Source organism: Camellia sinensis, chromosome 13 (genome assembly GCF_055761805.1).
Source record: "Camellia sinensis isolate YWXY chromosome 13, ASM5576180v1, whole genome shotgun sequence".
In the NCBI taxonomy this organism is placed as follows: domain Eukaryota; kingdom Viridiplantae; phylum Streptophyta; class Magnoliopsida; order Ericales; family Theaceae; genus Camellia; species Camellia sinensis.
The window spans coordinates 137,813,902-137,958,080 of NC_138973.1; the positions used below are offsets into that span (position 1 = coordinate 137,813,902).

General features: G+C 39.1%; 4 protein-coding genes and 1 long non-coding RNA gene across 5 annotated transcripts; 1 reads left to right on the top strand and 4 right to left on the bottom strand.

The window, feature by feature from the left end:
- Nucleotides 1–30,976: 30,976 nt before the first annotated feature.
- Nucleotides 30,977–31,378, bottom strand: LOC145805741 (uncharacterized). Its single transcript, XM_082900932.1, has one exon. It carries the CDS (start codon nt 31,376–31,378, stop codon nt 30,977–30,979), a length of 402 nt encoding a protein of 133 aa, XP_082757058.1.
- A 28,654-nt stretch (nt 31,379–60,032) lies between these two features.
- Nucleotides 60,033–60,371, bottom strand: LOC114311363 (uncharacterized). Its single transcript, XM_028257507.2, has one exon. The coding sequence runs from the start codon at nt 60,369–60,371 to the stop codon at nt 60,033–60,035; it is 339 nt and encodes a 112-aa protein (XP_028113308.2).
- A 9,590-nt stretch (nt 60,372–69,961) lies between these two features.
- On the bottom strand, nt 69,962–71,075 carry LOC145806466 (uncharacterized). The gene is made up of 2 exons (XM_082903521.1): nt 70,913–71,075; nt 69,962–70,833 (listed from the first exon to the last, which is right to left on the bottom strand). Exons 1-2 carry the CDS (start codon nt 71,033–71,035, stop codon nt 70,120–70,122), a joined length of 837 nt encoding a protein of 278 aa, XP_082759647.1. The 5' UTR covers nt 71,036–71,075; the 3' UTR covers nt 69,962–70,119.
- A 1,131-nt stretch (nt 71,076–72,206) lies between these two features.
- On the top strand, nt 72,207–74,689 carry LOC145806468 (uncharacterized). Its single transcript, XR_014349624.1, has 3 exons — nt 72,207–72,352; nt 73,827–73,976; nt 74,331–74,689. It is a non-coding gene; the product is annotated as an uncharacterized LOC145806468 (long non-coding RNA).
- A 16,911-nt stretch (nt 74,690–91,600) lies between these two features.
- LOC114311364 (subtilisin-like protease SBT1.8) lies at nt 91,601–93,772 on the bottom strand. The gene has a single exon (XM_082900933.1). The coding sequence runs from the start codon at nt 93,770–93,772 to the stop codon at nt 91,601–91,603; it is 2,172 nt and encodes a 723-aa protein (XP_082757059.1).
- Between the last annotated feature and the right edge of the window lie 50,407 nt (nt 93,773–144,179).

A 144,179-nucleotide genomic window follows, 5' to 3' on the forward strand; every position in this document is an offset into this window, starting at 1 on the left:
GGAGGACGCGGAAGACTGCGGTTACGAGGAGGGCGAAGCCACATACATCTTGCAGTGCGAAACTGCCAAAGACATTTTCTTCAAGTGTGGGTGGAAAGCAGCCGTCCTTAAGCTCGGTCAAGGAGAAGAAACCTAGGTATTCCAAAATTCCCCTCCTTACTTCATCCCGGGCTATATGGCGGAGTATGCCAACGCTATTCAGCAAAAATTTCTTCAAGTTGAGGAAGAAGAAGAGTCCCCAGAACCCAATAATGCCCCGGTTGTCGCCAATGATCCCGTTGGCCAGTCAGCTCGGATAGAGCCACCGGTGGAAGACTTGGTTGAAAATGTGATCGAGCTACTTGCTGAAACCGGGCTTCGAGTTGATCTGGATGCAGATCTTGACGACCTTTTTGCTTGATCTTGTATTTTCTTCTTTTTACCCTTAGAAGGAATGTGTAACCAGGCTAAAGTCCCACTACTTGCAGCTTTGACTTGAATTTTAAATGAAATCTTCTTTTGTTTTCCTCAACTGTTTGTCTGGTTTACTCCATGCTTGCATTTATTTTCTACTATGATTTGCGTGAAGTATAATATGTTCTGGCTGAGATACCTATCTCGGTTTTGACCTTGTAATCTATTTGGTCATACCTGCCAACATCTTCAGCCTAGATCCTTATCTCGGCTGAAGAGTACTTAAAGTTAGTTATTCCAGCCAACCTCTCTCCAGCCTAGATCCTTATCTCGACTGAAGAGTATTAAAGTTAGTTATTCCAACCAACCTCTCTTTAGTCTAGATCCTTATCTCGGCTGAAGAGTACTCAAAGTTGGTTTATTCCAGTTAACCACTCTTCAGCCTAGATCCTTATCTCGGCTGAAGAGTACTTAAGTTGGTTATTCCAGCCAACCTCTCTTCAGCCTAGATAAGGCTGAAGAGTACTCAAAGTTGGTTATTCCAGCCAACCACTCTTCAGCCTAGATCGTTATCTCGGCTGAAGAGTACTTAACGTTGGTTATTCCAGCCAACCACTCTTCAGCCTTGATCGTTAACTCGGCTGAAGAGTACTTAAAGTTGGTTATTCCAGCCAACCTCTCTTCGACCTAGATCCTTATTTCAACTGAAGGGTACTCAGAGTTGGTTATTCCAGCCAACCTCTTCAGCCTAGATCCTGATCTCGGCTGAAGAAAGACAAGTGTTGGTTTTTCCAGCCAACCTCTTCAGCTTAAATCCTGATCTCGGCTGAAGAGAGCTCAGTGTTGGTTATTCCTGCCAACCTAGAGCCAAGTGTTTAGTTATTCCTGCCAAACCTCTTCAGCCTAGATCCTGATCTCGACTGAAGAGAGATAAGTGTTAGTTTTTCCAGCCAACCTTTTCAACCTAGATCCTGATCTCTGCTGAAGAGAGCTTAGTGTTGGTTATTCCTGCCAACCTAGAGCCAAGTGTTTGGTTATTCCTGCCAAACCTCTTCAGCCTAGATCCTGATCTCGACTGAAGAGAAGTAAGTGTTGATTTTTCCAGCCAACCTCTTCAACCTAGATCCTGATGTCGGCTGAAGAGAGCTTAGTGTTGGTTATTCCTGCCAACCTAGAGCCAAGTGTTTGGTTATTCCTGCCAAACTTCTTTAGCCTAGATCCTGATCTCGGCTGAAGAGAGCTCAAAGTTGGTTATTTCGGCCGACTTTGATTTCATTGCCCCTAGCTCACTAAAACTACTTTTACAGAAGAAAACAATTATGATGAAAAGGAAACTACTTGTTTTATTGAAAAAAGAAAAACTACAAGTATGTTAAAAGCTAAAAATAAAATAATTTGAGATTAGCAGTGTTCCACAGTCGGGGAATGGCCTTGCTGTCTCTATCTTCCAAGTGGTATACCCCTTTTCCTGCTAATTCAACCACTTTGTAAGGTCCTTCCCAATTAGGTCCTAACTTGCCATCTCCGGGTACCAGGTGTTTCCCATTACTTTGCGCATTACCTAATCTCCAATCTTGAATTGCCTCGGATGTACTGTCTTGTTATATTTTCTGGATAGCTCTTGCTGATGTAAAGCGATGTGGACTAGTGATCTTTCTCTTCTTTCTTCTGCTAGGTCAAGTTCCAAGGTTATGGCTTCTCCATTCAAGTCTAAGTCAAAATTTTCACTTCTAATAGTCGAGAGGCCGACTTCTAGTGGGATTACTGCCTCCATGCCGTAGGCTAAGGAGAATGACGTTTCTCCAGTTGACCGCCGATGTGTGGTACGGTAAGCCCATAAAACATGGGGAAGCTCTTCAGCCCACTTGCCTCTTGCTTTCTCTAACCTTTTCTTCAATCCATCCAAGACGACTTTGTTTGATGCTTCCGCCTGGCCATTTGCTTGGGGGTATGCTGGTGTAGAATTGTAGAATTGTAGAATTCTATCTTGTACTCCTCACAAAAGCCTCTAAAAATTTTGCCATCGAACTGAATGCCATTGTCTGATATTAGAGCCTTGGGTATGCCGAACCGAGTGATGATATTCTGCCAGACGAACTTCTTCATATCATTCTCTTTTATTGAGGTGAGTGCTTCTACTTCCACCCATTTTGTAAAGTAGTCTGTTGCTGCAAGAAAGAACTTTCTATTGCCGGGCGCCGTTGGAAGTGGTCCTACTATGTCCAAGCCCCACATTGCGAAGGGCCATGGGCTAGTTAATGGTAGAAACTCTCTGGCTGGTTGATGTATTTGGTGTACGAAGTTCTGACATTTCTCGCACTTCTTGACATACTTCTCTGAATCTGCTTGCATGTAAGGCCACCAATACCCTTGCGAAATTGCTCTGTAGGCCAATGATCTTCCCCCTTGGTGGCTTCCGCGTACGCCTTCGTGAATTTCGAACAAGAATGCCTCGACCTTGCTGGGATGGACACATTTCAAGTAAGGTCCTATAAAGGATTTTTTGTACAAGGCCATTGATGGAGAGAGCCAAAATCGTTGTGACTTTGCTCTGATCTTGTTGGCTTCTTTCTTCTCTTCAGGTAAGACGCCGTCTTTTAAGAACACTATAATGGAATCCATCCATGAAGGGCCTAGTTCGGCACAACATACCTCAGTTACTTCGGGTTCTTCAATGTTTGGCCTTGGTAGGAAGTCGATCAGTAATGAATGTGAGATGGATGTATCTACCATTGAAACAAAGCCTGCTAGTTCATCTACTCTACTGTTTTCTTCCTGGCCGATATGCTCTATTCACACTACTTCGAATTTCATGATTTCCCTTCTGACTAACTCTTGATACTTTGCCATCCTCTCATCTTTTACTTTGTAGTCGCCTGAAATCTAGTTTACTACCAGCTGGGAGTCACTGTAAACCATTAGCTCGGTGACCTGCATGAATAGTGCTGATTTTAGGCCCGCTAGGAGTGCTTCATACTCCACCTCATTGTTTGATGCTGGGAAGTCAAGGCTGACAGCTTGTTCCACTATTAGGCCGTCTGGTGAGATGAGAACTATGCCTAATCCTGCACCATGCCTATTGGATGCTCCATCCAAAAAGAGCTTTCACATCTCTCCAACGAATAGCTTCCAGCAAGTGGAGGGGTCGGATGATGTCTTGGGGTCATGAGTGTTGTTTTCTTCCAAGTCCATGCTGACTGTAGGTGTTGTATCTTCACTGTCAGACTGCCTCAAATCTCTATTTTTTGGTGAGTCCTCACTAGGAATGGCTTGGTTCGCCTCTTCCTTCCTTTCTTCAAATCGGTATGCCTTGGGATGTGGCTAGGCATCCTGTGTTTGGGGTTACGCAGTTCCTGCGGCACTTTCCATCCCCTTTTCTGTTGTACTAGTCAAGTCAATTGGGCAGATGTGATGACTTCCTGGTGTGAACTCTGCCACAAAGTCTGCCAAAGCTTGGGCTTTTATTGCAGTTCTGGGTTGAAACTTGATATCAAATTGTCCCAATTTCACCTCCCATTTCAAGATTCGCCCAGAAAAGTTTGTCCTCTCAAATGAAGCTTTTAATGGAAAAGCTGTTAGGACGATTATGGTGTGGGCGTGGAAGTAATGCGACAGCTTCCTTGAGGCCATCATCAAGGCTAAGGCTAGTTTTTCCAATGGTAGGTATCTGGTTTCTGTGCCCAACAAGGTTTTGCTAACATAAAAGATGGGTAGATGTTGGATTCCTTCCGCTCTTACCAACACTGCGCTGACTGCGTACTGTGAAACTGCTAGGTATAAAAATAGCTCTTCTCCAGGTACTGGGGTTACTAGCAACGGTGGAGAAGACATATACTCTTTTAGGCTTTCTAGGGCGTGATCGCATTCTTCATCCCACTCAAACTTGGCTTTCAATGTTTGGAAGAATGGTCGACATCTATCTGATGATCGACTTATGAACCGGTTGAGTGTGGCAGCTAGGCCAGTGAGATGCTGTATCTCTTTTACTGTGTTAGGCCTCTTGAGATCCTAGATTGCTTTGATCTAAGAAGGGTCTGCTTCTATACCTCGGTTGGTCACCAGAAAGCCAAGGAATTTGCCTGATCCTACGTCGAATGCACACTTGGATGCATTTAGGCACAACTTGTTATTCTTCAGAATCTGGAACATTTCACCTAGGTCCCTGAGATGGTCCTTCACATCCTTGCTTTTGACCACCATGTCGTCTATGTAAGCCTCCATTGTTCTGCCTAACAACGGTTCAAACATCTTGGTGACCATCCGTTGGAATGTTGACCCTACGTTTTTTAGGCCAAAGGGCATGACCTTGTAATAATACAATCCTCTAGGCGTTGTAAATGATGTGACCTCTTGATCTGGTTCATACATAGCGATCTGATAGTAACCTCTGTACGCATCAATGAAGCTAAGTCGATTGTGTCCTGCTATCAGGTCTACTAGTTGGTCTATTCTGGGTAAGGGAAAGCTATCCTTTGGGCATGCCTTGTTGACTATTTTGTAGTCCACGCAAACACGCCATTTTCCATTCTTCTTTGGCACTACTACGGTATTGGAGATCCATTTGGGACAGTGCACTTCTCTGATAGCTCCTGCCTCCAGCAAGTTTCCTACTTCTTCTGCCACTATCTCGGCATGGTGGAGTACTGATCTGCGTGTGTGCTGTATAATTGGTCTGGCAGTTGGGTGGACGTTCAATTGGTGACAGATGAAGTTTGGGTCAATGCCAGGTAAACACTTCGATGTTAGAGGTTAAGAATTCCATGACCTCTATTCTCTCAGTGCTGGACAAAGGCGAGCCGAGTAAAAAGAACTTTTCTCGGTCTTTTTCATCTATCCTTACCTGTACCAAGTCTTCCATTGCCTTTTGTTCAGTTACCTTGCCCACATCCGCAAATAATTCATTGCTCTCAAGCTCCTCCACCATCTGTGCATACCCTTTTACAGCGCGGCTGCCATTTACTATGACGAAGCACTGTTTGGACATAATTTGGTCTCCAAAGACCTCTTCAATTACTCCGGCTTCGTTGGGGAACCGCAATACTTGATGGTAGGTTGATGCTACCGATCGCATGGCGTGCACCCATGTCCTCCCTAAAATTATGTTGTAGGTGGAAGGGACTTTCAATACCCAGAATTCCACCTATTTTGTCATGGTTTCTACCTTGACTATGAGGATTATCTTGCCCACTGGCCACTCTGGCATTGAGTTGATTCCAATTAGGGGAGATGTTGTAGGTGCCAGGTCTTTGTCCTCTAGTTTCAGTTGTTTGAAGGTTTCGTAATACATTATCTCACATGAGCTTCCTTGGTCAATCAAAATCCGCTTGATGTCAAAATTCTTGACACGTAGAGTGACAACCAATGCATCATTGTGAGGGCAGTATATCCTTGCTAAATCTTTGTCTGAAAAAGATACGACATTTGTTGTCTCTGTTCTCCCCTTTTTGTCGACAGGTTATGTACTTAATACCTCCCTCAAGTGCTTAGCCTTTTTGATCATTCCCCTGAGCTCACATACCCGCTCAGGTTCGAATACCCCATGTATTACGTTAATTACGCCTTGAGGTGGAGCGTCGATCGGCATCCCGTTTGGGTTGTTGTGGTTCTGGGGGGCTGGCTGTGTCCTTCCTTCTATGTGCTGGTCCAGGTGCCCAGCTGCCACTAACTCCTCAAAATACTGCCTCAACAGCGTGCAATTTTCAGTGCGGTGTCCCTTTTCATCATAGAAGGTGCACCAGGACCTCTCGTCATAGTCTTTTTGTGCTTCTCCCAACTTAGCTGGCCATCGAACGAAAGGTTCATTGTGTATCTCACTGAGAATCCGGTAGATTGGTTTTTTGAACATCGTGGTAATGGCAGTACGAACTCTTAACTTCCTTTTGTCTGGGTCTCCTCTGTTGACCCACCTGCCTCGTCCATTCTTGTTTGGTTGTTCTACCGTGTTGACTTTTACTGTAGTCTTTTTATCTGGCATTGCTGTTGTGCCATATTTGGCTTTAGCACGGGCGCTATCTTCATCTACTCGAATATGTTACTCTCTCCATTAAGGCCTTCATCATGAGGGGTGGCGTCATAGTAATCGAGTCCCTCAATTTGTTACCGACTGGCAGGCCCTATTTGTATTGTGCAATGGTGAGGTTTATAGGACAATCCTCAATTTGGTTAAAGGTTTCCCAGTAGCGACTGTTGTAGGATCTCAACGTTTCTTTGTCGCCCATGTCAATAGAGAGTAGCTGATCGATCTCCACTGGTGTCGTGGTGTTCGTTCTGAACCTTGTCACGAATGCCTCTGCCAATTGTGCCCAAGAGGCGATGCTGCCTTCCAGTAGCCTTTCGAACCAAGTTAGACCTAGGTCGCCAAGGCTGGATGGGAATAGGATGCACATTAAATCCTCGTTTCGCCGGTATACTGCCATAACCTGGTGAAAGTGGTTTAAGTGCATGTAGGGGTCTGTCTTCCCCTCGTAAGTGGTGAATTTGGGCTGGTGGCAGCCTGAAAGTAGTGGCGCGTTCTCAATTTCCTGAACAAACGGCGAGCTCTGTAACCTTGCTAATGCTTTGTCTGTTGGTTTGTAAGCAAGGCGTGGCATTGGCATTCCTACCTCGATGCTCCCATGCGTCCGAGGGGCTAATCGCTGAAGGGCTGAAACTCTGCGTGGGTCGCGTGCCCTGGTATCCTCCTTCCATCGTGCCCTTTCTTCAAGCACGGTTCACAAGTCAGATGATCTAGGCAACTCTGTGTGCCTGGATGACGTCTGGTGCGTGTGCGAGTGTCGATAGGTGTTTCCCTCAGTATATGACCTCTCAAGTCTCGTTCTCTCTAACCTGGAGTACCAAGTCCTGGAAGTCCTTGATTGAGTGTCGCCTGTTCTAAGGCTCCTACTTTTTGCTTGCGATGGTGTGGTATGCCTATCCCGATCCTCCGAGTGGCGAGGGGGCGTGTTGCCTTTGCGCCCCTCTCTTGTCGCCACCCATTTTCCTTTTATCTGGCGCTTCATTGACTCCATGTCTGCCGCCATCTTCCTTATTAACTCGTCCTGTTCCTTCACGCGATCCTCCAGAACTTGAGGGTCTATCATCTGCCTCTGTCTTTCAGGACTTTGAGAGCGACGGGGGCTATTAGCCCGCCTCCCCCTTGCATCCCTCGGGGGGTTCTATCGTTGGGGTTCTAAATCCGCCATGGGAGGGATAGAATGCAAACCTTCGCGCCTCCCACCCCCCTCTGGGGTTTGTCCGTCGATAGCGGATTGCGTCAAATCTTCATTGTGCGCCATTGCTTTCAATTAGAGAGGAAAAACTCGATCAAGAGGTTTTGTTCTTTCTGGAATTCCCACAGATGGCGCCAATTGTACGAGCACAAAATAATCTTCTCGTATAATCTTGTTGATCAAGTTTACACTCCTCCAAACGTCGTCGCTTTACTCCATGAAAACACAAACGTGAGCTAGCCAGCGAGTGTGTGCCGGATACCTCTCCGATGCCTAAATCAGCAAAATAGACAAATAGATAAAAGCTCTGCGTATTCGGGAATCAAAGTTGTGTTACCTGTACATAGGTTATGTTGTTAGTTTTTGTAGGTTCCGCGTGGCACAATCCTAGTAGGACTCTTATTCTTCCCTGTAGAGTCCTCCTAGGAATCACACTCTTGAAAGATAATACTTATCCTCCAACACTCCCCTCCCTGCTTAAACCAAGTGAGATGGTTTTACCATGGTTGGATGACAGTACGACCGAGCTAACACTAGCCCCTTATCATACTTAATCCAACGCCTTCACATGCAGCACATAGCTCGGCTCTCCTTTCACCTGTACCTCGGTTATGTCTATTAAGACCAAACTAACCATAGCAAGCTTGGACTGAGCTAACATGAGTAAGGTCCTAAAGAAAGCCCAAAACATCTCGGCTCCGAATGTTATGACCGGGCTAATTATCACCGCTCTGCCCGTGGTGATCGTACCATATATGGACCGAGCTAACTACAAGGTCCTCTTCACTCAGTCCTTTTTACCTCGGCCCATAGAACGGTCCATTACCGCGCCTTAGCCTAGCTCGGCCCTAATGCACATAAAAACTCCCTCTCAGTTTCAAACTCTCAGCAACTATGTTCTTCTCAAAAAGAAAAAAATTTATAAAAATAATAAATTTTTTATTTCATGTTATTAACGAAACTAATTTTTTTTAAATCATAAAAGAAATTAGAAATTAAAATGTCCTTCTCTCGCATTCTCTAAAAAAAATAATAATTAATTTTCAGATTTAAAAAATAATAATTAAATAAAATAAAAATTACATTATTTTAAAAAAAGTACATAATGAAAATGAGATATATAGTTGAAATTGATATGAATATAATTTATAGTATGACTAATAATTTTTTTTTAGATTTATTTACTCTTTAATGTTGAAATAAAAAGTTTAAAAACAACATAGTTGTGTTGGGTGTAACTAAAAGAAAAAATTAAGCGAATAAATGAAAAAAAAAACTCATTATTTATAAAAAAAATCATAAATAATTAAATAAGTAATTTAAAATTTATATAAATCTACATAATTAAAATAATTTGTATGACTTGAGTTAAGATAAATAATATATTTTTAAAATAAAAATATCATTTTATTTGCGAGAAGAAAACGTAGATACTAATAAAAATATTAATTGAAATTATAGAATTAAAATAAAAGATTAATATTCAAACATACAAATACTAAAAAAAAAAAAATTATGTTTGTTCAAAAAATATTTGAAAATGAAAATAAAAATGATATGTTTTTTTTACTAAATTATTTTTAATTTTTTCAAAAAAAAAATAAAGACAAACTTTAAAAATTCAACCAAATATTTTATATTTCAATTTTAAAAATAGTTACAAAATTAGTTTTAAAAAATTAATTGCACAGTATAATTCAACTTTATAAAAAGTTATAAAAAAAAATTAGTCACAGTAAAAGAAGAATTCGCATAATATATTTCGGTTTTAAAAATCTTTAAGCAGGGTACAAGTTCAATATGTGCCTAAATGCAAGTCCAATTTCTGTGGGGTGTAAGTCTAGTATGTGTAGGGTGTGTGTGGTGTAAGTCGAATCTGTGTAGTGTGAAAATCTAGTCTGTGTGGAGTGCAAGTTGGTGCAAGTTAAATTTGTGTGGAGGTGCTAGTCTGTCTATAGGGGGTGCAAGTCAAATTTGTGTGAGGTGCAAGTCTAGTTTTTATGGGGGTGCAAATCAAATTTGTGTAGGGTGCAAGTCGAATTTGTGTGGGGTGCAAGTCCAATATGTGTAGGGTACAAGTTTAGTCTGTGTGGGGTGCAAGTCTAATCTATGTAGGGTACAAGTCGAATATATATAGGGTACAAGCTGAGTCTGTATAGGGTGCAAGTCATATATGTACGTAGTGCAAGTCTATATTCGACTTGCACACAACACACAAATTGGCCTTGCACTCCACTCAAATATTTTAAAAACTAAAATATATTATGTGAATTCTTCTTCTTCTTTTTTTTGGGGGAGGGGATTAATTTTTGCCATTTTTATAACTATTTATACAGTAGAAATATATTATGAAATTATTATTATTATTAATTTTTAAATCAACCTCATTTGATTCTATCTTTTTAAAGCAAACATAATTTTTTTTAAAAAATATTTGTATGTTTGAATATTAATTTTTTATTTTAATTGTATAATTTGAGTTAATATTTTTATTAGTCTCTACGTTTTCTCTTAGCAAATAAAAATAATATTTTTTATTTAAAAAATAATTTTCTAAAAAAATATAATATTTATATTAACTCAAATATTACAAATTATTTTAATTATGTAAATTTCTATAAATTTTGAAATATTAATTTAATTTTTTATAATTTCTTTTTATAAATAATGACTTTTTCTTTTTCATTTATTTGTTTAATTTTTTTTTAATTTTTAATTTTTTACTTCCATCTGACACAACTATATTGTTTTTAAAGGGATGAAATGAGAGAGAGTGCCAGAAAAATAATGGTTTAGTTTCCAATTTTCTTTATAATTTTAAAAAAAAATAGTTTGGTTAATAACATGAAATAAAGACTTTATCATTTTTATATGATATTTTTTAAACCAACATAGTTTTTGAGAACTTGAAATACATATATACATATATATTGTTTATTTTCACTAAATTAGTTTCTATATTTAAAAACATATATTTTGAAAATGTAAACAAATAGAGTAATTATTTTTATTAAATAGATTTAATATTAATTTCATTTTTAAAGTATAGTCTCCATCTTTTCAATGATACTAATTTTATAAAAATAAAATTTATATTTATTTATTAAAATAAAATAAAATGAAAATGATTAAACGATTTTTGTTTTTTAATTAGAAATGTGAGGTCTGAGAGAGAGAGAATTGTGTGTATGAGTGTATGTGTTAGTGTGTGAGAGAAAGAGAGAGAGAATGGTGTGTGGGTGTGTACAAATCAAAAGTGAAAGAAGAAAGGCTCACATTAAGAGTGCCTTTATTTACACACTATCTTTCATCTCAAGGTACACCACTACTTAAGACACACCTTTAATAATTTGATAAATAAGAAATTTGTTCAATACACACCACAATCTTCCATCTTTGTCCTTACTCACATATTCCATCTACAATCTTCTATCTTTACCCTTACTCACTCACACACCCCACCCACAATCTTCAATATTCCATATTTCATGTAGTACACACCTCCACTTCAAAAACACATACATTGTGAACATCCCCATTCATTCTTTGTTTCATTGTCATCCTAGAGGTTTGGGAACCAGTCTAAACCGGTCTCCATTCGTGCTGAAGACGACTTCACTCCATTCTTCTCTGGTTTACAACCCCCTTTATTATCTGTTTCATTAAAGACGCCGATGGTGATCGTTATTACCATCACAGTTGGAAACAACTCCACATTGGAGACACAGTAGGTGAGAATTCTCGTTTGGCTTAGATTTTAGGGTTTTATGTACGTTTTTCCATTGCCATGAGCATTGTATTTCAAAATTTCATTTTGTGAACCGTTCGACAATGGTCTTTTGAACATTAACCTTTTGTCCGGAGTGTTTATGTTAAACACTTTTTAATATGTTCGACATTTTAGTGTCGAACATAAGTAAAGTGTTCGAAAAGTGTCGAGCAAAATGGAATTATTTGATTTTGAACTTCTGAACGAACTTATCATTTATTGTTTTCTATTCCATTTTCAAAAATTGATGACCCTTCGCGTATTCCACCCATTGCCTTAGAGAACCGACATTGTGTCACGACCCAAACCTGTCCATAAAAGTTTAGGCCATGATCGGCCTGTACTTAGGCCTCAAGACAAAAATTCAAAAGATTTTATTCAATAATGAGGCCCAAAGGGGAAGCAAATAAAAAATAATAAATGTCCATTGAGCTGTGCATACATGATGACCTGAAATAATTAAGCTATTTAACTACACTCTCCATATTTGCATATACAATAACAAAGCTTATACAAATCTCACACACTATATGAAAGACTTCAAACAAAACTAGGCTTGACGAAGTTACACTACGCCTCTACACGGAGGCACTTCCTGGGAGGCTTGACAAAGAGGCGGACTTTGGTACAAACTCTAATGTTGATCCTTTGACGGCTCACCTACATATATATAAAGTAAAAGGGTGAGCTAACGCCCAGTGAGTAATAATAAAGTAAAGAGGTTAATGAATAATGTCCTTAACATTAGGAAAACATATTTCACAATTCTGAAATGTATCTTAAATCATTTTAAAACAAACATTTATTGTATTAAAATCTATGCTTTTCAAATGGAATACATATCTGAAACCATTATAAAATATTTTACGTGGTATATGGTACTGTAACAACCCTCGTCACTGTTTACCGATTAACCACTGATTACCGTTAAACTGAGACTGATTATGAATGATAAGTGAACTGAATAAACCACTGAACTGACTGACTGAAATTGAAACTGAATTGACTGAGTATACCTGTTTAATTGTAATTATATCTGTTTGGTTATTTGATTATCTGTTCGTGTTTTTATGTTTAAATTGCAAATTGAAGGCCTTATTGGCGGCCGAATCCGAAATTGATTGATGATTTGTGATCCTTAGAATTAATGTGATCTTATGGTATATTTATCTGAAAACTGATTTGGTATGATTAAATTAGATTAAATATTGACATTGCATAGTTGGCCTTATTTCCATTTTGCCATCCTTAATGGCCACTACCTCAACATGGTGAGCCTTATTACACTTAGACTCACATTGTTCAGCCACATTTGAGAGGCTAACCGACCAAGATAGAGAGTGAGAGAGAGTTGAGTTGTTCTTGAGAGTTTTGGCTTGAATCTTGTAGAATTTCTTGAGAAATTGAAGATTGATTTCATAATTGAGCTCCTAAACCTTGAATACAAGACTAAGGTAGGAAACTCATCTTCTTATTGTTGTCATTGAGCTAGTTCTTGCATGATTCATACTTCATTATAGAACTAAGTCATGTTTTGGTTCAAAAATGTTGAATTGGAGCTCATTCTATGCATGTATGTTCAAATTGTTGAATTTGAGTTGGTTCCATGGAGAATTGTCTCATGCATGCTCATGGTTATGTTAAGTCCTTGTTTTCATCTTGTTTTGGAACAATTGGCTCCTTAGAGCATCAAATTGAAGCTTTGAAATGAGTTAAATTCATGCATGTTTGCATGTTCTTCATATTTATGGAAGTTGGTTTGAATTGGATTTATTTGAAACACCCTTGGGCCTTGATTTTACAAATTAAGCTTTGAATCATGTTAAAATGTGAGTTTTGATGTGTTTTCTGGAAAATTGGCCCAAGAGGATCAAAATTTATGGTTTAAAACTTGGTTTTGAGATTGAGGTTTAAATCTGGAATTTCCAGAATTTGGACTCACGCTCGAGCGGGGTGACTGGCGCTCGAGCGTGGAAATCGTGCTTCCAGCATTTTGTTCTGTTTTGAAGTCCGCTCGAGCAGAATAGTTGACGCTCGAGCGGGACATTGTGTCTCATGCTCGAGCGGGTGTCGAGCGCCCAATCGAGTGTGATTTTCGCCTATCCAGCACTTTTGACTGTTTTGTAGAACGCTCGAGCGGGTAAGTCTACGCTCGAGCGGAAGCCTTTGTTTGCATGTCCGCTCGAGCGGAGTAACCTACGTTCGAGCGTGACCCCTGTTTTCTGGAAAATCTGAAAATGTTTTTAAAAGTGCATCCTTGCATCCTCATCCCATCCTAGGCATTCTTAGGCCTAGTTTAAAGCATCTTATTGAGGATATAGATGTAGAACACACCGAGGCAAATTAGGGATTAAGTTATTATTTTCCCAACTGTGTAGCTTAGTGTGTGTTCAATCTGTAGCTGTGTAGGGTTGGCGACTGGGGACGCGCTCTACCTTTATTGTAGCCCAGAACTCTGTGAGTAACGACTATGTAAAGACATGTTCAAAATGATTATCTTCTGAACAATTGAACTGTACTGCTTTCTGAACTGATACTATTAATTGAATGAATGTATGTCCTATATTCTGAACTGTATTGTGGCATCCTTAGCAACTACTATTTACTGTTACTGTTACAGAGATCTCTGTTGGTTCCCTCGTTGGAACCACTACTGTTACTGACTGATGGCCATCATTTACTGTTCGGTCTTTTAAGACCTACTGTTTACTATACTGCTATGCTAATGGATGTACCACATATGACTGAATGACTGATATACTGAATCAATGAACTGTTTTCATTACTGTAAGGACATTCATTCTTAACCCCTTTACGCATTGTGTTATTCACTGGGCTTTAGTTCACTGTTTATATATATATATGTAGGTGTGCAGGCACCAGACCGTAACTAGGAGCGCCAGGGTAAACTCCCGTTTTGTCGAGCCAACGTATGTGCCTCAATATGAGGTTCCGAGCCTGTCAAGCTACGACTTAGGGGTGTTTTTAATTTCCCCGTCTGTCTCTATTCTGTTCGACTGTATAGACTGTTACTGTACTATTTGATAGGGATTAGGTCCCTGAACTGTATGATTGTACATATGTACATACTATTTTGTCTGACTGTATATATTTGAATGAAAGTCTTTTTGGCATTCAGACTGTCACAGCTCATTGGACATTGTTTATTTACTATATTGGCTTCTGCCAGCCCCTGTACTCTGTCTTACTGTATTACTGTTAAGCAGGCCTTCGGTAATCTCGGATTACTGGCCGGTTACGGTGCTAAACCCATAGGGGTGGGTTTGGGTCGTGACAGAGTGGTATCAGAGCGATACTTACCACAAGTTATACCGCACACACGTGTCCAAATAAGCTATAGGGTGTCCTAGAAAAGCGATTAGGGCATTACATGAACATGTTAAAGTGTGTGCTTATGATATGATTGAATATATGCTAATATGTTAATCTGTTTAAACAAATGACTGCCCATGTTGATAACCGTCATAACTGCTTATAGTGAAATGGATAATACAAGAACTGCAAATGAAACTGAATCCTCATCCTCTGAGGCCAGAATGGCCAGACTGGAACGGATGATGGAACTGATAACTGAAAGATTAGACCAGCAACAGAATCAACAGCCCCTACCTCCTCCTCCGGCTGTACCGGAACAGAATGCTAATGTTAATGATGGGGACATAATTGCTCTCACCCACAAGTTCAACAAAATGAAACCGCCATCCTTTCAGGGAGGCCTTGAACCGTTAAAGGCTGAAGCATGGGTTCTTGAGACTGAAAAATTATTTGAGGTTTTTCCGTGCTCTGAAGCACATAGAGTGCTATTGGCCACCTTTACTCTGCAGGAAGAAGCTAGAAGGTGGTGGATGCTTATCCGTAATGAAAATACTGTTATGACTTGGGCTCAATTCAAGGGAGTCTTCTTCGAGAAGTACTTCCCTCAGTGTGTCAGAGATAGAAAAGTAACTAAATTTGAACAGCTGAGACAATGCACCATGTCGATGGCTGAATATGAGACAAAATTTACTGAACTTGCCCGTTATGCACCACACATGGTGGACACTGATTACAAGAAGGCCAGAAAGTTTGAAGGCGGCCTTAATGTTGCGATTCTTGACAGAATAAATATTTTGAAGCTACCGAATTATGTAAATGTTATTGACCGAGCCTTGATGGCAGAATCGAACATCGAGGCACTGAAAACTGAAACACCAGCGTCTGAATGGCGTGGTAAGAGACAGGGTTTCAAGTTTAAGAAAGGCAAGCATAACCCAATGAACAAGAAACAGAATACGGGGTCAACAACTAGCCCCAGCCAAGGAAGTGGTTTCATACCACCCTGTTCTGAGTGTGGCAAGAAGCACAAAGGGGTCGGTTACAAAAAATCTGGAGCCTATTACAGATGTGGCAAGGTGGGCCACATGGTTAAAGACTGCCCCTCTGCTCCACAGGCCAGTAGTAAAGCTACACCAAGCATGGCAGCCTCAACTGTTGCACCAAAACCAAACCCCAAAGCTACCGGGAAAGAGCTTATGAGGCAGGACCGAGTGTTCACCCTAGTACTAGGAGATGTACAAAATACGGAGACCGTTGTGTCAGGTATCCTCTCTATTTGTACTCAAAATGCTTATGTACTGATTGATTCGGGGTCTATGCATTCATATGTGTCGCATGCTTTATCGCGAAAACTGAATAGACCATTAGAATCCATGAATTATTTGTCAGCTGTATCATCACCCATTGGGGAATCTATGACCTGTGCATATATGTACCCTGCTTGTGAAATTATTGTTGGTAATGCACATTTGTTTATTGACTTACTGCCTTTGAACATTGATCATTTTGATGTAATATTGGGAATGGACTGGTTAACGAAATACCATGCCACCATAGACTGTGTAACGAAACAAGTAGTTTTTCGTCCACCGGGTTTACCCGAATTTGTGTTTAATGGGGTCGGAGTAGTACCTCCTCCGTATTTGATTTCATCTGTGAAAGCTGTTAAATTGATTAGAAAGGGATGCAAAGGATATCTGTGTTCTGTATTGACTGTATCTACTGATGATAATGCTAACGTGAACAATATTCCTATAGTCAGAGAATTTCCAAATGTTTTCCCAGATAATCTGCTAGGGGATTTGATTAACAGAGAGATTGAATTTACCATTAATGTGATTCTGGGAACGCAGCCAGTATCTAATGCTCCTTACCGAATGGCTCCAACTGAACGGAAAGAATTGAATGTGCAATTGCAGGAACTATTAGATAAGAAGTTCATCAGGCCTAGCACTTTGCCATGGGGTGCTCCTCTCTTATTTGTGAAGAAGAAAGACGGCTCACTGAGACTGTGTATTGACTACCGCGAACTGAACAAGGTAACTGTGAAAAATAAATACCCATTGCCACGTATTGATGACTTATTTGATCAGTTACAGGGTGCTCAAATGTTTTCTAAGATCAATCTCAGATCTGGATACCATCAGTTGAAAGTTAAACCAGAAGACATTGATAAAATTGCTTTTCGAACAAGGTATGGACATTACGAATTTTTAGTTATGCCTTTCGGAGTTACCAATGTACCTGCTGCATTTATGAACCTCATGAACAGAATCTTTAAACCATTCCTCGATGATTTTATTGTTGTATTCATTGATGACATTCTGATTTATTCTAAGACTAGAGAAGAACATGAACAACATCTGAGACTTGCCCTACAGACCCTAAGTGAACAGAAACTTTATGCTAAACTGTCTAAATGCGAATTTTGGCTTGATCATGTTATGTTTTTGGGGCATGTTGTTAGCAGAGATGGAATTTCTGTTGATCCACAGAAAATTGAAGCTGTAGTGAACTGGCCTAGACCAACAAATGTGACAGAAAGTTCGAAGCTTTTTGGGACTAGCCGGGTATTACAGAAGATTTGCCAAAGACTTCTCCAAAATTGCCTTACCATTAACTCAACAGACACAGAAGGGGATGTCATTTGACTGGACTGACCAAAGGGAATCTGTTTTTCAGGAGTTGAAAACTCGACTTGTAACTGCACCGGTTCTTACCCTACCTTCAGGTACGGATGGTTTTACCATATTTAGTGATGCTTCTCATAAGGGTTTGGGGTGTGTTTTAATGCAGTATGGGAGAGTAATTGCCTATGCTTCCCGACAACTGAGACCGCATGAAAAGAACTACCCGACCCATGATCTGGAACTTGCTGCAGTAGTATTTGCACTAAAAATTTGGCGTCACTATCTGTATGGGGCGACATGTGAAGTATATACTGACCATAAGAGTCTGAAATATTTCTTCACACAGAAAGAACTGAACATGAGACAGCGGAGATGGTTAGAATTGATTAAGGACTATGACCTACAGATTTTGTACCATCCGGGAAAAGCCAACACCGTTGCCGATGCACTGAGTCGGAAATCGACTGGAAATTTAGCATGTTTGCTTACCGGACAAAAAGAGTTGTTTTGTGACCTTGAAAAATCTGAAATTGAAATTGTTGTACGAGAATAAGGTGGAACCTTAGCTGCTATTTCTGCTCAACCAGCACTGATTGAAGAGATTAAAGAGAAACAGCAACTGGATGACTTCTTGAAGAAGATCATCGAAGAAAGGGAAACTAGACCAAGACCGGGTTTCAAATTTGAAAGTAATGTGCTGAAATTTCAAGAAAGACTGTGTGTACCAAATGATTCTGAATTGAAAAGAAGAATTCTGCAAGAGGGCCACAATTCAAAATTTTCTATCCATCCAGGGAATACGAAAATGTATCAAGATCTGAAACTGAATTTCTGGTGGCCGGGAATGAAGAAAGAAATTGCCGATTTTGTATCAAAATGTCTTCATTGCCAACAAGTCAAAGTCGAACATCAACGACCCGCAGGCTTATTGCAGCCCTTACCGATACCAGAGTGGAAATAGGAACATATTACCATGGATTTTATCGTTGGATTACCTCGCTCTAGTAAAGGTATGGACTCAATTTGGGTTATTGTTGATAGACTGACTAAATCTGCTCACTTCTTACTTGTTAAGACAATTTATAATGCGGACAAATTGGCTATACTCTATATTGATGAAATTGTTAGACTGCATGGAGTGCCTGTGTCCATTGTTTCTGACAGGGATTCGAAGTTTACGTCGAGATTTTGGCAAAGCTTACAGACTGCATTGGGTACTGAATTGAGACTGAGTAGTGCTTATCATCCTCAGATAGATGGCCAGTCAAAAAGGACCATCCAGACTCTGGAGGATTTACTGAGAATGTGTGTCCTTGATTTTCAAGGAAACTGGGAAAGCCATTTGCCCTTAGCTGAATTCGCCTACAACAACAGCTATCATTCAAGTATTGGTATGGCGCCTTTCGAGGCATTGTATAGCAGAAAATGTAGATCTTCGATTTGCTGGGCAGAAGTTGGAGATAGGCCTTTGCTCGGGCCCGAAATTGTATATGAAACGACTGAGAAAGTAAAACTGATACAACAGAGACTGAAAACTGCGCAGAGTAGACAGAAGAGCTATGCTGATGTTAGAAGACGAGACAGAGAGTATGAAGTGGGTGATCACATTTTTGTGAAAGTGACACCGATGAAAGGCCAGACTCGTTTTGGAGTCAAAGGCAAGTTAGCGCCAAGGTATGTCGGACCATATGAGATTACTGAGAAAATCAATCCGGTGGCGTATCAAGTTGCGCTTCCTCCTGAAATGGAGCATATGCATAACGTCTTCCACATCTCTATGTTGAGGGACTACCTCTGGGATCCTTTCCATGTAATAGAGCCAACTCGTGTAGTGCTGAGTGACGACTACACTTATGAGGAACGGCCTATTCAGATTGTAAACAGACGGATCAAGAAGTTGACAAACAAAGAGATCCTGCTAGTGAAACTCGATTGGCAAAACCATGGTGGCGTGTATGCCACTTGGGAAAGGAAAGATGACAAGGCTAAAAGATATCCTGAACTGTTTCCACCGAACCCTGTTTTCTTCCAGAATGAAGGTAACTCGAGTTTAGAGGACTAAACTCTTTTAAGGAGGGGAGACTGTAACAACCCTCGTCACTGTTTACCGATTAACCACTGATTACCGTTAAACTAAGACTGATTATGAATGATAAGTGAACTGAATAAACCACTGAACTGACTGACTGAAATTGAAACTGAATTGACTGAGTATACCTGTTTAATTATAATTCTATCTGTTTGGTTATTTGATTATCTGTTCGTGTTTTTATGTTTAAATTGCAAATTGAAGGCCTTATCGGCGACCGAATCCGAAATTGATTGATGATTTGTGATCCTTAGAATTAATGTGATCTTATGGTATATTTATCTGAAAACTGATTTGGTATGATTAAATTAGATTAAATATTGACATTGCATAGTTGGCCTTATTTCCATTTTGCCATCCTTAGTGGCCACTACCTCAACATGGTGAGCCTTATTACACTTAGACTCACATTTTTCAGCCACATTTGAGAGGCTAACCGACCAAGATAGAGAGTGAGAGAGAGTTGAGTTGTTCTTGAGAGTTTTGGCTTGAATCTTGTAGAATTGCTTGGGAAATTGAAGATTGATTTCATAATTGAGCTCCTAAACCTTGAATACAAGACTTAGGTAGGAAACTCATCTTCTTATTGTTTTCATTGAGCTAGTTCTTGCATGATTCATACTTCATTGTAGAACTAAGTCATGTTTTGGTTCAAAAATGTTGAATTGGAGCTCATTCCATGCATGCATGTTCGAATTGTTGAATTTGAGTTGGTTCCATGGAGAATTGTCTCATGCATGCTCATGGTTATGTTAAGTCCTTGTTTTCATCTTGTTTTGGAACAATTGGCTCCTTAGAGCATCAAATTGAAGCTTTGAAATGAGTTAAATTCATGCATGTTTGCATGTTCTTCATATTTATGGAAGTTGGTTTGAATTGGATTTATTTGAAACACCATTGGGCCTTGATTTTACAAATTAAGCTTTGAATCATGTTAAAATGTGAGTTTTGATGTGTTTTCTGGAAAATTGGCCCAAGAGGATCGAAATTTATGGTTTAAAACTTGGTTTTGAGCTTGAGGTTCAAATCTGGAATTTCCAGAATTTGGACTCACGCTCGAGCAGGGTGATTGGCGCTCGAGCGTGGAAATCGTGCTCCTAGCATTTTGTTCTGTTTTGAAGTCCGCTCGAGCGGAATAGTTGACGCTCGAGCGGGACGTTGTGTCTCATGCTCGAGCGGGTGTCGAGCGCCCAATCGAGCGTGATTTCCGCCTATCCAGCACTTTTGACTGTTCTGCAGAACGCTCGAGCGGGTAATTCTATGCTCGAGCGGAAGCCTTTGTCTGCATGTCCGCTTGAGCGGAGTAACCTACGCTCGAGCGTGACCCCTGTTTTCTGGAAAATCTGAAAATGCTTTTAAAAGTGCATCTTTGCATCGTCATCCCATCCTAGGCATTCTTAGGCCTAGTTTAAAGCATCTTATTGAGGATATAGATGTAGAACACAGCAAGACAAATTAGGAATTAAGTTATTATTTTCCCAACTGTGTAGCTTAGTATGTGTTTAATCTGTAACTGTGTAGGGTTGGCGACTGGGGACGCGTACTAGCTTTACTGTAGCCTAGAACTCTGTGAGTAACGACTGTGTAAAGATATGTTCAAAATGATTATCTTCTGAACAATTGAACTGTACTGCTTTCTAAACTGATATTGTTAATTGAATGAATGTATGTCCTATATTCTGAACTGTATTGTGGCATCCTTAGCAACTACTGTTTACTGTTACTGTTACAGAGATCTCTGTCGGTTCCCTCGTTGGAACCACTACTGTTACTGACTGATGGCCATCATTTACTGTTCGGTCTTTTAAGACCTACTGTACACTGTACTACTATGCTAATGGATGTACCACATATGACTGAATGACTGAATGACTGATATACTGAATCAATGAACTGTTTTCATTACTGTAAGAACATTCATTCTTAACCCCTTTGCCCATTGTGTTATTCACTGGGTTTTAGCTCACTGTTTATATATATATATGTAGGTGTGCAAGCACCAGACCGCAGCTAGGAGCGCCGGGGTAAACTCCCGTTTTGTCGAGCCAACCTATGTGCCTCAATACGAGGTTCCGAGCCTGTCAAGCTACGGTTTAGGGGTGTTTTTAATTTCCCCGTCTGTCTTTGTTCTGTTCGACTGTATAGACTGTTACTGTACTGTTTGATAGGGATTAGGTCCCTGAACTGTATGATTGTACATATGTACATACTGTTTTGTCTGACTGTATATATTTGAATGAAAGTCTTTTTGGCATTCAGACTGTTACAGCTTATTGGACATTGTTTATTTACTGTATTGGCTTCCGCCAGCCCCTGTACTCTGTCTTACTGTATTACTGTTAAGTAGGCCTTCGGTAATCTCGGATTACTGGCCGGTTACGGTGCTAAACCCATAGGGGCGGGTTTGGGTCGTGACAGGTACGCTCACTTATACAAATGGTCGGAATCACATTTCAAAATAGGACATCTATTCATTTTATAACATTTCGTAACATGAGTCATATAGCGATGTAAAAACATTTGTATTCATATCACATTTTTTAAACGACCTCGAGTCCACGTATAACAAAACGGCCTCGGGCCCAATCATATATCAAAACGGCCTCAGGCCCAATTCATGTATGTATGGACCCAAGAGGTGACTCATATGGACTCTAGAGGTGACTCCCACTGTAGAACTTAGTTCTATACAACACTTTGTTCCATACCAAAAATCAATAGGTCTTAAAGACCGAACAATTCATATCATGTCATAGCATAAATGGAGCGGATAAACGGAACGGCCTTGGGCCCACCATATCATATTACAAACAATTAACATTTCTTGTTCATAATTCATTTCACATTTCTTAGAAACTTATGCATTTTAACAAAATACGATATTCAGAGTATCATGTTGTACATAAATCGAAATAGATAATGAAAAACATATATTTACTATACTATTACTCACAGTGGTTTCCAAAAATGATTGACCGGTCCTCGAATCTTGACCTGCAATCAAAATACGCAAAGCACAACATATCGAAACATAGAATTACTCTCTTGGTCAAATTTATTTTTCTTAATCAAATAAACTGATCCCTTACTTTGCTCCATAACCACTTATGTTGGTTCTAAACTCAGTAGTCCTCAATGGGTCATAATTCGTGTCTAGGAAAATAGGAAGAAACGAAATAAAACTGGGTTAGGAGAGGAAATAGCACAAAACGGTTAGAAAGAAAGTGGACCGCCTTCACTAATTTGAACATATCTGTTTGTGTACTCAAAATTGGAATGTGATACCACCACCATTGGAAACTAGACTTCCGAGGATTGAATTTAGGCTCAAGAATCGCCTAAAACGGAGTCCGAATGAGGAAGATACGCCAATTTAAAGTTGGCTAAAACAGGGCAATCCGCACGTGCGGAAATCCAAACCGCACGTGTGGTTTTGGGCTTCCAGCAACAGGTCCAAAATTTCAGTATATTCTAAAATGGTTTCTTTGCATGTTCTTGGGCTAAGGCTCATTGAAACTGAACTTAAACTTCATAAATTCATTGATAAACATGGGAATAAGATTGTGTTCCAAATCAAAAGCATCAAGACTTGGTTTAACTCAAGAATCAAGAATCTTTAACAAGAATTGATAAACTCCATTTTTGTTACAAAACCTAAATTTTCTTCCAAGTTCATATGGATCTTCATTTCATATGTAATTTTATGAGTTCAAACCATACAAAACCTCAAGATTAAGGCTCAACTTCTCACAATCAATTTCAAGATAAGCAAATATAAGGGAATTAACTCTCAAATCTAACAAAGGTAAGGAATCCATGTTTAATTTCAAGAGTATAATTTACTCAAGCTTATGAGTTAATGTGGGAGCCAAATAAGTAGAAGAGTCGGAAGATGCGTACTCCAGAAATTAGATACTATCCGGCTTCATATTGCGTGACTAGGACGCCGAATACGTTAGGAAAGCCGAATAGACGGAGGTCAGTGGCTCCGAATGAATAAAAGGGGAATGGGATAAAAGTAGGCTTAGGCCCCGAGGCCCAAAAAGCAAGTATAAATACAAGAACCATAGATTTAGAAAGGTATGTAAAAATCACTTGACAAAACTTAGTAAAGAAGCTACCCTGAGTATCTGAACTAACTTGTCCGTCGGAGTGCTAATTCCGGCACCCCGACCGGAGTGTTTGTATCTTTTTAGGTGACTAGCTGAGGATCACTAGCGTCTCCCACGATCCGAAGAGTATTTCCAAACTACTTCTCCACAACTGGCACCATCTGTGGGAATACTCAAATACATCCATGGCAGGCGTGATTGAAGATCCTCCGATAGCCACTGACGAGACCGCACAGAGAGGTGACCTCATTCCAGCGAACTCGCTTGGACCAAAAACCATCGCAGCAAGACTTACCTCGGACCTCTGCTCATCTCCAAACCCAACGCAAAAGACAATACAAGCGACCATGGCATAAGCTAGGCAAACCAAACAGAGGTTGGATAACATCATCGCTAAGAACGAACGCCTTCGTCGCGATCTAGCCTCGGAAATAGCAAAATCCAAACAAACGGTGCGCCAGGCTTGTGAGCAACCCCCGAGGACAGATGATCGATGATCTTGGACCCGACAGCAAGAAACTGATGGCCGCCATACTTCAACAGATCATCTTGAGGAGTTGGTGAAGGACGAACGTCTCCACCAATGCGTCCGGAGGAGTGTGGTCGAAACACCTGCCCATCCGAAGGATGCATTTCCGCTTGACACCGTCCACATGATATACAGCCTGCTAGCAGCCCCGGCCGTGCATGCGATCCAATCACATCCAAGCCCTTTACAGCAACTCACGCCAGCAAAGCGGCCCCGAGAAACGCCAAGTATCACCTTTGACGATTCTAATTTGATCGGTGTAACACTCCTTCACATCGATCCCTTGGTTGTTGAGCTACGCGTAAACCGGTTCACCGTCGAACGCGTTCTTATCGACCAGGGCAGTACCTCAGAGGTTATGTATTATAAAACCTTCACCAAACTTGGATTCAGCGAGTCAGACCTGACTCCGTCTCCTTATCCACTATTCGGCTTCAATGCCACTCCAGAGTACCCATTGGAAAAGATCAGCTTACCCATTCGAACAGGCTCCAGAATGGTGGACGTGGAATTCTTGGTCGTCAGGCTATCATCGCCCTACAATCTCATCATGGGGCGATCGTGGTTGCATACCTTGCAGGCCGTCCCAAGCACCTATCATCAACTGCTACGTTTCCCAACAGAAGACGGCATTGAGCAAATCTGCGAATCCTAGAAATCGGCACAAGCATGTTATCTCCTTGCCGCCAGAACGCCAAAGGAACTGCAAGTAAACTCCATTGAGGTGCTGAATCGGGAGATCCTAGACAATGTTGGGCGGTATCCAAATGAGAAGGCCACGGAAGATTTAGACCGAGTTGACATTGATGGCAGCCCAGAAAAGTTCTTCATGATCGGCGCCTCTCTGAATCAGGCCGACAGGCAGCAACTGATCATTTTCTTGCTCAACAACCTTGACGTCTTTGCGTGGACTCCGTACAAAATGCCGAGAATAGACCCGTCAATTTCACAGCACCATCTGAATGTCGATCCGAAATGTAAGCCGATCATTCAGAAAGGCCGACGGTCAGCCGCGGAGCGCACTGCCGCTGTTGTTGAGGAGGTAGACAGACTACTTGACGCCGGGGCAATTAGAGCAGTCACTTACCCTACGTGGCTCTCCAATACAATGGTGGTGAAGAAGAAAAATTGGACTTGGCGAGTGTTCGTCGCCTTCACGGATCTGAACAAAGCTTGTCCCAAAGACTGTTTTCCTCTACCTAGAATCGACCAGCTCGTCGATGCGACGGCACGTCATCAACGCATGAGCTTCCTCGATGCTTACAGAGGCTACCATCAAATCGTCATGCATCCAGATGACCAGGACAAAACTGCCTTCCTCACCCCAAAAGGAACCTATTGCTACAAAGTTATGCTCTTTGGGCTGTGTTTCGGGGCAAAAAATCAAAACAGCCCTTGAACGACCATGTGTCTCACACAAATAGCTTAGTTTGGACAAACAGGACTTGTGAGAATTGACGGAACATAATTCGGACCCGTAGGTTGAGAGTTAGAGCCGAATACGCCCTAAACTTAGTCGAAAAAGGGGCATTTCGGTGGCGAAAAATCAAAACAGCCCCCGAAACCCTATGTGGCTCACACGGACAGTTCCCCCATGGCAAATAGGACTTGTGAGAATTGACGGAACGTAATTCAGATCCATAGGTTGGGAGTTAGAGCCAAATACCCCCAAAACTTAGTCGGAAAAGGGCGTTTCGGGGGCGAAAAATCAAAATTGCCCCCGAACGACTGTGTGGCTCACACGGATAGCTTCGTCATGACAAATAGGACTTCTAAGAATTGACAGAACGTAATTCTGACCCATAGGTAGAGAGTTAGAGCCGAATACGTCCAAAACTTAGTCGAAAAAGGGCGTTTCGGGGGCGAAAATTCAAAACAGCCCCCGAACGACCATGTGGCTCACACGGATAGCTTCGCCATGATAAATAGGACTGGTGAGATTTGACGGAACGTAATTCGGACCCGTAGGTTGGGAATTAGAGCCAAAAATGCCCTAAACTTACTCGAAAAAGGGCTTTCTGGGGGCAAAAATTCATAACAGCCCCCAAATACGACTTACACTTAGTCGAAAAACTTGCAACACTTAGTTAAAAAGCAACAACTTTATTAAAATAACATCTGCATATTCTAATAATTGCCTTTATATATTTCTAGGATGAAGAAATTACATATTACATTATTTGTGCAGTTGGTTGGAATAAATATTGCATGATACATATATATATACTTTCTTTTATTTCCAAGAAGACATTTCTCGATTGTTCTACCTTAAATGCATGTTAGAACATGTTCCATATGGCTGACTGAATTTATATTTTGTAACCAATTCTAACGTTTCGTTTTTTGTTTTTCTTTGTAGATGGTTTTGTTGTGTGGACTTGTAGATAATCCATATTGGTGTATGGAGAAGAATTTTTACTTTTTTGTAGAACTAATATAATACTTTTGTCATCCTCAGCTTTTGTGTAGTTCATTATTACTGATACAGAAAACTTTTGGCAATCAACAGATAATGATTGTCATTGTACATAGATCACCTTCTGTCGTGGTACATATATACCATTTGTCGGCGTACATGTAGGACGTTTTGTCATGGTCCATAGAAAACTTTTGTCGTGGTACATATGTCACATTTTGTTGTGGTACAGATTACGATGGTAATTTGTACCATGCCAAATGATAATTTCGCTTGGTAGTAAATGTATTTTTTTGTATACGGAGGGCTTTGATTTTTGTATGACATATTTTGTATGGAATTATTATTTTAGTTTGGACAATAGTTAATTTGTATGGACTTTGATAGTTAATGTTATTTATTTATGGTATATGGATGCAAAATGTGTAATGATTGATAGTATGTATCATTTTGTTTTTATACGTATTACAGGTTGCATTGTATATAGATAGGTTGTGGAGAAATTATAATTTCGCAATAAAACATAATATCATGTTTTTGACTACTAAACAATTAGTAGCTAAAAAGAAATTGGGATAAGAGATTTGCGACTAAAAGATTTGTACCAAAAAAAAAAAAGGGACATTTGGCGACTAAAAGTTTTGCAGCAAAAAAAAAAAAAAAAGACATTTAGTGACTAAAAGTTTAGTAGCCCAAAAAAAAAAAAGACATTTGGCGACTAAAACTTTAGTAGCCAAAAGAAAATTAAACATTCGGCGACTAAAATATTTCGTAGCTAAAAACAAAAAACTATATTATAAACACACTTTTGCCGACTAAAATTTTAGTAGCAAAAAATGTAGAACTTTAGGCGACCAAATATTTAGTAGCCAAAAGGGCAACTCTTTGCTGACTAAACATTTAGTAGCCAAAGATGGGGACTTTCGGCGACTAAATTTTTAGTAGCTAAAAAAGAACTCTTTGCCGACTAAAATTTTAGTAGCTAAAAAGGTGGAACTTTAGGCAACTAAAAGTTTGGTCGCCGAAAAGGGTCTAATTTAATTTAATGTCCAACCTTTTGGCGACTAAATATTTAGTCAGCAAATAAATGCATTTGGCAACTAAAATAATTTTAGTCGCCAATTAACTTTTCCAACTACTCTTCGGCTACTAATTTTGCGACCAATAAATTTAGTCGCTAAATCCCTTCGGCGACTAAAAATTGAATTTTGGCGACTAAAAATTTAGTCGCCAAAAGTGAAAATTCTTGTAGTGAATACAAAAAAAAATACAAAAATTCAGTACATTTTTTGTGTTTTTATGTTTTTATTAATTTTTTCAAATATTTTTTCACAAATTTTTTACTTTTTAGATACATCTAAGTAAGCTGTATCTAAAAAAGTAAAAAATGTTTAAAATTTTAAAAATATTCACTAAAAACAAAAAAAAAAACACAAAAACCAAAAAACTTAGTTTTCAAAAAACTTAATCTAGAAAATTCAAACCAAACACACTGATGGTTTTGTGGTGACTTTAATACAATATTAAAGTGGGTGTCAATCCTCAAGTGAGGTGGATTAAAGTGGATTTAGATTCTTTGTACTGAAATCTGTACACCACAAAAAGAATGAACAAAAACCATTAAAATTTAAATGAGAAATTGACTCATTAAGTTGGCATCATGAAAGATGTGTTGGGAAATATATAAAACCTTTTATCCCACGTTGATTGTAGAGGAGAGCATTAATGTGTATTTAAATCTCATTTTTTGTCTAAAAGTGTGAGCCCTTTGGGGCATTCAAATTTTTTGAAGGAAAAGAGTTATGGATACTTCAATGGTGGACTTGGGCCAAAACTATGATCTAAGTTGATTACACAAAAATTATCACGCGCGCCGCCTGTCCGAACCGGACCGGGTCCGTGATCTGTGAGACATGAGGCTTGCTGAAATGGGTTAGGTTTGGGCTGGGCTGAGTTGCTGGTCCACCAACTTAATCTTTTTGGGCTAAGCCAGATTGGTGGCGATATACACATGTGTATCTATGAAGGGTGTAACTCACACACTTAAAGTCTCATCAGTTTTGCTATTATTTTTGCATTTGTTATATGAGGCTCCTCCTCTCTCCCCTTCTATATATATAAAAGAAGACCCCTCTCCTTCAGTTTTCAACCAGAAGATTTTCTCTCTTTCTGTTAAAAGTTTTCCTCCAATTTTTATATCCTTCCTAGTGAGAGAGTGCTGCCGTAGTTCTGTTCACCGAAACTAAACAGTAGGTGCATTGTTGTAGCTAGTCTAACCGTCATATCTGTTTATATCTAATTTTACAAATCCCAAAATCCTCTATATGTACAACCTTAGATCTGGAGATAACTCAAAAAATATATGAATGATTGAAGAGAGAGAGAGAGAGAGAGAGAGATCATCAATCAATCAACAACAATCTACACAAAAAAAAAAAACAATGTTTTGGATTGTAAATCTTATACCCACCGATCTGCTTGTCAACTTCTTCTATCCGATCAAACTTTAACTCAACTTAGTTATCTTTACCTTTGTTGTAACGCCCCCAAAATAATACAATAAAGATAACTCATATGCGGAATAAATATGAGAAACAACATACTTTCATATATCAGAGTTTACTGTTTAACAACCAGTTAAATGCCATGTAGGCTTACATCTTTTCAAATCATTGCTTGGTTACATAAAGTGAGTCCCGCTCATTACATCTTAAGCCATCGGCTTTACAAATAACAAACATACACACATAAGGCATAAATGAGAAGCTCTTGCTTCCCGAAAGTCCATCCATGCTATTGCCTTGGAAGAAACATCTCACCTGCACCTGAAAATGATATTCCCGTATAGGGTAAGCCAACAGGCCCGTAGAAATAATCTAACACAATTTATGAGGTTTAGCAAAGGTATAAATACCACGTACATAAACAATACCGATATGGAAGCATCCACAAGGCCTGCATATCCATATGCCACTAAAACCATTCTTATTCCATTTTCCTTCAATTCACTACCAGTTCATATATGCTACTCAATTCATGAGTTAAATTCACTATCTTTCGACACCCAAAATGAGACTACAACTCAACGGTTTTCCAATTAGGCAAAACACATAAACACTTCAATCTTGCAATTTTACAGATATTTCGTCCGAAGGAGGCGGCACCTATTTATATATAAAATTTCGGGTCTTTCACCCAGGACACTCCGGCCAACTTGCTTTAAATGGAGTCCATCCCCTTTCTCCTCCCAAACAAATATACATATGCAATGTATTTCTAAACATAATCACATATGGAGTACATCCCTTATCTCCTCCCAATAAACATACATATACAATGTATTTGTAAACATAATCATATATGGAGTGCATCCCCTATCTCCTCCCAATAAACATACATATACAATGTATTTATATCACGGTCATATTCAATGACAACCAACAATAGATTGGCATTAAATCGCCTAATCCTCATACAATTTCTACAACAATCATGACTATCCTCCACTGATAGCCCAATACATTTATCTCTAGACATATATCAAATCTTAAGATAAATAATTATTTAAAACTTCCAAAGGTGTGAGATAATACATATCCAATTTCACCACCTATATAAATAACCATCCAATTTAACATTATTCAATGTTAATTCCAATTATTTATACAAAATCATCATTTTATCAAATTAGGGCAAAAGTCTCCCTTTTTCCAATATTGACCAAAACACCCAAAATCAACCATTTTGGTACACCAAGATCTCGTATTCAAATCACATACTCATTTATATCTTATACATCAAAAACCCCTCTTTTCATTTCACACCCAAATCTTAGATTTTGTCCAAACCACAACCAAATCTCATCATCTATACACAATAGAAAATAACTAAGCTAAAAACCATAATAGAGTGTAGAAAATCCCTACCTCAAGCTAGAAGAGGAAACAAGCCAAAAATCCTAATTTTTGATTTGTCCGGATTTTGATCTCCACCGATCAAAATGTTGCTCTCACCAAGCTCTTCACTTTGGCCTTAAGAACTTCAATTCCTTAGCATCCAGTCCAGATGTAACCACACAAAGAATGAAATTATAGTAGCTCGAATATGGATTGAGAAATGGTACTTCTTTTTAAAAGCTTAAAGAGTCTCAATTTCTGAATTAAACATCTAATTCTTCAACCATCAATATCCCTACTCAATTTCGTTCTCTGACAAAATTAAGTGCCAAATAACTAGCATACACAGTCACAGGGAGTGAAATAGACCATTGATGTTTGTTTACTTTTCTTCAATTAATGACTATCCAAGTCCCACACAGTCCTTCGGAAAATAACAAGAATACACATTGAATTAAGGATGGCTCCACTTGAATTTCTTCAAAGGATATACACTGTATCCTCGTGTATCATAATTTTATCGTCCCCGAGTTTCTCTAACAGAAACATGATCTCTGCTACCAGAGCTGCAACTCCTCTAACAGCTGAGGTGAGCATATCAAGCAGGTTGAAGTTGAACACAATAACTTCGACTCAAATTGGCTTGACGAGTGACCACCCCATAGTAGACTCTCATCGCCAAAATCACCACAAATACGAAACCAAACACCATCCCAGCAATGGCACCTGCTCCCACTCGTCTCCCATCCATTTTCGGTCCTGTTGATTTGCTCTCATATGCCAGCGCTGATTCCACTGTAGCTGCTAGAGCCAATGGTGAGCAAATTGTTGCTGCACATGGGTATCGGGAAATGGGCTGATCATCATTAGTGTTTTGGTGAAAGAAATCAAATGCTGATGGTGAGAAAGCTGTGGGGTTCTTATAAGCAAACCCGTGTGGAGCTCGATCTTGAGCCTTGAGACCCAGCAAGCTTCTAAACTTCTTTACCCAATCCTCCATCATGTATCCTTCCCGAAATATAGCAATTTGACTTCTCCAATTGATGAAGTACTGAAGGAGTTTAATACAACAAGAATTTTTATTGCCAACAAAACTCAGCAAGAGAACCAAGTACTCTGCTGCAACATGTTCTTTACTTGATTAGCCCCCTTGTATGCATATAAAGTCACAGAAAGGAAATATGACCAGAGGCAACTCCATAATCCAGCACTGGCTCAGCTTCATGTGTCACTAAATTAAACTACTACACTCCTGTACCTATATTGTGTTGTGTGCAATTATGGGGGGCCACACACTCTCTTTAATCAATCATTCTCCACCATCTTGTTTTTCTGACCATGCCTCCTCCCTTCTATCATTCTCTCTTTGTTTTATAGTCCACCGAAAGGGTAAAATAGACAGTCCATGTGTATGCTTTGTTCCCTCCCCTCATGCACACTACTTCTCTCTCTATGTTATCTCTAAATAAAATAATATCCCAATTACCACCCCCACTGAAAACATCATCATGCTATAATATATCCCACCTATAATCCATCATCATATATTCTATTTTCAACCAAACCCATCTGACTATCTTTTCATTTGGCAAAAAAAAAAAAAAAAAATATTGGGTCATTACAACCTACCCTCCTTAAAGAAATTTCATCCTCGAAATTAAACTCAAGTAATGTAATACATTCTATAGTCACCCACAAACTCACTCAGGTACTTACCATTGCATCAACAAAATTCTTTGACTACTACATGAGTCTCAACGAGTCACACCGGTAACGAACTAAACCATTACTTTTGCACAACCATTGATTATATAAACCCTTACTAGTATAAACCATTAAATGATTCTTCTATCCACATCAATAACCCACAGTAACAAAATAGGATCTAATCCCTCAAGTATAACAAAATGACTCCCCAGAATACCAAGACGCCATACCTTATTGGCGATAACCCAACTTCAACGAACTATCTCCATCGCCTAATGCACAATGCATCCCAAGGCCAAAATAACTATCACTACTCCGAGACCTTAACAAAACGAAATAGTAACTCTTCAAAAGAACTAACCACCAACTCAAATAGTGACCGTCAACCGTCACAAAACAGACAATACCTTACCAACTCTATTCTTCATCACACTAATATTACGATACCCAACGAGATCAAACCCAAATTAAACAACTCTTACTATACTAACTCACGTATAGACAAGTACTAATACTGCTCTTGAGGCCAGTTAACTGAATAGTCTACCTCTCACCCTAGAAGTATACATAACCAATCACAATGAGAAACTTATAAAGATTAACACTGAAACGATTCTAAAATTCCCGAATTGTTAATAAATTGATTAACCTCTAATTATAATAAAAAATCTCCAAAGGAAATTCAATGTACATCCCTTGCCAAAAGAAATAATTCTACACTTCTTATTCAGATTTCTAACTAAAATATCTTCAGTACTTCAGTCCAATCACTACTAAATCTGCTCTGCACTTGAAAAGTAATCCACCATAGCTTACTAAAGTACAAAGAAAATAAAATTGAATCTGCATAGCTGCTCATGTCACAAATAACAACACTAATTACCATATCAAACCCACCACGAAAGCCTGCACTACTCAAGACGAAAGATTAGTCTTGTGGTTACTTCAAAATCTCATCCAATACCTCTAATCAAACTCACCCTTGCACAACTCTAAAAAGGTTCTACCACTTGCTACAATGCCACATGTTCACTCTAGGAATTTTCTAAGGCAACAATAGTCATTCCATAACAATTTTGCAAGACTAACCAAAAGAGCAAAAGTACTTCATACCAATTTATTCTCCAACAAGGGGTTCGCCAAATAACTTCTTATAAAATAATATCATCACAAAACACCATGGAATAAAATTAAAATAAGGAATTGCCCTCTATTAGGAAAAACTAAATACCTTTTAATTTAGGAAAACCACTTACCACTCAAGGTCAACTACACCCAAATTAAACCCACTAATAATAATATTAGATCAACATACCAATAGCACAAATTCTCAACACACTTATAGCAAAACGAAGGATCAATATAAGGGGTTCGCAACTCTTACACCGAGGATACAAAACAATCTTATAGCTAAAGGACAAGGGATACAAAATAACCTCCATTTCAATTGCATGAAAAATCACCGTCACTACACACGCCAAACTTAACCCAAATGCTCACGTATACTTCTCATATTCACAATTTCTAATCCATAAGTACGATTAACTATAAAAATTACATCAATCACTCGCGATGGATCAATCATTAATTTTCATGATAATACTAAAATCATAGTCACATCAACCATCCTAAGGCACCTGTAGACGCGCCCCGTGGGCCTCATGCTACAGTTCGGACTCAAATGTCACGGTTCTTAATCTGATCTCACAAAGTGCAATGCAAGATTGATAAATCACCAAAGAGTCCAAATCCAGCAAATTGTTTTGGAAAACTGATTTTTAAGAAAGAAGTGCCAAACATGGATTGCTTTGCCAGATACAGAGTCGCCACCTAAATGTTTTATTTTGGGAAATTTAGGAAACCCTGACTCGTTGCCTAAGGCCACGTGTCCGTCATCACCAAAGTTGCCTCGGTTCGGGAACTTGGGTACGATTGGGGAAGGTCATCTATGAGCACCCCCGCTCGCCCGATCTAAAGATTGGCCTTTACTAACAAGATATCTTGTTTTCGAAAACACATATGTTCTTATTCTCGTGTATTAGCTAGCTTACTACGTGATGCGCACAGCATACAAGTATAGACTAGATCGCCTAAATTGGAACAATACATCTCATGTTTGTTTGTTTGAAAATGGTTTGAAGGTGCTACTCGCAAGTAGGCTAAGACGTGGATTTGCCACCCCCAGGTGGGCTTAGAAAACATGATTTTGCCACTCTGCAAGTGGGCTTAAAACTCGCATTTCAATGAATTGTTCCAATACAAGTAATCCAACATTCATCCACAGGCATTCAGGCAGTTATATCACATAAGCAGATAGCCTCATGGCAAGCATGCTATCATGGCAACACTCACACTCATGCAAGATGCTAAAGCATAAACACTTACAGTGTACTCCGAGCCAAAACAAAAGTTAGCTAGTAATCAATGCATGATCCTAATTCATGTTAAGATGGCTAATGCAACACATGCAAAATGTAACTAAAAAGAGGCTCGGCTATTCTAAAATGGCATATGAGATGCAACTTGATAATCATGTATTCAAATCAGTATTGAAATACAATGCAGTTAGTGTGATGCGCCGAGCCCGGTGCATGCAATACAAATGAATGAATGCAAACATGCGAAGCATAAGTATGCTAATTGAAAGATGCCCTAAACTAACCATCAAAAGCAGGTAACTAAAAGGGAAAAAGACGTGGGGTTGGAGGACATTCACACACTCACGCACACTTATTACAAAATTCACCCTCCCGACGGAGGGTCTGAATAAATAATACAAATCAACTAATTAATCAACTAACATGCTAATTAATTAATTACACAACCAAATCGAAATAAATAACTATTCTAAGTTATTAAAACACTGAAATGGCCTCAAGACGAGAGATGAATGCATGCTCGGACGGCTTCGCTCGGAAATCCATCGCCATGCTACATGTTGCCTCTGTTTGCGCTGCTCTGTACCTCTGAAAATTGTTCCAACTTCTGTGACACTTCTGAACCACCTCCTGGATACTTTGAGGGGTCATCGGCCAAGAGGGGTGGCCATCGGCCAATGGAAAATGCTCATCGACCAAATGTGAGGATATCAGCCAAACATGGTTAGCCGATCGGCACTGAAAGTAGCCGACCGGCCACCTCTTCCTGCAGAATGCTGTTTTGCTGCAGCAGAGGACAAACAGAACATGACAATATATTTACAAGGCAATGTTTGCACAACCACCCTTCTTATCATGTTTGAGAGTCAAAGGAGTGTAGTCCTCGACCCTCCGGCCATCAATCACGCATTTCAATGCATGATGGCCAAAGAAGCCAAGTGTGCAAATCAATGTGGAATGAATGCACAAAACACATGAAGGCCTCACACTTTATCATGTTGGATCAAGAGCGTCGGCGACTAAGGATTGAGGCACGTTTCGTCACTTCAAGTACGAACGTTCCTCGCTCCTCGTGTTTGGTTTGACACCCCAAACCAAACACAATGCAATGCATGCAACCAAGTACAATGCAACATGGAAATGTAATGTCATGCAACCTAAGCATGCCAAATGCAATAAGGCTTCAAGTATGCACATAAGGCTAAGGTAGCAAGCAAGCCAAATGCAATGCAACCTAAACTGGCATGTGACAAGATGCAAATGAGCAAGCATGCAAAATGTAACCTACACATACAAAACATGCATGGCATGCAAAGATGGACAAGCATGCAACATTGATACCAACAATAAGTATGCAACAACATGCAATGCGATAGGCATACAACAATACACAAATCGCATGATCCATGGACTTATACTGAAGATGGATAGGCCTTAACCATACCAAAACTGTGGCCAAAGTGATGAATTAAGGCACCGAAAGGGCAAAACACACATGCGCACATATAGGCCCATAAACTATGCAACAACGCACAATCATCAAGCATGAGGAAGGTATGATAAACATGAGAATATGATAGTGCAATAAGCTCTGAAATCATGTTAAGAGTGATGCCAAATCAACCATATAACACAAGCAAGGCATGCTAATGGACTTAAAGCTCAAAGCTAGGCAAGGGACTTGAACCATGGCCATATCAACCAAGCCCCAAAGGACCAAGGTGACCCAAAACAATCCCAAGGCAGGCCAAAACAAGGCTAGAACATGCATGGGATGAGGCCAAAACATGCTAGAAAGGTGAGCACAAAGCAAGACGCATACAAGGCCAAAAGGGGCAATTGCACTACACCTATTACAACCAAACATGGCATGACTTAGGCCAACAAAATCAGAGTTATGGTATGTTAGAATGAGTCCAAAAACCCACTTAGATGGCATCCCAAAGGCCTAAGCATGATGGCATGCACAATGACCTATTCTCAAGGCATAAAACACAAACTATCCAAAGCATGGAATAGGTGATAAATGTAAGTGTGTGACCATGAAACATGGACTGAAATCACATTTCACATGATGCCAAATCATGAAAATACTTCAAGTAACACATGCTAATGAACTCAAGGCACAAAGCTTACAAGCTAAAATACATGGTGGCTATACAAAGCATTGCACATGTGATCCAAACAACACCAAACAGAGCTTAAACATGGTAAAACATGACTAAAAGCTCCTTTGAGTTGAGCCAAAATATGCAAGTATGATGGTCCAAACACAAGATGCATGTTATGCAAACATGCAAGATTACTCTACAAGTATGTGAAGCATGCAAGATGCTATCAAACCAACATGGAATAAGGTTAAGGAAGGTCCTAAAAGTCACTAAAAAGTGCTGAAATAGAAGCAAGACATGCTAGGTAAACATGCTAACATCATGAACCATTAACACAAACATATGAGACATAAGGAGAGGGGGTGTCCCTCTCCTATTCAAGACCTCAAAATCACTTCTCCACCACTGAAAATCCTCTGAATTTCAGTGGTGAGAAGGTCAAAATGAGATGATACGAAAGCTCAAGAAGAAAGGCACAAAATAGGGCCAAACAAGGCCTAAGAGGGGGTAGACAACCCCCAACCAAAAAGTGACCTTAAGCAACTAAAACAAGCATATAAAATCAAAACTTTTTGTAGTTTAGAGCTAAGCTTAAAACAATATGCATGTAAGTCTAAAAGCTTAAGCCAAAATGGGGTATTAAAAGGTTAAGAGCTCACCCTTGTAGAACCTCTTCAAGAACACACCTCCAACAGGTTTCTCTGATCAAAAGCACCTCAAGAACTCTAAAACCAACTCCTTAGCACCTCAGCAACTCAAGGATGGTGTATCACTAGGTGCTCTAGTGCAAAAGTGTGCACAAAACACCATTTTAAGCACAAACACATACACAAATATAGAGAGAGATAGATATATCTTGTATATCAAATTTCTTGAACCCCTGAGAAGGGAGGAGAAGCTCCCTTCTTATAAGAATCCAATTCCAAGGCTTCTTGGAGAAGCCAACACAAGGTGCAAATGGAGGGGGTGGATTATGCATGCCAGCTATGATAGCTGGCATAAAATATCTGCCAAAAGCAGATGGAAAGGGTTCGGCCAGAAAATATGGCCGATTGACCAACAAAGGTGGCCGACCGACCAACAAAAGTGTCGACCGGCTAACACCTTTGGCTGATGGCAAGAAAAAGGGGCCGATGGCTTCATGCCTTGGCCGATGGGTTGAAGAAATGGCCAACAAGCCACCTTCTTCCCTCAAAAGCAAAAACACAAGTGTTTGGTCCACAACCAAGCACAAAACAGTCAAGTTGAGAGATCTTGAGGCAAGACGTGGGGCCGAGACCTCCGGGAACTCAAAATGAACACGAGCATGGATGATCACCAAGTGTTCAAATGGTAACGTCCAAGTCTTGAGGACGATCAAAAATATGGTGTCTACAGTTGCCCCTCTTTGACAGAACTCGTAAGTCATAAAAATGACGGGAGTGAGTGTCAAAGTCCAGAGACGACCCATTTTCGACAAGGCTGAAGACTTAGACAAACATACAAGGCAATAAAGATATGTGCCCACAGGCAGAGGCAAGATGCAAAGGGCATGCACAATGCCAAACATAACTTATGATCATGCAAAGAAAGCTGTAATGAGCAATTATACACAATAAATGCAACAGTTTAAGCAAGCGAATGAGAATCGAACTACAACTCATGCAGAAAGGATGTAAGAGAATTATACAATTCTCGCTACGTCTCACGCGGAGAATACAATACCTGTCCAGCTCGTCTGGTCGTGCCAGCTTCAAATGAACCGTACATACAATATCGTGCCTAAAAAAGAGAGAAAACTTAACATGTACAATATTGTTAGAAACATACATAGCAATGCAAGTGAAAAGTGCGCGACAACGCGGGTAAAGGGGTGCATGACGATGCAACCTAAGTGTGACACATGACAATGCGGAAGGGAGTATGACAATGCGAGAAGGGCATGCATGACAACGCAAGCCGAGTAGGATGCATAACAATGCGATTTGGAACAAGCATAACAATGCTAGGAAGGCACAAACACATGTAAGTAAAGCACACACGACAACGTATACAATGTGTGAAGCAAGAAAAGCAATGTACACATGTAAGTAAAGCATACGCGACAACGTATACAATGTGTAACAACGTGGAGATAAGCATGAACACATGTAATTAAAGCATACGCGACGACATATACAATGTGTAGAGCAAAGAATAAGCACATGTAAGTAAAGCATGCGTGACAACGCAAGCAATGTGTAACAACCTGGAAATAAGCATGAACACATGTAAGTAAAGCATACGCGACAACGTATACAATGTGTTAAGCAAGGAATAAACACATGTAAGTAAAGCATGTGCGACAACGCAAGCAATGTATATAGCAGGAAAGACCCATGTTCAGCATAAGTATGGTGAAGGCACGTCACTCGCGATGTTGAGATGCAACTTCAAAACAAGACAAGGCATTGTTCAATGCAAGACGCGTAACGAGCGCGCTTATTACAGTCATAACAAAGCATTGTAATACAACATATTTAAAGCAATTTGTGGAACTAGCAAGATACAAAAGGATACGAGAAAGGATACACCTTGCGCGCACCGAGGATCACACACAGGAGACACGGCTCGAGGTCAACACGAAGGCCGGTTAAGCTTCAAAAGTGCACTTTCTTGCACTGTCTTGAGTAATGAAGGTCCCAAACCACATAACTGACCCAAACAAGGGTGTGGGAGGTGCGTCGACCACCAGGGGAGGCCACCGGCCATCAAACGGACACAAAATAAGCTCACCGGCCAAATATTTAGCCGATCGGCTAACAATTTGGCCGATCGGCCAAAAATGGCAGTTTCAGGGGCAATTTTGTCCTTTGGCCACGGGTCTTTAAATATGGGGTTCCAAACCCCATATTTTCACTTCTCACAAGCTCGAAAATCCTTCCTCTTTCTCTCTAGGTGATTTTCCCGCCTTCGATCCGTGTTTTTCCCTTGTTTTTGAGCCATTTTCATTGTTCGATTCGCGAAACCCTTCCCGTTTCGCACACTTTGAACCGAACGAATCTCGGTTTTCGGTGTTTCTTTCTTGGTTTCCACTACTTGGGGTTTGTTTCCCCCCGAGTTTACTTGGTTTTTGTGCCTTTTCCACACTCTGACCTTTCCTCTCATTTTTCACCCTCTCGGGGTTGACTTTTGGGTTGACTTTTCACATTCTCGCCCATTTTTGACATCCTAAACCATTTTCGTACTCTTCTTGAGATGGCAGACGACATTCCACGAGGTAGGACTCCCCCGAAGCTAGATATGGACCCTAAGGCCGAGCTCTTGCCTTTGAGAGTTCGGTCGTTCGACCCGGCGACCTACAGGCCAGCGATACACGTGTTGCCTCCTGATGGCATCCGTCACTTCAGGAGCTATGCGAGGGGTGCGCCACCGGAGCTTCTATTGCGCGAGCCAGAGTCACATATGTCCTACGGCGCTTCTGAGGTACATTCTCCCTCTATTTTATTTTTCGCACTGAAGAACATATAACTGCAATAGTCAATCCTGTTCTTTAACTGCTTAAACCAGATACACTGATACATCATATGCTGTAGTTTACCGCGAGCACACCCGCACCCGATATCCGTATAAACTCAAACACATGCACACACACTGCATTGTCATCAATTATGAGGGCACTCAAACACATGCACACACACTACATTTTCAACTGAATAACCCAAACACACTGATACATCATATGCTGTAGTTCATCTGTGAGCGCACCCATGTAAGACATCTGTATAATCTTGAACACATGCACACACACTGCATTTTCATCAATTCTGAATGCTTTTCAAAACTGTATTTCTAATAATGCTTCGCAACTGTTTGTTTTGAAAACAGGGAGATTCCCATGCCTTCCGGGGGTATGGGAATACCGTTGCCCGGGGTTGGTACATGGAGCTGCCCTATGCGGTCCCCCACATCATCGACCAGGCCAGCTCTGGGACTTTTTGCATGGGACTCTCGCGCCTCACTGCGAGCAGGCCCATTTTTGCTGCTCTAGTGGAGAGGTGATGGGACACCACCGACTCCTTCCACCTTTCTGCCACCGGGGAGATGACGGTGACTCCCTTTGACTTCTCCATGCTCACAAGCATCGGAGTAGGAGGTGATCCAATCCCCTTTGATACAGATATGGACGAGTGGAACGCCACTCAGCTATACTTGCTTGGCACTCAGCCACCTCTTTCTCGGCTAGGATTTGTGAGGTACTCATGGTTCGAGGACCACTTCCGTATCCAGGCGCCTACTACCCGGGAGGAGGAGGAGGAGCAGTAAGCTCGTGGCTTCATCATGTTCCTGCTAGGGACCACACTCTTCGCCGACCGGGCGAACACTATCACCCTCTACCTGTTGAGCGCACTCGTGGATGTGACCAGGATTCGCAGCTACGACTGGGGTGGCACTGGCCTGGCCACACTTTATGGATATATGAGCTCATCGTCTCGCTGCAGCGGACAGTTGCTCGGAGGCTACTGGCGAGCTTGGGACGTACACCATTTTTTTTGTTTTACATTATCTGTACACTATACATTGCACACATACGGTCTGCTTCACACTGGTTGTATACTGCACACACGGAACACATAAAATCTACTTTACACACTGCACATATTGCACAATACACTTCACATACTGCATAATCTGCTGCCAACTGACTGTACACTGCACACACTGCAAACATGCAATTTGCTTTACACTGATTGTATACTGCACACACTGTACACTCTGTACAATACACGGTTCTGTGATTTCTGCTTTATTCTGCATTCTGCTTTGTCTGATAAGCATACTGATGTTTGCCCTGTTACACTCTATAGTTGTGGGTATATGCCTACTTCCCGAGGCTTGCCCCAATGCCAGATGAGGAGGTCCCCCTTGGCGTTCCATTCTCCCACCGCTTCGACGTGAGATGTGAGCGGAGGCCACGGGAGCCTTTCATATTCTTCTGCCGATATTTCGACACCATCATCGCCGCTGAGTTATTTTAGAATTTATAGTTCATTTAAGCTTCGCTTTACATTACTCTTTCAATAACAGTAGATAACAAACTGTATATCATTCACAGATCACCTGGCAGCCCTGGGCTCTGTTGCCGGACGTGGTGAGGGATCCGTATACGGGCGCTCAGGATACTGCCCGATTCAGGATTCTGCTAGAGGGCCCGGTCTGTCGGGCTTGTTACCTGGGCGAGCGCTTCCTACGTCAGACCTTGGGCCTACCAGAGCAGATAGTCCCGAAAGATGCCTCCTACCCACATGAGGCATACTGAGAGGTATACCCTAGCAGAGATGAGGGACTACATGATTGGCTGGGACTTGCGGCGCTTCAGAGATGAGGGCGACTACACCGAGTTCATCTAGGCCTATCTGATGCCATCTCTGACCGGTGCTTGCCGAGTCGAGAGAGAGAGACCTGCAGCGCCAGCGGCCGGAGTAGGAGCACTGAGGGCGGCTCGGGCCTGTGGCAGGAGTGGATCCCGGAGAGGACGGGGAGCTGAGTGGCCAGCACTGCCCACCATGATGACATGCCGAGGGCAAGGCGGGGAGACTTACTAGATTCTCATTGCTCCCCCTCCGGCTGATCATGAGCTTGTCAAAGTTTATGGTTCGGCCCCAATATGTATTGCTATAGTTTGCGTTCTATACAGTCATTTCAATTCATTTGATATCCTGCAGAATATTAATGCTTTCAACACTTTTGCAGGCTTCGATCGAGTACACTCGCCAGTCTCTGGAGCTGACTGCCTCGATAATGGGGATACTGTAGAGGAGCCTGGACCTGCTCAGCATTTACAGTATCCTGGTAAGTTCTTTCAACCTTAGTCCCAAGACCTTGCATAATCTGTTCCATACTGACTTGATGCATCACATTATCAACACGACACCTGATATACAGCATTCACAACACTGATACACCGTAACTCACATATTGCTCACAGTATTGCTCACGGCATTCATACACTGTACTCAGACACTGCTCACAGCATTGATACACTGTACTCCTATATTGCTCACAGCATCCATACACTGTACTCGCACACTGCATTTGGTATTTATACCCTGTTTTGCCTAGCATACCAGATGCATTCACCATTTATCCTTTTCAGGCCCCATTCCAGATTCCGGCCGCAGGGGGTGCTCCAGCTGGACCATCTGTACCTGCCCGAGGAGCAGGGAGAGCAGGGTGAGGGACCACAATACACCCCCGCAGTAAAGTCGGGTGTACTTACCCTGGGAGCAGCTTACGGGCACCGATTCCAGACAACGATGAGTCTGAAGCAGAGGTAGAGTCATCTGAGGATGAGACTAGAGATGACTCGGGCTCGGGCTTAGATGGCGGAGCTGGCGACGATGCTCCTAGACTTTCGTCTAGGGAGAGGACGAGGACAGACTCTCATGCCTGATATGACTGATGCTGATCCAGATATTTATTGCTTTTCTCCTTTTTCTTTTTTCAAACATTTTGTTGCTTTTCCCCTTTTTTTGTTTTAGTTTTCTTTTTGCTGGTAGTTTGAGCACATTGTACTACCTCAAGCAGGTTTTATTTTCTCAAAACTATGTACTTTTTGCAAAAAGAAAAACATTATGAAATGAAACAACTGCTTTTTGAAAAAGTGTTGCATTTGTACATTCTATGCATCGCATTGCATCGCATCACATTACATAATAATGTAAATGAGATTGGACTTTGTTTTGAAAACTGAACACTCGAATTGCAACTAATCAGGTAGTGAACCAACTAATGGCAAAAACAACTCGATAAGCAAAACAAAGAACTTGACAAGCTAACCAAGTGTAAATACAACTCGACAAGCAAAACAAAGACTTAAAGAATGCAAATTATAACTCGATAAACAAATGTGCGACAACTCGATAAGCAAATAGGCACGACTTCGTGAAATCATCACCTAAGGCACTGGAAATGGAACCAATCACAAGTTCTCCGCATCCTCAGCAAATGGACAACTCTGAGGATAAGAAGGAAGGCCATCGGCCAAAGGGAGAGGCCATCGGCCACAAGAAATGGCCATCGGCCATCATTACTAGTTGATCGGCCAAAAATGGTGGTCGGTCGGCACTCTTTTTGGCCGATCAGCCAAAAATGGCAAGAACCACCAGAATGTTGCCACCTGTCTTCCACTCACATCTTATTTTCTACATAAACCCCAGCTTCATAGTTTTGCTCATTTCAACACTGTTTTGCACCAAATGGAAGAGTTCCTTGTCCAAAATCTCTCAAATTGGATTGCCAACTTGGATGGCTTGAAAAAGCTGAATTTCTAGGGCTTCGGCATAAATGCACTATTCACGTTGGGTCGCACCTCACTACGCTTTCCGTTCCTCCATACCGCGGTAAGATTTTGGAATCTAGTAACGCACATCTTTAGCTTTTGCGGCCAAGAGATGTGTCCTACTTATGAGGATTTCCAAGCTTTAATGGAATTCGAGCATAATGAAGAAATCTTACCTCAACTCCGGTTCGGCCACGTCCAAGCCCTAGGACGGATGTGCGGCCTCACTATGCACGATGCTCGGTCTTTGATCCACGACGGGGATTTGGACATCCCCAGCTTGATTCATCGATTTTCTGATGCTGGTGACCGCGACGATCATCATTAGCAGGGTTATCGGCGACATGCGCTTTGCTTGTGCATGCTGTCCTATTTCTTGCTTGCCCCGGGCTCTAGTGGGTTTAGCACTCGCTTGATTGAAGTTGTCAAGAGCTTGAAGGAGGGTAAGAGCTGCATCGCCATGACGCTAGCCGAAACATTGATGGGTTTAGACACTTTTCATCGTCGGGAGACGGGTAGGTTTGCAGGGAGTCCACTACTATTACAGGTAATGTTTTCCACCCCATCTCACATATATTGCTCACATCACTCGGCCCTCAGGCTCAGTTTTTCTCTCAAAAACCCTCTGTTCACTTTTTCTCTCAACGTACACCTCTTTATTCTTTAATCTCCCATTTTCCATCCCTTCCCAGATATGGTTGATGGACAAATTAAAGATTGTGGACTCTTGTCCGGCATATTCAGCTCGCAGCTATTTCTTTCGGCGACGTCTAGTCGATGCTCCGGATGAGGGATGGTGGTACAACTGGATGTGCAGTTTGTCCGCAGACCACATTGCTTGGCGCTGCCCTTAGCTCAATTTACCGGCAATGAGTTACAGCATGACCCGCCAGCTCAGGATTCAATTGATTGGCTTCACACACTGTGTGTTCTATTTCCCGTTCTAGTTCTGACGCCAATTCGGATATGATCAGACTTGCCCGGAAGAGGGGATTGAGTACCCTGCTGCATTTCCGGTCCGAGGCGCACAGCTAGCCTGGTATGCCACAGCATGGAGGACGAGAGAGCTTCTAGCCCCCGCTCCCACTTTCAGCTACACCCTCTCTGATGAGTACTTAGATTGGCTCAATGAAGAGGCACAAGTCGGGCCCACTTTGGCTTCAGAGACTTCGACCAGCTCTGGGAGGGGACGCAGGAACACTTGACTATGCCCCAGATTTATTCGCTTTAATCAGAACTTTCAAGTTTTCTTTATGAACGTAATAAAAATGCAACTTCAATTTTGTATTCAAGAGCAGGAGAACTCTATATTGAAATCAATAAAATTGAAGGTCGTGGGTACTGAAAATTTTCCGTTTGGGTCCAAAAATGGTCTAAGTTGTAAAAAGATTAATTTGAGCAAAATCAACTTTTATTAAAACTTTTCAAAATCATTTTCGATATGAATCACAACTGGACACGCCTGAGATGTGTCACTGAGATGTACAACCCCGGATTCCAGCAACTAGAAAGTTGCCCCTAGTCTAAGTAGCAGAGCATTGGAGATCACAACTGAGCTCTTTGAACGCAGAATAAACAAAGATGACCGAGGCGATCAAATGGACAAAGTTGATCGGGGAATTGTTTATGGCTGGACTTTAGGATGAAGTTGCCTATGTATCCCAAAGATGGGAATCAAGCCTTACGTAGTTCGGCTTGGGTTCACTCGAGTATTAACACTCTCCTTTTGTGATATCAGCAACACTCCGATCCCATACCCATATTGGTTTGACGCTCCGTCAAAGTACATTGTCCAGGTCTCTTCTTCAACATACAAGATGGCCTCGTCTGGGAATAGGTATTCAACTGCTTCATCTCCTTCAACTGGGTGATCGGCTAGGAACTCCGTTACCCCTCTCCCTTTTACTGACTTGCGCATCACATACTTCAGATCAAATTCAAAAAGCAGAAGCAACCAATGGGCTAACCTACCCATAAGTGTCAGTTTCTCGAAGAGATATTTGATGAGATCTAATCTCGAAACCAGCATTACAAAGTGAGCTAACAGGTAGTGCCGCAGTTTCCTGGTAGCCCATACCAAGGCCAGACAAGCCTTTTCCAGCGGAGTGTAACGGGTCTCGTAATCCAGCATTTTCTTGCTCAAGTAGTAAATAGCTCTCTCCACTTTGTCCTCAGACTCCTATGCAAGCATGCAGCCCATTGTAGTTTCAGTCACTGAAAGATACAAGATCAATGGTTTTCCCAGCTCAAGCGGTGACAACACGGGTGGGTTTTGTAAATATTGCTTAATCTGTTCGAAAGCAGCTTGGCATCAGCCGTCCCATTAGAACTTCTTTCCTTTCTTGAGGAGACCAAAAAGTGGTTCACAAGTCAAGGTTAATTTTGCGATAAACCGTCTTATGAATTGCACTTTACCCAGAAAGCCTCGCACCTCCTTTTCAGTCCTTAGTGGTGGCATTTCTAAGATGGCCTTGATTTTGGAAAGGTCGACTTCGATACCTCTCTGTGTGATCAAGAACCGCAGCATTTTTCCTGCTGTAACACCGAATGTACATTTCTGAGGATTCAACAGCAACCGAAATTCTCTGATCCTTTGGAAGAACTTTTGCTAGGCGGTGTAGTGGCCCTCTCTTTCCTTAGACTTGACAATCATGTCGTCCACGTACACCTCAACCTCTTTGTGGATGATGTCATGCAATATCGTGGTCGCAGCCCGTTGATACGTAGCTCCAGTGTTCTTCAACCCAAATGGCATCACCCTATAACAATAGGTCCCTCATGGGGTGGTAAAAGCAGTCTTCTCCCGGTCTTCGGGTGCCATTACAATCTGATTGTAGCCTGAGAAACCATCCATAAACGAAAGCAATGCATGCCCTGCAGTGAAGTCCACTAACTCATCGATATGCGGTAGAGGAAAGTCGTCCTTCGGACTGGCTTTGTTCAAATCTCTGAAGTCCACACATACTCGGATTCTGCCGTCCTTCTTCGGCACTGGAACTATGTTGGCCAACAAAGTTGGGTATTCGGATACTAGCAGGAACCCTGCGTCAATTTGCTTGGTGACCTCTTCTTTGATCTTGATAGCCCAGTCCAGGCGAATCCTTTTGAGTTTCCGCTTGACAGGTCGGGCCTCTGGATCAAGAGGGATCCGGTGCTGTACAATCTCAGGATCGATTCCAGGCATGTCTTCGTAGGACCACGCGAAAACATCTTTGAAATCTTTTAATAAAGCGACTAAGCGCTCGCGCTCCTCCGAAGACAACGTGGACCCGATATGGACCAGCTGCAGGTCCTTCTCAGTACCAACATTAATTTGGGTGATTTCATCAACCAGCAGTTTTACAAACCTCTCCTACTCTTGATCAAGCAAATATTTTAAAATCGGAGGAAATTCTTCCTCGTCGTTTTCATCGAAATTTTGAAAGTCCTGATTAATACAATAAATCAAAGGCACAGAAAAATACTCGAAGGCCATAGCCGCTTCATTCTCATTGATCATTTCCAAATCGTCTGATTCCTCTGTTACAACAGACTCAAAAGAGAAAGAAAAAGACGACCTAGACAGGACTGTGGCATCCGGGTTGTCACCCGCAGGAATACCGGACTCAGACTCAGACGAGATGGAACCTGATTCTGACTCCACAGACTCGGTGGAATCAGATTCCGGCTCACTACCTGACCCGGTGCTGCTCGATAAGAATCCCTCCTCATACTGCCAGACGAGGGAGGGTGCGATGGATGCATCCAAAATGTTTGACAGTGGGCTCGCAGCCGTTTCATTCCCAATCATAGACACTGAGTGGTCATCCCCCAAGCACTTCTAGACGATCGGAGGATCTGAAAGTAGACAAGCCAGTGCTACCCCCATTTCAATCTCGGTGCTCTCGGAATCCACTTTCTTACACTGCTCAACTTCAGCTGATGGGTCTGTCTGCTCTTCGACAACATCATCCCTAGATAACTGCAGGTCAAAGAAGATCTCAAACCCAGGTAAGCGACGCTTCTCTGCATTCAACCATGGCTCTGGGAAGCCGCAGAATGGAAAGTCTTCCCCCTCCCAAACGAAGCGTCCGTTCAGGGTGCCTTGGATAGGCCGATGTATCAAATCAAAACGCTTTTCGGTTTGCTTGGCTCTGGGTTTCCCAGCCATGTCCTTGCCTTTCCTCACCCAGTCCTCTTTGGTGGGCAGATAACCCAAGCCAAAGGCATGCGGGTTGTGCGGCACTTCGGCTGATACAGCAATGCCCTTCCGGCCACTCTTCCCTAATCCCATCCTGGGGATGTGTTGGAGCTTGTTCATGAGGTACATTGACTGTGCACTGACATACAACCCCTCATCAATAGCTAAGATGTTCTGAACGACTCGGACTTCAGCTAAGGTGAATCCCAACAGGAACACATCCTCCGTGCCATGCTCGATTTCCAAAACTAGTGTAGACACCTCCGGTGGCGGATGGATTGACGAATTTCCAAAGACTATAGCCACCCCCTTCCCGTGAGGGTATTTCAACATCTGGTGCAAGGTGGAAGAAACTGCCTTCACCTGGTGCAGCCACGGCTGCCCTAAGAGTAGATTAAAGGCTGCGGGAATGTGCAAGACATGAAAATCAACATCATGTTGTCCTGGACCAACCCGGGTCTGAATCTGCACAGTCCCCTTCACCTCTCTGCTTGTATTGTCATATTTCCTTATCACCTGGGTGGTTGGCACAAAGTCCGCAGACTTCAACTAGATTGCATATGCCGTCCTTGACGGGCACACGTTAATGGCGGATCCCGTGTCGACAAGAACCACCGGTATCCACTTGTCTCTACACTCCACAAAGATGTAGAGTGGTTTGTTGTAATTTGCGCCCTCGGGCGGCAGTTCTTTGTCAGAAAAGGTCAACGTCGGGGAAGCTCCTCCCGGAAAAACCAGTCCTACCAGCTGCTCAGGCGTGGTGTCAATACAAAGCTTAGCCTTGTCCATCGCAGAGAGGACAACCTGTCTATGTACCCTTGAAGCCATAAGCAATCCCCAGATGACAATGTCTACTTGTATCTTCTTCAGCTGTTTCAACACAGCCTCTTCCTCAAGTAACTTCTCCTTCTGCTTCTCCGCCTCCTTGTCTTTCCCAGACGCTTCTGGTTGATCTAAGTGCAGGGGCTTGAAATACCGCCCGCTCTTAGTCATGTCGTCAATCTCTCCCACATACCAGGTACCATCCGGCTGACTTTGTCCCCAGTCTTCGTCTGTGTGGGCAAGACATAGGTCGTTATCTTCCCATCACATGCCATCGACAGCCGACAGACACCTGTCCAGCTCCGTTACAACTATTCATGTGCCCACAGGACCTTGCGTTCCTGTGCCCGCAGCACGCTCCGTTCCTATGCACACAGCACGTTCCGTCCCCTCAGGGGCTTTGGCTTTCCCGATTCTCTCAGAATCCTCGAACCTTTCCCGCTCGAACTGCTTCAGTGCAGCCTGCTGTTCAACAACTCTTGTATTCGAACTGCCCAGATCCCGAGCGAAATTCTTAGCACCGGCGCTCTCTGGCGATGCAAACTAATTGCCAGCCCTTCCGGCCACAAATGATGTCCCCGTCCCTGATGAACCCTATTCTAGCTGAGGTTGTTCCACAACATCCGGTTGGTCATCAAGCTACCCAGTAGACTCTGCTGACCCATCAAAACAATTGACTGCCACGTCCCCTAAATCCTGCTCTTCGAAGAACTGCAGATTTACAATGTCTTCTTCCAAATCTGCTAGGTCATCTAGCCCCTGATTAGGTCCATCCTCTTGTACTACGCAAATCTCTGCCTCCACTGGCAATTCCACATTCGGCCTAGCCTAGCCTGCTGATGTAATATAACCGCTCGGGTTATATACCTCCTCAGCAAAGCTCTCAAACTCCTCAGACCCTGAATCAACACTTTCATTTTCCTCCGAAGTCACCCCTGTTCTATCTACGATAGCCACCACCACTGGTTCGAGTTGGGTTTGGGAGATGTCCATCATGCACAAGTCAGTGCTGTCAGGAATGAACCCCTCCAGCTTGGGTAGGTGGGAAGGAGTGATGTACATGCTAGGGTCGTATGACACAACCCGAGTTTGGATCGAGTTGATGCGTTTGGGAGGTGGAGCTTGGTTATGTGGTGGGAGAGGGTTGGTTGTGACATTGGGTTTCTCTGAAGGCACGATCACCTTATTGTCAACGAGGTCCTAAATCTCGTGACGCAATCGAAAGCAATGGTCGGTTTCATGACCATGTTGTTGGTGAAATGTGCAGTACTTAGCTGGGTTATGGGAGTGGGGGAAGTTTTTCTAGCAATGGTTACGGCTTCAGGGGCTTCAAGTGCCCTTTTCTAATTAAAACCCCCAGAGTTTTAGATAGGGGCATGTATAGTGGAGTGGAGGTTCTTTGGCCTTTGGGTGCGTATCTGGCTGTTTGCGAGCTACTGCCGGACGCACCGGTGAATGGCGTAACTGCAAGGGCTCTTGGGGTATTGGTGATGGTAACCATACTGACATCTGAAGATCTAGCAGCTGCAACACTGCTTGTGTCCGCATTCGCACTGTGGTTGAAAGTCCTCCTAGGCTGCTCTCCGTCATAGTCAACCAGACCTTGTTTCATAGCATCCTCGATCTACATCCCTATCTCATGTAGATTTGCAAAGGTGGGGAGGGGGAGAACAATCATCTTCTGCATGAGCTTGGGCTGGAGGTTGCGTACAACCATCCAGATCTGATCCTTGTCAACGGGCCTGATGGTCATCATCGAGGCCTTGGCCCTCCACCAGGTCACAAAATCGGAGAAGCAGTCCTTCGGCTCTTGCCTGGTTGTCTCAAGATCACGAGTTGTGATCTCGATCTGTGTATTGTAGGAGTATTGAGCTATGAAGGCCTCAGCCATCTCCTCCCAACTTCTTTTAATAGAATCCTCCAGTTTTGCGTACCAAATAGCCGCTACACCCGACAGGGTTCGACCAAACAAAGGCAGCTTCTGTAATCTGGTGAGGCCCATCGGCCTTAGTATATCTGAAAATAGCCGCAAATGCACAATAGGATCCCCAGACCCATCGAAACGATCTATGTGCGGCATTTTAAATCCGTCTGGCAGCGTCACGGTGGAGTCAGTATACCCGTCCTTTATATCTGGGATGGACTTCACACCCTGACTTCTTGAACAGCTTTTCAAGCTTGCTCACTTTTAACGCTGTGGGGTCCACCTCAAACTCAAAGGGGGACTCTGGTAGGTTGGTGGGTGTTTTGGATAGCTGGGGTAGAACCCAGGACGGAATCGGCCCGACTAGAATGTTCGTATTGTCCTGGACATTAGCTGTCTCCCCGAGTATTGGAACTCCTGGTGCAAGAGGGGCTTGTTGTGAAGCAGATGCTCCAGTTTGCTGTTGTAACCTAGTGATTAACTCTGTCGGTTGAGTCATGACCACGGCCTGTTGCTTGGTAAATTCTGTTTGACGGGCAGCGTCTTGCTGCATGGTTTTCATACTCTCCTGGAGCTGACGCACCATCTCCTCTAAGCCTGCCATATTGTATTGATCTATCTGGATAACCGGTATATCGGTTCCCGCAGTAGAAACTGAGACCTCAACCTGACTGTTCACTGGTGGGGTAGACCACTGATCTGGCGACCACTGTACCGATACACTGCGCCTTTTTGACCTCCGTCTAGTAACCGGGGGTAAGGAAAGGAACACTGGTTGTCTGTCTCTCAGATCCTCGGATCGATTAAGTCTACGACCTCTAACCCAGAGTGCTCGGGGGATATCTGCCTGGTCGGAATCAATTGTGCTAAACTACCTTGCAAAAAGATAAATAAAGCAATAATAAGGAAACAATGAACAGAAAAAAAAACAGACAGCACAACAGCTTAAATAAAGACAACACACAGTTGGCAAACACAAGCTGAATGAACTATTCTCAACCACTGATCACTGTTCCCAAAATCACTGGCTCAAATCTGAATCTATGCCCACAGATATAACTGATTCTCAAAACACTGATGCCCGCAGGCCTGATACCCAGACTTGCAAACTGATACATGCATTCATGTAGAGACACACTTTAAAAGCACATAGAAAGCAAGTGACAACCAAAACACCCCTACATTAGGATAGGGTTTCCCTGTCCTATTTTGATAGGAACTAGGGTTTCACTACGCACGCAGCGGTTTCAAACAACCTATAATCGGGTAAGCAACCTGTCCTAGCTTGGAATAGTCACTATGGTTTCTGATATGCACTAGGTCGAATGGTCAAAGAGGGTGCTTGATAAAACCAGGGTTTGTGTTCCCGTCGTGGCAGAGCCCGCAACTGGTCAGCCTTATGGCACACTTCGCAAAGCGAGCCTCCGGTAAACCATTCAAGAATAGCAAACGGCAAACACGGTGTCCTAGGCGCACCAATGCAAATGCAATGCAAAGAGACACATAAGTATAATCAAAACAAGATATCATGAGTTCGAGTCAAGTTCTCTAAATCCCCAGCAAAGTCGCCAGAAACTATAGACGCGCCCCGTGGGCCTCATACTACAATTCGGGCTCAAATGTCACGGTTCTTAATCTGATCTCGCAAAGTGCAATGCAAGATTGATAAATCACCAAAGAGTCCAAATCCGACAAATCGTTTAGGAAAACTGATTTTTAAGAAAGAAGTGCCAAACATGGACTACTTTGCCAGATACAAAGTCGCCACCTAAATGTTTTATTTTGGAAAATTTAGGAAACCCTGACTCATTGCCTAAGGTCATGTGTCCGTCATCACCAAAGTTGCCTCGACTCGGGAACTTGGGTACGATAGAGGAAGGTCATCTATGAGCACCCCCGCTCGCCCGATCTAAAGATCGGTCTTTACTAACATGATATCTTGTTTTTGAAAACACATGTGTTCTTATTTCGGTGTATTAGCTAGCTTACAACGTGATGCGCACAGCATACAAGTATAGACTAGATCGCCTAAATTGGAACAAAACATCTCATGTTTATTTGTTTGAAAATGGTTTGAAGGTGCTGCTCGCAAGTAGGCTAAGACGTGGATTTGCCACCCCCAGGTGGGCTTGGAAAACATGATTTTGCCACTCCGCAAGTGGGCTTAAAACTCGGATTTCAATGAATTGTTCCAATTCAAGTAATCCAACCTTCACCCATAAGCATTCAGGCAGTTATATCACATAAGTAGATAGCCTCATGGCAAGCATGCTATCATGGCAACACTCACACTCATGCAAGATGCTAAAGTATAAACACTTACAGTGTACTCCGAGCCAAAACAAAAGCTAGTTAGTAATCAATGCATGATCCTAGTTCATGTTAAGATGGCTAATGCAACACATGCAAAATGCAACTAAAAATAGGCTCGGCTATTCTAAAATGGCATATGAGATGCAACTTGATAATCATGTATTCAAATCAGTATGGAAATACAATGCAGTTAGTGTGATGCGCCGAGCCCGGTGCATGCAATACAAATGAATGAATGCAAACATGCGAAGCATAAGTATGCTAATTGAAACATGCCCTAAACTAACCATCAAAAGCAGGTAAGTAAAAGGGAGAAAGACGTGGGGTTGGAAGACATTCACACACTCACGCACACTTATTACAAAATTCGCCCTCCCGATGGTGGGTCCGAATAAATAATACAAATCAACTAATTAATCAACTAACAAGCTAATTAATTAATTACACAACCAAATCGAAATAAATAACTATTCTAAGTTATTAAAACACTGAAACGGCCTTAAGACGAGAGATGAATGCATGCTCGGACGGCTTCACTCGGAAATTCATCGCCATGCTACATGTTGCCTCTGTTTGCACTGCTCTGTACCTCTGAAAGTTGTTCCAACTTCTGTGACACTTCTGAACCACCTCCTGGATACTCTGAGGGGTCATCGGCCAAGAGGGGTGGCCATCGGCCAATGGAAAATGGTCATCGACCAAATGTGAGGATATCGGCCAAACATGGTTAGCTGATCGGCACTGAAAGTAACCGACCGGCCATCTCTTCTTGTAGAATACTGTTTTGCTGCAGCAGAGGACAAACAGAGCATAGAAATACATTTACAAGGCAATGTTTGCACGACCACCCTCCTTATCATGTTTGAGACTCAAAGAAGTGTAGTCCTCGACCCTCGGGCCATCAATTACGCATTTCAATGCATGATGGCCAAAGAAGCTAAGTGTGCAAATCAATGTGGAATGAATGCATAAAACACATGAAGGCCTCACACTTTATCATGTTGGATCAAGAGCGTCGGCGACTAAGGATTGAGGCACGTTTCGTCACTTCAAGTACGAACGTTCCTCGCTTCTCGTGTTTGGTTTGACACCCCAAACCAAACACAATGCAATGCGTGCAACCAAGTACAATGCAACATGGAAATGCAATGTCATGCAACCTAAGCATGCCAAATGCAATAAGGCTTCAAGTATGCACATAAGGCTAAGGTAACAAGCATGCCAAATGAAATGCAACCAAAACTAGCATGTGACAAGATGCAAATGAGCAAGCATGCTAAATGTAACCTTCACATTCAAAACATGCATGGCATGCTAAGACGGACAAGCATGCAACATTGATACCAACAATAAGTATGCAACAACATGCAATGTGATAGGCATACAACAATACACAAACCGCATGATCCATGGACTTATACTGAAGATGGATAGGCCTTAGCCATACCAAAACAGTGGCCAAAGTGATGAATTAAGGCACCGAAAGGGCAAAACACACATGCGCACATATAGGCCCATAAACTATGCAACAATGCACAATCATCAAGCATGAGGAATGTATGATAAACATGAGAATATGACAGTACAATAAGCTCTGAAATCATGTTAAGAGTGATGCCAAATCAACCATATAACACAAGCAAGGCATGCTAATGGACTTAAAGCTCAAAGCTAGCCATGGGACTTGAACCATGGCCATATCAACCAAGCCCTAAAGGACCAAGGTGACCCAAAACAGTCCCAAGGCAAGCCAAAACAAGGCTAGAACATGCATGGGATGAGGCCAAAACATGCTAGAAAGGTGAGCACAAAGCAAGACGCACACAAGGCCAAAAGGGGCAATTTCACTACACCTATTACAACCAAACATGGCCTGACTTAGGCCAATAAAATTAGAGTTATGGTATGTTAGAATGAGCCCAAAAACCCACTTAGATGGCATCCCAAAGGCCTAAGCATGATGGCATGCACAATGGCCTATTCTCAAGGCATAAAACACAAACTATCCAAAGCATGGAATAGGTGATAAATGCAAGTGTGTGACCATGAAACATGGACTGAAATCACATTTCACATGATGCCAAATCACAAAAATACTTCAAGTAACACATGCTAATGAACTCAAGGCACAAAGCTTACAAGCTAAGATATATGGTGGCTATACAAAGCATTGCACACGTGATCCAAACAACACCAAACAGAGCTTAAACATGGTAAAACATGACTAAAAGCTCCTTTGAGTTGAGCCAAAATATGCAAGCATGATGGTCCAAACACAAGATGCATGTTATGCAAACATGCAAGATTACTCTACAAGTATGTGAAGCATGGAAGATGCTATCAAACCAACATGGAATAGGGTTAAGGCAGGTCCTAAAAGTCACTAAAAAGTGTTGAAATAGAACCAAGACGTGCTAAGTAAACATGCTAACATCATGAACCATTAACACAAGCATGTGAGACATAAGGAGAGGGGGGTGTCCCTCTCCTATTCAAGACCTCAAAACCACTTCTCTACCACTAAAAATCCTCTGGATTTCAGTGGTTAGAAGGTCAAAATGAGATGATACGAAAGCTCAAGAAGAAAGGCACAAAATAGGACCAAACAAGGCCTAAGAGGGGGTAGACAACCCCCAACCAACCCCCAACCAAAAAGTGACCTTAAGCAACTAAAACAAGCATATAAAATCAGAACTTTTTGTAGTTTAGAGCTAAGCTTAAAACAATATGCAAGTAAGTCTAAAAGCTTAAGCCAAAATGGGGTATTAAAAGGTTAAGAGCTCACCCTTATTGAACCTCTTCAAGAACACACCTCCAACAAGTTTCTCTGATCAAAAGCACCTCAAGAACTCTAAAACCAACTCCTTAGCACCTCAGCAACTCAAGGATGGTGTATCACTAGGTGCTCTAGTAAAAAAGTGTGAACAAAACACCCTTTTAAGCACAAACACATACACAAATGTAGAGAGAGAGGAAATATAGAGAGAGAGATATATATCTTGTATATTAGATTTCTTGAACCCCTGAGAAGGGAGGAGGAGCTCCCTTCTTATAGGAATCCAATTCCAAGGCTTCTTGGAGAAGCCAACACAAGGTGCAAATCCCTCCATACACGTGCATGGAAGGGGTGGATTATGCATGCCAGCTATGACAACTGGCATAAAATATCTGCCAAAAGCAGATGGAAAGGGTTCGGCCGGAAAATATGGCCGATTGACCAACAAAGGTGGCCAACCAACCAACAAAAGTGCCGACCGGCCAACACCTTTGGCCGATGGCAAGAAAAAAGGGCCGATGGCTTCATGCCTTGGCCAATGGGTTAAGGAAATGGCCAACAAGTCACCTTCTTCCCTCAAAAGAAAAAACACAAGTGTTTGGTCCACAACCAAGCACAAAACAGTCAAGTTAAGAGATCTTGAGGTAAGACACGCAGCCGAGACCTCCAGGAACTCAAAACGAACACGAGCATGGATGATCACCGAGTGTTCAAATGGTGACGTCCAAGTCTTGAGGACGGTCAAAAATGGGGTGTCTACAGCACCTGATCATAATCTCCATAGAATCACAACATCCTCACATGATTATTTCAAAAATTTCTTTAAAGACATTGGTTTTCTAACACAACTCCCGAGACATCAATTACATCATATCCCTAAACACTTATTGCACTTGGGTACATCAACAATCAACTCTAAGACAATTAGCTCCATCAAACTTAAAAGCATACACCACTTGGCTACATATCCCAAATGTCATCTCACAAGTCACTATATATATATTTTACTACTAAAAATTCAATCAAAAAGCGCAACCCCAATCAAATTTAAACTCATTCTAATCTATCTCAAAATTATTTATCTCATTTGCCCTCTTAGGATTTGCGGCAAAATTATGAATAAAACAAACTCTCTAGGAAACACATTTCTTACTACACACTATAATTTCTATCATGCTAAGACCACGTTTATTCCCAAACACATACAAAATAGTTGCCCTAATGCCCATCACTAACCTCACAAGTAACCCATCAAGCAAGTGAAACAATCCAACTATAACTAACTTCGTCTATCCCAAAAAAAATTAGAACTAGTTTTACGTGTTCTAATGTCAACAATCCAAAGCATATTATCTTAGATTACTTTAATCATCATTAAAGTCACAACCAAACCATATATTATAATAAGGTTAATCTCTAACTTATTCTACTTCTAAGATTTTTCATCTAGTCCACTTCCACAAACTTGATATAAAATTGAAAAATAATTAACTCCTCATAATAACAAACCAGTCGCTACACAACACAAACTCTACTATTTTAAAGTCACATTTACACCCATAATCATACAAATCGGTGAACCTATGCTTCAATACTAATTCCACAACATCTTGACCAATCATCCCGGCCATATTACTCTAGCTTACACCTTCTTCCTGGGGAAAAGGTATCCTCCTATATGAGAACACCCCAGGCACCCCAAGTGCCTCTATTACAGCCTCTCCCGCTTTATGACCTCTAATATACGAGACAGAATTTAGCTCAGAAGTAAGTACCCCACACTAGTTCTAACACGTTGCATACGGATTAAACATAAACCTATACATGTATCTACATCACATAAGGCAAACCATATAAGCACATAGTCACATAAGCACATACAGAACTTCTATCTAGATAATGATTATCCCATGACATTGCTAGAGTTCCAATCAAAAATAGCAGTGATCAGGTGCTCTTCCAACTGGACTTCCACGAACTCACAGACCGAATCAACATCTCAAAAATCAAACCTCATACCCATATAATCACATAAGCACGTTAACACACAGCACCTCATCATACAAATATCTCTATCAAGCGAGATAAACCCACTTTGGTACTAACCACTCTCCACATACCCAAAGTATTCGAACCCGGTACGCTCTGATACCAAGTTGTAACGTCCCCCAAAATAATAAAATAAAGATAACTCATATGCGGAATAAATATGAGAAACAACATACTTTCATATATCAGAGTTCACTATTTAACAACCAGTTAAATGCCATGTAGGCTTACATCTTTTCAAATCATTGCTTGGTTACATAAAGTGAGTCCTGCTCATTACATCTTAAGCCCTCGGCTTTACAAATAACAAACATACACACATAAGGCATAAATGAGAAGCTCTTGCTTCCTGAAAGTCCATCCATGCTATTGCCTTCGAGAAAACATCTCACCTGCACTTGAAAATGATATTCCCGTATAAAGTGAGCCAACAGCCCAGTAGAAATAATCTAACAATTTATGAGGTTTAGCAAAGGTATAAATACCACGCACATAAACAATACCGATATGGAAGCATCCACAAGGCCTGCATATCCATATGCCACTAAAACCATTCTTATTCCATTTTCCTTCAATTCACTACCAGTTCATATATGCTACTCAATTCATGAGTTAAATTCATTATCTTTCAACACCCAAAATGAGACTACAACTCAACGGTTTTTCAATTAGGCAAAACATACATAAACACTTCAATCTTGCCATTTTACGGATATTTCGTCCGAAGGAAGCGGCACCCATTTATATATAAAATTTCGGGTCTTTCACCCAGGACACTCCGGCCAACTTGCTTTAAATGGAATCCATCCCCTTTCTCCTCTCGAACAAATATACATATGCAATGTATTTCTAAACATAATCACATATGGAGTACATCCCCTATCTCCTCCCAATAAACATACAAATACAATGTATTTGTAAACATAATCATATATGGAGTACATCCCCTATCTCCTCCCAATAAACATACATATACAATATATTTATAGCACGGTCATATTCAATGACAACCAACAATAGATTAGCATTAAATCGCCTAATCCTCATACAATTTCTACAACAATCATGACTTTCCTCCACCGATAGCCCAATACATTTATTTCTAGACATATATTAAATCTCAAGATAATAATTATTTAAAACTTCCAAATGTGTGAGATAATACATATCCAATTTCACCACCTATATAAATAACCATCCAATTTAACATATTCAATGTTAATTCCAATTATTTATACAAAATAATCATTTTATCAAATTAGGGCAAAAGTTCCCCTTTTTCCAATATTGACCCAAACACCCAAAATCAACTATTTTGGTACACCAAGATCTTATATTCAAACCCCATACTCATTTATATCTTATACATCAAAAACCCCTCTTTTCATTTCACACCAAAATCTTAGATTTTGTCCAAACCACAACCAAATCTCATCATCTATACACAATAGCAAATAACTAAGCTAAAAGCATATTAGAGTGTAGAAAATCCCTACTTCAAGCTAGAAGAGGAAACAAGCCAAAAATCCAAAATTTTGATTTTGCCAGATTTTGATCTCCACCGATCAAAATGTTGCTCTCACCAAGCTCTTCACTTTGGCCTCAAGAACTTCAATTTCTTAGCATCCAGTCCAGATGTAACCTCACAAAGAATGAAATTCTAGTAGCTCGAATATGGATTGAGAAATGGTACTTCTTTTTAAAAGCTTAAAGAGTCTCAATTTCTGAATTAAACATCTAATTCTTCAACCATCAATATCCCTACTCAATTTCGTTCTCTGACAAAATTAAGTGCCAAATAACTAGCATACACAGTCACAGGGAGTGAAATAGACCATTGATGTTTGTTTACTTTTCTTCAATTAATGACTATCCAAGTCCCATACAGTCCTTCGGAAAATAACAAGAATACACACTGAATTAAGGATCGCTCCACTTGAATTTCTTCAAAGGATATACACTGTATCCTTGTGTATCATAATTTTATCGTCCCCGAGTTTCTCTAACAAAAACATGATCTCTGCTAGCAGAGTTGCCACTCCTCCACCAGCTGAGGTGAGCATATCAAGCAGGTTGAAGTTGAACACAATAACTTCAACTCAAATTGGCTTGACGAGTGACCACCCCATAGTAGACTCTCATTGCCAAAATCACCACAAATACGAAACCAAACACCATCCCAGCAATGGCACCTGCTCCCACTCGTCTCCCACCCATTTTCGGTCCTGTTGATTTGCTCTCATATGCCAGTGCTGATTCCACTGTAGCTGCTAGAGCCAATGGTGAGCAAATTGTTGCTACACATGGGTATCGGGAAATGGGCTGATCATCATTAGTGTTTTGGTAAAAGAAATCAAATGCTGATGATGAGAAAGTTGTGGGGTTCTTATAAGCAAACCCGTGTGGAGCTTGATCTTGAGCCCTGAGACCCATCAAGCTTCTCAAACTTCTTTACCCAATCCTCCATCATGCATCCTTCCCGAAATATAGTAATTTGACTTCTCCAATTGATGAAGTACTGAAAGAGTTGAATACCACGAGAATTTTTATTGCCAACAAAACTCAGCAAGAGTGCCAAGTACTCTGCAGCAACATGTTCTTTACTTGATTAGCCCGTTTGTATGCATATCAAGTCGCAGAAAGGAAATATGACCAGAGGCAACTCCATAATCCAGCACTGGCTCGGCTTCATGTGTCACTGAATTAAACTACTACACTCTTGTACCTGTATTGTGTTGTGTGCAATTATGGGGGGCCATACACTCTCTTTAATCAATCATTCTCCACCATCTTGTTTTTCTGACAAAAAATGTTTGAGGGCCCGAAATCGTTTGGCTCGAAATTGGCTCGAAACCCAAAATGACGTCGTTTTGAATTCTCTTACCGGTAACATGTAATAAAATTCTCTTACCGGTAAGATAATTCAAAACGACGTCGTTTTGGATTCGGGGCAAATTCGAGCTTGAAAAGTTCAAGCCCTGTAGCAGCGTTGTTTTCTGACCATGCCTCCTCCCTCCTATCATTCTCTCTTTGTTTTATAGTCCACCGAAAGAGTAAAATAGACAGCCCATGTGTATGCTTTTGTTCCCTCCCCTCATGCACATTACTTATCTCTCTATGTTATCTCTAAATAAAATAATATCCCAATTACCACCCCACTGAAAACATCATCATGCTTTAATATATCCCACCCATAATCCATCATCATATATTCTATTTTCCATCAAACCCATCTAACTATCTTTTCATTTGGCAAAAAAAAAAAAAAAAAAAAAAAACGTTGGGTCATTACATTTGTTATCCTAACTTAGTCGATACCCCTTCGTAAAAACATTGTATTTGATTATAAATCTTATTCTGACTGCTAAAATCAGTATATTAGGGGGCCTTATTAGGGAATCATATATTTAACTAAAAAGTCAAAGATTCACTACAAAAAGTCAATATTTTTTTGCACATTTTTTTCATAAAAAATTAAAAAGTCACTAAAAAATTCAATTCCCAAACTAGCTCTTTTTTTCACTATTTCTCTATTTCCATAGTTTTCTCATTTGCTATATATTCCTTTAAAATAAAAGATTAAAAAAAAATTGAGACAATTAAAATATATAAGGAAAAAAAATTAAAAACCAAGAATACCTACGTGATTTTGACTTTGTTGGATAATAATATTTTTATTTAAACATGCTATTATTTAATATATATATATATATATATATATGTGTGTGTGTGTGTGTGAAGCCACAAAACAAATAAATAAATATGTATTTGAATTGGGTATATCATTGGACCCGAATTAAAAAATGAAATGTATTTATTTTTAATAAATTATGCATAATTTTATAAATTAAATTTTAAGTAACTTTTAAGATGACTACATTTTAATATCAAATCTATAGGTATTATATGATGTGACATTTTATATGACACTAATTACATAGTTGATGGACCTTATATGGTATATGTGGTTAGTGCTATGTGCCACAACAGTCATTATAGTATTATTAAAATTTTATTTGATACTATTTTTTTTTTTAAAAATGTTTTAAATATGTATAATTAACATTTTATAGCGATCCCGGGTTTACCCTTGTTGTACAGTGATCCGGACATGTGTCTGTAGATGTTGGTAGTTGTTTATTATCTTGTTTGCATCCTCTTTACTTTGTGTATTGAGTTATAGGATGTGTTGGGCAGGTTTGTTACAGGTTGGTTGTGTTTTGGAACCTAGTGTTGCTGCCCAGATTTTTTGGACCTTCGCTCGAGCGAGGAGTTGGTCGCTCGAGCGAGAGTTGAGTTCGTGTCTGGTGGATCGAGCCAGAGTGGCTTCGCTCGAGCGAGCGATTGCGTCTGGTCCTGGACCTGAGAGTTGCATTTCTTGGCTCGAGCAAGCTTTCTTCGCTTGAGCGGTCTGGCTTGTTCTTCGCTCAAGCGAGAAGTCTGTCGCTCGAGCGTGCTGGTTGCTGACCTGAGGGTTTGAGTTGTTGGCTCGAGCGAGCATTCTTTCGCTCGAGCGTACTTCTGAGTTTTTGGCTCGAGCGAGAACTTCTTGGCTCGAGTGAGAGTTTTCTGTGTCTGGTCGCTCGAGCGACAAAGGCTTCGCTCGAGCGAGCGTGTTTTATATCAGCGAACAGTAGCGTTTTTGAACATCACTTTTCCACTTTCCTTTTTGATCAAACCCTAGATGCGAGACCCTCTCTCTCTAAACTTACACTCTCTCTAAGATTTGATCTCCCTAGAGTGTGAATCTAGCCTAGGGCCTTTGTTAAAAAGATAGAGGGCATTGAGAGCTTTGTTTTAATCTGAAAAAGTTGGGATTTGGAACACGTTGATCTTCGAGTCTTCATCTCCTTTTTGGCTCAAACTTCGAGGTAGGGATATCCTACTCCTCTCTATGGATTTTGTCTTTAAATTTTAGTATTTTGAGATGTTGGGGTTGGTTTGGTAATTTGGTGAAAGTTTGGGGCTTTTGTGTTATTTTACAAAAGTTGAGGTTTTATTCATAATAAACCTAGAAGCATGCTTGGTATAGAGAAGTGGAATAAATGTTGAATCATTGGTGAAAATGGGACCTAAAGGTTGAAATGTTAATTATGGATAATGACCTAATTACATTGTTTGATTAATTGGGATAATTAATTGTGAGAAATGAGGAAATGAAATGAGATTGTTGAGATTGGGAATGCAAAAGGGGTAAAGGGTGTAGTTGAATTATTTATCACTCACCGGAATGAAATGTTGATTGAATATCCATTGTGCATTTATTTTCTGTTTAGAAATAACTGCTTTGGGCTATCGGTGGAGGATAGTCGTGATTGTTGTAGACAATGCATGATGATTAGGCAAACGGAAACTAATCAATGGAATGTGTCATGAAAATTGACGGTTGTTAGAATACATTAACTGTATGTATTGAGTGATTGTATATAGAACCAATGTGTTTGTATACGTTATGTGTAGAGGAGGAGATGGGGGATGTACTCCGCGGTTTAGGGGAAGATGAGGGATGTACCTCTAAACCGGATAGTGTTGGGAGAAGATAGGGGATGAACTCCATAGATACAGCTCATATGCTTGTCTAGAGAAGTGAAGATAGAGCTCATATGCTTATCTTTGTGAAGTGTGGATATAGCTTATATGCTTATCTGTGAATGTGGATATTGTTGTTATACATATCTGTTGAGAATGTGGGTAGAGCTTATATGCCTATCTGTTGAAAAAGGGAAAATGAAAGGTAACTTGGACTCATAAGTCGTATGACATAAATATGTCATTTATGTGAATGTATCAGTGTTGGCCATCTATCAATTGCTAATCTTTTAGTCATTGTCCATGGTTGGTTTAGTGTATTTCTACTGGGCTGTGGCTCACCTTATATGGGAATATCATTTTCAGGTACAGGTAGCATGCCACCTCCAAGGACATAGCTTGGGAGGCTAGAGGCGGACATACTTTTGTCGTTTTACTTTTTGATGTATTACATGTAATTTCAAGCCAAGGGCTTAATGTGTAATGAGTTAGTACTCTTTTGTTGTAACCAAGTGTTAACTTGGAAAGCTGTAAGCCCATAGGACATTTGCTTTTGTTGTTAACATGTAATACTTATGTAATGGAATTTTGATAAATGGAAGAATGTGGAACTTTTACATATCAATGCATGTCTTATTTGATGGGTTTAATGTTATTATTTTGAGGGCGTTACACATTTCGTTTTAAAATTTTTATCTAAAATATTTTGAATTCAAATGTGATTTGACTTAAATATAATTAAGATTTTATTTTGAACTTTTTATGTAAAAGTTTTTAAGATTTTAAATTGGAAAATTTAGCTAAAATCCCTATATTGGACCCTTATTTGGTAAAAGAAACAATTCAATTTATTTTATTTCATAAACTCCCTCAGGAGGAGATGCATAATTAAGTAGCGTCAAAGTAAAAAAAAAAAAAAAAATCTTAGACAATATTGCCAGAGTAACATGTTACTGTCAAACAAAGTAACATATTACTGTTTACATCAATTTCGATAGTAATAATAAATATATATATATATATATATATTATGAATTTCGTAGTCAATATGGATCTTATTTGATAGATCTTGATAAAAAAATTGTAAAAATACTAATTTTATTAAAAATTGACATATAGATCAAAAGTTATATTATTTTAAAGTTTAGTATTTTGATAATAGTAATAAGTGTTGAACTTTTCAACGAAAACTTTGTGTGTTTATCTTTAATGCATTAAAATTTTATTATGAAGGGGTTTTAACCAAATCCCTTTTTAATTAGATATGGTTAGATATATCAATAGTTTTGTAACATGGGTATTTCATAATTTTTGAAAAGTAAAAATTTTGACTTTCTAAAAAAAAGAGTAAAAATTTTGAGAAATTTTAATTTTTAATTTCAATCTCCTAGAGTCTCTTAGATAAAAATAATAATAATTTATGGCATAAATAAATTGAATTATAATAATTCAATTTTTTTTAACGGAAGATACCTGGATGTTTAGATGATAATTATCACATGACATGATAATTTTTGTCCAAGACATGGGTAGATACTTCCGATATTATACCAATGAATTTTTTTTTTTTAAATTATATCTCAATCAAGCTATCTTTACCAGCTAAATTCAAATAGATAGATAGATACATATTTTATAATTAAAACTTTTGTTAAAAGATTATGAGTTAAGAAAAGTTTAAAAGATTATCATACTGATGAATGACTCAATAATGATTTTTTTTTTTTTTGTAATTTCAAAATATTTAAATATTTGACTTAACTGCTATATATATATATATATAGAATGTTTTAAAAGAGTTAATATCAAATATCAATTATAACACTACAAGAATTTACACAATTGGCGATCACTTTTGCCGACCAAAAAAATTTTTGTCGCAAAAAAATGATATTTGGCGACCAAATATTAATTAGTCGCGAATGATCATTATTTTTGGCGACCAAATATTATTGGTCGCAGAAGGTTATATTTTGGCGACCAAAAAATGAGTTGGTCGCAGAAAGTGATATACTTTTGCCGACCAACTACAAATTTGGTTGCAGAATGTCACATATTTTTTGGCGACCAAAAATTTGGTCGCCAAAAACTTATTTTCAGCAACAAAAAAAAATTAGTCGCCAAATTAGTACTTTTAGCGACTAATATTTTAGTCGCCGTTGATTGAGATTTGGTGACTAAAAACTTTTGTTGGCGAAGGTACATTTTCTGCGACTAATATGGTATTTTGGTCGCCAAAAGTTTGGGAGGGAAATTTGATTTTCAGTGGGGCGGGATTTGAATTTTCGTTCTCTCAATCGGTGCCCACTCTCTCTACCAAGCCTCACTGCCAAGTCTCAGCCTTTCTTTCTCTCTTTCTATCTATTTAGGAATCCTCCTCCACATCTTCTCTTTCTCTCTCAAAAAACCCCCATATTCAGTTTTGTATGGCAGTTCGCTTGCTAGCATACGAGGTAGCTGACCTCTGCCTAGGCAAGCTGCCTCTCAAATCTCTCTCAATCTCCGCCACCGTGGCCGACGCCTTGTCCGCCCTCAAATCCTCCTCCGACACCTGCCTCAGCGTATGGACCTGTGACCACTCCAAATCCGCCGCCGAGGAGTGTCGCTGTGTCGGAAAAGTCTGCATGGTCGATGTCATTTGCTACCTCTGCAAAGACGAAAACCTCTCTTCTCCTTCCTCTGCTCTCAAATCCCCTGTTTCTGTCTTGCTCCCCAAACTTCCTGGTCTCGTCAGAAACGTCGAACCCTCTTCCAGGTAACCCATTAACATTTCAATTTTAATCTGTTTTTGTTTGTATTTGCTTTGGTAGATTGCTTGATGATAGGTTTTTCAATGTGTAGAGGGTTTTCTCTAATGTCCTCTACATGTTCGATAAATTGCCTCAAAGAATTGACTCCACAATTCCACCCAAGAATCTATACATGTTTTAGGGCTTCCAATTTTTGTAAATCATGTTAATTATACATACACTTCCCAATTTTTGTAAGTCATGTTAATTATACATACACTTCCCTTTTTTCTGTCTCAATTTGGCCTTTTCTGAAATTTTGGACTTGTTTACAAGTTGATTTTTATGTGTTTGGGTAAGCAGGTTCGTTCTTGGGGATGCATACATTGCATTTGAGTGTTTCAAAACTATCAATTAATTTTTTTTTAGTTGTTCTGTTACATTTGGGGCCATAGTGGCTGCTCTGGAGCTAAGTAAGAACAAAAAGATTAGATCAATATATTGTACGTTAACATCCAAGTCAATTAGCTTTTTTAAATTTTAAATTGTAATTGCTTCCTTTGTCGTGCTTTTGTCTTGTTTATTATAGACATATTTGTGACACGAGGATATATCTTGCAATCACTGCTGGTTTTATGCAAGCCATATTTAAAAAAGTTTAAAGAAAAAAAAGAAGTTAACATGGTAAAAATTATGCTATTTGCAATTAGATTAAGTTATATCCCTTTGTTATTCTCCCTTCCCAACTAACATGTAACCCCCACAAACTTTTTTTGACGTATACCATGTGACAAAAAAGAAAAAAGATGAAGAAAAGATTAAGCTATATTTATGTATATATATTCATAGGTAAACAATTCAATTAAAGGTTCTAGAAATGGGGTTCAACATCTACATAGTAGGGGTATTAAAGAAAAGCTAGCTATATCACATCAACAAAAGAATTTTTATTTTTTTATGAAATCAATAGAAGCGACTAAATAGTCACAAAACTTCTCATGTAACCAAAATACTAACCATGTTGGAATGCCACTACACATGTAACACCAATTAGGAAGCATCTCACCCGCTTTCCCAAGGTGTCCAAAGTCAAGATGGAATCTAAGGTTGCAATCCATACAAACACCTTCATGTGAACCCCAACTTTCTTGATATTGTCCCATGCAATGACTTGTCAGTGGTACCCGTTGAATCCCATTTTAGCGATTTAACAGATAATCTCTCACCATTAGCTTTCCACACCATCCTATTCTCCTTTGGCCATGCACTATTCTCCTCATAAAGAATGTGAATGAGTCACCCACTGCCTCCAAATTCTAATAATGTAAATACTATGATGTATTAGTGATCCTTATGTAGTTTGAGACCCAAGGCATCCTTATCCACTGCAATCTGAAACTAGTCGGGAAAAGCCCTACCGATAAGGGAACATCCCCACATTAGGTCATGCCAGAATTTAACTTTCCTACCATCTCCAGGGATGATTTCCCACGTCTTCTAGAATACATATAATGTATATGGCTTTTCAAATAACAAAATGTGTATATGGCGTATATGAAGTGCTACTGCATTTATTCAATATGCATTTCAGTTGCTTATGGAAGCCTGGAGTTCTCATCCAGTAGTGTTATATGCAGTAAGACATGAAAATTCTAATGCCTCTTTCCTAAGTGACCTTCATGTCACTTGATGCATCATATGTTGGATTTTGTTTATTGCAGGGATAATTTCCTGTCAAAGGGGTTCAAACTGGTTCTGTAAGCTACTGGAAGAAGAAGTAGAAGAGGTGCTATATGTTGGAGAGGTAAGTTAATAAATTATTTTTGTATTTTACATTAATGCTCTTAATTGGTCATAATGCTTATTCATAAGTGTTATATGTATAAATGATATTCTGAATACATAAATTACTTATCCAAAAAAAAATTATGAATATAAATGGAATTAGATGATTTTGTCCAATCCGATGCTAGAGAAATGTGGAGTTCTTTGAGCATATGAAGAAGGCCCCCCTCCCCTTCCCCTTATGTCCTTACTTTCCATCTTTTAACAGTACTGTCTATTTACCTATTTAATTACCCAAACCCTTCATTATTTAATATAACAAATCTTGTTTCCTTTAGGGTTGAAGTTGTACTATGGGGCAAGAGTTTTGTATTAGGAAGGTTATGTTTGCAAGGAATGAAATAAGATGTGAGGTGTTTTTTTTATAATATCTAAATTCTTTGTGAAAAAATAGAGTAGATTAAGTTTAGTGGTGAAAAGAGTAGCATCTTTACTTATGTCTTCAAAGGTATGCTAACTATGGTTTTTGCCCATTTGAGCCATTGTCTATGATAATAGCGTGCTTTCCTCCTGCTTAGTTCCTTTAAGTCTATTTAATTTGCTTGTTTTGTTGTTCGTCCAACTTTTTGCTTTGATTGGGAGAGATCAGGAAGAAGGAATAGGTGATTGTCATGTTAAAATACTTTTTTTGCTGTATGCTGCAAAACATTTCCATTAGTATGCATCTCTGAAATTTATTTTGCTGGGTTTCATGATAAGGAAATGTGAATGAACTTTTGTAGACAGTTAAACAGTATATATTAATGATCCTCTTTTGATTTTCTATTAACTTTGGATTTTGGCAACAACTTTCAGATTATATATATTGTGGGAGTTGTACTATGTTTGATTATGGTAGGATATAACATTGAATTATTTTTGATAATCAGATTGAGTGATGTGGCTGATCCCATGGCTATGAAATTAGCAATACCATTGTGCTAGCAATCACACTTCTTTTTCCCAATCAAATGCGTTATAGTAAACAAGAAAAAAACATGTGGATCCATGCGATTGACAATCCCCCTCCCCTCTGGATCCCCGCTCTATAACGTGTATCAAACATGGTCTAACAGTGTGCATCTAGGAGAATTACATCAGGTAGTTGCTTTTGATGTTAAACCTGATTTTGGAATTTATGATGAGTAGATTTATTATTTATGCATTGTAAAATTGTTTTTGCAAATCCATATTTATTTTGAAAATTATTCATAGTTGTCAAATTGAGAATCATATTGTGAATCAAATCGAATGGAGAATCATTAGAATTAAGTACAAACTTGTTATAAAATAGTTCTTAATGATAACTCCATCTAAAAAGCTAAGGAAGCAGCCCTTTAAGCTGGTAACAAAATGACATTCAACTTTTACGAGTTGATCTCTATCTACTCAATCTTGAAATCAAGTTCAAGTTCGACCAATTTATGCACAAGAATCAAGCTCAAAAGGGCTCCTAATGGGCTTATATGAATTTTTTCACATGCAACAAAGCTTGATCTACAGCCCTAGCCCCAACCAAGCCAAGAATTGACCGGCTCTCCCTAAGTGAAAATGTTGTCTCTATTGATTGAATTTCTGATGATTTAACAATAGCTGAAGTATTATATAGATATAAAGGTATGTGCTTGGTTGATGTGGAATATCATTAGTAGCATGTGAAGATAAACATTTAGTGTTCTTGACATTGGGCCTTGGAACTGTTTTGCAATGAGTGCAAGACAGGTGTTTACTCACCTACCTTCTATAGAAATACCCCATCTCCTCATTCTGTAGGGCTTATCGTGCACTTCGTCTTGGGCTCTCAAACTAAGCTTATGTGGATTAAATACTCTAAAATAGTGCAGCAGACTGGGTTGTTTGAGGTTGACCACCAATTTTGTATTTGGACTTTGGCATGCATTTCAGGTATGGATTTGAATCAAGATGTCCCATAATTTGAGGCAATGTTTGGTAAAGACATTCATATTTTCTCTTATTTATATTCTAAGGTAGAACAAAGTTTCTACATAAGCAGGAAGTCTAACACAGCAGTTCATTGATATGGTTGTAACATAGAAATAGAGAAGAAATACTTCAGCATGCTTGGCAATTATTGTCACTCAAGCATCAAACCTGAATAAGTGTCCACTAATATGAGCACTCAACTTCTGCTGTGAATCCTGCCTTTCTAAGTTCTTCTGCATACCAGATTCTTCTGTTTCTTGTCCATTCTCCATCTCTTCTAGCCTGCCACTCATATATGCAGTTACCACCTCTGGTGTGGGTGGAAGTGACTCATCAGATTTTTGTCTACTAATATGAGCACTCAACTTCTGCTGTGAATCCTGCCTTTCTAAGTTCTTCTGCATAGCAGAGTCTTCTCTTTCTTGTCTATTCTCCATCTCTTCTAACTTGCCATTCATATCTGCAGTTACTACCTTGCTCTCTAAACTGCTGGGCACATCAGCAATCATGATTATGGAACCTGACTCATCCCTATCGTCAAATGCAATGACTTCAGCTGAAATAGATTTAGAATAAAAACCCCCATCCTGTTTGTGATTTCCATCATCCGATGCACAGTCTTCAAATGCATGAGGCTCCAAAGCCTCAGTCCAAACTACTTTATTATTCTCCTCAAGAACTACTTTATTATTCTCCTCAAGAACTATATGAGTATCCAAGTTCCCCTTTCTGTCCTGCCCATCTACTACATTACTGAAGATCTCCTCGACCTCAAAAAATTCTTCAGGGGAAGCACTTTCTTCTTCATCCTCATCTTCACTTTCTGTGGTGATGATAGGTAGAACTGCATCAGCATCCGAAAAGATAACCTGATACAAATATGAGTATGCATTCAACCCATATAGCTTCAGATAAAGGACATGCCACCTAAGTAAAACAAGATCATACCTCTGCTTTGAACTCCTTTGGAAACTGGTCCTTTGCACCCCACAAAACATCAACTTCATCACGATTCAACATCAAAACATTTGAACGGACAAATGCAGTGTGGAACATAACTCTGAACATCATTTCCTCCCTTACTAGGTCATTGTCCAAGTGGATACACTCAAGAACAACATCCCCTTGAACACGACAATGAATATCTATTTTCACTAGTTCACACTCTTCCTGCAGGTAGAAGTCATAAGTACACTACAAATCCTTGTCGCATAATCCTTTAGCTTTGAAATGTGTGAATTTGGCATTACCTGTTGGTAATGGCGAGCACGTTTCTTTGTCTTGGAATTCGAAAACAGAAGCTTTGAACTTTTAGTGGCTGTGGTAGAAGAAGAGTCCTGACCATAAATGTGAACAACCGGTCGGCAACCCCTTCCTCCGTCAAACAAGGGAATAACTCTAAGAATAATACAATCCAAATCTAAGGGAGTATCTAATGGTGGCCAATCTGAACCCAAATCCCGTCTGGAAATGTACTGAAGATATCTCAGCTGAGAAGGTTGTGGATTTAAAGGAGACAAAAGATGAAGAAGTTGCCTAGGAGCTTGCTTGTATACCATTTCAAGAGTCTTCTGCTCACCACTATACTGTTTTCGGTACAACAGAAGACCAGCAAGAATAAATGCAAGCACAGGCCATCCTCCCCTTTCGCAGTGCATCAACAGTACATTTTGTTAACCCTCCAATGATAACCAGCTCTCACTGGACCGAAGGAAGTGGTACATAAGTGTGGGCAGGATTCACAGCAGAAGTTGAGGCTATTGGAAGGAGTAAACCAGGTTGACTTTTTGACTAACCTATTCGCGAGTGGGTTATTATGTTCAGGTGGGCACATTTTTTAGAGAAAATTAGACATTCATGTTTGAGAAAATTATGATCAAGAATGTCTTCCAGCCTGTTATAACATGAACAACAGATCAAGAGAAAACAATATACCGAGCATGTATTATGTGTACCTATGTGCATATATACATCTATGATTAAATGCATAGTGTATGCAAAGCTACTTAACTAATGCATTTTCTTCTTTCTTCCTCTTATTCTTCTTTTTCTTTTTTTTTAATTATTTATTTTTTATAATCTTTTCCTGTCATCAAAATGAACTAGTGCATATTTAGTATGTTAATTTTGTAGGCAAGTAGTGAAACTGATAGTCATCTCTCAACCACTCTCTCTCTGCTATCCATTCAGTAGTGATATTTAGTATCTTTTTTTTTTTAAATTTTAATTTAATTTTTTTTATAGCTTATTTACAAATGAAAGAGGCAGAGAATACAAGACAATGTGAGGAGATGCAGCGGCAGCTTTTTGGACTTCAGAGCATGTTGGCGCAAGTTTTGGAAAATCGCAATCCACCAAATTCTCGACAATAGATAGTCATGGTAATTGGTAAGTGTGTTAAACCATATTTGATTATATTTATGTTCAAAGTAAAGGCAAATAAACGTTTGATGAGAATATCATAGAGAAATGATTGTCTTTAAACTAATTTTTGTTTAACTATATAAAAGATGGAATTTACAGTTTAGTTTATGTTGACCAGTATAGAAACTTTAAACATTGTAATGTTCCACTGATCCAAGGATGACTAGTTAAACAAGAATTTGTGATTGTTCCATGGAAACCAAAATGTGATAGAGAAGGCAAAAACGAGCCGGTTGGGGCAAAAAGTTGGAAACAGCCTGGAAACAACCCGAGATCGTAGCGGTCACCTCGGCCTAGATCAAACAAACTTGTGAAAGCAAGCAACGCTTCGATAGGACGCATTATTAGTTATGTAGGACATAAAAGTGTGATAAAGTAGGCAAAACCGGGGCGTTTGGGGTCCAAAACTGCTCTGAATTAGCTCATCTCTATTTCTTTTTTTTCCTTCTTTTCTCTTCCTTTGGTGGTCTGCATGGTGAAGTATTGCATCAGTCATGAAGGTGGACTGATCTGGAGCAATTCTGGTGGTCTGCATCAGATCTGTCTAGATGCTTGTGGTGGTGTGGTCCAGATCAATTCTGGTGGTGTGCCCAGATCTGTGGTGGTCTGCTCCAGATCTGTGATGCTTGTGGTGGTCTGCAGCAGATCAATTCTGGTGGTGTGCTCCAGATCTGTTTTGCTTTTTTCTGATCTGTCAATCATCCTCATCTGTCTGGATGGTCATCCTGATCAGTCTGGATGCTTGTTTTTGGAGTAAACTGGTGGTCTATATTGTGAAATTAGAAATTTTCACAATTTTTGTAAGAAAAAATGTCGAATTTCACAATTTCTCAAATTGAGAAACTAAAAAAATTACAATGTTTAAGAAACTGCAAAAGTGCACACTTTCTGTATAGAAATTGAGAAACTTCTTGATTTTTAAATATTGGGAAATTTCTAAATTTCAAATGCTACACATTAGAAACAACTAAAATAAAAAAAAAAGTGCACAAATCATCATCATGAATTGTGGGCCTTATTCAAGATAATATAGTACTGAGAACACCATACATTCTGTTGTATGAAAATGTTAGTGTTTGTATTTATTTTGATGGAATATGATCTTCAGGTGGTGATGTCAAATGACATCGTTACAGAAGAAAGAATACAAATTAATAGTCAACTATATATGGTGGTGACTATCAACACCAATTCATAGTTTGTATTTATAGGTGACAGTCAACTATAAATACAAACTATTAATCATCGATGTATCAAATTTATTAGAGAGCTGCTATATATTATTTTTTGTTTTAAACATTTTTTTATATCACTGATCAATACATGCATGACAAATATAAAGTAATATATTAGTATTTGGGTTTTCTAATACTTATCTCTAAATAAAAACGATTAGAAATAAAACTATCCAATAGTCACAAACTTAACTTTTTTCCAGGTATAAAAAGTTCCGTTTTACAAGTAGACTACCTACCTCCCCTTTGAGGAGTGAATTGGTTGGGTTAATCAATCGAACAGCCTCTGGGTAGTCAAGTGCCACACCCCTTATCCGATCTTCCGGCATTGGCATCTGCTCCGATATTGCCATGTAATGAAACCTGTTCATCATCCATTCATTCATTATTTATCAATCTAGATATATAGGTTGCCAAAATAGGAGTTTAATTTAATTCACATGAAAGGTTCATTGAGGAAGATAGGAGTTATTGACAATATGGATCAATTTCAGTTGCCGTGTTTGGTTTCTGCTGTGTGGCACTATATTGGATCTGGAATTGTGGCTCATCCAATTTATTCTATAGACATAAGAATGCTATTGTTTTATTTACAATTTGATAATGGTAGTCATTTTAATTTGCTAATGTGACATTTGCTTTTCATGGACATTTTTCATTATTTGTCCAATTTTAACTGACATTATTTCTCTTTTTCTTTGGTACAGATGGATGAACTCGTGCACAAAGCTAAATTGTACAGGACAAATTGGCACTTTTTGTATTTTTGGAAGGATTATATATTTTTGTATAGATGTATATGGAAAATATTAGGGTAGACTAGTAGTTATATTTTTGCATACACTGCTAGTTATATTTTTGGATGGGTGTGTATAGAAAATATTTGGTAGACTACTAGTTATATTTTTGGGTTGATGTACATGGATAAAAATTTAAAACATAATAACAAGTACTTGTTATGTGTTTAATTTTTATGCTAGATGAAATATGTAGTTTCGAATTATTTGCGGATGTAAACTTATAATAGTTGCTGACTTTAATTAAACAGGTTCAGAAATGGTTGATATATGTATTTTGTTGAATGTTGATGATTCAATTTATTTGTTGGTTTGAATGATTTCTTCTTTTTACAGATTATATTGAATAAATTGGATGAATTATTATAAATTACAGGTTTATTTTGTTGAGTATTGGCGACCAAAATTTGGTTTTGTTTTTATAGTTTTGGCGACCAATTGATTGGTCGCAAAATGTCACAATTGGCGACCAAAAAAATTTTGGTCGCAGAATGTCACAATTGGCGACCATAATTTTTGGTCGCGAAATGTCCCAATTGGCGACCAAACAAATTTTGGTCGCAGAATGTCACAATTGGCGACCAATTGACTAGTCGCGAAATGTCACAATTGGCAACAAAAAAAATATTGGTCGCAGAATGTCACAATTGGCGACCAATTTTTTTGGTCGCGAAATGTCACAATTGGCGACCAAAAAAATATTGGTCGCAGAATGTCACAATTGGCGACCAAATTTTTTGGTCGCGAAATGTCACAATTGGCGACCAAACAATTTTTGGTCGTGGAATGTCACAATTGGCGACCAAATTTTTTGGTCGCGAAATGTCACGATTGGCGACCAAAATTTTTGGTCGTTGAATGTAATAATTGGCGACCAAACTTTTTGGTCGAAAAAATATCATTTTTCGCGACCAAAGTGTTTTGGCGACAAAATAAATTAGTCGCGGTAATTAAACATTTAGCGACTAAAAATTTAGTCGCGAAATCCAACTTTTGCCGACCAACCACAATTTTGGTCGCGAATTACTTTTGCCGACCATCAATTGGCGACCAAAGTAGCGACCAAAAAAATTGGTCGCGGATAACTTTTGCCGACCAAAAATTGACTTTTAGCGACCAATTTTTTTGTTGCCAAAAGTGTTAATTACCATATTGATCAAATTAACAATGTTTTAAAGCAGTAAGATTAAATGTCCAATATATTACAATATTGATTAAATGTCCAATAATTTCATGACATGTGTATTTTTATATTTTTAAAATTGAAAAAAAAAATTAAATTGACATATCAAAATTCAATTACCATATTGATTAGATGTCCAACATTTTTATTTATATAATAGTATAGATTTTAAATTAAATGAGGTAGATGAATCAGTACTTAAAAATTTGTAATTAGTATTTTGGGTATCTCTTAATTTTTCCCTTTGAATTTTATGAGAGATAATAGATTTGGGTAAATCAAGAAGGAGATTATTTTATGTTTCCTTCTGAAAAATATAAATTTGGAATCCTTACTATTTTTATAATTATTGGTTTAATGGTTTAGTCAATAGTGTTTTTAAAATTATTTTTTAATTAAAAAAATTCACAAATTTAATTAGAAGTATTGTAGTTTTCACAAGTCTCTTCTCGAAAAATCTATTTTGTTTAATATATAATACAAATATATAGATGGATAGATACATATAGGTATTGTTTTGCAAAAAAATTTAAAAAATTTACTATACTTGATGGATAAACATTAATGTATGAAATATGAAATATTTATTGATTTTGTAATAAATGCATTTTAGATTTTACGACAAATGTATAATTAGGAAATAAAAAATTAAAAAAAAAAATTACTCTACTTCATGGACAAAGATTACTTTTTCTTTTTTTTTTAAATAGTAAGGTTAGTGTATGATATATGAAATATTTATTAATTTTGTAATACATAGATTTTTTATTTTAGAATGCCAATTTATTATCTATTTTTTATTTATAACTCTAGATTATATTTGGAAATTTTAAAATATTTTTATATATGCGACATGACGTATATATATACTAATACTAAGTTTGAAAACCTTAAAGATCTCATTTACCAAATTAAAATATATATATATATATATATATCTCATTTACTTTACTTTCATAAATTTGAGCTAATTAAAATATATTGTCTTGATAATCCAACAACCAATAACATTGCAACATGTTTATTCTTATATTTAAAAAATTCAAAGTTACGAGAAATAAGGCTCGATTTGTTTTAGTTTTAGAATTATGATTTGAGTGTGGAGTTGTATTTTGAAAGATGAGTTTTTAAATCAATTTAGAAAAAAAAATTTTTTGTTTGGTTATGAATTTTAAAAAGAGTTTTGAGTTTTAAATTGTATTTTGAAATTGTTTTAGGTTTTTTTTTAAATATTTAAAAATTTTCTTAATTTTATTTTTTTAGGATAAATATTTTATTGTAAATATTTATTTATTTTTTTTAATATGCACTGTATTTACTATATTTGTGACCTGTATTTTTTTAAAATATTTTAAATATTTAAAAATTTCAAAAAAAAATATTTTCTTTATTTTAAATATATAACTTTTATTTTAAATATTGTGTTATTTTTATTTTATAATTTTATTTTATTTTATATTTTAAATATTTCAAATATTTTTAATTAATTTTTATTTCTTTTAAATATTTAATTTTCAATTTTTTTAAATTTAAAAAAAAAATTGGATCGCCCATATATATCTAAATCATAACAAATTATTTAGCTAATATTTAAAACAATAAGAAAATATTTTTTGGAAAAAATAAAAATATGGCGATTCCGATTTTGACCCGATCGTTGTTGTACTCCAGACTCAGGTTTCATGGTTTATAGTATTGTGATCCATCTCTTATTTCCTTTGTTTTCCCTTAAATTGGCCTTTTGGATTATTGTGGTTGTGTTTGGGACATGTTGGCTGCTTGTTTTCCAAACTTTTGTTGCCTAGGATTTACTCCTCCGCTCAAGCAGCACTTTTTACACTCGAGCGGGATTTGAAAACTTTCAGGCCTGCAAAACTACTGGGAGAGTATTTTCTACGCTCGAGCAAGTCTTATTGCGCTCGAGTGGCCTCTTTTTGCACTCGAGCGGTTGGTCAAATGTCTGTAAAACTACTGGATGTGTGTTTTCTACACTCGAGCGTCATTTCTTGCGCTTGAGCAGTGAGCGTCTTTTTCATTGTGTCTTAGCGCTCGAGCGGAACAACTTGTTTTGTTTGATGCTCAAGCGTCACTTCTTGCGCTCAAGCAAACTGTGTGTATATCAGTTCGTGAAAGTGACTTTTTACATCACCTATTCAGATATTTTCTTCCTAAAACCTAAAGTTGAGACCCTATCTCTCTAAAACACACTCTCTATCTCTCTCTCTACATTTTCACTTAGTTCTAGTGATTTCTCCACCTATTTGCCTTTGTTAAAAAGAGTGAGCATCTCAAGATCTCCATTTTGATCCGAATAGAGTTGGGTTTGAGCATCTTTAAAGTTTCATCCTTACTTTACTCATCTTCTCTCTTTGAGGTATGGATTTTCTACACCTTCTTATGGTTTTTAACTTAGTTATTGATTGTTGTGTAACAATGGTTGGTTTGGGGAGTATTTTGAACAAACCTAGGGTTTGGGATGTAAAATCAAAAAAGGGGTTTCTAGTGAATGAGATATAAATTGTCATGGGGTTTGAAAAATGAGGTTATATTGTGTCACAATTGTTGATTTTAGCATTTGGGTTGACATTTGGGAAAGAGGGAAGTTAACCTAAAATGATTTGTTACACCCCAAATTTTAATTACTTGGAAACATTACCAAAGCCTGTAATTTAGGTCCATTTTTTTTTTAAAAACAAATATCTATTACCCTTGAGTAATAGAAACATAATAATACATGTTCTCTCTCTCAATGAATACAATAATAACAATAATAAATGCCAAGCTTCTGTTGCGAAGCTACAAATAAATAATTGCAAACAACAAGATACATTATTCATTCCTTTCACATCTATGATGAAATTATATATAAAAGATGTATGGACTCCATAACTCTTCGACTAATCAATCCGAATTTCTCTTCCTCAAAACAATAAAACAACGAGGGGTGAGCACTAATGCCCAGTAGGAATCTCATAGTTCTACAACAATAGCTAACACATAAATAGAAATGATCATGCATACAGGGTGATACCATATAGTAAGGTGACATGTTGTAAGTTAAAAATATTATATGAAGAGTATCTTTTTCTTAAAATTTCATTTGAACCTTTAAGAAAACTCCTTGCCATAAATGTAGTATCTCATCATTAGAAAGCCATAAATTCTCTTTGAAAACAAGTACACTTAAGGAAGAACATCATCTTAATTTTATTATCCCGATTCCAAATTATTCCTCATTTCCTTTCCATTTTAATATTCCTCATTTTATTTCCATTTTTTCCTTATACTATTTCCAATTACTATACTCCATAACATCAAAATCCAAAGGATTAGAGTTCAAACATAACACAAGAATAACAAATCCTTTTTAATTCAATTTCTCAATTATTTACAAAACAAAACTCATAGTCTTCCCTTATAGTCACAAGCAATCCATTGAGTTCATCATCACCAATCCCTAATCCAATTACCATTTCATTTTCCATTCTTTCAATTAATTTCATATCAAATACCAGATCCAATACCAAGTCATCTCCATGAGTCACACGCTTTACAGGTCACAAGCTGGAAGGAACGCGGAACCTCACGCTTTACTAGTCACAAACCGGAAGGAACGTGGAACCTCAACATACCACACGCTTTACCGGGCGCTACTCCGGAAGAAAGGCGAAACCTATTTTAAGCGTCACGCTTTGTCGACTCAAAATACGGCGGAAAATGGACCCCAAGGTAACATCACAATCCATCTATAGACGCGCCCCGAGGGCCTCATGCTACATTTCGGACTCAAATGTCACGGTTCTTAATCTGATCTCACAATGTGCGATGTGAGATTGATAAATCACCAAAGAGTCCAAATCCGGCAAATCGTTTTGAAAAACTGATTTTTGTAAAGAAGTGTCAAACATGGACTGCTTTGCCAAATACAGAGTTGCCACCTAAATATTTTATTTTGGGGGAATTTAGGAAACCCTGACTCATGCCGAAGGCCACGTGTCCGTCATCACCAAAGTTGCCTCAGCTCGAGAACTTAGGTACGATTGGGGAAGGTCATCTATGAGCACCTCTGCTCGCCCGATCAAAGGTCGGCCTGTACTAAGCATGATATTTTGTTTTTGAAAACACATGTGTTCTTATTCCGATTATTAGCCTAGAATTATTATGTGCTGCGCACAGCACACAAGTATAGACTGGATCGCCTAATTTGGAACAAAACATCTCATGTTTGTTTGAAAATGGTTTGAAGGTGCTACCCGCGAGTAGGCTAAGACGTGGATTTGCCACCCTCAGGTGGGCTTAGAAAACATGATTTTGCCACCTCAAGTGGGCTTAAAACTCACATTGCGATGAATTGTTCCAATTCAAGTAATCTAACCTCCACCCACAGGCATATAGGCAGTTATATCACATAAGCAATTAGCCTCATGGAAAGTATGCTGTCATGGCAACACTCACACTCATGCAAGATGCTAAAGCATAAACACTTACAGTGTACTCCGAGCCGAAGAAAGAAGCTAATTAGAAATCATGCATGAATCCTAACTATGCTGAGATGCCTAATGCAACACATGCAAAATGCAACTAGAGGCTCGGCTATTCTAAGAAGGCATATGAGATGTGACAATTCGATACATGTATTCAACTTGGAATTAAAATACAATGCAGTTAGTATGATGCGCCGAGCCCGGTGCATGCAATACAAATGAATGATGCAAACATGCAAGCATAAGGTATGGTAAATAAAATATGCCCTAAAACTAACCATCGTAAGCGGTTAAGTAAAAGGAAGAAAGACGTGGGGTTGGAAGACATTCACACACTCACGCACACTTATTACAAAATTCACCCTCTCGACGGAGGGTCCGAATAAATCAACTAGCTAGCTACACTACACTAAATAATTATTACAAAACCTTAACTAATTAAGCAAATTAATTAAGTTACAAAACAGACTGAGTAAAAAAAGAAAGAGACTAAATCAAGCTGCCATAGCTCTGCCTCGGAATGATGAATGATGCATGCTCGATAGCCTTGCTCGGGAATCCGTTGCCATGCTACATGTTGCCTCTAGTTGCACTGCTCTGTTGCTCTAAAGACTACACAAGTCTCTATGATGCTCCAGAATGACTTCCTATACACTGTGAGAGGCCATCGGCCAAGAGAAGTGGTCATCGGCCAATGGGAAGGTGCCATCAACCACTTGTGAGGATATCGGCCAAACATGTTTAGCCGATCGGCACTGAAAGTAGCCGACCGGCCATCTCTTCCTGCAGAATGCTGTTTTGCTGCAGCAGAGGACAAACAGAGCATGGCAATACATTTACAAGGCAATGTTTGCACGACCACCCTCCTTATCATGTTTGAGACTCAAAGGAGTGTAGTCCTCGACCCTCGGGCCACCAATCACGCATTTCAATGTATGATGGCCAAAAGAGCCAAATGTGCAATTCAATATCAAATGAAATGCACAAAACACATAAGGGCCCCAAACCTCTATCATGCTTGATCAAGAGGCAAGGGAATGCACACATTATGCAATGCAACCTAAGTATGCAAGCAAGCATGCAAACAACTCAAGCATGATACAAATCTAATGCAACATGAGCATGCAAACATACAATATGCAATAGGCATATAACATAAACATATGAATGTGTATAGCATGTAACAACATGCAAAATGAAGCAAGTATGCAACGACATACAAGACAAACATGCAACAACATGCCAAGATGGACTTACACTAACATGGGTAGATCTCAGCCATGCCAAAATCAGTGGCCAAAAGTGATAAATTGAATCATGAAAGCAAGTCGAAGCATGCACATGTAAATGGTCCAACACCTAGGCATAGGAGGGCAACTTTCAAGAACACTTAAAAGGGGATTAACATGGGCATGTAACATGCATTTTAAACTCTGAAATCATGTATAGGAAGATGCCAAACCAACCAAACTACACAAGTAAAGCATGCAAGAAAGCTTAAAGCTTGAAGCTAGCTAAAGGACTCAAACCATAGCCACACAAGGTAAGCCCCAAAGGGCCAAGGGGACCTAAAACAGTCCCAAGTGAGGTCCAAACAAGACAAAAAACATGCTCGAAACTAGCCAACACAAGCTAGAACACAATGCCAAAAGCATGAGGCATGCAAGGCTACGAAAGGGGTGTTACACTACACCTATTAAAACCAAACATGGCATGATCTAACCAATGAAAAATAGAGTTATGGCATGGTAAAACAAGACCAAAAACCCACTTAGATGGCATCCCAAAGACCTAAGCATGGAGGCATATACAATGGTCCATTCAAGAGGCATAAGACATCAACTCTTCAAAGCATTGAAAGGATGACAAATGCAAGTAAACAAGCATGAAGCATGGACTGAAATAACATAAAAAATGATGCCAAATCATTGAAATGAGCCAAGTATGCATGCTAGTGACTTGGATACTCAAAGCTAACAAGCTAGGTTGCATGGTGGCTATACAAAGCATGTCATGCATGGCCAAAGAGACCAAAATCAGAGCTTAAGCATGTTACAACAAGCCTAAAAGCTTCATGGAGTTGAGCCAAAATCATGCTAGAAAGACATGTCAATGCATGATGCATGTTAAGGCAAATAAGAGGATTGCAAGGCAAATACATGAAGCATGTAAGAGGCCATCAAACCAACTCAAAACAAAGGTGTATTATGGAAAAACAAAGCCTAATACATGCAGAAATGAAACTAAAACAAGCTAAGCACACATGCTACCTACATAAGCCATTTATGCAAGCATTCAAGACAACAAGGAGAGGGGATGACCCTCTCCTATTTAAGACCCCAAAATCACCTTTCCACCACTAAAAATCCTCTGGATTTCATTGGTAGGAAGGTCATGCAAAACTAAGAGCAAGGTCCAAAAGGAATGCCCTAAAACAAGGCCTAACAAGGCCTAAGATGAGGGAAACAACCCCAAACCAAAAAGAGACCTTAAACAAAGATCAAAAGCATGTAAAAACAGAACTTTTATCAGTTGATAGTCAAGCTTAAAACAATAAGCAAGAAGGGCTAAAGCTTAAGCAAGAAAGGGGTATCTAAAGAATGCTCACCCTTGAAGAACACCTTCAAAAACAAGGCTCCAACACCTTTCTCTGATCAAAACCACCTCAAGAACTATAACATCAACTCCCTAGCACCTCAGCAACCAAGGATAGTGTAATACTAGGTGTTTATGTGCAATAATAAGAACAAAACACCCTTTAGAGCACAAAAACACACACAAAGATGTAGAGAGAGGGAAATATAGAGATAGATAGATACAACTTCCTAACCCTAAATTCTAGAACCTCTGAGAAGGGAGGAGGAACTCCTTTCTTATAGAATTCCAATTTTGCAAAGCTTTTTGGAGAAGCTAAGCAAGGCTCAAATCCCTCTATACACGTGTATGGAGGGGGGGAATTGTGCGTGCCAGTTGTGCCAGCTGGCACAAAATATTTGCATAAAGTAGATGAACAGGGCTCGGCTAGAAAATATGGATGATCGACCAACATAAGGGGCTGACCGACCAAATATAGTGCCGATCGGCTAACACTATTGGCCGATGGCTTCATGCCTTGGTCGATGGGTTGAGGGGATGGCCAACAAACCATCCTCTTCCCTTAGAATCAAAAACACAAGTCCTTGGTCCACAACCAAGCACAAAACAGACAAGTTGAGAAATCTTGAGGCAAGGCGCGCAGCCGAGACCTCCGAAAACTCAAAACGAACACGAACATGGATGATCATCGAGTATTCAAACGATGACGTCCAAGTCTTGAGGACGGTCAAAAATGGGGTGTCTACACCATCATTATAATTAGTGGGCAATGCCAACACATCTTCCATTATTTCCATAACATATTAGTTCAATACACATCCACCATATATTAAAATTCCATTCACATAACAAGTACACAATATGTTCCACCACCTTCTACATTATCCATCAAATCATTCATTGTTTTGTTATAAAAATATAACAACACATTCATAGAGGCATAAAGATTCATCTTTAAACTGTTCACAATTCTTGGGTTCAAACTATTTCTTTACTTTTCCATATTATTATCAAGTCTTCAAATTCAATTTTCACAACACATTGATTATCAATTGCTACCCAAGGTTATAAATTAAATCTCCAACATTTAATTTCCTTGATACAACTCCTTCATATAACACCGTCATATTTCACAATCTCCCATTTATCATTGTCACATTCATTTTAACCCAACATAGACTTAATTTCATAAATTTATTATTAATTGAAGTATTCTTCATTTTCCAAAAATAAATTTCATAACTAAAGTTAAGCATAAATTTGGATTTTTAGTTTTTAGGTATAAAATCACTTTCTAACTATACAATAAAATTTTCAAATCTTCACTTCATCATCTTATCACAAATTCTGTATCATCCATATCATTAGCAATTTCTTCCCCCAAATTTTGTCTCATATTATCACATGATTTAAAATATCAACAATACGGGTTTAATCACAACTTTTATATAATTTCCAAACACTTCCAAAAATCAATTAAACATGTATATGTGCAATTTAATACCTTAATTTCATGATACTACTTTCAATTTAAGCAAAACCATTATCTATCTTCATGAACCAAACTAGGGTTTTAAGAACACATTTTTTATTAAAATGCTTTTTTTTTTATTCCAATTCTCCTATTGATTATACACCCAAATTCATAACCCCAAATCATAACCCAACAAATAAACCCCAACACTTCAAACCCTAGACCTCCAATCTCATGATTTATCACAATATGCTTAAAAACATAAATTTTGTATTTACATAAAGAAAATACCACAATCTATCTATAAATGAGAGTATTGAAGAAGAACTAGAAACCCCTACCTCAATGACCAAGAAAAGAATCTAGATCAAGAGTCTCCTTTCAAAAATCCAAAATCCAATCCGTTGAAAATGTTGACTTCAAGTATTCTTCATTTTTTGGTAAGAGATCTTGGCCAAATCTGAGAAATGGAAGCTATTTTGGTCAAGAAATCAAGGGTTTTCGGACCTAGGATGAAGAGAAGGAAGAGGGAAAAGAAAAGTGGAAAGAATGATCTAGAAAATCACATTTTAAGTTGTTAAATTCGCACAATCCGCTCGAGCGCTACTTTCTGCGCTCGAGCGCAGTTACTTCTAGCACAGATACCAAAACTTCAAACGGACATAACTCTCTCACCCGGACTCCGTTTTAGGCCGTTCTTGTGTCCAAATCGAAGCCCCGGAAACAAGCTTTCCATTGATTCTAGCCTCACACCCAAATTCAAAGTGTAGAAAAAGAAAAGGGCAAAAGAGTAATGGTTTTTCGAAGAAAAATTATCCAAATCAAAGTTTTTGGTCTAATCTTACTTTGCCATCATGTTATCACTTCGATCAATGTCCAAAAATAAAACAAGAAGGCTCCAAATACAATAATAAAAGGTCAAAAACAATCCCACTAGTCCCAAAAATTCAGACTCAACCAGGCAGACCGCTCAAGCGTCCAATCTTGCGCTCGAGCGAACAGACCAACAAAACCAACAGCTCAAGTGAACACTTCTGTGCTCGAGCTGGAATTCATAACTCTTAAAATTTCGGACAGACTGCAGAAGTACTCGGAGCCTCACAAGGCCGCTCGAGCGTCAACTCTTACCCTCGAGCGGAGGGAAAATTTTTGGAGTGTTACATGATTCAAATATTTATTTTGTAAAAATAAATGAAATTGGTATTATAGATATGAAATTGGATGAATGTTGATGTAAATAGTGGAGTTGGATATACATTACCTCACACTTTTGAAATTTGAATAAATTATCTGTCTTGAGATTGAATATCTAGTTAGAAATATATATATTGGGCAATCGGTGGAGGATAGCTATGATTGTTGTAGAGATTACATGAGGATTAGGAGAATTAAAACTAATCTCTTATGGGTTGTCATTGAATATGACTATGTTTTAAATACATTGTATATGTATGATTGTTTGGGAGGAAAAATTGGATGTACTCCATTGTTTGGGAGGAGATAGGGGATGAACTCCATTGAAATTAAGTTGGCCTGTGTGTCCAGGGTGAAAGTCCCGAAACCGCGTGTACACATGGATGCTAATTCCCTCAGACGAAAATTCTGTAAAATGTCAAATTGAAGTGTTTGTGTGATAATTGTGTTAATTTGGGAACCACTGAGTTATAATCTCAGATGGGTTGCTTGAAAGATAATGAAATTGACTCATGAAGTGAGATAAAATGAATTAACTTGAATTGACGAAAAGGAAAAAGGATTAAGTTATGAATTTTGGTACTTTATGATGATATAGAATATAAATGTTTTATCACTGGCATTGTAGATACACATTGTACTTATATCTTTGTTAAGATCCATATAGTATGTTAGATTGTTCCTACTAGGCTGTGGCTCACCCTATTTGGGAAAAACTATTTTCAGATGTTGATGATATGCCTCCATCAATGCAATAGCTTGGAGGGACCTTGGAGCAAGACCTTCATTTTGTTGCATTCTCTTTTGTATAGCCAGGGCTTTATTTATATTGAGCTAGTCTTACTTTTATTGTAACCAAGCCATGACTTAGATAGATGTAAGTCTATAGGGCATTTACTAATGTTAAACTCTTGTGTACCATTAACTCTATGACATGAAAGGACATTACACTTTGATTCATGCTATAATTCATATATGTTATTGGTTCGATTTATGATCAATTTCGTGGCGTTACAAAAAAAATATATTTTTTTTCTTGAAAAATAAAAATAAAAAAAAAATTGAAAAAAATATTTTTCAAAAATATAAAAAATAATTTTAAAGAACAAAATAAAAAAAAATCATTTTTAAATTTTTTTGTTTTGAAAATAGAATTTTGAATATAGTTTGGCTGTGAGTTTTGAAAAAAAAAAAAATTGATTTTTTTTTTTATTGAAATCATAATTCCAAAATAAAACCAAACGCTACCAAGAATTGAAGTCTTAACCTCAAAGATGCCACAACGGTTTTGCTCATCTATATATTATATAAGGAAAATGGGGTTTTTAATCCACAAGTTTAGTGGGAGCTCCAAATTTTCAATATAAATTTCATAATTTTTTGATTTTTAAAAATCAAAAAAATCTTCTATTAGTTAGCTCTTATTCAAGCAAAAATAAAAAAATAAATAAAAATTAATATCCCTTGATTTATGACTTTCAAATGGAAAGTATATCAAATTTAAAAAAAAAAAAAAAAAGTATACTAATTCATGTCAAAATTCAAATTTAAGGGTTACTAAATATGAAAAGCAATCTATTAATTTAAACTTAAATTAGGAATAATATAAATTCAAAATTATAATGATATATCCCATGATTTATAAGTTTTAAATATAAATTTAAAATTATCATAATTAGCTCATATTTTTTTGTATTTAAGGGCAATAAAAGTGATGTTGAGATTATTTATATATTTTACAAAAGAATGATTTTAAGAAGAGATATTATGAGAGTTTTAAAACTTAATACAAAATCTATATACTATTATAATTGAAAGACGTTATCATCCTATTAAAGCTTAAAATTGCAATCTTTTTTTCTTTTCTTTTTTTTGATTTTGTTTAATTTTTGTTAATATGTGTCACAATATGTTTAGTTTATAAATGCATTATATATTCTTAAAATAAAATTTTAAATTTAGATTTTTCCTTAAATTATGTTACCAGAATAAGATCAATATTCATTCCTTAATTTATGCATATTTTATTAAATTATAAAATAAAATTTTGAATTTAATTTTTTTTAAAAATTATGTTACTGCAATTAGAATGAGATCAATATTCACATGTATCATAATGATGTGTCCTAATTTTATTGATCTGAACATAATATGCTATTAAATACATGTATCCAAATTATTAATCACTATTAAGAGTTTATATTTTTTTGGGGTCATTTTTTTGTTTTAAATTTTATAAAACAAAAAAAAAAAAAACAAAACAAAATATGTCCTTCTAAAATACATGGACTTAAACAATAAATTTTTTAAAACATATAGTTTTTTTTAACAAAATACAAAAAACATTAAAAAAAAATGAATGACTTTTTTAATAATTGCCAAACATAATGGATTCTATTAATTTTTTTTTTAAAATCTTAATTGTCAAATAAAAAAATTAAAAAAATTGACTTAAATAGTTAAGAAGTGACTTTTGCAAAAATCAAATAGAAATAAACATTTTTTTTTTCTATTAAAAGTAATAGTTGGCGAAACTTATTTTTTATGTAATAAAAAAAGAAAATGGGTATAGCGATCCCGGGTTTACCCTTGTTGTACAGTGATCCGGACATGTGTCCGTGGATGTTGGTAGTTGTTTATTATCTTGTTTACATCCTTTTTACTTAGTATTTGAGTTATGATATGTGTTGGGCGGGTTTGTTACAGGTTGGTCGAGTTTAGAAACCAAAACTAGTTGCCCAGATTTTGGCCTGTACGCTCGAACGGGGGTTTTAGCGCTCGAGCGGAGATTATACCCATTCAGTATTTTCCTGTGCAGCGTTGTACGCTCGAGCGTGGGATTGGCCGCTCGAGCGGGGTTGTGTGAGTACCGCTCGAGCGGGGAGTTGGAAGCTCGAGCGGAGGCCTGGTTCTGTATAAATGCTGGGAGAGTGCATCCGGCGCTGGAGCGGAAGTTTGGACGCTCGAGCGGGAGTCTGTGAGTGACGCTCGAGCGGGGTGTTTTACGCTCGAGCGGGCGACTGGGTTTAAGTCCCGAAATTGTGACTTTTCAAGTCACTTTTTCACTTTCTCTTCTCTCTCTTACTTTTCCAAAATCACCATTGTTGAGTCTCTCACTCTAGACTCTACCTTCTCTCTAGGTTTTGATCTAGTAGGAGTGATTTGCTCACCTTTGGCCTTTACAAAAAAGTTGTTGATCGTCGATGGCTTCATATTAATCTGAAAATCTCGGGTTTTGGAGCACGTTGGGTTTTGTCGTCTTCTCCTTTGGGACTCCGAATTTGAGGTAGGGATATCCTACTCCTCTCTATGGATTTTGTCTTTAAATTTTGGTATTTTGAGATGTTGGGCTTGGCTTTTTGTGAAAGTTTGGGGCTTTTGTGTAATTTTACAAAAGTTGGGGTTTTATTCATAATAAACCTAGATGCATGTTTGGCATAGAGAAATGGAATTGATGTTAAATCGTTGATGAAAATGGGACCTAAGGGTGGAAATGTTAATTATGGGAATTGACCTAATTACATTGTTTAATTAATTGGGATAATTAATTGAGAAGATGAGGAAATGAAATGTTGATTGAATATCCATTGTGCATTTATTTTCTGTTTAGAAATAACTGCTTTGGGCTATCGGTGGAGGATAGTCGTGATTGTTGTAGACAATGCATGATGATTAGGCAAACTGAAACTAATCAATGAAGTGTGTCATGGAACTTGACGGTTGATAGAATACATTAACTACATGTATTGAGTGATTGTATATAGAACCAATGTGTTTGTATACGTTATGTGTAGAGGAGGAGATGAGGGATGTACTCCGCGGTTTAGGGGAAGATAGGGGATGTACCTCTAAACCGGATAGTGTTGGGAGAAGATAGGGGATGAACTCCGTAGATACAGCTCATATGGTTGTCTAGAGAAGTGAAGATAGAGCTCATATGCTTATCTTTGTGAAGTGTGGATGTAGCTTATATGCTTATCTGTGGACATTGTTGTTATACATATCTGCTGTAAAATGTGGATATAGCTTATTTGCTTATCTGAGAATGTGGATATTGTTATTATACATATCTGTTGAGCATGTGGGTAGTGCTTATATGCCTATCTGTTGAAAAAGGGAAAATGAGAAGTAACTTGGACTTATAAGTCGTATGACATAAATATGTGATTTATGTGAATGTATCAGTGTTGACCATCTATCAATTTCTAATCTTTTAGTCATTGTTCATGGTTGGTTTAGTGTATTTCTACTGGGCTGTGGCTTACCCTATATGGGAATATCATTTTCAGGTACAGGTAGCATGCCACCTCCAAGGACATAGCTTGGGAGGCTAGAGGCGGACATACTTTTGTCGTTTTACTTTCTTATGTATTACATGTAAATTCAAGCCAAGGGCTTAATGTGTAATGAGTTACTACTCTTTTGTTGTAACCAAGTGTTAACTTGGAAAGCTGTAAGCCCATAGGGCAGTTGCTTTTGTTGTTAACATGTAATACTTATGTAATGGAATTCTGATAATTGAAAGAATGTGAAACGTTTACATATCAATGCATGTCTTACTTGATGGGTTTAATGTTATTATTTTGTGAGCGTTACAATGGGAGTTACATATGATAATTTATTATTCCAGTAATGTTATAAACCCACACTTTCACCCATAATGATGTGACAAAGGAGTTGGGCCCCATGTCATTGAATGCATGGCAAATCAAGAGTTGACAGATATGACACCATATCATTTTTAGTTTTTTTTTTTTTGGTCTCAAATATTTTTCTTATTGTTCATTTAGACTTTTTTTTTAGCGCTTGTGAAATAGGGTGGATCTTGTTAACTTTTTTTTTTTTTTTTTTTAATCTCAGTTGTCAATTAAACAAACTAAAATAAATAAATAAAAATGAATTTTTTTTTTTGCTCAAATTGCTAAAAATTGAGTTTTGCTAAAACAAATAAAAATAAATGTGATTTTTTTAATAAAAGTGATGGTTTGTGAAAAATCTTTTTTATTTAAAAAAAAATTAGGGTTATAGGTGATAATTTATTGATCATCTATAATTATTTTTATTATCAACTTATTCGATAATCCTTTTCTAAAAGGTGTATTTACTTTTGTTCATTAATATTAAATTTTTAATTAATCTTATTTATTATTAAAAAAATAAATTAGCAAATAATTTTATTTTATATATACAATTTTGTTTCGATTGATCAGATTATTTAGTGTATCTGTCTAAATCCATTCAAATTTATTTAAAATTTTGAACTTTACATAGGTTCTTACCGAATTAAAAATTATGTTACATAATCTTTAAAAATTTGCAAGCTTGACTCGAGTTGCTTAGGTTAAACTCGCCCATATTTATGACTTTAGTTAGGGGGTTGAAAGTTACATTGTTAAAGTTGTGACAAATTAAAAATTAACGCATAAATTGTAAAACTTAAATAGTAAGTTTCAATATTTTTTATTTTCATAATTTACATACAAAAATCTAACTATTTATATTATTTCATATAAATATATTTTATTAACTTTTTCACATCCCGTGCATAGCACCCGTTTTCACGAATATTATATAATGCAAAGATTATTGTAAACATATTGCAACAGAGAGAGGATATATTATTTTTTTTTAAAAAAAAAATAGGGCACGCCCGAAAAAATAGCAAAAATTAGCACGCAGAATTAGCCGAAAATTACCCAAACAAATTGTTTGAAATTAATATTTAATAGAAAAAATAAAATAAAATTTACTGAATTTGATTGTAATGAAACCAAAAACCAATTAGGGCACATAAAATAAGAGAAATTATTCTTTTCATTAAAATGCATTAAAGAAATAGAGAGATACGGTCCCGCACCGAAGAGGTCTCCGAACGTGAGACGCCGAAGAAATCTCTGGATGCAACGTTATGTATTAGTTATGGGTAGTCAGGGAAGAACAAATATAGAGAGGCCGCTGATTTGTTCCTATGGTAAAATCAATTGATAAAGATTTGCAATTTAGATCCAAGTTTATAAAAATTTAAGTTAACCCCCAAACAAGAACTAGTGGTTTAAGAATTTATCTCCTACTAGAGGATTGACCACCACTACTGGAACAGAACAAAAACAAGGTCAACGCATACACAAATCAAAAGTCCAATACCAGAATTGACAACTTTCAAGTAGTGCAGCACAACAGCAAACACTCAGGCAAGGAATACACCTCGGATCTGCAACTCTCAGATATAACAGAGAGAGAATTTATATGGTTACTCTAATCTGATCTTTAATAGTAGAATGTGTAGAGCTAAAAATATGATATGATGACTTAGTAAATGACCCCAGTTATTGTAATTTCTGGCTGCCATGCTCCACATAACTGCGATAGGACTTCGAACGGCATGCTTTTCACTGACCCAAGAAATGGACCCAAAGATCATATCTTCAACAATGTTGGAGCTGTGCTTTGCCGTGAACTTGGTTTCGAATTTGATTGTGTATCTATGCTTCTCGCCAATTTTGCTGCAAATTAGATTATGCGGTTTGACCGTCATAGCCACCTTATCAATTGCCAGATTAACAACATTGACTTCGTATATTTCTGGCAGTAGCTCCCCAACGCAGGTTACTGTTCTGGTTAACTCGTGAACATTATTGTTAGGTCTGAACAATACTGAGAACGATGGGTAGTTCAGATTCCCAGGCGAACCAGAAAACCCTGAGCATGGGTTTGGTTCTTCCTCCACCAAAATTCTCATCTGGTGGTCCTCAGTATAACCAGATCCAATCCCCAATGCCGTAGCTGGCTTCATGTCCTCCAATCTAACCATTGGAAGACCTGCATTATCCGAGGTTCCAGCCGTCGTCATCAAAGCCGATCGAATGGCAGCTGGTGACCAAGTAGGATGGGCCCCACGGAGTAGGGCAGCAGCCCCGGCAACGTGTGGACAGGCCATCGACGTGCCGGACAAAATGGTGAATTTGGGCGTCCTTTTATCGTAAAAAGATCCCGTCAATGGAACATTTGGAGCAAAAGCTGCTAATATGTTCAGACCCGGGGCGATAAGGTCAGGTTTGAGAATCTCTGCGACGGTTGGATTCGGACCTCTAGCGGAGAAGCTTGCAAGTGCTGGCGCTCTTTCTTTTCTTGGACTTGTTGCATCATGGAACACAAACCTTGCAACAGGGTTCTTTGTTGTCTTTATATAACTGAGAATTTGTCTTCCTTCCTCGAAGCCAACTCTCGCCGCAGGCAATGGATAGGCTGTAGCCATTAGTTGCTCTCCACTTTGTTCTTCGTTCCACTCAATGAACCCTGCACCTCCTGCCGATTGAATAATGAATGCATTGTTTTTGTCACCACCTGGAGCGCAGACAACAATCTTCCCTTTGAAATTATAAGAACGTTTTAACAGGTGCCTACAGAAACCATCATAGACCAGTGGAAAAGCGTCTGTCCTCGTAAGATTCGAAGGATACAAGGAAGAACCAGTGAAAATTAGTCCATTTCCAAGCATGACATCAACTGGAAAAGAACGATCAATAGATCCGGCACCAACAGTAGTTAACCATGGTGCCGTGTTCATCACTGAGCCAGATATTGGACCATTATTGCCCGCAGTGCAAGTCACAAATATCCCTTTCTTTATAGCAGCGAACCCACCTCTAGCAATGGAGCTCGCGTAATATGGAGTTTCAGGTCCTCCAATCGAAAGTGATAAAATTTGGACTCCATCTTGTATGGCGCTTTCCATGGCCGCCAATATATCGGAATCAGGACACCAATGGAACGCCCATGCCTTATACATTGCTATTCGTGCATTATATACAATTCCCTTGGCGGTGCCCTCTGCAAATCCGAAAAGATTGGCATGGTCGACAAGGGCACCGGCAGCTGTAGAAGCCGTATGAGTTCCATGACCGGATCCATCTCTTGGTGAGTCATAATCTCGACCAAAATGGTCTGTGGGCTTATCAGCTTTGACAAAATTAAACCCCTTGGTGAAATATCTAGCCCCAATCAATTTTCTATTACAGAAGCTTGAGTTGAACGAATCTCCACTTTCACAGTAGCCGTTCCAATAAATAGGCACTGGCCCAAGTCCAGCGTCATTGAAGCTTTCGGCTTCTGGCCATATGCCAGAATCCACTAAGCCAATGACTACATTTTCGGCAAAATTGGACTTTGACCCAATGCCAAAATTTACTTTGACCCCCAAAAATTCTGGTGATCGAGTTGTGTGAGGGCGCACAGTTGCTTCATCTTTCATCACAGCTCCGATAGCGTGACTAATGTAATCAACTTCTTCATTTGTGAATCGTGCAGCAAAACCTCTAATCTCTTCATAGGTATAAAATACCCTTTCATTCAACCATTTTTCTTGGTTATAAAGTTGAGAAATTGTTGACCTGTTGTTGACAAAAACTATGTAACTGGACATGCTAGTTCCAGTAACAGAATTGAACAAAAATAGAAAAATAATAGAAAGAAGGATTAGGCATGAAGCCATTGCATGCAAACGTATTGTTGTCTCACAGAAACCTTCTGTCTCCTCTCAAAGCATCAACTATTTCAACTCAATGTTGTTAGAGTTATAAACAACATGGCTTTATATATAAACTAAAATAAAAAACAGAGGACCACAAACGTGAGAAAAACAATAAAAAGACAAACAAAGAGTCCGTATCTCTGGTGTCGCATGTAATCCCTTATAAGACACCATTACAAAAATAGTTAAATATCACACTTTGACAAAAAAAAATATCTCACTTTTATTAGAAGTGTGATAAAAAAAAATTAGATTGATATTTTAATCACACTTAATTTGATTGAGTGTGATAATATTAATTTTTTATGTCACTTTTCAATTAAGTGTGATTATATATATATATATATATATATATATTTTTAATCACATATTCTAATTAAAGTGTGATTATATATATACTATTACTTTTTAATCACACTTTTTAAATAAGTGTGATTAGATATATATTTTTTAATCACATTCTAATTAAAGTGTGATTATTTATATATTTTTTAATCACACATTCTAATTAAAGTATGATTATATATACACTACTACTTTTTCATCACGCTTTTTAAATAAGTGTGATTATATATATATATATATATATATATATATTTTTAATCACACATTCTAATTAAAGTGTGATTATTTATATATTTTTTAATCACACCTTCTAATTAAAGTGTGATTATATATACATTACTACTTTTTAATCACACTTTTTAAATAAGTATAATTATATATTTAATCACACTCCACTACAAGAAAAAGCATCTTTGGCGACTAAAAAAACACATTTGGTCGCTGAAAGTATAGGTTTTGGCGACTAAAAAAGCATTAGTTGCCAAAAGTAAAGATTTTTGACGACTAAAAAAATTTAGTAGCCAAAAGTATATGTTTTGGCGACTAAAAAGCTGTTTTGTTGCCTATATATGGCTTTTACCGACTAAAAAAAATTTAGTACCCAAAAGTAAGGCTTTTTGGCAACTAAAAAAAATATAGTAGCCAAAAGTAAGGTATTGGGTGACTAAAAAGATGTTTGGTAGCCAAAAGTGAGGCTTTTACCGACTAAAAAAATTTTAGTAGCCAAAAGTGAGATTTTTTGGTGAATAAAAAAAATTTAGTAGCCAAAACTGAGGCATTGGGAGACTAAAAAAATATTTAGTAGCCAAAAGTGAGGCCTTTTGGCGACTAAAAAGAAGTTTAGTCGCCAAAAGTAGTAATTTTAGCCCGAGAATTAAATTTTTTAACGACTAAAAAATTTTAGTCGCCAAAAGTGGTCTCTTTTTTTTTCTACTAAATAATTTATTTTTACATAAATTATGTTCAATAAAAAATAATTATCTTTATATATATACTTTTATATTAATACGGATCTATGTACTATATAAATAATATATGTTGCATATATAATTATATGGTGTTATAGAGGTGTAGTGGAAAGAGTGTGTTTGATAAGGTTTATGGTGTGAGAGGGTTGATGGTTCGAATCTCCACAAGAGCAAAAGAGAAGCTAGTGAGTGTGATCTTTTTTTTTTTTTTTTTTTTTTTTTTTTTTTACATCTAAATGTTATTAATCACACTTAAAAGATGTGGTCTAAATACTTTTAATCACACTTAAATTAATCACACTTCCAAAGATCGCACTTTAATAAAACTTAAAAAGTATGATTAAATAACATACATCACACAAAAAAAATGTAATTTTTATCTATTTTTGTAGTAGTGAGATCTAATACATGGTTTTGTCATATGGTGATGATAGTTGACGTTAGGTGAAGGTATATGGTTCGAATCTCCACAAGAGCAAAAGAGAAGCTAGTGAGTGTGATCCTTTTTCTTTTTTTTTTTTTATATCTAAATGTTATTAATCACACTTAAAAAATGTGATCTAAATACTTTTAATCACACTTAAATTAATCACACTCCCAAAGATCATACTTTAATAAAACTTAAAAAGTGTGATTAAATAACATACATCACACAAAAAAAAATGTAATTTTTATCTATTTTTGTAGTAGTGAGATCTAATACATGGTTTTGTCATATGGTGATGATGGTTGACGTTAGGTGTAACGCCCTCAAAATAATAACGTTAAACCCATCACATGAGACATTCATTGACACAAGAAATAACCACATTCTTCCATATATCAGAGTTTCATTACAAAAGTATTACATGTTAACAACAAAAGCAAATGCCCTATGGGCTTACAGCTTTCCAAGTTAACACTTGGTTACAACAAAAGAGTGCTAACTCATTTACACATTAAGCCCTTGGCTTGAATTTACATGTAATACGTCAAAATAAACAAAACGACAAAAGTATGTCCGCCTCTAGCCTCCCAAGCTATGTCCTTGGAGGTGGCATGCTACCTGTACCTGAAAATGATATTCCCATATAGGGTGAGCCACAGCCCAGTAGAAATACACTAAACCAACCATGAACAATGACAAAAAAATTAGCAATTGATAGATGGCTAACATTGATACATTCACATAAATCACATATTTATGTCATACGACTTATGAGTCCAAGTTACCTTTTATTTTCTCTTTTTCAACAGATAAGCATGTTAGCTCTATCATCATTTCAACAGATATGTATAACAACAATATCCCATATTCACAGATAAGCATATAAGCTATATCCATATTCTCAACAGATATGTATAACAACAATATCCCATATTCACAGATAAGCATATAAGCTGTATCCACACTTCACAAAGATAAGCATATGAGCTCTATCTTCACTTCTCTAGACAAGCATACGAGCTGTATCTACGGAGTTCATCCCCTATCTTCTCCCAACACTATCCGGTTTAGAGGTACATCCCCCATCTTCCCCTAAACCGCGGAGTACATCCCTCATCTCCTCCTCTACACATAACGTATACAAACACGTTGGTTCTATATACAATCACTCAATACATACAGTTAATGTATTCTATCAACCGTCAAATTCCATGACACATTCCATTGATCAGTTTCTATTTGCCTAATCATCATGCATTGTCTACAACAATCACAACTATCCTCCACCGATAGCCCAAAGCAATTATTTCTAAACAGAAAATAAATGCACAAATGGATATTCAATCAACATTTCAATTCGGTGTGTGATAACAATTCAACTACACCCTTTAACCCCATACATTTCCAGTCTCAACAATTCCATTTCATTTCCTCATTTCTCACAATTAATTATCTCAATTAATCAACAATGTAATTAGGTCATTTTCCATAATTAACATTTCAACCCTTAGGTCCCATTTTCATCAATGATTCAACATTTATTCCATTTCTCTATACCACAAATACATCTAGGTTTATTATAAATAAAACCCCAACCTTTGTAGAATAACACAAAAGCCCCAAATCTTCACAAGATTACCAAACCAACCCCAACATCTCAAATTACCAAAATTTAAAGACAAAATCCATAGAGAGGAGTAGGATATCCCTACCTCAAATTCGGAGCTCCAAGGAAGAAGAAGACAAAACCCAACGTGCTCCAAATCTCGAAATTTTCAGATTAAAAAGTAACCCTCGACGATCAATGACTTTTTTGTAAAGGCCAAAGGCGAGCAAATCACTCCTACTAGATCAAAACCTAGAGAGAAGGTAGAGTTCTAGAGTGAGAGGCTCAACAATGGTGTTTTTGGAAAAGTAGGAGAGAGAAGAGAAAGTGAAAAAGTGATTTGAAAAGTCAAAACACGTAACTTAAACCCAGTCGACCCGCTCGAGCGTCAAACACCCCGCTCGAGCGTCACTCACAGACTCCCGCTCGAGCGCCAACAATCCCGCTCGAGCGGCGGATACACACTCCCAGAACTTGTACAGAACCAGGTCTCCGCTCGAGCGGCCAATACCACGCTCGAGCATCCAACACTGCACAGAAAATACTGGATAGGTGCAATTCCCGCTCGAGCGCCAACACCCCCGCTCGAGCGGACAGGTCAAAATCTGGGCAACTAGTTTTGGTTTCTAAACTCAACCAACCTGTAACAAACCTGCCCAACACATCCTATAACTCAAATACGAAGTAAAAAGGATGCAAACAAGATAATAAACAACTACCAACATCCACGGACACATGTCCGGATCACTGTACAACAAGGGTAAACCCGGGATCGCTATAACCTCCCCCCTTAAAGAATTTCGTCCTCGAAATTAAGCACAAGTTTTCAAAAACAAGTTTTTCTCCATTTTAAACAATGTTACATTTTAACATTCAACAATTCGACCCATTACCGGTCATTCCATCCCTTTAACAAGGGGCATTTCACAATATGTAAACAACATATGTACTTTCAACATGCATCAACATTACGCATTTTCTTTCCAATTTCAACAATATATTCAACATATATAATGTTACATTCAACTTCCATATGAGGCAAGTTCCAAAACACACTTCCGATAAACCAAAACATTTTCAATGTTTCACAACTTAAGACATATATAAAAGCTCTTAAGTTCAACAATAGTTCAAAATTTAAATACAAGATTACATATCAACAAACAAGTCCGGATATTTCTCACGGACTTCAACTCACGTTCCCAAGTGGCTTCCTCCACTCCGTGATGTTTCCACAAGACTTTCACCAAAGGAATGGTCTTGCCACGCAGGACCTGATCCCGCCTATCCAAGACCCGAACCGGCCTCTCCTCATACGAGGCATCCTCATCTACCTCTAAATCGGTCCAATCCAACACATGTGATGGATCTGGCTCATACTTCCGAAGCATACTCACATGAAACACGTCATGCACTCCGGACAACTGCGGCGGTAAAGCTAACCGATAAGTAACCTCGCCAATCCTTTCAAGGATTTCAAAAGGACCAATAAACCGAGGGGATAACTTCCCACTCTTCCCAAACCTCATCAGGCCTCGCCTAGGTGATATCTTCAGAAAGACATGATCACCTACCTCAAACGCCAAAGGCCTCCTCCTACGGTCAGCATAAGATTTCTGACGACTCTGGGCTGTAACAAGCCTCCTACGGATGAGCTCAACTTTCTCCGTCGTCTCCCTAACCAACTCCGGACCCAACAAAGGTGCATCACCCACCTCGGCCCAACACACGGGAGACCTACACGGTCGGCCATACAAGGCCTCAAACGGTGCCATACCGATGCTAGACTGAAAACTGTTGTTGTAGGCAAACTCCACTAATGGTAAGTGCCTCTCCCACGTCCCACCGAAGTCCAGGACACAACCCCGAAGCATATCCTCGACAATCCGAATTGTACGCTCGGACTGCCCATCAGTCTGAGGGTGATAAGCCGTACTAAAGGTCAACTTAGTGCCCAAGGCACTCTGCAAACTCTGCCACAACCTGGCGGTAAAACGAGGGTCTCTATCTGAGACGATCATCACTGGGACCCCGTGCAATCTCACTATGTCCCGAATATACAAGTCGGCAAGATGATCTACCGAATCTCTCACGCGCATAGGAACAAAGTGCGCCGACTTAGTCAACCGGTCTACAACCACCCAAATAGCATCACTACCCCGTTGAGTCCTCGGAAGACCTACAACGAAGTCCATAGTGATATGCTCCCACTTCCACTCGGCAATAGGCAAGGGTTGCAACAAACCCGCTGGCCTCTGATGCTCGGCCTTCACTTGCTGGCAAGTAAGGCACTTCGATACGAAAACAGCCACATCCCTCTTCATACCCCGCCACCAAAACTGGCGACCCAAATCCTGATACATCTTAGTACCTCCTGGATGCACCGCAAGGCGCGAATGATGGAACTCTCGGAGTACTTCCTCTTGGCAAGACTCCGGCACAAACAAACGGTCTCGGTATCTCACACTCAGGTCGGGATACACCGTCAAACCCTTCTCTCGGAGGGATTCTACCTCAAGGTCACCTCTCTGTGCCTCTAACACTCGTGTCACAAGTGTAGGTTGCGCAACAACCGAAAACAAGGCCGCAGCCTCAACGGATTCACTCAGAAGTAAATCAAACTCCCCAAGTGCTCCCAACATCTCCCATTCTCGGATGGCTATACTATCTACATCACTAATGGATTTCCTACTAAGGGCATCGGCCACAACATTGGCCTTTCCCGGGTGATAGTGTAACTCAAAATCATAGTCCTCGATGAACTCCATCCATCTCCTTTGCCTCAAATTCAAGTCTCTCTGTGTAAACAGATACTTCAAACTCTTGTGGTCCGAGAATACCTCGAACTTCTCACCATAAAGGTAGTGCCTCCAGATTTTCAAGGCAAAGATCACAGTTGCTAACTCCAGGTCGTGTGTAGGGTAATTCTTCTCGTGTATTTTCAACTGACGTGAGCCATAAGCCACCACGTTCCCCTCTTGCATCAACACACAACCCAAACCCTCTCGTGAGGCATCACAATAAACCGCATAACCCAACCCTCTCTCCGGAATAATCAACACCGGAGCGGTGGTCAATCTAACTTTAAGCTCTTGGAATGACTTTTCACAAGTCTCACTCCACACAAACTTGACTCCCTTCCGAGTCAGTCTAGTCAACGGTGACGCTAACCTGGAGAAATCTTTCACAAACCGACGGTAATACCCAGTTAATCCCAGAAAACTGCGGATCTCAAACACACTCTTAGGCGGTGCCCAATCTTGCACTGCCTCTACCTTGGATGTATCAACAGACACCCCTTCCCCGGATACCACGTGGCCTAAGAATTTGACTTCCCTCAGCCAGAACTCACACTTCCCAAACTTGGCATACAGCCTATGGGCTCTAAGTAACTCAAGCACCACTCTCAAGTGTTCCTCGTGCTCCTCCTCAGAAGGCGAATAGATAAGAATGTCGTCCACGAAAACGACTACAAATCGGTCCAAGAATTCCCGGAAGATCTGGTTCATCAAGTCCATAAAGACTGCCGGTGCATTGGTAATCCCAAATGGCATTACCAGAAACTCATAATGGCCATACCGCGTACGGAATGCCGTCTTAGGAACATCCTCCTCCCTGAACCTCAACTGGTGGTAGCCCGATCTCAAGTCTATCTTAGAGAAACAACGGGAACCCTTCAACTGGTCAAACAGATCATCTATACGAGGCATATGGTACTTATTCTTGACCGTAGCCCGATTCAACTTCTGGTAGTTTATACACAATCTCAAGGCACCATCTTTCTTTTTAGCAAAGAGGGCCGGTGCTCCCCACGGTGAAACACTAGGGCGAACAAAACCCTTATCTAACAGCTCCTGAAGCTGAACTTTCAGCTCAACCAACTCCGCTGGAGCAAAACGGTAAGGTGCCATAGAAATCGGCGCCGTGCCGGGCACTAAATCAATAGAGAACTCTATCTCTCGGTGAGGTGGCAAACTAACAAGATCTTCGGGAAAGACGTCCGAGTACTCGCAAACCACCCTCGGCAATACAAGCTGGGTCTCACCACTCTCACCACTCTCAAAGCTGGCAAGTAGACTACTAAGCTCACTTCGCCTCGCGAATCATACCCCGGTGGTAAAACACAACCAACCCGGTCTCCCAAGAAATGGAACCACTCCCCGCTCAAGGTACATAACGTGACCCTCTGGCGGTAGCAATCGATAACAGCCCGGTATGACGATAGCCAATCCATACCCAAAATAACATCAAAACCCTTCATGGGCATGACAACAAACGGAAAAGGAAGCCTATAGTCGGCGACCTTTATATCACATCCTCTAACACCCTGTTTCAGAATCAACTCACCACCAAGAGGTGACACTACACAAATAGGAGATGCTAACTGTGCTAACTCCAATTCCAAAACAGATGCAAATGCAACAGATACAAAAGAATGAGATGCACCCGTGTCTATCAACACATTAGCAACCGAGTTGCAAAACAGAAAAGTACCTCTCACTACCGATGGAGCTGGTACTACATCCTGCGCGGTAACAGCATACACGCGCCCTGTAGGCCCCTGGTCTACCTGCTCACCTCTAGAAGCAAAAGACTGCTGCACAGACTGGGACGACGAAGCCCCCGGATTGGCCCTCGAGGCCTGCACAGACTGAGCTGGCTAAAAACTCTGCGTCTGCCTGGAACCAGACGCTCCCGACGTGGCACTCAACTGCGGGCAAAACCTCATCAGGTGCCCAGGCTGTCCACACTGATAACAAGACAAGGGCTGCCCCCTGCCCAAACTCTGACTCTGCGGTCTAGCTGAAGAAGAAGCAGCTCTCTGACCCCCACCCTTCTGCGGGCAAACTGAAACCTTGTGACCCAGCTGGCCACACTTGTAACAAGCAAACTCCCCCTGATTGCCTCTCCCCGAGCCTGCACTCGGCACTGGAAAGGTCGATCTAGAAACTGCTCCCTGAGACTGCTGAGGGTTATGACCCCTCTGTCTCCTGCCATCACCCTGACCATCTTGGCCCCTCTTGGAGCCCCTCTGTTCTTCCTCCTCTTCCTGCATCATAATTTCCATATGAGCAGCAGCATCTACCAGGTGTCTATACTCTCGGATATAAGACCCACCAACTCTCAACTTGAGGCCCCGCCTCAACTTCCGCTCAAACTCATAGCAACGGCGTTCCTCAGACGCCACCAGTTCAGGCGCAAACCTAGACAGACTGGTAAAAGTAGCCTCAAACTCAGCCACTGACAAGCCCTGCTGTTTAAGCCGGCTAAACTGATCCCTCAGCTTCTCCCCAACTGCTGCAGACAAAAACCTCTCCTGGAAAGCATTCACAAACGCCTCCCATGTACCACCAACACGAGCCTTCTCGTACTTCCACCATTGACCCGCATCTCCCTTCAGCTGGAAGGATGCCAAGGTCACTTGCAGTGCTCCGTCCTCGATGCCAAGCATCTCGAACGTCTTACTCATTTGCTCTAACCACTCATCAGCCTTCAGTGGCTCCTTTGGATCCCCGATAAACTCATCCGGATTAGACCGGAAAAACTCCCTCTTCAAGAAAGAAGGCCCTGCCTCAGCTGCCTGATTCCCAGCTCTAAGAATACCCAGAGCTCCTGCTATCTCTCTGGCCAAGGCACCCATGGCCTGCTGACCCACTGGCTCGACCACATTGGCCTGACCAACTCCCTCCTGCACTGCCGGAACCTCCTCCGGTAACGGTATTTCCTGCCTCGCAGGTCTACCACGCCTAGCACCTCTTCCTCGTCCTGACATCCTAATAAAGGTAACACAGAACGTTAGCACATTCATAAATGTGCCGAAACTAAACACTCACGTCCTAATGCATGGACAACTGTAATTCACTCCACGTAAGCACATAAACACATAAGCACTTACGAATTTCATTTCCGGATAATGATAGTCCCGAGGCGTTACTAGAGTTTCGGTTAGAAACAGCATTGATCAAGTGCTTTTCCAACAAGACTCCCAGAAACCCAAGGATCCAATCAACATCCTAGAAATTAAATCCCATACCCACATAGTCACATAAGCATGTTATCAATTAAGCACATAGTATATGACACTACATCTAAGTCTCTATCAAGCGAGACAAACCCATTGTGATCCTAATCACTTCCCACGTACCCAAAGTATTCGAACCCGGTACGCTCTGATACCAAGTTGTAACGCCCTCAAAATAATAACGTTAAACCCATCAAATGAGACATTCATTGACACAAGAAATAACCACTTTCTTCCATATATCAGAGTTTCATTACAAAAGTATTACATGTTAACAACAAAAGCAAATGCCCTATGGGCTTACAGCTTTCCAAGTTAACACTTGGTTACAACAAAAGAGTGCTAACTCATTTACACATTAAGCCCTTGGCTTGAATTTACATGTAATACGTCAAAATAAACAAAACGACAAAAGTATGTCCGCCTCTAGCCTCCCAAGCTATGTCCTTGGAGGTGGCATGCTACCTGTACCTGAAAATGATATTCCCATATAGGGTGAGTCACAGCCCAGTAGAAATACACTAAACCAACCATGAACAATGACAAAAAAATTAGCAATTGATAGATGGCCAACACTGATACATTCACATAAATCACATATTTATGTCATGCGACTTATGAGTCCAAGTTACCTTTTATTTTCTCTTTTTCAACAGATAAGCATGTTAGCTCTATCATCATTTCAACAGATATGTATAACAACAATATCCCATATTCACAGATAAGCATATAAGCTATATCCACATTCTCAACAGATATGTATAACAACAATATCCCATATTCACAGATAAGCATATAAGCTGTATCCACACTTCACAAAGATAAGCATATGAGCTCTATCTTCACTTCTCTAGACAAGCATATGAGCTGTATCTACGGAGTTCATCCCCTATCTTCTCCCAACACTATCCGGTTTAGAGGTACATCCCTCATCTTCCCCTAAACCGCGGAGTACATCCCTCATCTCCTCCTCTACACATAACGTATACAAACACATTGGTTCTATATATAATCACTCAATACATACAGTTAATGTATTCTATCAACCGTCAAATTCCATGACACATTCCATTGATTAGTTTCCGTTTGCCTAATCATCATGCATTGTCTACAACAATCACAACTATCCTCCACCGATAGCCCAAAGCAATTATTTCTAAACAGAAAATAAATGCACAAATGGATATTCAATCAACATTTCAATTCGGTGTGTGATAACAATTCAACTACACCCTTTAACCCCATACATTTCCAGTCTCAACAATTCCATTTCATTTCCTCATTTCTCACAATTAATTATCTCAATTAATCAACAATGTAATTAGGTCATTTTCCATAATTACCATTTCAACCCTTAGGTCCCATTTTCATCAATGATTCAACATTTATTCCATTTCTCTGTACCACAAATACATCTAGGTTTATTATAAATAAAACCCCAACCTTTGTAGAATAACACAAAAGCCCCAAATCTTCACAAGATTACCAAACCAACCCCAACATCTCAAATTACCAAAATTTAAAGACAAAATCCATAGAGAGGAGTAGGATATCCCTACCTCAAATTCGGAGCTCCAAGGGAGAAGAAGACAAAACCCAACGTGCTCCAAATCTCGAAATTTTCAGATTAAAATGTAACCCTCGACGATCAACGACTTTTTTGTAAAGGCCAAAGGCGAGCAAATCACTCCTACTAGATCAAAACCTAGAGAGAAGGTAGAGTTCTAGAGTGAGAGGCTCAATAATGGTGTTTTTCGAAAAAGTAGGAGAGATAAGAGAAAGTGAAAAAGTGATTTGAAAAGTCAAAACACGGAACTTAAACCCAGTCGACCCGCTCGAGCGTCAAACACCCCGCTCGAGCGTCACTCACAGACTCCCGCTCGAGCGCTAACAATCCCGCTCGAGCGGCGGATACACACTCCCAGAACTTTTACAGAACCAGGTCTCCGCTCGAGCTCCCAACTCCCCGCTCGAGCGGCACTCACACAACCCCGCTCGAGCGGCCAATACCACGCTCGAGCGTCCAACACTGCACGGAAAATACTGGATAGGTGCAATTCTCGCTCGAGCGCCAACACCCCCGCTCGAGCGGACAGGTCAAAATCTGGGCAACTAGTTTTAGTTTCTAAACTCAACCAACCTGTAACAAACCTGCCCAACACATCCTATAACTCAAATACGAAGTAAAAAGGATGCAAACAAGATAATAAACAACTACCAACATCCACGGACACATGTCCGGATCACTGTACAACAAGGGTAAACCCGGGATCGCTATATTAGGTGAAGGTATATGGTTGCTGTAATTCCCAAAATGACAATGCTACGTAGCTCAAATTTTGTGGCTTAAAAGTGGCTCAAATGGCCAAAACGACATCGTTTTGAGTACAGAACAACATAAAAATGGCCAAAACGACGTCGTTTTGGCCATTTGAGCCACTTTTGAGCCACAAAATTTGAGCTACGAGACATTTTCCTTCCCCAAATTAAGCATTTGGTGACCTTTGTATAATTCATAAAAGACATATACATGGAGCCCCACCATTGATGGGCACTTGAGGTTTTATGATCATATGGTGCTCATTTGTAGAATCAACTAATACACACTATAAAAAATTAAAGTTTTAGAGGTCAAAATTTAGAGGTAAAATTATTTTTTAGGGACCAAACGATTTTGTTACGAAAAGTATCATTGTTATATTTTTAGCAATAAAAATTGAACATTGGTGATGAATTATTATCCTTTTGGAATCAAATTTTGTCTCAAAAAATAAACCATTTTGAGACCTAATATTTGTCCTTAAAAGTCTATTTATTAATGACATTTTCAAAATTTTATCGCTAAAAGTCTTATTTTTTACTTTTCAGGACGACCTTTTAATGACTATCCTCATGACGATGGAAATTGGTTCCTAAATATTTTTTGCAACAAAATTTTCACTTTTAAATATCAAAATATTTGGTCTCTAAAACTCTTATATGTTGTAGTGATATAAATATATTTATGTGTATATATAGCTATGTGTATATATAAATGACAATTATCATATATATATATATATATATCTATCTATATTATATATATAAACAAATGTAGTGGAGTTTGAGAATTCTCCAAACTCTTAATACTAAATTCTTATGAATTCTCTCTCCTATGTGTCACTTTTCAAGTCTCCCCTCCCACTTTTCTTAATTTTTAATCATTTGTCAATTATCTAAATCTCAAAAGCCAAAAGGATTATATATATTTAAATAAAATGATAAATATTTAAATATGAGCAACAAAGAGGTAGAGATAAAAATATAAAATAAATAAAATAAAAAGATAACTATTCAAATTTCAACTACAAAATAATATAAAGAGTCAAATAAAAGATAAAATAAATAAATAAATAAAAAATATTACGAGTCAATTAATTATAAAAATAAAAAAGTTAACTATTTATATATGAACAATTAAAAAATTAAATAAAAAACTATTACGAGTCAAATGATTTTTAAAATAACAAGGTAATTATGTATATATGAATAAAAAATAAATATAGATGAAAAAATATACAAAAATAAAAATATAACTATTTAATGAAAATTCAAATAAAAGATAACAAAATATTTAAATAAAAAAAAGAATAAGATTGGGATATAAATATCCCAAAAAGATGATAATTTTTTTAACGATCTATATTTATCTTTTGTTAGTTTGTTATAGAATTTCTATATATTTCAACTTAATCTTTTTAAAGTTTATCTTTAAGTGGAACTTAATATTTTATCTTTTAAAATCATCAATTACTTATCCACACAAATTTTAAATATGATAGAATTCCATATATATCTTTTGTTTAAACATAATCTAAAATAAATAAAATAAAAAGATAACTATTCAAATTTCAACTAAAAAATAATATAAAGAGTCAAATAAAAGATAAAAATAAATAAATAAATAAATAATATTGCGAGTCAATTAATTATAAAAATAAAAAAGGTAACTATTTATATATGAACAATTAAAAAAAACTTAAATAAAAAAATATTACGAGTCAAATGATTTTTAAAATAAAAAGGTAATTATGTATATATGAATAACAAATAAATATAGATGAAAAAATATACAAAAATAAAAATATAACTATTTAATGAAAATTCAAATAAAAGATAACAAAATATTTAAATAAAAAAAAAGAATAAGATTGGAATATAAATATCCCAGAAAGATGATAATTTTTTTAACGATCTATATTTATCTTCTGTTAGTTTGTTATAGAATTTCTATATATTTCAACTTAATCTTTTTAAAGTTTATCTTTAAATGAAACTTAATATTTTATCTTTTAAAATCATCAATTACTTATCCATACAAATTTTAAACATGATAGAATTCCATATATATCTTTTGTTTAAACATAATTTTTTTAATATAAAAACAAGTTCCTGCAAAAGAAACCATGAACGGAAAATTAGGGGGAAAACAATCAACATTGAGCCATTTCTGATCCCTTTTCGGTACCTAAAAATCTTAAATATTTGCTTTACATTTGAAATGTGTACTTGCATGAGTTTTTGCATTTTTAAGAAAGTGAGTTCATATAAATGAACATTATTATTTTTTTAATTTTTTTTTGTTACAATCTGTATTTTTCCTTATTTCTTTCTTTTTGTTAATAATTTGTCATTTAATTGAGATTTTATTCTTTTTTTATATTTATAAAAGCACTGCTATTATCAATTTGTAACTCTCTCACTTATTGATTATTTGTGTTTAATTTTTTTTTTTTGGTGTAGATGTTAGATTGAAAATGAAGAATCAAAATTTATTGGATATGGGTTATACTTTAAATGTATTCATCAGTTGATTTTTTATTGTTGATTATCCTATTGAAATAATTCATGATTAAATTTATTTTTAGTAACTCATTTGCTTTGAGAACTAAACCACAAATTTCTTCTCTGTTTAAATTTTTTATTTATTTATTTAGATTCAGAGTTTGAGCAAATGGAAGATATCTCATATTTAAAATGATAATTTTTTTTTTGAATAATTTAAATATTTATATTCTTTATGTTTGTCAATTCAAGTATAATGCATTTTCAAACATTTTTTTTTAAATTTTTTTATAATCATTCCAAACCTATTTGTGTTTAAAGAATCAATATAACGAAAAAACAAATAGCATGTAAAAAATTTTAACCACCTACTAACTAAATATAATGGGAATTAAAATTAATTTTATTTTAATTTATTATATTATATGAGATGATTACTGTAATATCTACTATTGATTAAGCAAAATTAGTGTTACTTTTATTTAATATATTAGTCATTTTGATTAATTATAATATGCCTTTGTTACTCTACTTTTGGTTTTCTGAAGTAATTCTTAGATAAATTAGCTATTATATATGTGATGATTTATTAATATATGATACTTTTTTAAAATTTTCAATAATGTGAAATATTAAATATTTTTAATGATGTGAAATCAGATTTATATACACAAACCAAATAAAAATATTAAGAAATATAAACAAATAGCAAATTTTTTTTATAGTAATTATTAACTTTCTAAAATCCTGTGCATCGCACGGGTGACCACTAATATATATATATATATATATATAAGGTTAATAACGGGATTATTCAGTGGCGACCAATCTTTGCCTACTCTGAAAAAGGACTCAACTCCTAGAGGGTGCTGTTCGTTATTGGTGGGTTCTGATCTAGGCCCAGGGTGATAATTCAAACGTTTAATGTATAGAATAGGTTGAGTATATAAAAAGTTACATTAATCAGATATTGATAATCACTTGATTAGACTACATGGTGTACTCAACGTGTTTTACAAATTAAACGGATATCAATAATTACTTAATCAAATCACATGAAATTTTCAAAATAAATTGCTTAAAATATTTTTAAAAATTCAGTGAAAACAAAAAAAAAATATACGAAAAACGAACAAGTAAAAAGTAAAATTTTTCGAAAAATGAATTCTAAAAATAAAAACCAAACAGAGTAAATGTTTCCCGTAATCATGTAGTGGACTTTATATGATATACAAAAGAAATAAACACGAGAGCCCAGAGTTCCTTTTTGTGCTAAACACTGATGCAGGTGAGGTTTCATAATTAGGTGTTTTTTTAAGTATGAATTTAATGGATACATAAATGTTGTAGAGTTGATTCTTGCAATAACTAATAATGCAATCAATGTTCATATTGATTTATTATTATTATTTTTTTAATACAGCAATGTAGGCGTTTTCACTATTTCAGGCTAAACATTACATATTTATTTCTTATTATTTTTGATCAACAAAAGTCGATTATTACTATTTATTAGAAGAAGAATTGAACTCATGACTTCTCCTGAGAATTAAATCCTTAATTAGAGAAAATATCCTATAGGTCTGCCCTATATCCTAAATGGTATGCCATTGCAATCCTATTGGTTATGTACTACATTATTTCTTAATTTTCTCCCATGTTTCACATAAATCAATCATTATGGGTACACAATCACGTAATAAGACAAACTTACCAAATATCTTCTCACTTAAATAGAGTTATGGTGACCAACAGTGGCGGAGTCAAGAAATTAAATCAGAGGGACACTTATTAATTACAATAATAAAATTTTTTATAAAAATATTTCACAAAAAATTTTACGATTGATTTCAAGAAAAATATATCTATATATTACTTGTAACAAATATATCAGAGACAATTGTAGACGTCCCCGAACGCCCCGGGAGGAACGAGCTCCCGTTCCGTTCATATTGGGGTCACTACAGCTCAGGACTCTCAAATTTGTCACGGTTCTAAGTCTGAACCAAAGAGTCCAAATCCGGCAAATTGTTTTGAGAAAAACAGATTTTTGAAAGAAGTGCCAAACATGGACTGCTTTGCCAGATACAGAGTCGCCACCTAAATGTTTTTTAATGGGAAATTTAGGAAACCCTGACTCGGTGCCAAAGGCCACATGTCCGTCATCACCAAAGTTGCCTCGGCTCGGGAACTTGGGTACGATTGGGGAAGGTCACTTCGTGAGCACCCCCGCTCACCCGGTCAAAGACCGGCCTCTACTAACCATGATATCTATTTTTGAAAACTTTGTGTGTTCTTATTCCGGTTATTAGCGTAGGTTACTATGTGATGCACACAGTATATAAGTATAGACTGAGTTGCCTGAATTGGAACAAAACATTTCATGTTTGTTTATTTGAAAGATGGTTTGCTACTCGCAAGTAGGCTTAAAATGCAGATTTGGCCACCCTCGGGTGGGCTTAGAAAAGATGGTTTTGCCACTATCTAGTGGGCTTAAAACAAACATTTGATGAATTATTCCAATTCAAGTAACCCAACCTTCACCCACAGGCATTCAAGCAGTTATATCACATAAGCATTTAGCCTCATGGTAAGCATGCTATTCATGGCAGTCACTCACACGCATGCAAGGATGCTAAAGCATAAAACTTACCGAGTACTCCAAGCCAAAACAGAAGTTTACATTAGAAATCATGCATGATCCTAAGTATACAGAAATGCCTAATGCAACACATGCGAAAATGCAACTAAGATAGGCTCGGCTATTCTAAACATGGCATATGGAATGCTACGACTAACATGTATTCAATTTGGAATTGAAAGTACAATGCAATTAGTATGATGCGCCGAGCCCGGTGCATGCAAAACAGATGAATGATGCAAACATGCTGTCATACTGTATGCTAATTGAAATATGCATTAATCTAACCATCATAAGCGGATAAATAAAAGGGAAGAAAGACGTGGGGTTGGAAGACATACAACACACACACGCACACTTATTACAGTTGTGCCCTCGCGCAGAGGGTCCAAATAAATAGTACAGTCCTGAATAAAAGAATAGTACAGTCCAAATATTACAGTCCGAATAATGTACAAATTATTAATTAACAAATTAACTAAGAAAACTGTAAAACTGGCATGCAAGCCAGGGACTGCCTTGCTTCTGATGGATGATGTATGTCCGGGTTATCCTGTGCGGAAATCCACCGGGATGCCCCAATTAGCCTCTGTTTAGCAGTTATTCTTGGAAAGCGTGCCAAGCACCGAAAAGTTGCTGATTCTTCATTTTGCTGCAACAGAGAGCAGGAAAGGGGCATAGCAATGTATTTTCACAGATATATGCATGTCTCGATCCTCGTGCCACCAATCACGCATACCGAGGCATGATGGACGAGGAGTCGAATTGCACAGTTCAATGTAGGATGAATGCACATGAAAACACAACAAGAACCTAACTCCATCATGGGTAATCCGGAGTGTCGGTGACTGGGAATTGAGACACATTCCGTCACTCGGAGTACGAAACGCATCTCGTTTCCCGTGCCCGGGCTAACTCCTATCCCGAACACGATGCAATATGCATGACATGCATGAATGCAACTAAGATACAGCCTAGCATGCTCAATGCTATGAAAATGAGATGCCTCGAAATGCGTGCACACGGGCACGCAAACCGAGAAAATGACATACGCAATGCAAATGACATGAAAATATGATACGGACTTATACCAACATGAGAGAGAGCCTCAGCCGCACTCACATAAGAGGCCGATGGATGAAAATGAAGTGCCTCGAAATGCGTGCACACGGGCACGCAAACTGAGGCAATGGCATACGCAATGCAATGGCATGGAAATATGATATGGGCTTACACTAACATGAGAGAGCCTCAGCCGCACTCACATAAGAGGCTGATGGATGAAAATGAAGTGCCTCGAAATGCGTGCACACGGGCACGCAAACCGAGGCAATGGCATACGCAATGCAATGGCATGGAAATATGATATGGGCTTACACTAACATGAGAGAGCCTCAGCCGCACTCACATAAGAGGCTGATAGATGAAAATGAAGTGCCTCAAAATGCGTGCACACGGGCACGCAAATCGAGGCAATGGTATATGCAATGCAATGGCATGGAAATGATATGCAAACATGCTAATGGAATTTCAGCACTGAAATGTGGGGGAAAACAGTCCCGAAACGGGGCGAAAGTACACCCGATTCACAGAATGATCCCGAAACATGAATTTTGGCACCCGAAATGGCCTATAGCTATACCAAACATGCACAATTGGCACATACAATGAATAGACAGAAGCAAGGCAGCCCCTAAATATGCACTTTTCCAGTTTATAGCATGGACAAATAGCAAACCAAGACAGGGCAAAACTAGGATGCAAGAAATGGCCCTAAACATGAGATTAAGAAGCAACTTACATCTCCTGTCCTCAAACAGGTTAGGGCCCTTCAAAAAAGTTGAAGAGGGGCCCAAAATATGATGTTTTCCAGAACTGTAAAAACATCAAAAACAAACACAAGTACGGCTGCACTCCCATGCAAGAAAAAGGGCCAAAAGGTGGCCAAAGAGGCAAGTGGTATATGCAAAGCCCAAACTGAAAAATTCCCTGCTACAACATTGAAGAGGGACCAAAAATATGCATATTTACAGAACTGTAAAAAATCCAAAACAATATACAAACATGCTAGAAATGCAATGCAAAATGAGGCTCAAAAGAGGCTATAACATGAAGTATGCAAAATATTCCACAAATGGCCAAAGACCCTTAATGAAACATGTTAAGAAGGTCAAAATAAGACTATTTATAGGCCTGTAAAAAGACCAAAAACCGAAGCATGATAGGCTGCCAAAGCATGCAAGAAAATGGCATTCAAGGAGGATATTGAAGCAAGTGCAATATGGAGGGCTCAAACAGGGTTGAGCCCTTAATGAAACAAGAAAATGAGCTCAAAAAAATGACCTTTTCAGTTTCGGTCGGAGCTCAAATCAATAAGCATGTATGGCCTAGAGATGGTGCAAAAATGAGCTAGAAAGGAGGGCAATTGGACTTACCTTTGAAGACCAACACTTTTGTTGCTTCTTGGACCAGATTTGGTGACTCTAAGCTGCTGGAATTCTTCCCCTTGCTGCTGGAATGGAGGGGTGATGGTAGAGCTTGAAGATGATGAAGAAATGGAGCCCAAAACTTGAAGGAAATGGGGTGCTATGCATGTATCTCCTCCAAGCAACTCTTGTAACTCCTTTTCTTGAGTTGGGAGGCCAGCAATATCCAAGAGAGAGGGAGAGAAGAGTCTAGCCAAGTGTAGTGGAAATGAAGCTTTTTGTTCCCCCACAAAATATCCCCCGGATATAGATATTTTCTGGGGGAAACAGCTGTACAGCTGTAAAGTGGGAGGAGAGAGGAACATGGCCGGCCACCTATTTTTGTTGCATGTGGCCGGCCGGCCACCCCCCCTAGCCGGCCGGCCAAGGGTCAAAAAGGCCAAGAATAATTAGTGGCCGGCCACCACATATTGGTGGCCTCCCAGGTCCCCTCTTCACAACCCTGTGGTTCGAATTTGGAAACTCTAAAACAGGAGAGAGAACAAGCCATTTTGAGGAGGGGTTCAAAAGGTTCAAAAAACATTAGTGGCCGGCCATACACTTTTAGGGTCCTCCCATGTGTGTACAACACAAATATGTGGTTCAAAGTTCAAGAAAGTGGCCCAAGGGTGTTCAACATTGGCTCGGAAGGAGGGGTTCAAAAGGGTCAAGAAACATTAGTGGCCGGCCATGAACTTTTAGGGTCCTCCCATTTGTGTACATCACAAATATGTGGTTTGGGTTTGAAGAAAATGGCTCCAAGGTGTTCAACATTAGCCCGGAAGTGCGAAAAACGGGTGTCGGAGGGCGAAAATGGAACATAACTGGTTGCCAAGATAATTGCTGGCCTCCCACCCTTCTACGGCCTTCCCGGTGATAAAACAGAGGTACCTGCCGAAAATGAACGAAAAGCAATGTAAAACGAATGCTCGGGGGCCAAAACACGCAGTTCGGGGTCCCGAAAATGGGCTGCCAAGCACCGAAAGTGGCGTTCGGCCACGAAGTGGGTTTCTCAGGCCCCAGTGTCCCTTGAAAGGGAGAAAATAAGATGTATGCCAAAATTTAGAGTAAACGGAGATGGTTAAGCGGTCCCGAACCGAGGCACGCGGCCTGACGGCTCCGAAAACCGGAAACCGGACTCCGAAATGGGAAAAATGGCCTACGGCCACAAAATGTAGCCTACGGACATTGAGAGATGGTCTACAGGACCTCTCCCTCCCCTCAGGAAAAGAAACAGAGAAAACTGAGTCTGGTTCGCAAACCGAGATAAGGCACAGGAGAGGGTTCGGAAGTCCGGAGGTAGGGCTCACGGCCGCGACTCTGAAACTTCTGAACGAGCACATTATGCAACATCACCAAGCGCTCAATTGGTGACGTCTGAGTCTTAAGGTCGGTCAAAAATGGGGTGTCTACAGTTGCCCCTCTTTGACAGAACTCGGAAGTCATAAGAATGACGGGAGTGAATGTCAAAGCCCAGAGACGACCCATTTTTGACAAGGCCGAAGACTTAGACAAACATACAGAATAAACAGAGATGTGCTCGCAGGCATGCCCACAGGCAGAGGGGGCAAAATGCAAAATGATAATGCAAGAAGCCGAACATAACTTATGATTATGTAAAGAAACATGGAGACGTATCTCGGTGTTTAGGGACGTATCCCAAGCTTTAGGGACGTATCCCAAGAATTTTAGGGACGTATCCCAGAGGTTTAGGGACGCATCCCAGAGGTTAAGGACGAGGAGTAGAAACATAGGGACGTATCCCGGTGTTTCAGCGAGAAAGAGAAACATAGGGACGTATCTCGTTGCTTCGGAAAAGGAGAAAGAAACGTAGGGATGTATCCCGGTGTCTCGAAAAAGGAGGAGTGAAACGTAGGGACGTATCCCGATGTCTCGGAAAAGGGAGAGAAACATAAGGACGTATCCTAGTGTCTCGCAAAAGGAGGAGTGAAATGTAGGGACGTATCCCGATGTTTCAAAAAGAGAGAAACGTAGGGACGCATCCCGGTGTCTCAGAATGAGAGAGAAACGTAGGGACGTATCCCGGTGTTTCAAAACGGTGTGAGCATTGGTACGTATTCCAAACGCTTTTAACCGAATGGGAGAAACATAGGGACGTATCCCGGCGTTTCAGAATGGTGTGAGCATTGGAACGTATTCCAAACGCTTTTAACCGAAGGGGAGAAACATAGGGACGTATCCCGGCGTTTCAGAATGGTGTGAGCATTGGAACGTATTCCAAATGCTTTTAACCGAAGGGGAGAAACATAGGGACGTATCCCGGCGTTTCAGAATGGTGTGAGCATTGGAACGTATTCCAAATGCTTTTAACCGAAGGGGGAGAAACATAGGGACGTATCCCGGCGTTTCAGAATGGTGTGAGCATTGGAACGTATTCCAAATGCTTTTAACCAAAAGGGAGAAACATAGGGACGTATCCCGGCGTTTCAGAATGGTGTGAGCATTGGAACGTATTCCAAATACTTTTAACCGAAGGGGGAGAAACACAGGGACGTATCCCGGCGTTTCAGAATGGTGTGAGCATTGGAACGTATTCCAAATGCTTTTAACCGAAGAGGGTCTAACCCGTCGCACGTGCGAGGAGAAAGAAAGATAATTGCAAGTGAACTGGTGCATAAAAATGCAAGTAATTGAGCATAACAATGCGAGATAGATGTGCATAATCAATGCAATGAATGGATATAACAATGCTAGTGAAGTGGGTGCTTAATAATGCAATTGGAACGTGCATCACAATGTAAGCATGAGAAGTGCATAACAATGCGGGTGGAAGGATGCATAACAATGCAAGTGGAACGTGTGTGACAACGCATATTTGAAACAAAATGCCGAATAAGGGAATACAAGCCTTAAGTAGACCAATTTCCAAACGCAACCTCCGATTTACCTCTCGGAGGGGTCACGATACGTTCCAAAAAGGATACACCTCGTGCATGCCAACCGACGATGAGCTACACATTGAAGAAATGAGTTGAAAATTCCGCAGAAACCTTTTGAGCTGAAAAGAGTGGGTTCTTCTCGCACTTTCTTGACTGTACTCCTAAACCGCGGTTACTATCTTTCCTTCCTGGCCATGTTCACAACTTTCCCTATTCTCCAACGGGGTGACAGACTAGGTTGATTCAGTATCCAGAATCGAGGCGCATTCACATGCTATCTCAATCTATGGGGCTGCCATACAGATTTCAAGCCGAGGATAGACCCCTGGGTATTTAAACCAGACTTTAGTCTCGGAAATTCCAAACCTTTGCGTTCTAGGCTATAGCCGTCCGAACTCTAGTTTCCACCGTCGCAGTTGGTCTCCTAGGAACTCATTGCAAACACAGCCAAGATGCATCTGGCAGGGGCTCGTTTTCTGAGGGAGCACTGCGATTACCATTTTGGCTTGAAGTAGACTTGATCTTGAGCTTGAGGTAGAGGCACACTCATACTTCGGAGCATTGGCAAGACTTGAAGGGGTACACACGGAATGTAGTCTCGGAACTCACTGAAGTTGAAACAAACTCAGATGCTCGACATTTCCTCTTTTGCTTTTGCTTTGCAGTCCGAAACCATATATAGCTTCGGATAGGTCCTAGTTCTACTGTTCTCGCATGACCTGGGTTGAACCCTGCGGTTTTATGAAAGAACGAATCTTGTTTTGCACAGATGTGGAGAACGGCACGGCACTCGGAGCGCAAAACGATTTTATTTTTGAATTGGTAAATGAGCTTTTGACCGGGTATCGAGCCTACGACTGAACACAGCAAAACGACTCAACAAGGAAATAGAAGGCACACAACCTAGACACATCGAGTAACACTCGAAACGACTCAAAACAAGAATCGAGATAAAACAAAAAGACACGACACTCAGACGTGCACAGGGAGCCTGTTTCACCGGGTAGTGTTTCCCACCCTTTCTCATTTGTGGTTCTCACATCACTCGGCCCTCAAGCTCTGTTTTTTTTTTTTTTTTTTTCTGAAAATGCCCTCTTCTCACTTTTTCTCTCATCGCACATCTCTCTATTCTTCAATCTCTCATTTTTTTCAATCCCTCCCCTGGGTGGTTGATGGATGAACAAGAAGTTGCGGGCTCATGCCCCTAGCATTCTGCTAGATTCTCTTTCTTCTGCTTACAACAGTGAGTTTCTCCCGCAGAGGGGTTGCGCCACAACTGGGTGTGTAGCAAATCTGCAGCTAACATCGGTCGATGATGCTCTGCTGGGGAGTTTGGACGTGATCAGATGTGTCCAGACGAGAGAGTGAAATATCTTGATCCATTCCGGTTTGTGCTTCGCACTTGGCTTGATACCTCGTTGCTTGGAGGATGTGAGAGCTTTCAGCCATTTTGCTGTTAACTTCAGTTGTGCCCTATTCTGGCAGGTAGAGTGCCCTTCTTGGCAAGTATGTTGACAATGGGAAAGACAGGAAGCCTGACTCAACTGTGCCCCTAATTCATCATTTTGACCATTTTTTTTTTGTTTTAGTTTTCTCCTAAAACTTTTTTGACCAAAATGAGAGTTAGATTAACATGCTTATTCAATTTTCTGATTTAAAATCATGCAAGTCAGGCCATGAGCACTGGAAATTTTCCTCTTTTGGGTCCGAGAAATGGTCCAGTTTTAAAGATGGAATACTTTTCGAGAAGATTAGTCAACCTTAGTAGAAAAATTCTCAAAAATTATTTTTGCAAATGACCACTGCTCAACGAGTACGGAACCTACTCTTGAGATGCACAACCTCGGATCCATAGCAATGGAAAATTGCCCCTTGTCTGAAGGACACTGCATGGCAACGGAAAGTTGCCCCTTGTTTGAACGGCACCGCGGCGCATTGAATGGCAACGGAAAGTTGCCCCTTGTTTGAACGGCACCGCGGCGCATTGAATGGCGACGGAAAGTTGCCCCTTGTCTGAACGGCGCCACGGCGCATTGAATGGCAACGGAAAGTTGCCCCTTGTTTGGATGGCACCGCAGCGCATTGTAGGCAGTCCTCAGAGCGACAAACACAACCAAATCCTCAGATACAGAGAAGACAAAGATAACTAGAACCATCGCATGGACACAATTGAATTGTTTTACGGCTGGACTTCAGAATGAAGTTGCCTACGTATCCCAAAGATGGGAATCAAGCCTCACGTAGTTCGGGGGAAAGGTACACTCGGGTATTAACCTCTCCTTTTCAGGCTCTAACTTTTGCCAAGGCGCCCATTGCGGGTTTTCAACCTTGCGAGCTTTGTTCTTCTTTTCTTTTCAATTCTTTTCATTTCTTTTCCCTCTTTTTTTTGATTTTCTTTTTTTGTTCTTTTCTTTGCATATTTCTTTCTGCCTTTTTTTTTTTGTATTTTTCTCTTGCTCTAACTTTTGCCTGGGTCGCCCTTCCGGGTTTTCAGCCCAGCGAGCCTCTCAAGGGTAAAAGTGTAGCTTTGTCCATGTCAAATGGTTTTGAGGTCCTGAAGTCATCTGAATCCAGGAGAATGGCTGCTGTTTCACTTTGTAAGCTTCTTCTGATGAGATCTGATCTTCTTGATCTGACTTTGGTGCCTCTTGCTCGAGGGCTGCTTCAAATCCGGCCGCACAGGTCTCACATCATAGTTGACCGTTGAACCTTCTGAATTCAAGTTTCGAGGTTTGGAAGAAAAGGGGTTGAGTCTCGAGGCTGAGAGCGATCCTAGGCTGCACAATCTCAGGAGTGATTCCACACAGGTCTTCGCAAGGCCGTGCAAAACATTTTGTTTTTGAAAATTTTTAAGAAAGCGACAAATCGCTCGCGCTGAAGATAGTGTAGAACCAATCTGGATCAAGCCAGGGTCCTTCTCAGTACTCACGCTAACAAGCATGATTCCATTCGCTAAAGGCTTAGCACGCCTCTTTCTCTCAAATGATCAAATTTTGCAAAACCCGAGGAATTCCTTCCTTTTCGTTTTCACCGCAGTGTTCAAAAAGTTTTGAAACACTTAGGTCAATGCAATGATTTCGGGGTGCAGAAGAGTAGGCGAAAAGTACTGCTGTTTCATTCAAACTTTCTGGCACAATTGGCACATGGCCGAGGCAAACACAAGAGCGTGAAAAACCACTGCTATTTCATTCAAATCTGTTGGTGCAACTGGCTCCAAGGCAGAAACAGACTCACAAGGAAGCGAAAAGACAGACGCAAAACAAAATAATGATATCCGAGGTAACACCCCCGGAGTCATCCGACTTCTGTACAACAGGACTGACTCGATTACAACAAGACAGACCCTTAATTAAAAAGACTGACTCAAAACAAAAAGACAGACTCAAAACAAAACCACAGAACTGACTCAACACCCAAGTCAGAAAGCACAAAAACTAGTATTCGCAAAATGTTCAAAACAGTGCGTGCCATCCACCATATCTGGAGTAAACTGAGCGCTGCCCGTAGGTGGTTCATCCCTCCAATCACATCACATTATCCCTCACAAGTTCACTGATCAAGTACCGATAGACTTTGCAGGACTTGGTGCGGGGATGACCCCGTTGTCAATCAAATTTTGTATCTCGTGGCGGAGACGGACGCAATAGTCGGTGTCATGACTGGTTTGTTGATGGAAAGCACAGTACTTAGTCGAGTCATGCTTTGCAGGGAGAAGATCAGGTAGAGGCCGTTGCTCTAACGGTTTCAGATGTCCTTTCCTGAGTAGGACCCCCAGGGCTTTAGACAAAGACATATAGAGTGGGGTGAAAACCCTCTTGCCTTGGGGTAGATAGTCTGAAGTTCGGGGGTTTGAAGTAGATGCACCAACAAAGGGGGTGGCTGCTCTTGGTGTGGTGGTGGCGACCATGCCCACTTCGGAAGATCTTGCAACTGCGTCACCGCTGGTGGTCGCATTCGAACTGCGGGTAAACGCCCTCCTGGGCTGCTCCTTATCCTTGTCAAACAGACCTTGCCTCATTGCATCTTCGATTTGTACCCCCATATCGTGTAAATCTGAGAAGGTGGGAAAGGGGATTACAATCATTTTCTGCATTAGCTTAGGCTGGAGATTGCGCACAATCATCCGGATTTGATCCTTATCAGTAGGCCTTAGAGTCATCATCGAGGCCTTCGCCCTCCACCGGGTCACGAATTCTGAGAAGCTCTCCTTCGGCTCCTGCCTCATCGTCTCAAGATCACGGGTCGTAATCTCGATTTGGGTGTTGTATGAATATTGTGCGACAAAGGCCTCGGCCATCTCCTCCCAGCTTTGTTTCACTGAATCCTCCAATTTGGCATACCAGGTGACGGCAATACCCGATTGGGTCCTGCCAAAAAGGGAGAGCTTCTGTAATCTTGTCAAGCCCATCGGGCGCAAAACATCTGAAAATAAGCTTAAGTGGACCATGGGATCTCCTGACCTATCAAAACGGTCGATATGAGGCATCTTGAACCTGTCCGGCAGAGTTACAGCTGCGTCGGTGTACCCGTCCTCGATGCCCGGGATGGATTTTACCCCCTGGGATTTCTTGAACAACTTTTCAAGCTTGCTCAACTTCAACGCTGTGGGGTCGACCTCGAACCCGGAGGGAGAGTTCGGTAGATTGGTAGGTGTTTTGGATAGTTGGGGTAAAATTGGGGGCGGAGCCAGCCCTGCCGGAATGTCCGTACCTTCCTGGACATTTGGCGTCTCCCCAGGTGCTTGTTGGGGGAGGAACTTGTTGTGAGGTGGACGCGTCGCTTTGCTGTTGCAGCTTGATGATGAGCTCGGCCTGCTGAGCCATGATCGCAGCCTGCTGTTTGGCAAATTCCTCATGACGGGCAGCATCCTGCTGCATGAGTTTCATACTTTCTTGCATCTGGCGCATCATGGCCTCCATCCCTGACGTGTTCTGCTGTTCCATCTGACTAATTGGTATCTATCCCTGCAGTAGAAACTGAGACCTCAGCCTGACTGTTTACTGGTGGGGTGGATAAGGGCCACTGACCTGGTAACTGCTGATCCGGTGATTTGTGCCCGACTGACCCTCTTTACCCTGCCTCTGGCGGAGGAACACTGATTGCCCTTGAACTGAATCTCTGACCTAACAAAAGTCTATCAGCACAAGTTCGATGAACCTCGGGGGATATCGGAGCCTTCTGAAGCTATGGTTCCCAGACTACCTCTAGCAAAAGAGAAAACAGACAGCAATCTCAGCATGATTTCATCTGAACAGATACAAGCATAGTTGAATGAGTGTACCCTCTACTGAATCCTGCCCAAAATTCGGCCTGAATTCGAGTCTGATACCCACAGGTAAAGCTGACTCTCAAATACTGATAATAATGCCCGCAGGCCTGATGCCCAAATTCGTAAACTGGTGCCCGCAGGCCTGATGCCCAAACTCATACACTGATACATGCATTCCTGTAGAGACGCACTCTAAAGCACATAACAGATAAGTGCGAGCCAAAACACCCCTATGAAGGGGTAGGGTTTCCCTGTCCTATTTTGTCAGGAGCTAGGGTTTCACTACGCACGCAGCGGCTTCAAACAACCTATAAACGGGTAAGCAACCTGTCCTAGTTTGGAATGGTCACTATGGATCCGAATATGCACTAGGTCGAATGGTCAAAGAGGGTGCCCCGGAAAAACCGGGGTTTGTGTTCCCATACTGGCAGAGCCCATAACCGGTCAGCCTTATGGTCATGCCTTGACAAGACAAGCCTCCGGTAAACCGTTCAAGAATAGCAGATGGCAAACACGGTGTCCTAGGCGCACCAATGCAAATGCTATGCAAAGAAACACACAAGTGTAGTCAAAAACAGATATCAAGAGTTCGAGTCAAGTTCTCTAAATCCCCAGCGGAGTCGCCAGAAACTGTAGATGTCCCCGAACGCCTCGGGAGGAACGAGCTCCCGTTCTGTTCATATTGGGGTCACTACAGCTCAGGACTCTCAAATTTGTCACGGTTCTAAGTCTGAACCAAAGAGTCCAAATCCGGCAAATTCTTTTGAGAAAAACAGATTTTTGAAAGAAGTGCCAAACATGGACTGCTTTTCCAGATACAGAGTCGCCACCTAAATGTTTTTTAATGGGAAATTTAGGAAACCCTGACTCGGTGCCAAAGGCCACGTGTCCGTCATCACCAAAGTTGCCTCGGCTCGGGAACTTGGGTACGATTGGGGAAGGTCACTTCGTGAGCACCCCCGCTCGCCCGGTCAAAGACCGGCCTCTACTAACCATGATATCTATTTTTGAAAACTTTGTGTGTTCTTATTCCGGTTATTAGCGTAGGTTACTATGTGATGCACACAGTATATAAGTATAGACTGAGTTGCCTGAATTGGAACAAAACATCTCATGTTTGTTTATTTGAAAGATGGTTTGCTACTCGCAAGTAGGCTTAAAATGCAGATTTGGCCACCCTCGGGTGGGCTTAGAAAAGATGGTTTTGCCACTATCTAGTGGGCTTAAAACAAACATTTGATGAATTATTCCAATTCAAGTAACCCAACCTTCACCCACAGGCATTCAAGCAGTTATATCACATAAGCATTTAGCCTCATGGTAAGCATGCTATTCATGGCAGTCACTCACACGCATGCAAGGATGCTAAAGCATAAAACTTACCGAGTACTCCAAGCCAAAACAGAAGTTTACATTAGAAATCATGCATGATCCTAAGTATACAGAAATGCCTAATGCAACACATGCGAAAATGCAACTAAGATAGGCTCGGCTATTCTAAACATGGCATATGGAATGCTACGACTAACATGTATTCAATTTGGAATTGAAAGTACAATGCAGTTAGTATGATGCGCCGAGCCCGGTGCATGCAAAACAGATGAATGATGCAAACATGCTGTCATACTGTATGCTAATTGAAATATGCCCTAATCTAACCATCATAAGCGGATAAATAAAAGGGAAGAAAGACGTAGGGTTGGAAGACATACAACACACACACGCACACTTATTACAGTTGTGCCCTCGCGCAGAGGGTCCAAATAAATAGTACAGTCCTGAATAAAAGAATAGTACAGTCCAAATATTACAGTCCGAATAATGTACAAATTATTAATTAACAAATTAACTAAGAAAACTGTAAAACTGGCATGCAAGCCAGGGACTGCCTTGCTTCTGATGGATGATGTATGTCCGGGTTATCCTGTGCGGAAATCCACCGGGATGCCCCAATTAGCCTCTGTTTAGCAGTTATTCTTGGAAAGCGTGCCAAGCACCGAAAAGTTGCTGATTCTTCATTTTGCTGCAACAGAGAGCAGGAAAGGGGCATAGCAATGTATTTTCACAGATATATGCATGTCTCGATCCTCGTGCCACCAATCACGCATACCGAGGCATGATGGACGAGGAGTCGAATTGCACAGTTCAATGTAGGATGAATGCACATGAAAACACAACAAGAACCTAACTCCATCATGGGTAATCCGGAGTGTCGGTGACTGGGAATTGAGACACGTTCCGTCACTCGGAGTACGAAACGCATCTCGTTTCCCGTGCCCGGGCTAACTCCTATCCCGAACACGATGCAATATGCATGACATGCATGAATGCAACTAAGATACAGCCTAGCATGCTCAATGCTATGAAAATGAGATGCCTCAAAATGCGTGCACACGGGCACGCAAACCGAAAAAATGACATACGCAATGCAAATGACATGAAAATATGATACGGACTTATACCAACATGAGAGAGAGCCTCAGCCGCACTCACATAAGAGGCCGATGGATGAAAATGAAGTGCCTCGAAATGCGTGCACACGGGCACGCAAACTGAGGCAATGGCATACGCAATGCAATGGCATGAAAATATGATATGGGCTTACACTAACATGAGAGAGCCTCAGCCGCACTCACATAAGAGGCTGATGGATGAAAATGAAGTGCCTCGAAATGCGTGCACACGGGCACGCAAACCGAGGCAATGGCATACGCAATGCAATGGCATGGAAATATGATATGGGCTTACACTAACATGAGAGAGCCTCAGCCGCACTCACATAAGAGGCTGATAGATGAAAATGAAGTGCCTCAAAATGCGTGCACACGGGCACGCAAATCGAGGCAATGGTATATGCAATGCAATGGCATGGAAATGATATGCAAACATGCTAATGGAATTTCAGCACTGAAATGTGGGGGAAAACAGCCCCGAAACAGGGCGAAAGTACACCCGATTCACAGAATGATCCCGAAACATGAATTTTGGCACCCGAAATGGCCTATAGCTATACCAAACATGCACAATTGGCACATACAATGAATAGACAGAAGCAAGGAAGCCCCTAAATATGCACTTTTCCAGTTTATAGCATGGACAAATAGCAAACCAAGACAGGGCAAAACTAGGATGCAAGAAATGGCCCTAAACATGAGATTAAGAAGCAACTTACATCTCCTGTCCTCAAACAGGTTAGGGCCCTTCAAAAAAGTTGAAGAGGGGCCCAAAATATGATGTTTTCCAGAACTGTAAAAACATCAAAAACAAACACAAGTACGGATGCACTCCCATGCAAGAAAAAGGGCCAAAAGGTGGCCAAAGAGGCAAGTGGTATATGCAAAGCCCAAACTGAAAAATTCCCTGCTACAACATTGAAGAGGGACCAAAAATATGCATATTTACAGAACTGTAAAAAATCCAAAACAATATACAAACATGCTAGAAATGCAATGCAAAATGAGGCTCAAAAGAGGCTATAACATGAAGTATGCAAAATATTCCACAAATGGCCAAAGACCCTTAATGAAACATGTTAAGAAGGTCAAAATAAGACTATTTATAGGCCTGTAAAAAGACCAAAAACCGAAGCATGATAGGCTGCCAAAGCATGCAAGAAAATGGCATTCAAGGAGGATATTGAAGCAAGTGCAATATGGAGGGCTCAAACAGGGTTGAGCCCTTAATGAAACAAGAAAATGAGCTCAAAAAAATGACCTTTTCAGTTTTGGTCGGAGCTCAAATCAATAAGCATGTATGGCCTAGAGATGGTGCAAAAATGAGCTAGAAAGGAGGGCAATTGGACTTACCTTTGAAGACCAACACTTTTGTTGCTTCTTGGACCAGATTTGGTGACTCTAAGCTGCTGGAATTCTTCCCCTTGCTGCTGGAATGGAGGGGTGATGGTAGAGCTTGAAGATGATGAAGAAATGGAGCCCAAAACTTGAAGGAAATGGGGTGCTATGCATGTATCTCCTCCAAGCAACTCTTGTAACCCCTTTTCTTGAGTTGGGAGGCCAGCAATATCCAAGAGAGAGGGAGAGAAGAGTCTAGCCAAGTGTAGTGGAAATGAAGCTCTTTGTTCCCCCACAAAATATCCCCCGGATATAGATATTTTCTGGGGGAAACAGCTGTACAGCTGTAAAGTGGGAGGAGAGAGGAACATGGCCGGCCACCTATTTTTGTTGCATGTGGCCGGCCGGCCACCCCCCCTAGCCGGCCGGCCAAGGGTCAAAAAGGCCAAGAATAATTAGTGGTCGGCCACCACATATTGGTGGCCTCCCAGGTCCCCTCTTCACAACCCTGTGGTTCGAATTTGGAAACTCTAAAACAGGAGAGAGAACAAGCCATTTTGAGGAGGGGTTCAAAAGGTTCAAAAAACATTAGTGGCCGGCCATACACTTTTAGGGTCCTCCCATGTGTGTACAACACAAATATGTGGTTCAAAGTTCAAGAAAGTGGCCCAAGGGTGTTCAACATTGGCTCGAAAGGAGGGGTTCAAAAGGGTCAAGAAACATTAGTGGCCGGCCATGAACTTTTAGGGTCCTCCCATTTGTGTACATCACAAATATGTGGTTTGGGTTTGAAGAAAATGGCTCCAAGGTGTTCAACATTAGCCCGGAAGTGCGAAAAACGGGTGTCGGAGGGCGAAAATGGAACATAACTGGTTGCCAAGATAATTACTGGCCTCCCACCCTTCTACGGCCTTCCCGGTGATAAAACAGAGGTACCTGCCGAAAATGAACGAAAAGTAATGTAAAACGAATGCTCGGGGGCCAAAACACGCAGTTCGGGGTCCCGAAAATGGGCTGCCAAGCACCGAAAGTGGCGTTCGGCCACGAAGTGGGTTTCTCAGGCCCCAGTGTCCCTTGAAAGGGAGAAAATAAGATGTATGCCAAAATTTAGAGTAAACGGAGATGGTTAAGCGGTCCCGAACCAAGCACGCGACCTGACGGCTCCGAAAACCGGAAACCGGACTCCGAAATGGGAAAAATGGCCTACGGCCACAAAATGTAGCCTACGGACATTGAGAGATGGTCTACAGGACCTCTCCCTCCCCTCAGGAAAAGAAACAGAGAAAACCGAGTCTGGTTCGCAAACCGAGATAAGGCACAGGAGAGGGTTCGGAAGTCCGGAGGTAGGGCTCACGGCCGCGACTCTGAAACTTCTGAACGAGCACATTATGCAACATCACCAAGCGCTCAATTGGTGACGTCTGAGTCTTAAGGTCAGTCAAAAATGGGGTGTCTACAACTGTAACGCCCTCGAAATTATAACATTAAACCCAACAAATAAGACATGCATTGATACTCAAAAGTTCCACATCCTTTTATTCATTAGAGTTCCATTACATAAGTATTACATGTTAATATCAAAGCAAAATGCCCTACGGGCTTACAGCTTTCCAAGTTAACACTTGGTTACAACAAAAGAGTACTAACTCATACACATTAAGCCCTTGGCTTGTATTTACATGTAATACATCAAAAAGTAAAACGACAACATTATGTCCGCCTCAAGCCTCTCAAGCTATGTCCTTGGAGGTGGCATGCTTCCTGCACCTGAAAGTGATATTCCCATATAGGGTGAGCCACAGCCCAGTAGAAATACACTAAACCAACCATGAACAATGACTAAAATATTAGCAATTGATAGATGGTCAACACTGATACAATCACATAAATCACATATTTATGTCATACGACTTATGAGTCCAAGTTTCCTTTCATTTTCTCTTTTTCAACAGATAAGCATGCTAGCTCTATCTTCATTTCCACAGATATGTATAAAAACTATATCCCACATTCAAATAAGCATATAAGCTATATCCACATTCTACAACAGATAAGTGTAACCACAATATCCACAGATAAGCATATGAGCTATATCCACACATCACAAAGATAAGCATATAAGCTCTATCTTCACTTCTTTAGACAAGCATATGAGCTGTATTTACGGAGTTCATCCCCTATCTTCTCCCAACACTATCCGGTTTAGAGGTACATCCCCTATCTTCCCCTAAACCGCGGAGTACATCCCCTATCTCCTCCTCTACACAAAACGTATACAAACACAATGGTTCTATATACTATCACTCAATACATATTGTTAATGTATTCTATCAACCGTCAAGTTCCATGACACATTTCATTGATTAGTTTCAGTTTGCCTAATCATCATACATTGTCTACAACAATCACGACTATCCTCCACCGATAGCCCAAAGCAGTTATTTCTAAACAGAAAATAAATGCACAATGGATATTCAATCAACATTTCATTTCCTCATTCTTCTCAATTAATTATACCAATTAATTAAACAATGTAATTAGGTCAATTCCCATAATTAACATTTCAACCCTTAGGTCCCATTTTCATCAATGATTCAACATTTATTCCATTTCTCTATGCCAAACATGCATTTAGGTTTATTATGAATAAAACCCCAACTTTTGTAAAATTGCACAAAAGCCCCAAACTTTTACCAAATTACCAAACCAACCCCAACATCTCAAAATACCAAAATTTAAAGACAAAATCCATAGAGAGGAGTAGGATATCCCTACCTCAAAGTTTAAGCCCAAAAGGAAACGTGCTCCAAATCCAAACTTTTTCAGATTAAATCAAAGCTCTCAGTGCCCTCTATCTTTTTAACAAAGGCTCTAGGCTAGATTCACACTCTAGGGAGATCAATTCTTAGAGAGAATATAAGTGTAGAGAGAGAGGGTCTCGGATCTAGGTTTTAATCAAAAAGAGAAATGAAAAAACTGAAGTTCAAAATCGCTACTGTCCGCTGATATAAAACACGTTCGCTCGAGCGAAGCCTTGGTCGCTCGAGCGACCAGACACAGAAACCTTCGCTCGAGCCAAGGAACTCTCGATCGAGCGAAGGAAAACCCAGACCGCTCGAGCTAAGAAAAGCTCGCTCGAGCCAAGAAAGGCAACTCTCAGGTCCAGAACCAGACGCAACACTCGCTCGAGCGAGGCCACCCTGGCTCGACCCACCAGACACGAACCTCACTCTCGCTCGAGCGACAAACTCCTGGCTCGAGCGAAGGTTCAAAAATCTGGGCAGCAACACTAGGCTCCCAAACACAACCAACCTGTAACAAACCTGCCCAACACATCCCAAACTCAATATACAAAGTAAAAAGGATGCAAACAAGATAATAAACAACTACCAACATCCACGGACACATGTCCGGATCACTGTACAACGAGGGTAAAAACCCGGGATCGCTATAACCTCCCCCCCTTAAAGAATTTCGTCCCCGAAATTAAGCACAAGTTTTTCAAAAACAAGTTTTTCTCCATTTTAAACAATGTTATATTTTAACATTCAACAATTCGACCCATTACCGGTCATCCCATCTCTCTAACAAGAGGCATTTCACATTATGTAAACAACATATGTACTTTCAACATGCATCAACATTATGCATTATCCTTTCCAATTTCAACAATATAATCAACATATATAGTGTTACATTCAACTTCCATATGAGGCAAGTTCCCAAAACATACTTCCAATAAACCAAACATTTTCAATGTTTCACAACTTAAGACATATATAAAAGCTCTTAAGTTCAACAAAATGAAAAATTTAAATACAAGATCACATATCAACAAACAAGTCCGGATATTTCTCTCGGACTTCCAACTCACGTTCCCAAGTGGCTTCCTCCACTCCGTGATGTTTCCACAAGACTTTCACCAAAGGAATGGTCTTGCCACGCAGGACCTGATCCCGCCTATCCAAGACCCGAACCGGTCTCTCCTCATACGAGGCATCCTCATCTACCTCTAAATCGGTCCAATCCAATACATGTAATGGATCTGGCTCATACTTCCGAAGCATACTCACATGAAATACGTCATGTACTCCGGACAACTGCGGCGGTAAGGCTAACCGATAAGCAACCTCACCAATCCTCTCAAGGATCTCAAAAGGACCAATAAACCGAGGGGATAACTTCCCACTCTTCCCAAATCTCATCAAACCTTGCCTAGGTGATACCTTCAGAAAGACATGATCACCTACCTCAAACACCAAAGGCCTCCTCCTACGGTCAGCATAAGATTTCTGCCGACTCTGGGCTGTAACAAGCCTCCTACGGATAAGCTCAACTTTCTCCGTCGTCTCCCTAACCAACTCCGGACCCAACAAAGGTGCATCACCCACCTCGGCCCAACAAACTGGAGACCTACAAGGTCGGCCATACAAGGCCTCAAACGGTGCCATACCGATGCTAGACTGAAAACTGTTGTTGTAGGAAAACTCTACCAATGGCAAGTGCCTTTCCCACGTCCCACTGAAGTCAAGCACACAACCCCGAAGCATATCCTCGAGGATCTGAATAGTACGCTCGGACTACCCGTCAGTCTGAGGATGATAAGCCGTACTAAAGGTCAACTTAGTGCCCAAGGCACTCTGCAAACTCTGCCACAACCTAGCAGTAAAACGAGGATCTCTATCTGAGACGATCGTCACTGGGACCCCGTGCAATCTCACTACATCCCGAACATACAAGTCGGCAAGATGATCCACCGAATCTCTCACACGCATAGGAATAAAGTGCGCCGACTTAGTCAATCGGTCTACAACCACCCAAATAGCATCACTACCCCGCTGAGTCCTCGGAAGACCCACAACGAAGTCCATAGTGACATGCTCCCACTTCCACTCGGCAATAGGCAAGGGTTGCAACAAACCCGCTGGCCTCTGATGCTCGGCCTTCACTTGCTGGCAAGTAAGGCACTTCGATACGAAAACAGCCACATCTCTCTTCATACCCCGCCACCAAAACTGGCGACCCAAATCCTGATACATCTTAGTACCTCTCGGATGCACCGTAAGGCGCGAATGGTGAAACTCTCGGAGTACTTCCTCACGGCAAGACTCCGGTACAAACAAACGGTCTCTGTATCTCACACTCAGGTCGGGATACACCGTCAAACCCTTCTCAACTTTTCCACTGGAGATCTTCTCTCGGAGGGATTCTACCTCAAGGTCACCTCTCTGTGCCTCTAACACTCTAATCACAAGTGTAGGCTGCGCAACAACAGAAAACAAGGCCGCAGCCTCAACAGATTCGCCCAGTAGCAAATCAAACTCGCCAAGTGCTCCCAACATCTCCCATTCCCGGATGGCTATACTAGCTACATCACCAATGTTCTTCCTACTAAGGGCATCGGCCACAACATTGGCCTTTCCCGGATGATAGTGCAACTCAAAATCATAATCCTCGATGAACTCCATCCACCTCCTCTGCCTCAAATTCAAGTCTCTCTGTGTAAACAGATACTTCAAACTTTTGTGGTCCGAGAACACCTCGAACTTCTCACCATAAAGGTAGTGCCTCCAGATTTTCAAGGCAAAAATCACTGCCGCTAACTCTAGGTCGTGTGTGGGGTAATTCTTCTCGTGTATTTTCAACTGACGTGAGCCATAAGCTACCACTTTCCCCTCTTGCATCAACACACAACCCAAACCCTCTCGTGAGGCATCACAATAAACCGCATAACCCAACCCTCTCTCCGGAATAATCAACATCGGAGCGGTGGTCAATCTAACTTTCAGTTCTTGGAACGACTTTTCACAAGTCTCACTCCACACAAACTTGACTCCCTTCCGAGTCAGTCTAGTCAACGGTGACGCTAACCTGGAGAAATCCTTCACAAACCGACGGTAATACCCAACCAATCCCAGAAAACTGCGGATCTCAAACACACTCTTAGGCTGTGCCCAATCTTGCACTGCCTCAACCTTGGATGTATCAACAGACACCCCTTCCCCGGATACCACGTGGCCTAAGAATTTGACTTCCCTCAGCCAGAACTCACACTTCCCAAACTTGGCATACAGCCTATGGGCTCTAAGCAATTCAAGCACCACTCTCAAGTGTTCCTCGTGCTCCTCCTCTGAAGGCGAATAGATAAGGATGTCATCCACAAAGACGACCGCAAATCGGTCTAAGAACTCCCGGAAAACCCGGTTCATCAAGTCCATAAAGACTGCCGGTGCATTGGTAAGCCCAAATGGCATCACCAGAAACTCATAATGGCCATACCGCGTACGGAATGCCGTTTTCGGAATATCCTCTTCCCTGACCCTCAACTGGTGGTAACCCGATCTCAAGTCTATTTTAGAGAAACAACGGGAACCCTTCAACTGGTCAAACAAATCATCTATACGGGGCATAGGATACTTATTCTTAACCGTAGCCCGATTCAACTTCCGGTAGTCAATACACAATCTCAAGGCACCATCTTTCTTTTTAACAAAGAGGGCCGGCGCTCCCCACGGCGAAACACTAAGGCGAACAAAGCCCTTTTCGAGTAATTCCTGGAGCTGAACTTTCAACTCAACCAACTCCGCTGGAGCAAAACGGTAAGGTGCCATAGAAATCGGCGCCGTGCCGGGCACTAAATCAATAGAGAACTCTATCTCTCGGTGAGGTGGCAAACTAACAAGATCTTCGGGAAAGACATCCGAATACTCACAAACCACCCTCGGCAACACATCTGAGTCTCAACACACTCGCTACTCTCAAAGCTAGCAAGTAAACCACTAAGCTCACTTCGCCCTCGCGAATCATACCCCGGTGGCAAAACACTACCAACCCGGTCTCCCAAGAAATGGAACCACTCCCCGCTCAAGGTACATAACGTGACCCTCTGGCGGTAGCAATCAATAACAGCCCGGTATGACGATAACCAATCCATACCCAAAATAACATCAAAACCCTTCATGGGCATGACAACAAACGGAAAAGGAAGCCTATAATCGGCGACCTCAATATCACATCCTCTAACACCCTGTTTCAGGATCGACTCACCACCCAAAGGCGATACCACACAAATAGGAGATGCTAACTGTGCTAACTCCAATTCCAAAACAGATGCAAATGCAGCAGATACAAAAGAATGAGATGCACCCGTGTCTATCAACACATTAGCAACCAAGTTGCAAAACAGAAAAGTACCTCTCACTACTGATGGAGCTGGTACTAAATCCTGCGCGGTAACAGCATACACGCGCCCCGTAGGCCCCTGGTCTACCTGCTCACCTCTCGGAGCAAAAGACTGCTGTACAGACTGGGATGACGAAGCTCCCGGATTGGCCCTCGAGGCCTGCACAGACTGAGCTGGCTGAAAACCCTGCGTCTGCCTAGAACCAAACGCTCCCGAAGTGGCACTCAACTGTGGGCAAAACCTCTTCAGGTGCCCAGGCTGTCCACACTGATAACAAGTCAAGGGCTGCCCCCTGCCCAAATTCTGACTCTGCGGTCTAGCTGAAGAAGAAGCAGCTCTCTGACCCCCACCCTTCTGCGGGCAAACAGAAACCTTGTGACCCAGCTGGCCACACTTGTAACAGGTGAATTCCCCCTGACCACCTCTCCCGGAGCCTGCACTCGGCACTGGGAAGGTCGATCTAGCAACACCACCCTGCAACTGCTGAGGGTTAGAACCCCTCTGCCTCCTGCCATCACCCTGACCATTCTGACTCCTCTTGGAGCCTCTCTGCCCCTCATCCTCCTCCTGCATCATAAGCTCCATATGAGCTGCAGCATCCACTAAGTGTCTATGCTCTCGGATATAAGACCCACCAACCCTCAACTTGAGGCCCCGCCTCAACTTCCGCTCAAACTCATAGCAACGGCGTTCCTCAGACGCCACCAGTTCAGGTGCGAACCTGGACAGACTAGTAAAAGTAGCCTCAAACTCAGCCACTGACAAGCCCTACTGATTAAGCCGGCTAAACTGATCCCTCAGCTTCTCCCTAGCTACTGCAGACAAAAACCTCTCCTGAAAAGCATTCACAAACGCCTCCCAAGTACCACCAACACGAGCCTTCTCGTACTTCCACCACTGACCCACATCTCCTTTCAGTTGGAAGGATGCCAAGGTCACTTTCAGTGCTCCGTCCTCGATGCCAAGCATCTCGAACGTCTTACTCATTTGCTCTAGCCACTCATCAGCCTTCAGTGGCTCCTTCGGATCCCCAATAAACTCATCCGGATTAGACCGGAAGAACTCCCTCTTCAAGAAAGAAGGCCCTGTCTCAGCTGCCTGATTCCCAGCTCTAAGAATACCCAAAGCTCCTGCTATCTCTCTGGCCAAGGCACCCATAGCCTGCTGACCCACTGGCTCGGCCACATTGGCCTGACCAACTCCCTCCTACACTGCCGGAATCTCACCCGGTAACGGTACTTCCTGCCTCGCAGGTCTACCACGCCTAGCACCTCTTCCTCGTCCTGACATCCTAATAAAGGTAACACAGAACATTAGCACATTCATAAATGTGCCGAAACTAAACACTCACGTCCTAATGCATGGACAACTGTAATTCACTCCACGTAAGCACATAAACACATAAGCACTTACGAATTTCATTTCCGGATAATGATAGTCCCGAGACGTTACTAGAGTTCCGGTTAGAAATAGCATTGATCAAGTGCTTTTCCAACAAGACTCCCAGAAACTCAAGGATCCAATCAACATCCTAGAAATTAAATCCCATACCCACATAGTCACATAAGCATGTTATCAAGTAAGCACTTAGCATATGATACTACATCTAAGTCTCTATCAAGCGAGACAAACCCATTGTGATCCTAATCACTTCCCACGTACCCAAAGTATTCGAACCCGGTACGCTCTGATACCAAGTTGTGACGCCCTCGAAATTATAACATTAAACCCAACAAATAAGACATGCATTGATACTCAAAAGTTCCACATCCTTTTATTCATTAGAGTTCCATTACATAAGTATTACATGTTAATATCAAAGCAAAATGCCCTACGGGCTTACAGCTTTCCAAGTTAACACTTGGTTACAACAAAAGAGTACTAACTCATACACATTAAGCCCTTGGCTTGTATTTACATGTAATACATCAAAAAGTAAAACGACAACATTATGTCCGCCTCAAGCCTCCCAAGCTATGTCCTTGGAGGTGGCATGCTTCCTGCACCTGAAAGTGATATTCCCATATAGGGTGAGCCACAGCCCAGTAGAAATACACTAAACCAACCATGAACAATGACTAAAATATTAGCAATTGATAAATGGTCAACACTGATACAATCACATAAATCACATATTTATGTCATACGACTTATGAGTCCAAGTTTCCTTTCATTTTCTCTTTTTCAACAGATAAGCATGCTAGCTCTATCTTCATTTCCACAGATATGTATAAAAACTATATCCCACATTCAGATAAGCATATAAGCTATATCCACATTCTACAACAGATAAGTGTAACCACAATATCCACAGATAAGCATATGAGCTATATCCACACATCACAAAGATAAGCATATAAGCTCTATCTTCACTTCTTTAGACAAGCATATGAGCTGTATCTACGGAGTTCATCCCCTATCTTCTCCCAACACTATCCGGTTTAGAGGTACATCCCCTATCTTCCCCTAAACCGCGGAGTACATCCCCTATCTCCTCCTCTACACAAAACGTATACAAACACAATGGTTCTATATACTATCACTCAATACATATTGTTAATGTATTCTATCAACCGTCAAGTTCCATGACACATTTCATTGATTAGTTTCAGTTTGCCTAATCATCATACATTGTCTACAACAATCACGACTATCCTCCACCGATAGCCCAAAGCAGTTATTTCTAAACAGAAAATAAATGCACAATGGATATTCAATCAACATTTAATTTCCTTATTCTTCTCAATTAATTATCCCAATTAATTAAACAATGTAATTAGGTCAATTCCCATAATTAACATTTCAACCCTTAGGTCCCATTTTCATCAATGATTCAACATTTATTCCATTTCTCTATGCCAAACATGCATTTAGGTTTATTATGAATAAAACCCCAACTTTTGTAAAATTGCACAAAAGCCCCAAACTTTTACCAAATTACCAAACCAACCCCAACATCTCAAAATACCAAAATTTAAAGACAAAATTCATAGAGAGGAGTAGGATATCCCTACCTCAAAGTTTAAGCCCAAAAGGAGATGAAGACTCGAAGATCAACGTGCTCCAAATCCAAACTTTTTCAGATTAAATCAAAGCTCTCAGTGCCCTCTATCTTTTTAACAAAGGCTCTAGGCTAGATTCACACTCTAGGGAGATCAATTCTTAGAGAGAATATAAGTGTAGAGAGAGAGGGTCTCGGATCTAGGTTTTAATCAAAAAGAGAAATGAAAAAACTGAAGTTCAAAATCGCTACTATCCGCTGATATAAAACACGCTCGCTCGAGCGAAGCCTTGGTCGCTCGAGCGACCAGACACAGAAACCCTCGCTCGAGCCAAGGAACTCTCGATTGAGCGAAGGAAAACCCAGACCGCTCGAGCCAAGAAAGGCAACTCTCAGGTCCAGAACCAGACGCAACACTCGCTCGAGCGAGGCCACCCTGGCTCGACCCACCAAACACGAACCTCACTCTCGCTCGAGCGACAAACTCCTGGCTCGAGCGAAGGTTCAAAAATCTGGGCAGCAACACTAGGCTCCCAAACACAACCAACCTGTAACAAACCTGCCCAACACATCCCAAACTCAATATACAAAGTAAAAAGGATGCAAACAAGATAATAAACAACTACCAACATCCACGGACACATGTCCGAATCACTGTACAACGAGGGTAAAAACCCGGGATCGCTATAACAACAATATAAAAAGTCATGGATGTAAGTTTTAAAATAAATTATATGATGAAAGTTCCATTAAATGATATATATACATGTATATCATTATATTTACTGTGGTGCTACCTATATCAATTGGTATATTATTAATTAGTGTACTAACATATGTTATGAAATAATTATTTCAAAATTATGACCTTACCCATTATATAAATTATAAATACCCAAAACCTCTAACATTTTGTCACATAATCTATTAGTATACAAATTGGTATATCAATTAATATATATAACATTGTTCTTATATTTGTTGTAGAGATATATATATCCTTTTTGTAGAGATTTACAGGACAATCATAGAGATTTTTTTTCCATTTACCGTAGCATTTATTGATTTAATTTTTACTTTTATTTTTTTCACAAGCTAGAAGATGAAAAGATGATTTGAGCACAAAGTTCACCCTCTTTACCTACCATTTGAACTGGGATTGCGTGAAAACTAAGTGGTAATCTTCCATGGACGACAATGGCGATCTGTGAATTATTTTATTGGTAATTTTGTATTTTCAGTGTAAAAAAATTGTGTCGAAAGTCATAATTTTTTATTGAACAATTTTTGTATTTTTAAAATAAAAAATTTGTGATTTGGGTATTATTAATAGGTGTCCCTAGAACACAAAAAATATATATATTAAAAAAATTAAAAACGAAAAGACATTTTTTACTAAATTCAATAAATTTTTAAATATAATTTTAATACACCTTTTTAGTTTAATCTCAATATTAAAAAAAATAAAAAGTATACTAATACATTTCAAAATTCAAATTTAAGGGTTACTAAATATGAAAAGCAATCCATTAATTTAAACTTAAATTAGGCATAATATAAATTCAAAATTATAATGGTATATCCCATGATTTATAAGTTTTAAACATAAATTTAAAATTATCATAATTAGCTCATATTTTTTGTATTTAAAAGCAATAAAAGTGATGTTGAGAATATTTATATATTTTACAAAAGAATTATTTTAAGAAGAGATATTATGAGACTTTTAAAAGCTCATACAAAATCTATATACTATTATAATTGAAAGACCTTATCATCCTATTAAAGCTTAAAATTGCAATCGTTTTTTCTTTTCTTTTCTTTTTTTTATTTTGTTTAATTTTTGTTAATATCTGTCACAATATGTTTGGTTTATAAATTAATTTTATATTCTTAAAATAAAATTTTAAATTTAGATTTTTCCTTAAATTATGTTACCAGAATAAGATCAATATTCATTCCTTAATTTATGCATATTTTATTAAATTATGAAATAAAATTTTGAATTTAATTTTTTTTTTAAATTATGTTACTGCAATTAGAATGAGATCAATATTCATATGTGTCATAATGATGTGTCCTAATTTTATTGGCCTGAACATAATATGTTATTAAATACACGTATTCAAATTATTAATCACTATTAAGAGTTTATATTTTTATTTTATTTTTTTGTCATTTTTTCGTTTTAAATTTTATAAAAAAAAAAAAAAAACACAAAAAACAAAATATGTCCTTCTAAACTACATGGACTTAAACAATAATTTTTTTTAAAACAAATAGTTTTTTTTTTTTAACAAAATACAAAAACATTAAAAAAAATGAAGGACTTTTTTAACAATTGCCAAACATAATGGATTCTATTTTTTTTTTAAATCTTAATTGTCAAATAAAAAAATTAAAATAAAATTTTTAAAAAAATTGACTTAAATAGTTAAGAAACACGACTCTCTTTTATACCTCGTGTATCGGTATGATACAAGTATGCGTATAATACAAACACGACTCTCTTTTAGACGCGGTCCACATGCATCTCATGCTCAGCGATGGCTACTAATTATCTATTAATAATATGCTAAGTGTCATTAAACAACAGTTTTAGTCATTTATAGTGTCGCTTAGGTACAACTACTAACCATTATATATATCTTTCACATCTTTGTGGAGACCGTCTGTATTTGATATGTTACAACACGAGGTAAAGAATATAACTAAATAGTTATTAGGAAACAAAACACATGTCAATTTCATGAAGAGTAAAAAAAATGTAAGGTAATTTTTTATGTGCCTCCAAATGTGAAAAGGATTTTGCTTTTGAAACTAGCTTACCAAGAGGGATATTAATATTCTTTTTTTCTCTCTCTTCTAAAAAAAGGTTAGGACGTGGAATACATAATCACTACTGTTTTGTTCTTCTAAGGTAACATATACTTTAGACAACATGTGAGCGGTTTGACAATATTGAGAAAAGATTAAACTTAATTTTGGACCATAAAAAGTGTTTTTATTTTCTCAAACTGGTAAACAAGGAGACATGTATTGAGGGAAAGGTATATACCGACTCTGAGAATTCAGAAGACAAAGACAAAGATAGCCCACCAAGTCTTAAGCATAAATATTAGTTTTATATTTTGATAAGCATGCTTCTTTCACATAGGACACTCAAGTTTGCAAGTTAATCACCACTTGAGCATTCTAAACATTAGTAATAATAAAGTACATTTTCACTTGTCTAGTAATAGTAATAATAAAGTACATTTTCACTTGTCTAATAATAAAGTAATAATAAAGTACATTTTTATTCTTTTTTGATGTAATAATTTTTCTGTTTCATCAATAAAGTACATTTTCTTTGCTAATCAAAAAAAAAAAAAACATTAGTAATAGTATCATGAAAAGTGTCATCAGAGAAGAATTAAGATCTTATTATCACTTGTCTAACAAGCAACGTACAAAGATTTCAGACCAAAGTAAAGAGAGTTACAAATTGATAATAGCAGTGCTTTTATAAATATAAAAAAAGAATAAAATCTCAATTAAATGACAAATTATTAACAAAAAGAAAGAAATAAGGAAAAATACAGATTGTAACAAAAAAAAAATTGAAAAAATAATAATGTTCATTTATATAAACTCACTTTCTTACAAATGCAAAAACTCATGCAAGTACACATTTCAAATGTAAAGCAAATATTTAAGATTTTTAGGCACCGAAAAGGGATCAGAAATGGCTCAATGTTGATTGTTTTCCCCCCAATTTTCTGTTCATGGTTTCTTTTGCAGGAACTTGTTTTTATATTAAAAAGATTATGTTTAAACAAAAGATATATATGGAATTCTATCATGTTTAAAATTTGTATGGATAAGTAATTGATGATTTTAAAAGATAAAATATTAAGTTTCACTTAAAGATAAACTTTAAAAAGATTAAGTTGAAATATATAGAAATTCTATAACAAACTAACAAAAGATAAATATAGATCGTTAAAAAAATTATCATCTTTTTGGGATATTTATATTCCAATCTTATTCTTTTTTTTTATTTAAATATTTTGTTATCTTTTATTTGAATTTTCATTAAATAGTTATATTTTTATTTTTGTATATTTTTTCATCTATATTTATTTGTTATTCATATATACATAATTACCTTTTTATTTTAAAAATCATTTGACTCGTAATATTTTTTTATTTAAATTTTTTTTAATTGTTCATATATAAATAGTTACCTTTTTTATTTTTATAATTAATTGACTCGTAATATTATTTATTTATTTATTTATTTTTATCTTTTATTTGACTCTTTATATTATTTTGTAGTTGAAATTTGAATAGTTATCTTTTTATTTTATTTATTTTAGATTATGTTTAAACAAAAGATATATATGGAATTCTATCATATTTAAAATTTGTGTGGATAAGTAATTGATGATTTTAAAAGATAAAATATTAAGTTCCACTTAAAGATAAACTTTAAAAAGATTAAGTTGAAATATATAGAAATTCTATAACAAACTAACAAAAGATGAATATAGATCGTTAAAAAAATTATCATCTTTTTGGGATATTTATATCCCAATCTTATTCTTTTTTTTTTATTTAAATATTTTGTAATCTTTTATTTGAATTTTCATTAAATAGTTATATTTTTATTTTTGTATATTTTGTCATCTATATTTATTTTTTATTCATATATACATAATTACCTTTTTATTTTAAAAATCATTTGACTCATAATATTTTTTTATTTAATTTTTTTAATTGTTCATATATAAATAGTTAACTTTTTTATTTTTATAATTAATTGACTCGTAATATTTTTTATTTATTTATTTATTTTATCTTTTATTTGACTCTTTATATTATTTTGTAGTTGAAATTTGAATAGTTATCTTTTTATTTTATTTATTTTATATTTTTATCTTTACCTCTTTGTTGCTCATATTTAAATATTTATCATTTTATTTAAATATATATAATCCTTTTGGCTTTTGAGATTTAGATAATTGACAAATGATTAAAAATTAAGAAAAGTGGGAGGGGAGACTTGAAAAGTGATACATAGGAGAGAGAATTCATAAGAATTTAGTATTAAGAGTTTGGAGAATTCTCATACTCCACTACATTTGTTTATATATATAGTGGACTTTATATGATATACAAAAGAAATAAACACGAGAGCCCATAGTTCCTTTTTGTGCTAAACATTGATGCAGGTGAGGTTTCATAATTAGGTGTTTTTTTAAGTATGAATTTAATGGATACATAAATGTTGTAGAGTTGATTGTTGCAATAACTAATAATGCAATCAATGTTCATATTGATTTTTTTTTTTTTAATACAGCAACGTAGGCGTTTTCACTATTTCAAGCTAAACATTACATATTTATTTATTATTATTTTTGATCAACAAAAGTCGATTATTACTATTTATTAGAAGGAGAATTGAACTCATGACTTCTCCTGAGAATTAAATCGTTAATTAGAGAAAATATCCTATAGGTCTGCCCTATATCCTAAATGGTATGCCATTGCAATCCTATTGGTTATGTACTACATTATTTCTTAATTTTCTCTCATGTTTCACATAAATCAATCATTATGGGTACACAATCACGTAATAAGACAAACTTACCAAATATCTTCTCACTTAAATAGAGTTATGGTGACCAACAGTGGCGGAGTCAAGAGATTAAATCAGAGGGACACTTATTAATTACAATAACAAAATTTTTTATAAAAATATTTCACAAAAAATTTTACGATTAATTTCAAGAAAAATATATCTATATATTACTTGTAACAAATATATCAGAGACAATATAAAAAGTCATGGATGTAAGTTTTAAAATAAATTATATGATGAAAGTTCCATTGAATGATATATATACATGTATATCATTATATTTACCGTGGTGCTACCTATATCAATTGGTATATTATTAATTAGTGTACTAACATATGTTATGAAATAATTACATCAAAATTATGACCTTACCCATTATATAAATTATAAATACCCAAAACCTCTAACATTATGTCACAGAATCTGTTAGTATACAAATTGGTATATCAATTATTATATATAACATTGTTCTTATATTTGTTGTAGATATATATATATATATATATTCTTTTTGTAGAGATTTACAGGACAATCATAGAGATTTTTTTTTCCATTCACCGTAGCATTTATTGATTTAATTTTTACTTTTATTTTTTTCACAAGCTAGAAGATGAAAAGAGGATTTGAGCACAAAGTTCACCCTCTTTACCTGCCATTTGAACTGGGGTTGCGTGAAAACTAAGTGGTAATCTTCCATGGACGACAATGGCGATCTGTGAATTATTTTATAGGTAATTTTGTATTTTCAGTGTAAAAAAATTGTGTCGAAAGTCATAATTTTTTATTGAACAATTTTTGTATTTTTAAAATAAAAAATTTGTGATTTGGGTATTATTAATAGGTGTCCCTAGAACACAAAAAATATATATATTAAAAAAATTAAAAACCAAAAGACATTTTTTACTAAATTCAATAAATTTTTAAATTTAAATTTAATACACCTTTTTAGTTTAATCTCAATATTAAAAAAAAATAAAAAGTATACTAATACATTTCAAAATTCAAATTTAAGGGTTACTAAATATGAAAAGCAATCTATTAATTTAAACTTAAATTAGGCATAATATAAATTCAAAATTATAGTTGTCACGCCCTCAAAATAAACCCATAATATATATATCATTGACATGCAATATTAAAAGAAAGCAATTTATTATCTCATTCATCAGAGTACTACTAAATGAAAACATTACATGTAACATCAAATTAAATGCCCTACAGGCTTACACCTTTCCAAGCCAACACTTGGACACAAAAGTATGAGTTCTAACTCAAATACAAATAAAGCCCTAGGCTTGAGTGTTTACATGTACAAACAAATAAAAACAAATAACTGAAAATAGTCTTCAAAATCCAAGTCCTTCCAAACTAAGTTCTTGGAGGTAGCTTATCACCTGAACCTGAAAATGATGTTCCCATATAGGGTGAGCCACAGCCCAGTAGAAATATACTAAACCAAATATAAGCAATGAATAAAGCGATAGCATTCAATAGATGATTAACCTAGATAATCAATTATATCATTAAACTGTCTCATGACACTAATGTCTAAGACACGTTTTACTTTCCAACATTATCAATAGGGCTCAGAACCTAGCCAAACTTACAACAGTGAACTATATATATATATATCATATTCACATTCTTCCAATGTCTACAAACAAATGAGACTCAGGCTCAAATCAAAACACTTCATACTTCCAGTTTGATACACATTTTAGTGCTGTATCAATAAAAACACTTCAATATAAATAAGCACACATAAAAGTGATGCTAATGGAGTCCATCCCCTATCTCCTCCCAAACAAAATCCGGTTTAGAGGTCCATCCCCTATCTTCCCCTAAACCGTGGAGTACATCCCCTATCTCCTCCCACACAAAACAATGTATGTAAACACAAAACATATACAACACACAATCAATACACATAATGTCTGTATTAATTGAACAGTCAAAATTGATGACTTAATCAATGATTAGTTTCAGTTATCCCTAATCCACATGCAGTGTCTACAGCAATCACGACTATCCTCCACCGATAGCCCAAAACAGTTATTTCTAGACTTGGAAATAAATAACTCAACAATTAAATGGACGAGTGATTTAAATTAACCAACTACCCCATTTAATCAATAGATTGCTTAAACTCATGAATTTAACTAGTTTCCCCAATGTTCCTTAAATTAAATATACAATTCAATTTATTTAAACAACTAGGGTTTTTTCCAAAATTACCAAAATACCCCCAACCTATTAAAATGCCAGAACTTAGAACAAAACGTATACGTTGGAGTAGGAAATCCCTACCTCAAAGAAAATAACCCGAATGGAGAAGACAGAGATGAAGACCCAAATTCCAATGTGCTCCAAATCACCAAACGTTCAGATTAAATAGAAGCCCTCGACTCACTCTATCTTTTTAATAAAGGATCTAAGGTAGAAACTCACTCTAAGTAGATCAATCCTAAGAGAGATGGTGTGTAGAGGGAGAGAGAACTCGTACCTAGGGTTTTGGAATCTGAAAGTGGATCAAAAACTGATCTGAAACACGCTGCTGCCTATTTAAACGTGACAGACTCGCTCGAGCGAAGACTTGGTCGCTTGAGCGACCAGACACACGAAAACCTCGCTCGAGCAAAGAAAAGCTCGCTCGAGCCAAAAATGCAATGCTTCAGGTCTGCAACCCAGCAGCACGCTCGAGCGACAGAAATCTCGCTCGAGCGAGGAACTCGAAAACATACACATCGCTCGCTCGAGCGAAGAAAATCTCGCTCGAGCGAATAAGCACTGCCCTCAGGTCTATACTAGACACAAACGCTCGCTCGAGCGAAGCAAAGCTGGATCGAGCCAGAAGACACAAAATACAACCCTCGCTCGAGCGACCAAGCCCTGGCTCGAGCGACCAACCCAAAAACTGGACAGCAACACTTGGTTTACGAACCCAACCAACCTGAAACAAACCTGCCCAACACATCCTATAACTCCAAATGAGAAAATAAAGGACGACGACAACAATTATACAATGACAGAATAAACGGAACCTAAGTCCGGATACAATAATCAAATGGGAAAAAACCGGGGTCGCTATAACCTCCCCCCCTTAAAAGAATTTCGTCCCCGAAATTAAGCATAAGTTTTTTTTTTTTTTTTTAAATATGGCAATTCAATAATACACAACTTGACCCAATACTGGTCATTTCATCTCTTTATCAAGAGGCATCTCACAATATA

Excerpts from the sequence above, each read along its gene's own strand:
- LOC145805741 (XM_082900932.1), bottom strand. The coding sequence starts at position 31,378 with ATGGAGGATTGGGTAAAGAAGTTTAGAAGCTTGCTGGGTCTCAAGGCT.
- LOC114311363 (XM_028257507.2), bottom strand. The coding sequence starts at position 60,371 with ATGGGTCTCAGGGCTCAAGATCAAGCTCCACACGGGTTTGCTTATAAG.
- LOC145806466 (XM_082903521.1), bottom strand. The coding sequence starts at position 71,035 with ATGATGTTCAGAGTTATGTTCCACACTGCATTTGTCCGTTCAAATGTT. Across the intron at positions 70,834-70,912 it reads CAAAGGAGTTCAAAGCAGAG|GTTATCTTTTCGGATGCTGA; the intron begins GTATGATCTTGT and ends TATTTGTATCAG.
- LOC114311364 (XM_082900933.1), bottom strand. The coding sequence starts at position 93,772 with ATGTCCAGTTACATAGTTTTTGTCAACAACAGGTCAACAATTTCTCAA.